The following is a 144,179-nucleotide window of genomic DNA, read 5'->3' as shown; positions in this document are numbered from 1 at the left end:
ACACCCACGTGAGTTGGGTGCGTGCTTGCGTTTCCCAGACGTGGAGGACGAATAGGGCAATCCACCAAGAAATGTTCGGTACTAGCGCAGTACAGACAAAGATTTTTTTTCCCTACGGCGAGTCCTCTCTTCCTGGGTCAGGCGAGACCGATCCACTTGCATAGCCTCCTCGGCGGGAGGCACAGGGGTAGATTGCAAAGGATACTGTGGGAGAGGTGCCCAGAGATCAAGGTCTTGGCAGAGCTCCTGGTGTCTCTCAGAAAAACGCATGTCAATGCGGGTGGCCAAATGGATAAGTTCTTGCAGGTTGGCAGGAATCTCTCGTGCGGCCAGCACATCCTTGATGTTACTGGATAGGCCTTTTTTAAAGGTCGCGCAGAGAGCCTCGTTATTCCAAGATAATTCGGAAGCGAGAGTACGAAATTGGATGGCGTACTCGCCTACTGAAGAATTACCCTGGACCAGGTTCAGCAGGGCAGTCTCGGCAGAAGAAGCTTGGGCTGGTTCCTCGAAGACACTACGGACTTCAGCGAAGACAAGGCCTTTCCAGAAAGAAGACTCACTACGAACGCCACCTTAGACCGTTCTGTGGGAAATTGGTCCGACAACATCTCCATATGTAGGGAACATTGAGACAGAAAGCCACGGCAGAGTCTAGAGTCCCCATCAAATTTGTCTGGCAGGGACAAGCGGAGGCTAGGAGCGGCCACTCGCTGCGGAGGAGGTGCAGGAGCTGGCGGAGGAGATGGCTGCTGCTGTAGCAGTGGCAGAAGTTGCTGTAACATGGCGGTCAACTGCGACAGCTGCTGTCCTTGTTGGGCAATTTGCTGCAATTGCTGAGCGACCACCGTGGATAGGTCGACGAGACTTGGCAGCGGCACCTCAGCGGGATCCATGGCCCGATCTACTGTCACGATTCGGCTAGCTGGATGTGGATCCTCTGTGTCAGCGAGGGATTGGCGTGGACCGTGTCGGTGGACCGGTTCTAAGATGCTACTGGTATTCACCAGAGCCCACCGCAAAGCGGGATGGTCTTGCTGCGGTGGTAGCAACCAGGTAGTATCCACCGGCAACGGCTCAACCTCGCTGACTGCTGAGAAGGCATGGGACAGAAGGTCTAGGCAGAGGCAAGGTCAGACGTAGTAGAAGGTCGGGGCAGGCGGCAAGATTCATAGTCAATGTGGATAGCAGAAGATCTGGAACACAGGCTTTGGACAACACTAAACGCTTTCACTGGCACAAGGCAACAAGATCCGGCAAAGAAGTGCAGGGGAAGTGAGGTAATATAGCCAGGGAGCAGGTGGAAGCTAATTAGGCTGATTGGGCCAGGCACCAATCATTGGTGCACTGGCCCTTTAAATCTCAGAGAGCTGGCACGCGCGCGCCCTAGAGAGCAGAGCCGCGCGCGCCAGTACATGACAGCCGGGGACCAGGACGGGTAAGTGACTTGGGATGCGATTCGCGAGCGGGCGCGTCCCGCTATGCGAATCGCATCCCCGCCGGCAATGTCAGTGCAGCGCTCCCAGTCAGCGGGTCTGACCGGGGCGCTGCAGAGAGAGAGACGCCGCGAGCGCTCCGGGGAGGAGCAGGGACCCGGAGCGCTCGGCGTAAGAACAGAAAATAAAAAAGAACGATAGTCCATAGACCAAACTGTACTGGCCCAGTACAGGAGGTGTTACGCCATGCTCCTGCTGTCAGGCAGCCTCCTTCAGTGTCCCCAAGGCCCCCTGCACTTGTTTCCCCGATGTAAATATGTTTTACCATGTAAAGTGTTATAAAATGTAATGTTGCTTTAGGAGTTATACCATGTGAAATGTCATGTGATTGTTACCCAGGTGGTAGCAGTGACCGGGTGATCCCAAGAGTGACCTATGGGCTCCCCCATATAAGTCCTGGGTGGAGCTAGCTTCTCTCTCTTCTGCTAAGCTGGGGTCCAGTGCAGTCGCCTAGTGTGTGTGTGTCCAGAGTGTTGGAGACCTCCAAGTCAAGTCCTGCAGCCACCATCATTTTAAGTAAGCTAAAGTCACAGCTTTATGAGTCAAGTCAAGTCAGTCCCTGTCATCTGTCAAGTCAGCAGGGTCTGCATACAGTTGTTCAGTCCTACTACAAGTCCCAGCAAGCCCTTAAGGTCTCTGCATCACTGGTCACCTCCTTGTGCCCTGGGTGAACTGTATAGACGTTACCAACTTTCTACCCTCAGTAAAGCTACCGTTGTCCGTAACTTGGCGTCAGAGTCTTTTTTGCCCCCGTGCCTAGGAGCAATGCTGCTGGATCCTCCCAGTTTGCCAGAAGTAAGTCAGAGGAGCAACATGGTGGAACAGGCAAGCACACGTGCAGAGAGCCCCAAGATGGTGCAGCAGCGCAAATGTTTCAGGAGCTGGCAGATCCTTTACAGCGCATCTCCCTAGGGGCCGAAGAGGCCTGCTACCAACTCCCGCTGCCCGAGGATGATGGAGACTGGCCACCAACCCGGCAGGAGGAGGGAACGCCGGCATCTTCTTTTGCATTATCGCCGGTGAGGCTGTCCCCTCACCACTGGACTTGGGCCAAAATTCACACAGAGGAGTCAGAAGTGAGTACGCCAGCTGGGGCCACATTCTCTACCCCTCCTTCTACCCCTAGCCCAGAGCAAACCCCCCAGGCCTTGAAGTCTGCTGTACGTCCACGGTCACCACCATTACTTTAGTGGTTGTTTGGCGATGAGGCGCAAGTTATCCAATATCTGCGACAGTATCTGCTACCCTTGCTGTCCCCTAGAGTCAAAGATATCTGTCCAGAAGAAGATAAATATTTGCCCGAAGTGCCTGTCATGTGAATGTGCCCAGGCCTACTCCTGTGGTCTAGGAGGTTTGGCCTAAGCAGCGGGCACCAACTGAAGTGCCCTGGCCTACTCCCGCAGAGGAGGTTGACCGACCCAACAGGCACCAACTGCTGTTCCCCCAGTGGCGCAAGCCGTTGCCATAGAAATTGTAGTCACCATCAGCCCCACCATTACAGAGTCCACATTATCCCGGGTGAACTGGAACACACGTGTGAGTCCATTAGAGGGGGCACAGTCCCGTGGACCCCGTTACATGTCCCAGCCTCAGAAGCAGTCTGACCAGGGAGGCTTGGAAGGCAAATTCCAGGGTTAAAGGAGTCTACCTGTGATAATTCTACTGTATATCACTAACTTTCCTTGTGAGGTACTTTTTTTCTCCACAGGTTATGCAACATTTATGAAAGAAGTTCCTGACGAATTTGTCAAGAAGTTTATTTGTAACCATTTGCGTAAATGTATGTGCCCGGCATTTAGCCATGATTCCTTACTAAGAACTCCCAAAGTGTACCAGGACTGTGGATCTGTACAATGAAAATATGTATATACCGTTAGAGTAACATATTTTTTCTCAGTACCTTTGCACAAGTGAATACTTATATTGGTGTACTACAATGGTTATGGTGTGCTGTAATAAAATGTGTATAATATGTTTTTACAGGGATGTCTAAGGGTATAGTGTCATTTATTAATGGCGATCTATATGGGAGGTATCCTGACCCAGTCGGGAGAAACGTAGTCACTACCTCACCACAATGACAAATTCCCACCAGGTACAAAGATTAACTCATATTGTAAAGTTATGTACCAAACATAGTCAGTTCACATATGGTAAAAGTAGTCCACACTTATGCAAATAGTTAAAATAGGACTGTAGCATTATTTGACGTCCCAGTACGCAAGTTCTAAATGTATACAGTTATGTGTCTCATGTTTTCTCTCCTGTCCAGGTGTACAGGATACTCTACTGGCCAGAGGGGTCACCTGATATCTAGATAATGCACGTAGAGCGACAGAATTGATAAATGTAAAGGTAGCACTGTTGTAGCACTGGGTAGATAACCTCTGGCAGCCCAATCCATGGATCTATGCATATTGATATGTATAGTGTTGTCTTGAGTGTCTTCAGAAAGCAGTTACAAAGTCAAATTAACCCCATATGTTTAAAGAGCATGCATGGACATTCACCATGGCGCATGGGCTCATCCTTATCTCGTTTCGTAATCCAGACCTGAGAAGGACATTGTGCATAAATGCCCCAGGAACTGTCACTAGGTCTCAGTGGCCACTTCAGTCCTCCGCTCTCCAGGACTGGGCATTAAGGATGACTTTAACCCCTTAAGGACATAGCGTTTGTCCATTTTTGCACTTTCTTTTTTTCCTCCTTACATTTAAAAATCATAACCCTTTCAATTTTCCATCTAAAAATCCATATGATGGCTTATTTTTTGCGCCACCAATTCTACTTTATAATGACATTGGTCATTTTATCAAAAAATCTATGGCGAAACGGAAAAAAAATCATTGTGCGACAAAATGGAAGAAAAAACGCATTTTGTAACTTTTTGGGGCTTCTGTTTCCACCTTATCTTTATTCTGTAGGTCCATACGATTAAAATGATACCCTACTTATATAGGTTTAATTTTGTATTACTTCTGAAAAAAATCATAACTACATGCAGGAAAATTTATACGTTTGAAATTGTCCTCTTCTGACCCCTATAACTTTTTTAATTTTCCACATACAGGGTGGTATGGGGGCTAATTTTTTGCGCCGTGATCTGTAGTTTTTATCGGTATTTTTTTTTTTTATCTGACTTTTTGAACACTTTTTATTCATTTTTTTATGGTATAAAAAGTGACCAAAAAGACGCTATTTGGGACTTAGGAATTATTTTGCGTGTACACCATTGACCGTGCAGTTTAACTAACAATATATTTTTATAGTTCGGACATTTACGCATGCGGCAATTCCAAATATGTTTATTTTTTTTTACACAGGTTTTTTTTATGGGAAAAGGGGGGGCGATCAAACTTTTATTTGGGAAGGTGTTAAATCATCTTTTTTCACATTTTTTTTGCAATATTATAGCCGCTATAGGGGACTATAACATGTAGTACATTGATTCAATACCCTAAACAATGCCTTTGCATTGCAATGCATTGATAAGTGTTATCGGCGGTTGATTACTCAAGCCTGGATTTCAGGCTTGGAGCAATCAATTGCGGATCAGACACGCAGGAGGAAGGTAAGGCACATCGCTGCGTCTAAAGAGTTAATGCTGGACATCTGCTGATAGCAGCCGGAACCGTGCAGGTATGATGCGAGCTCAGCTCCTGAGCTTGCTTCATAACCCTCCCATGCCGCAGCACCGTATAAACCCGGCATTTTGCGGCAAGGGGTTAATTAAGAGGGGAGTTTGCGGTGGCCCAGTACGGGAGGTGTTACCCTGTGCTCCTGCTGTCCTGTCAGGCAGCCTCCTTCAGTGTCCCTAAGGCCCCTGCACTTGTTTCCCCATTGAAAATTTGTTTTACCATGAGTTATACGATGTGATATGTCATGCAGAAGTTCCAATCAATGTGAACTCAGTGGGTGACGTCACTGGACTTTTTATCTGTATCCCTGACTGTGTCCTATTGGCAGGGGCGTAGCTTGAAACCACAGGTCCCCGGTGCAAAAAAAATTCCTGGAATACACTACCACACACTGTACCCTCTGGATATAATACTACCACACACTGTACCCTATTAATATAATACTGCCACACACTGTGCCCTCTGAATATAATACTACCACACACTGTACCCTCTGAATATAATACTGCCACACACTTTACCCTCTGAATATAATACTGCCACAAACTGTACCCTCTGAATATACTACCACACACTGTACCCTCTGAATATAATACTACCACACACTGTACCCTATGAATATAATACCACACACTGTACCCTCTGAATATAATACTGCCACACAATGTACCCTCTGAATATAATACTGCCACACACCGTACCTTCTGAACATAATACCACACACTGTACCCTCTAAATATAATACCACACAGTGTACCCTTTGAATATAATACTGCCACTACTCCATCCATCCACAAATCCATCAATCATTCATACACACACAACCATCATACATACACAAATCCATCATACATATACACATCCCACTACCACCCCATACACACATCCATCACACACATCCCGCTTTGATGAGCCCACCAAAACCCGCACCTCCATCCTCACTATATATGCCATGATCAGCATTAATCATGGCATCTATAGAGTAAATGGCGGACATCAGCATGATCGCTGATATCCGTCATCATGAGACGCCCTCCCTAGAATTAACTAGAGGCCTGGTCGCAATAGCAACTGTTGCAACCTCTATAGTTACTACTTCACTGGGCTTTATACTTGATGCATTATCACTTTATGACAGTGGTCTCCAAAATGTGATCCTCCAGCTGTTGCAAAACTACAACTCCCAGCATGCCCAGACAGGCTAGACAGCCAAAAGCTGTCTGGGCATGCTGATAGTTGTAGTTTTGCAATAGCTGGAGGGCCACAGTTTGGAGACCACTGCTTTATGGGAATAATACTTTAATCCATAAAATATGCTTTATCATAAATCTTTTAATTGTGAGTTTCCATAACTTTATTGTTTTTCTATAAATTAATTTGTGGTACATGTACAATATGGCAGTGTTTCCAAACCAGGGTGCCTCCAGCTGTTGCAAAACTACAACCCTCAGCATGCCCAGACCGAAAAAGGATGTCTGGCCATGCCTGGAGTTGTAGTTTTAGAACAGCTGGAGGAACCTTGGTTGGGAAACACTGCATGTCACTTTGCGGCAAGGACACCTTAGTGCCATACATTTAGAGTGCGCAGCGTCTAAGGCAGGGTCATACCGGACTCGGGCACCGCTAGCTGGTCAGAGAAGCGTTCACCTGGAGGAAGTGTAGGTGTGAGGTGAGACACATCGGCAGTATAGGACAGGCGAAGGGCCCCCCTGGCTAAGGGGCCTGGTCGCCATGGCGACTGTTGCGACCTCTATAGCTACGCCACTGCCTATTGGTCTTTGTGATTGATTGACACAGTAAGCAGCAAATCACATGAAAGACCTGGGTTATCATGTCATCTTACCTCTCTCTGCTTGACCACAAAGCCTGCTTTTTGTTTTTTTAGTGCTATTCACCAGTTCGGCCTGCGCGATCGAGTGTTCAGCAAGCCAGAAATATCCAAAATTTTGGGTCAAATCTGGGTTATCTGGATTTGGCTCGCTTATCTCTAATTCGGCTTGCTTATCTTGAATAACATGGAGTAACCCTTTGCCCACTTGCTGTGATGTACTGCAGTGATCTCCAAACTGTGGCCCTCCAGATGTTGTAATACTACAACTCTTAGCATTTCCAAACAGCCATGCAAACTTGTTATATAAAGGTCTAATTATCTTATCTATGTAAAATTCATTACATAATTATAGCATAAACTACATATGAGGTCTGCCATTTGATCAATTAATCTTGGCCATAGTTTGTACCTTGTACCAGCCTTGTACCTACAAATGATTACATTACCTTTGACAATTATTGAAAAGTAGCTAGAGTACCCGACATTGCTCAGTCTTCGAACTTAAGCCTTGTGGGAGAGGAAAAACAGCAATAAAGCTGTTGTCCTCATATCTTGACCTAAAATCCAAACCACATATTCCATCCTAATATCCCGATATCATATTCTGTTCTCATATCTCGAACCTAATATCCTGTACTCATATCTCAACCTCATAACCTGACCTCATACCCCATCCTTATATCCTGACCTTATGCAATCCTCATATCCTGACCTCAAGTCCTGTCCTCATACGCCATCCCCGACACAAACTATTCTCTCCAACTTCCTGCCAAACAGTTAAATCATACTTTACCATGAAGTTGGCACAGCAGCAGGATGCTTAATAGTCCTGGGAAATCCATGCAGCTAGAGAATAATGTAATCATGAGATGTACTTGTAGAGGCTTGATGGGAAAAAATCCACCCATTTCTCCAGCCATTTGGAAGTTATGCTGGAATATGCATACATACATCAAATATGTAGATATAGATATATATCTATATCTACTATATCTATATATATTTATATATATATATATATATATATATATATATATATATATATTTATATATATCGATCACATCACCCTAACATAACATTTTCCTCAGTTATTGGAAACAACCCAAGTAATTCACACATACAAACAAACAAAAATAAATAAATAAGATCAGACATTAAAGGGGTTCTCCAGGAAAAAACTTTTTTTTTTATATATCAACTGGCTCCAGAAAGTTAAACAGATTTGAAAACTAAATTCCTTACGGACTAAAAAAGGAGCGCTTAGATTTATTTAGCATGTAATAGACTCACACAGGGGAAGTCCAGAAACTCTAAGGTTCGCAGGCCTAGAAAAAGTCCTGGCCAGACCAGGGATTGCAGCCGACAAGAATCTCCTGAGAAGGGAAACACATTGGATCTTGTCGACTGATGCACAGGGGGTCTTGGGCCTTAATGATAAAGTTGATGTCTCCGTTTGCTTTTAGCTGAATAATGACAGGTCATCTAAGTGTTAATAATCATGTGTCAAAACTTCCCTCCCTTTGTTTGTGTCGTCATATGATGAAGGGAAGGTGATAGGTGAGCATGATTACTCACCTGTATATAAGGTGAGAGGTTCTGGTCCAGAGGTAGGCCAGTTGAAGCACTATGTAGTGCGAAACAGTGTTGTTGCCTCTCTGTGGTACCCCCCCTGTGTGTCCATCTCCGTCTTCTCCCTGGGCAACCTTGTTGTGAGTATGTGCAATAAAGAAGTTTGATGGATCTACTCCTCTGTTAGTCAGAGCACCACCAGCCTCTTGCTTAATCACCCGCTACAGAGCTATAGCAGTTCAGAGGATCAGAAGTAAGCTGTGCCGATTTCTCTCTCGTTTCTTTGAGATTTGTAAATGACTTTTATTAAAAAATCTTAATCCTTTCAGTATTTATGAGCTGATGAAGCTGAGCTGTTCTTTTCTGTCTAAGTGCTCTCTGATGACACGTGTCTTGGGAACCGCCCAGTTTAGAAGCAAATCACCATAGCAAACCTCTTCTGCTCTGTGCAGTTCCCGAGACAAGCAGTGATGTCAGTAGAGAGCACTGTTGCCAGACAGAAAACAACTCAACTTCAGCAGCTGATAATTATTGAAAGGATTAAGATTTTTTAATAGAAGAATTTACAAATCTGTGTAACTTTCTAAAGCCAGTTGAAAAAAAGTATTTTTTTTCCCCTGGAATACCCCTTTAAGTTATGTGTAATGATGTGAAATGACACAGGGAAAAAGTGTTAAACGCATAAAGAAAGGGAGGTGCAAAAAGACATGGAAAGCCAAAACACCAGCTAAAATCTATCAGTAATTAAGAAACTTTCCAGACCCCTGTCATTGCAAATTAATATCAGTTGGTTCTATCCCAACTGATGGCCTACAAAAAGGTCTCATTGCCAAGGTGTCACACAAGACACCATTTATGTTGAGTAAAAGTGAACAATTGTCTCAAGACCTGCGCAGCCTGATTGTTGCAAAACATAACAATGGTGCAAAATTTCTGAGGAGTGAGAAAAAGTGTTTGATTATTTCACTGCTGTACGTATAAATTGTCAACTTAACTTCACTCATAGGACTATGTAAAAGAGAAAAAGAAAACAATTCCAATTTTTACAATTTTTTCCAGCTTAGGGTGGGTTCACACTACGTTTTCTCCCATACGGGAGCGCATACGGCAGGGGGGGAGCTAAAACCTCGCGCTCCCGTATGTCACCGTATGCGCTCCCGTATGTCATTCATTTCAATGAGCCGGCCGGAGTGAAACGTTCGGTCCGGTCGGCTCATTTTTGCGCCGTATGCGCTTTTACAACCGGACCTAAAACCGTGGTTGACCGTTCTGCTTTTTCAATAACTTCAGATGGAGCCGGTAACAACAGGCACATAATGCCTCACTTAATGCCATAGACTGTTAAAGGGGTTATCCCCCATAAGGTGATATTATGATGTACCTTCCAGACAATAATGGACATGCTTAGGAAGGATATGTGCTTCTCTTGGATCTAAAGGGCTATGTTGTGAGAGTACCATAAGGCTGAGGCTATCTTTTTGTGAATTAGCTATTTCCTGTTGGAGTTTCCTTCTTCACGTATAAATACCATAGTTCATTGTTTGTAAGTGTGAGGTCACTTTTCTCCCTTACACAAATCAGCCACCCCACCCACTGAAACACAAATGAGCTGCATTCCATTCATAAGACCAATGTTTTCTAACCAGGATGCCTCCAGCTGTTGCAAAAATACAATTAGTTGCAGAATGATCTCTCTCCCACCCAGCAGGCACTCCACCCATTGAAGCAGGACAGGCTCCCTGTCATCACTTGACTAGTGATGTAATGCCACACAGCAACCTGGGAAAACCTGAGACAACAGATCTATGCTGTTAAAAAAAAAATATCAGTGAGAAAATCACTGAAAAATTGTCACACACAGGTACAGATACCATATTATGAACTACACTAACTTTACAGCAACTGAAGCATAGTCAAATGAAAAAAAAAAACAATTGGAATACTCCTTTAAGTATATGTATCAATGTTACTGTTCAGTCTAAATAAATGTTCACATTGACCATATGGCAGGGAATATTTACCATACTCTAGATGGTAGCTGTCATACCTCAACAAAGAATTGGTAAACCTGCAGTATGCCCTAGTCTGTGTACCCTATATGTTCAACATCCAGAAATGCTAGTTTTTGATGTCACGTTGACATATTCATTCCCAGATTATAAAAATTTTGTCTATATAGAGTAAATAAAAAAGCATGTGACTCAAAAACAGATTATAAGCTATAAATTATACTCTTCTCCAGTACCACTAAAAGCAGATGAGCAAACGTAGGTGTGACAAGCGTATCCATCACAGTACCGGCTGTCTGCTGCTGCCGCTGGAAGGACTGGAACGCCAAAACAATCAGCTGAGGCCCAACCACAGTCCCAGCACAAGAGGGAGTCATGAAAGAAAGGAGAAATTACATATTTATGGATCAGGGTATTGAGAATTATAATGAATGATGCAGTATTATAAAGGTTTGGGTCATAAAGGAATTATTTACCTACACCAAGAAGATGGTGAAGGAGAACTCAAGGACTTTCTATTTTACTTTTAGTCAGAGAAAAAGATATGTACAAAAACTCCAATTTCTTTACTCTGCAACTTTTCCATCAGTTGCATACAATAAGAATAAAACATAGTTTTTTTTTTTTTGTCTACATGTCCAATTGTTCCAGAATTGGAGATTTTATCTGTTATACAATTCTTTTTAAGTCTTTCAGTAGAAGAAATGTTGCAATCTTCATCACATTTACAGTTATTTTATTTTTTTTAAACCTTCTTTTGCTGAACACTGTAATTCTTTCTTTTGTGGTTATAGAACATAATCATACTGAAAGAGATTCATCACAATTAAGGTAGGGGTTAATGGAACACATTGACAATTTTCTTTTTGTATCTTAGACTTTTATTCTGCGGTAAAAAGACTGCAGGCATATGTTAAAAGGAAATGTTTATATTATCACATTCATTCATTTTAATTTCATTAAAGCTGAAATCATTATATCGTGAGTATAAGCAGTACAGGCATATCTGCCCATCTACTAGCCAGGCCACTCATCTCTAGCCTTCTGGTGGCCAGGCTCCTTATCTCTGGCCTTTTGGCAGCCGGGCTCCTTACCTCTGGTCTTATGGTAGCCTTAGCTCCTTACCTCTGGTCTTCTGGTGGGTGGTCAGACTACTTACCTCTGGTCTTCTGGTAGCCAAGCTCCTTAATTCTGGTCTTATGGTGGTCAGGCTCCTTACCTCTGGTCTTCTGGTGGCCAGGATCCTTACCTTTGGTCTTCTGGTGGCCAGGATCCTTACCTTTGGTCTTCTGGTGGCCAGGCTCCTCACCTCTGGTCTTCTGGTGGCAAGGATCCTCACCTCCGGTCTTCTGGTGGTCAAGCTTCTCTCCTTTTGCCTTCAAACATAAAAACTACCTCTGGTCTTCTGGGGAACAGGCCACTCATCAGATTTCAGGTGGCCAGGTTACTTATCTCCAGTCTTCCAGTGGCCAGACCACCAATCTCTGGTCTAATAGAGGCTGGATTACTCACTTCTGTACCAACACAATGTAAATCTTAACCTTTGTGCCCTATAATAAGTAATAAAAACTTTTTTGACCTTTGAAACCAATGGCCCAGCACAGATGGTGTGATGAGGTGACATGATTGCGCTCCATCATATAGGCTATGTTGTCTAAAGTGGCCTGTTGCAAACAGACTGCTTTCCTTCAGGTTTCAACTGTATCCACATCCTGAGGAAACTAATATAGTTAAAGGTGGCACTTCCCTGGTCGGCAGCCCTTGGCAGCTGTAGCTCTACACATTAGGGACCTCTGCAGTAGGAGGCATTTCAAATGGTCTGGTAACCAATGCTTTCAGCCACTTGAAATATTATTGATCAAGTAGTTTTCAGGTTCTAAAAAATTCAAAAAATTGGGGAAGAATTACATAAAATGGCATAAACATTACTCACTTTATATTACTCTGCCACACCAACACCAACACTTTGGTCCTTCCCAATGGCAACTCGCATTCAGGTGCTATTTTCTCTTGTAACTGCCCCAGCCAATCACTGGCCTTAACCATCTCTCACCACACACGCCAGAGGCCATTGATTGGCTGCAGCGGTCAGACAACGAATGCAAATGCTGTTTTGGCAACCCATATAGCTATGTTTCATTCAGCATTAACCCAGTCATTGTTGTGCTCCCCTGATGGTCATTTTCTATTGAAATAAATGGATAAACCAATATGTATACAGCAGATAGGTACATGTACACTTACTATAATCACTTGACATAAATCTGTTATTTCTTTAGCTTGTAAAAACTTGCAAGAAAGAGATACAGAATAATTAGTAGGGCATAAAAAGGACATGTTCCTCTACTGTAGTAATAATACCAAAACTCAAACAGAACAAGGAAGACATTGTATGACAAATACTACCAGCAGGATCATAATTATTTGAATAAATGAATAGAGAAATGAATGGATGATTGGAAAAAGACCCATGTTTAAACAGAGAACTACAAAGTGAATCACCGTGATCATTCATTATAAGAGATATAATTATCATTAGACCAGAACAGTTAAGATAAATGGTTGTCACAGGGATTGGATGGGAGATAAAGTAACACCTACTTTGCCAGTTGGAATTTTGTAGCTGGGTCTCAGAGCTATACAACCTCATTATTAATATCATCTGCATTGCACAATCAATTTTCTGCTTTAGTAAATCCTATTTTTTTGCTCTAAAAGGTGGAGACTTTCCTGTTCCTCCAAAGCTACCAACAAGTTAAAGTGTACCTGTCAATAAAGTTAAAACATTTTTTTTATAAATTGGTTAGGGACATCCTAGGGACATGTTCAGACCCTGACTGATCACGAGAAAGAGCAGGGAGTTCTTACATCATGAGTTCATATTGGGCATTTTAAAAACATACTTCTCTCTGACTCTCATGATCAGCTAGGCCTGAATGCTTAGACCCCAACCAATCAAAACTTTTCATGCGTCTCTATGACTTATCAAAAGTTTTGATTTAATTTCTGACCTTTTCAATTATGCTCATGGAATTATGACTTAGGTTATCAGCCAAACTAAAAGCATTTATCAGTAGATAGGATTTCATGATTTTGCAAAATTTTTTTATTGGTTGATCGCCATTTTAACACAACTGGGGGAGATTTACCAAAACCTGTCTATAGAAAAAATTGATGAGTTGCCCATAGCAACCAATCAGATCACTTCTTTCATTTTTAACAAGGCCTCTGCAAAATGAAAGAAGCGTTCTGATTGGTTGCTATGGGTAACTGGTCAACTTTTCCTCTGAACAGGTTTTGATAAATCTCCCCTATGTGTTTCTAGTTGGCTGTGGGAGATCCCACAGCCCCCATACAGTACTGTTGACAGATTGGTTTCTCCCAAAAAGGCAATATAACTGATTGGTGGGGAATTTACAGCTGAGACCCACATCTGTCTCGAGAATAAAGTGCCCTTATTTTAATAGAGAAGTGGCCAAGTGTTTGCACTTTCACTCGGTTCACACTTTATGTGACAACCAAAGTTAGTCAAGTGCTCTACAAGGCTATCTTCAGCTGTGCCATAGATTTTGCATAGATTGTGATAGGGATATTTGGGTCTACTATTCTCTTCATAGTTGAGAGTTGACCTCACTAATAAGACACTTATTGTCCCCTATAGATAGGTGGCATTTGGAAAAAGTTGACATTCCAGATCTCCCCCTTTAAGGAGTCTGACATAGGCTTTGCAGTGATGCCACCTACCGATGGCACCTAAGAAATCCTTTATTCCTTTTAAATGACTTTTATTTTACATACCTTTCTTGGGACTCACTGCTATCCATGGCCTGGCCTCTCAGTTAGGTAGTCACTGCTGCTCAAATCTCAAAGGGGAGGGCATCAGTTTTTACATCCCAATGAGAACAGTGGTGTCCACCTCCTCGACAGTTTACGAACATCATTGCTGTCTGTACACTGCCAATATGGTGAACCTGAATGCTGAGTGTCACATGGATCATGAAATGTGTCATCTTTTGTATTAAGTGAATATCAAACCCGCAGGCATCCACCCAGGGTAAAAACAAACTGTAAATAATATTCCCACCCCTAAAACTTGCAATTTTATTGTTTCATCATAAAATCTCAGTATATCACTTTATTAAAAGCTATAGCTTATGCTGGCTAGTGAATTGACTTGCTGGAAGGCACCAGTTAATATATTCCTATCACCAGAGCCTGCAGTGCTCTGTGACACATGCCAGCTTGTCAGCCAATCTTAAAATATCTATACACTCACCCCCTCTACATGTTTCGTTGCGAACCACAACGTCTTCAGGAGGGTAATGGGCAGCGACATGCGCGGCTGGTAGCACAATCTATTTATCATATCTCTCACCCTTACGTCAGTTCCATTACCAATCAAATCAACCACTATGCTATTAGCTTACATAATTTCTTAATTAGATGACCAATAGTGGGTAGTGAAACATCTTAACTCACCTATTACGTGAGTCTCAGAAGTCCTGACATCCAATGATATTCTGTGAGGCTATTTACATAATCGGCACTACATCTCACATCTTATTCTTGACAGTTCATGTTCATGCATGCCCAGTAGTTATCATTCGGGACTTAGTCCCTGAGCGCTTAGGATTTGTAAATTATTTCTATTAAAAAATCTTAATCCTTCCAGTACTTATTAGCTGCTGAAAACTACAGAGGAAATTATTTTCTTTTTGGAACACAGAGCTCTCTGCTGACATCACAACCACAATGCTCTCTACTGACATTTCTGTCCATTTTAAGAACTGTCCAGAGTAGGAGAAAATCCCCATTGCAAACATATGCCCGAAATTACTCTGTCAGAAACTTCGGGCAAGAAGGCTTCCTATCAGACAATAGTGGGGTACAACAACCCCAAATGAAAAGGAAATCTAAATTTAGTAGGAATAAACATCAAGGGAGTAAAAAACCTCTCCTTAATAATACTTCTCAGTGAAGATGTCAAGAACAATCTTTGGAACTTTCAGGAATGCGGGGTCCCCATATCCCACTACCATCCTCTATTTACTCCTCTGGACAATTGGGCACGGCTGGTCCCAGTATGTCTCAGATGATCTACAATCAGGCACCACCATTGATGTTTGGTGAAGTCAACATAGGAAGTGCCCTAAATGTGATAATTCCTATGAATATGCCACAGGTACGGCTCCCATGACAAAAATGACCTTGCCTTTTTTAGGGGGGGGGGGGGGGATGATGCCACAGAAGCCAGGGATAGAGCTATCACAGAAACAGTGATGCAAAATGATAATCAGACACTGCGGATTTACAATTGAGTATAGAAGAGTAATCTGTCCTAAGTAAGGGTCTCTCTTTTGCACCCACCCCTAAATTTGATAAATTCTTATTAATTAAAGAAATCAATCTTTTTGCGAGGATGGTGGCCCTACACAAGTGGCATAAACAACTGGATTGGGAGATTAGGGCACTATTACAGAGAGAGGAGAGAGTTAGACATGACCTGTATGAATTGATGTTGGAAAGTGAAGGACAGAATATATAATTTGAGGCGCCACTCACTAATCTCAACCAATGTCACAATTTACTCCACAGTTCTCAGTTACCTAATGTGGAGACATTTGTTGAACTAGTGACTCATGACATTGAGAGAATAAAAATCAAGAAACATACAGTCATGTCCAATCTAACTAAGGAGGAAAAGAGGGCCCTTACAAGTTTGAGTGAGGACAAAAATCTAATTATCCCTCGGATAAGGGCGGTAATGTTGTCTTGTTAGACAGGTCATCATATGTGAGTATGGTTATGGATAGGAATGAGCGTATCGAATCTGACAAATCCGAATTTGTTACGAAAAATTTCGTTCAGGAAAAATTTGATTTGCAACGAATGCAAATATCATCGCGATTCGATCGGGCAAATCACTTAATTAAACTCCATTTAGTGCGGTTCAGGCTCCAGGGGCCAGAAATCTAAAATGGCGGATCCACATGTGAGGAAATGGGGAAAGGAATCCTGGGAAGGTGGGAACAAGGGTAGGCGGGATGACCCTGAATCACATGCACGATGCAGCCTATCAGCAGCCAGTCACCCATGTGATGTTACAGCCCTATATAATCGTCAGCCATCTTGCGGCCACTCACATCAGCATTCTATTGCAGAGAGGGAAGGACGGAGAGCAGTGTGTGGCACAGAAAAGTTTTTTTACAGCAGTGATTCACCTCAAACCCAAATCCAGCCAAGAAGCAATGATGAGGAAGGGAGATAGATTGATAGAGAAAGTGCAATTGCGGGTGTATTATAGTAGCGATTTGCCTCAAGCCCAAATCCAGCCTAGAAGCACAGATAAGAAAGGGAGAGAGATTGAGAGAGAAAGAGCAATTGTGGGTGTATTACAGCAGTAATTCACCTCAAGCCCAAATCCAACCTTGAAGCACTGATAGGGAAGGGAGTGAGATTAAGAGAGAAAGTGCATTTTTGGTGTAGTACACAGCGATTGTGTGCTGCAGCACTGGTGTGTACAACAACTGAAAAGATAATAGTAGCCAGCTGGTTAGGGTGAGCAGAGCACTAAAAGCATATTGTCCTCTATTAAGTGTAACCTGTGTGCACATCTAAGTGGTGTACCATTTTGTTCCTGTTAAAGTCTCAAGGGCTTAGTTACTGTGAAAGGCCAGCAAAAAGTACACACCTGCTGGTGTTGTAGACAAATACTGTTTTAGGCGTACTGAATCGCATTGTACTCCCCTCATAAGTGCAAACCACATACTTAAATCTACGTGGTGTACCATTTGGTTCCAATTAAAGTCTTAAGGGCCTAATTACAGTGAAAGGCAATGCAAAAGTACACACCTGCTGGTGTTGTAGACAAATACTGTTTTAAGCATACTGGAACACATTGAACTCCCCTCATAAGTGCATACCAATACCACATACGTACATCAAAGTGGTGTACCATTTTGTTCCTGTTAAAGTCTCAAGGGCCTAGTTACTGTGAAAGGCCAGTCAAAAGTATATGTCACGATGCCGGCTGGCAGGTAGTGGATCCTCTGTGCCAGAGAGGGATTGGCGTGGACCGTGCTAGTGGATCGGTTCTAAGTCACTACTGGTTTTCACCAGAGCCCGCCGCAAAGCGGGATGGACTTGCTGCGGCGGTAGTGACCAGGTCGTATCCACTAGCAACGGCTCAACCTCTCTGACTGCTGAAGATAGGCGCGGTACAAGGGAGTAGACAGAAGCAAGGTCGGACGTAGCAGAAGGTCGGGGCAGGCAGCAAGGATCGTAGTCAGGGGCAACGGCAGGAGGTCTGGAACACAGGCTAGGAACACACAAGGAAACGCTTTCACTGGCACGATGGCAACAAGATCCGGCAAGGGAGTGCAGGGGAAGTGAGGTGATATAGGGAAGTGCACAGGTGAACACACTAATTGGAACCACTGCGCCAATCAGCGGCGCAGTGGCCCTTTAAATCGCAGAGACCCGGCGCGCGCGCGCCCTAGGGAGCGGGGCCGCGCGCGCCGGGACAGGACAGACGGAGAGCGAGTCAGGTACGGAAGCCGGGGTGCGCATCGCGAGCGGGCGCTACCCGCATCGCGAATCGCATCCCGGCTGGAAGCGTAATCGCAGCGCCCCGGGTCAGTGGATCTGACCGGAGCGCTGCAGTGGGGAGAGTGTAGCGAGCGCTCCGGGGAGGAGCGGGGACCCGGAGCGCTCGGCGTAACAGTACCCCCCCCCTTGGGTCTCCCCCTCTTCTTAGAGCCTGAGAACCTGAGGAGCAGACTTTTGTCTAGGATGTTGTCCTCAGGTTCCCAGGATCTCTCTTCTGGACCACAACCCTCCCAATCCACTAAAAAAAAGGTTTTCCCTCTGACCTTCTTAGATGCTAGAATCTCTTTGACAGAGAAGATGTCCGAGGAGCCGGAAACAGGAGTGGGAGGAACAGATTTGGGAGAGAAACGGTTGATGATGAGTGGTTTAAGAAGAGAAACGTGAAAGGCATTAGGAATACGAAGAGAAGGAGGAAGAAGAAGTTTGTAAGAGACAGGATTAATCTGACACAAAATTTTGAAAGGACCAAGATAGCGTGGTCCCAACTTGTAGCTAGGGACACGGAAGCGGACATATTTAGCGGAGAGCCATACTTTGTCTCCAGGGGAAAAAATGGGAGGAGCTCTTCTTTTCTTATCCGCGAACTTCTTCATGCGTGATGACGCCTGTAAGAGAGAATTTTGGGTCTCTCTCCATATGATGGAAAGGTCACGAGAAATTTCATCCACAGCGGGCAGACCAGAGGGCAAGGGGGTAGGGAGGGGGGGAAGAGGGTGACGGCCGTACACCACGAAAAATGGGGATTTGGAGGAAGATTCAGAGACTCGGAAGTTATACGAGAATTCGGCCCATGGAAGGAGATCTGCCCAGTCATCCTGGCGGGAGGAAACAAAATGTCGTAAATAATCACCCAAGACCTGGTTAATTCTTTCTACTTGTCCATTGGATTGGGGATGATATGCAGAAGAAAAATTTAATTTAATCTTGAGTTGTTTACAGAGAGCCCTCCAGAATTTAGACACGAATTGGACGCCTCTATCCGAGACTATCTGTGTGGGCAACCCGTGAAGACGAAAAATGTGTACAAAAAATTGTTTAGCCAAACGAGGCGCTGAAGGAAGACCAGGAAGAGGGATGAAATGTGCCATTTTGGAGAATCGATCAACGACCACCCAAATAACAGTGTTGCCACGGGAAGGGGGTAAATCAGTAATAAAATCCATACCAATCAGAGACCAAGGCTGTTCGGGGACAGGCAGGGGATGAAGAAAACCAGCGGGCTTCTGGCGAGGAGTCTTATCCCGGGCACAGACAGTGCAGGCTCGTACAAAGTCCACAACATCCGTCTCCAGAGTCGGCCACCAATAGAAGCGGGAGATGAGTTGCACAGATTTCTTGATGCCCACATGACCTGCGAGATGGGAGGAGTGACCCCATTTGAGGATTTCGAGGCGTTGGCGTGGAGAAACAAAGGTCTTTCCTGGAGGAGTTTGCCTGATGGAGGCTGGAGAAGTGGAAATCAGGCAGTCAGGAGGAATGATGTGTTGCGGAGAGAGTTCAACCTCCGAGGCATCCGAGGAACGAGAGAGAGCATCGGCCCTAATGTTCTTATCGGCAGGCCGAAAGTGAATTTCAAAATTAAATCGGGCAAAGAACAGAGACCACCGGGCCTGGCGAGGATTCAGCCGTTGGGCAGACTGGAGGTAGGAGAGGTTCTTGTGATCGGTGTAAATAATAACTGGAAATCTTGATCCCTCCAGCAGATGCCTCCTTCCTCAAGTGCTAATTTGATGGCTAGAAGCTCTCGATCCCCGATGGAGTAGTTCCTCTCCGCCGGAGAGAAGGTCCTAGAAAAAAAACCACAAGTGACAGCATGCCCGGAAGAATTTTTTTGTAGGAGAACAGCTCCAGCTCCCACTGAGGAGGCATCAACCTCCAATAGGAAGGGTTTGGAAGGGTCAGGTCTGGAGAGCACGGGAGCCGAAGAAAAGGCAGACTTGAGTCGTTTAAAGGCGTCTTCCGCTTGAGGAGGCCAAGACTTGGGATCGGCATTTTTTTTGGTTAAAGCCACGATAGGAGCCACAACGGTAGAAAAATGTGGAATAAATTGCCTGTAATAATTGGCGAACCCCAAAAAGCGTTGGATGGCACGGAGTCCGGAGGGGCGTGGCCAATCTAAGACGGCAGAGAGTTTGTCTGGATCCATTTGTAGTCCCTGGCCAGAGACCAAGTATCCTAGAAAAGGAAGAGATTGGCATTCAAACAGACATTTCTCAATTTTGGCATAGAGTTGATTGTCACGAAGTCTCTGAAGAACCATACGGACATGCTGGCGGTGTTCTTCTAGATTGGCAGAAAAAATTAGGATATCGTCCAGATATACAACAACACAGGAGTATAAAAGATCACGAAAAATTTCATTAACAAAGTCTTGGAAGACGGCAGGGGCGTTGCACAGGCCAAAGGGCATGACCAGATACTCAAAGTGTCCATCTCTGGTGTTAAATGCCGTTTTCCATTCATCCCCCTCTCTGATGCGGATGAGATTATAAGCACCTCTTAAGTCCAGTTTAGTAAAGATGTGGGCACCCTGGAGGCGATCAAAGAGTTCAGAGATGAGGGGTAGGGGGTAGCGGTTCTTAACCGTGATTTTATTAAGACCGCGGTAGTCAATGCAAGGACGTAGGGAGCCATCTTTTTTGGACACAAAGAAAAATCCGGCTCCGGCAGGAGAGGAGGATTTACGGATAAAGCCCTTTTTTAAATTTTCCTGGACGTATTCAGACATGGCAAGAGTCTCTGGGGCGGACAGAGGATAAATTCTGCCCTGGGGTGGAGTAGTGCCCGGGAGGAGGTCAATAGGACAATCATAAGGCCTGTGAGGAGGTAGAGTCTCAGCTTGTTTTTTGCAGAAAACATCCGCAAAGTCCATATAGGCCTTAGGGAGACCGGTTACTGGAGGAACCACAGAGTCACGGCAAGGGTTACTGGGAACCGGTTTTAGACAGTCCTTGGAACAAGAGGGCCCCCAACTCTTGATCTCCCCAGTGGACCAATCCAGGGTTGGGGAATGAAGTTGAAGCCAGGGAAGTCCAAGGAGAATTTCAGAAGTACAATTGGGGAGGACCAAAAGTTCAATCCTCTCGTGATGAGATCCGATACACATTAGAAGGGGCTCCGTGCGGAAACGTATGGTACAGTCCAATCTTTCATTGTTTACACAATTGATGTAAAGGGGTCTGGCGAGACTGGTCACTGGGATGTTGAACCTGTTGACGAGAGAGGCCAAAATAAAATTTCCTGCAGATCCAGAGTCCAAGAAGGCCAAAGTAGAGAAGGAGAAGGCAGAGGCAGACATCCGCACAGGCACAGTAAGACGTGGAGAAGCAGAGTAGACATCAAGGACTGTCTCACCTTTGTGCGGAGTCAGCGTACGTTTTTCCAGGCGGGGAGGACGGATAGGACAATCCCTCAGCAAGTGTTCGGTACTAGCACAGTACAGGCAGAGATTCTCCATGCGGCGTCGTATCCTCTCTTGAGGTGTCAGGCGAGACCGGTCGACCTGCATAGCCTCCACGGCGGAAGGCACAGGAACGGATTGCAGGGGACCAGAGGAGAGAGGAGCCGAGGAGAAGAAACGCCTCGTGCGAACAGAGTCCATATCTTGGCGGAGCTCCTGACGCCTTTCGGAAAAACGCATGTCAATGCGAGTGGCTAGGTGAATGAGTTCATGTAGATTAGCAGGGATTTCTCGTGCGGCCAGAACATCTTTAATGTTGCTGGATAGGCCTTTTTTAAAGGTCGCGCAGAGGGCCTCATTATTCCAGGATAATTCTGAAGCAAGAGTACGGAATTGTACGGCATACTCGCCAACGGAAGAATTACCCTGGACCAGGTTCAACAGGGCAGTCTCAGCAGAAGAGGCTCGGGCAGGTTCCTCAAAGACACTTCGGATTTCCGAGAAGAAGGAGTGTACAGAGGCAGTGACGGGGTCATTGCGGTCCCAGAGCGGTGTGGCCCAAGACAGGGCTTTTCCAGACAGAAGGCTGACTACGAAAGCCACCTTAGACCTTTCAGTGGGAAACTGGTCCGACATCATCTCCAGATGCAGGGAACATTGGGAAAGAAAGCCACGGCAAAACTTAGAGTCCCCATCAAATTTATCCGGCAAGGATAGGCGTAGACCAGGAGCGGCCACTCGCTGCGGAGGAGGTGCAGGAGCTGGCGGAGGAGATGACTGCTGAAGCTGTGGTAGTAACTGCTGTAGCATAACGGTCAGTTGAGACAGCTGTTGGCCTTGTTGCGCTATCTGTTGTGACTGCTGGGCGACCACCGTGGTGAGGTCAGCGACAACTGGCAGAGGAACTTCAGCGGGATCCATGGCCGGATCTACTGTCACGATGCCGGCTGGCAGGTAGTGGATCCTCTGTGCCAGAGAGGGATTGGCGTGGACCCTGCTAGTGGATCGGTTCTAAGTCACTACTGGTTTTCACCAGAGCCCGCCGCAAAGCGGGATGGACTTGCTGCGGCGGTAGTGACCAGGTCGTATCCACTAGCAACGGCTCAACCTCTCTGACTGCTGAAGATAGGCGCGGTACAAGGGAGTAGACAGAAGCAAGGTCGGACGTAGCAGAAGGTCGGGGCAGGCAGCAAGGATCGTAGTCAGGGGCAACGGCAGGAGGTCTGGAACACAGGATAGGAACACACAAGGAAACGCTTTCACTGGCACGATGGCAACAAGATCCGGCAAGGGAGTGCAGGGGAAGTGAGGTGATATAGGGAAGTGCACAGGTGAACACACTAATTGGAACCACTGCGCCAATCAGCGGCGCAGTGGCCCTTTAAATCGCAGAGACCCGGCGCGCGCGCGCCCTAGGGAGCGGGGCCGCGCGCGCCGGGACAGGACAGACGGAGAGCGAGTCAGGTACGGAAGCCGGGGTGCGCATCGCGAGCGGGCGCTACCCGCATCGCGAATCGCATCCCGGCTGGAAGCGTAATCGCAGTGCCCCGGGTCAGTGGATCTGACCGGAGCGCTGCAGTGGGGAGAGTGTAGCGAGCGCTCCGGGGAGGAGCGGGGACCCGGAGCGCTCGGCGTAACAGTATACACCTGCTGGTGTTGTAGACAAATACTGTTTTCAGTGTATTAAAGAGCATTGTACTCCCCTCATAAGTGCATCTAAGTGGTGTACCCTTTTGTTCCTGTTAAGGTTTTAAGGGCCAAGATACTGTGAAAGGCCATCCACAAGTACATACCTGCTGGTGTTGTAGACAAATACTGTTTTAATTGTACTTAAGCGCATTCTACTCCCCTCATAAGTGCATGGCAAATACGTACATCTAAGTGGTGTACCATTTTGTTCCTGTTAAAGTCTTAAGGGCCAAGATACTGTGAAAGGCCAGCCAAAAGTACACACCTGCTGTTGTTGTAGACAAATACTGTTTTAACCCCTTAAGGACCCAGCCAATTTTCACTGTAGGGCCCGGCCATTTTTTGAACATCTGACCACTTTCACTTTAAGCATTAATAGCTCTGGGATGCTTTTACCTTTCATTCTGATTCCAAGATAGTTTTTTCGTGACATATTCTACTTTATGTTAGCGGTAAAATGTTGTCGATACTTGCATCGTTTCTTGGTGACAAATTTCAAAATTTGATGAAAAAATTGAAAATTTTGCATTTTTTTTTACTTTGAAGCTCTCTGCTTATAAGGAAAATGAATATTCCAAATAAATTATATATTGATTCACATATACAACATGTCTACTTTATGATTGCATCATGAAGTTGACATGTTTTTACTTTTGGAAGACATCAGAGGGCTTCAAAGTATGGCAGCAATTTTCAAATTTTTCACAAAATTTTCTAAATCGAAATTTTTCAGGGACCAGTTCTGTTTTGAAGTGGATTTGAAGGGCCTTCTTATTAGAAATACCCCATAAATGACCCCATTATAAAAACTGCACCCCACAAAGTATTCAAAATGGCATTCAAAAGGTTTGTTAACCCTTTAGGTGTTTCACAGTAATAGCAGCAAATTGATTGAGAAAATTCAAAATCTTAATTTTTTACACTGGCATGTTCTTGTAGACCCAGTTTTTGAATTTTTACAAGGGGTAAAAGAAGAGAAATCTTCCTAAAATGTGTAACCCAATTTCTCTCGAGTAAGGAAATACCTCATATGTGTATGTCAAGTGTTCGGCGGGTTCACTAGAGGGCTCAGAAGGGAAGGAGCGACAGTGGGATTTTGGAGAGTGAGTTTTTCTGAAATTGTTTTTGTGGGGCATGTCGCATTTAGGAAGCCCCTATGGTGCCAGAACAGAAAAAAAAAACATGGCATACTATTTTGGAAACTACACCCCTCAAGGCACGTAACAAGAGGTCCAGTTAGCCTTAACACCCACAGGTGTTTCACAACTTTCTGTTAAAGTTGGATGTGTAAATTATAATTTTTTTTTTCCACTAAAATGCTAGTTTTCCCCCAAATTTAAAATTTTTACAAGGGATAATAGGACAAAATGCCCCACAAAATGTGTAACCCCATCTCTTATGAGTTTGGAAATACCCCATGTGTGGACGTCAAGTGCTCTGCTGGCGCACTACAATGCTCAGAAGAGAAGGAGTCACATTTGGCTTTTGAAAAGCGAATTTTGCTGAAATGGTTTTTGGAGGTCATGTCGCATTTAGGAAGCCCCTATGGTGCCAGGACAGCAAAAAAAAAAAAACACATGGCATATTATTTTGGAAACTACACCCCTCAAGGAACGCAACAAGGGGTACAGTGAGCCTTAACACCTCACAGGTGTTTGATGACTTTTTGTTAAAGTCGGATGTGTAAATGAAAAAAAAAATTTTTTCACTAAAATGCTGGTTTTAAGGGTAATAAGAGAAAATGACCTCCAAAATCTGTAACCCCATCTCTTCTGAGTATGGAAATACCCAATGTGTGGATGTCAAGTGCTCTGCTGGCGCACTACACTGCTCAGAAGAGGAGCGCCATTGAGCTTTTGGAGACAGAATTCATTTGGAATAGAAGTCGGGGGCCATGTGCGTTTACAAAGCCCCCCCGTGGTGCCAGAACAGTGGAACCCCCCACATATGACCCCATTTTGGAAACTACACCCCTCCCAGAATTTAATAAGGGGTGCAGTGAGTATTTACACCCCACTGGCGTTTGACAGAGCTTTGGAACAGTGGGCTGTGCAAATGAAAAATTTTATTTTTCCTTTTCACGGACCACTGTTCCAAAAATCTGTCAGACACCTGTGGGGCGTAAATGCTCACTGTACCCCTTATTACATTACATGAGGGGTGCAGTTTCCAAAATGGGGTCACATGTGGGGGGGGGGGTCCATTGTTCTGGCTCTATGGTGGCTTTGTAAAAACACGTGGCCTTCAATTCCGGACAAATTTTCTCTTCAAAATCCCAATGGAGCTCCTTCTCTTCTGAGCATTGTAGTGCGCTAGCAGAGCACTTTGCATCCACATATGGGGTTTTGCTCTTATTCAGAGGAAATCGGGTTACAAATTTTGGGGGGGCTTTTTTTCCTATTTTTCCTTATGAAAATGAAAAATTTTGGGTAACACCAGCATTTTAGTGAATTTTTATTTATTTATTTATTTTTCCATCCAACTTTGAAGAATTTTCATTAAACACCTGTGGGGTGTTAAGGCTCACTATACCTCTTGTTACGTTCCGTGAGGGATGTAGTTTCCAAAATGGGGTCACATGTGGGTATTTTTTTTTGCCTTTATGACAGAACCGCTGTAAAATCAGCCACCCCTGGGAAAATCACCAATTTAGGCTTCAAATGTACATAGTGCGCTCTCACTCCTGAGCCTTGTTGTGCGCCCGCAGAGCATTTTACGCCCACATATGGGGTATTTCCGTACTCAGGAGAAATTTTGTTACTAATTTTGGGGGTCTTTTTTTCCTTTTAACACTTGTGAAAATAAAAAGTATGGGGCAACACCAGCATGTTAGTGTAATTTTTTTTATTTTTTTACACTAACAGGCTGGTGTAGCCCCCAACTTTTCCTTTTCGTAAGGGGTAAAAGGAGAAAAAGCCCCCCAAAATTTGTAGTGCAATTTCTCCCAGGTATGGAAATACCCCATATGTGGCCCTAAACTGTTTCCTTGAAATACGAAAGGGTTCCGAAATGAGAGAGCTCCATGCGCATTTGAGGACTAAATTAGGGATTGCATAGGGGTGGACATAGGGGTATTCTACGCCAGTGATTCCCAAACAGGGTGCCTCCAGCTGTTGCTAAACTCCCAGCATGCCTGGACAGTCAGTGGCTGTGCGGAAATGCTGGGAGTTGTTGTTTTGCAACAGCTGGAGGCTTCGTTTTGGAAACACTGCCGTACAATACGTTTTTCATTTTTATTGGGGGGACAGTGTAAAAGGTGTATATGTAGTGTTTTACCCTTTATTATGTGTTAGTGTAGTGTAGTGTTTTTAGGGTACGTTCACACTGGCAGAGGTTTACAGTGAGCTTCCCGCTAGGAATTTGCGCTGCGGCGAAAAATTTGCCGCAGCTCATACTTGAAGCAGGAAACTTACTGTAGACCTGCCCATGTGAATGTACCCTGTACGTTCACATGTGGGGGGTAAACCTCCAGCTGTTTCAAAACTACAACTCCCAGCATGTACTGACAGATCGTGCATGCTGTGAGATGTCGTTTTGCAACAGCTGGAGGCACACTGGTTGGAAAACCTTCAGTTAGGTTCTGTTACCTAACTCAGTATTTTCCAACCAGTGTGCCTCCAGCTGTTGCAAAACTACAACTCCCAGCATGTACTGATCGCTGAAGTGCATGCTGGGAGATGTAGTTATGCAACAGCTGGAGCTATGCAACTACAACTCCCAGCATGCCAAGACAGCTGTTTGCTGTTTGGGCATGCTGAGATTTGCAGTTTTGCAACATCTGGAGTGCTACAGTTAGAGACCACTGCACTGTGATCTCCAAACTGTGGACCTCCAGATATTGCAAAACTACAAATCCCAGCTTGCACAGACAGCAAACTGCTATGTGGGCATGCTAGGAGTTGTAGTTTTGCAAGATCTAGAGGGCAGTTTAGAGATCACTGTGCAGTGGTCCCTAAACTGTAGACCTCCAGCTGTTGCAAAGCTGCAAATCCCAGCATGCCCAAACAGCTGTCTGGGCATGCTGGGAGTTGTAGTTTTGCAACATCTGGAGGGCTACAGTCTCAGACTGTAGCCCTCTAGATGTTGCTAGGCAACTTACCGGCTTCCATCGGATCCAGGGAGGCGACTCTTCTGCTACACGATATGCCGCCCGCGCCGATTATCGTCGCTGATCGCGTCCCGAAGCCTCCACCGACGGGTAAGTGGATCTTCGGCGCCCAGTCCCCTTCGGTTTCCCGTTCTGCCCCCCCTATTGGGAGTGGGCAGGACGGGGAAAACTAAAGTTAACTACGCCGCCCCTGATCTGCTATTGTTGGTCGCGTCTAGACCACCAATGGCAGGGATAGGAGGGGTGGCACCCCTGCCACCTCACTCCTATCCCTTCAGGGGGATCATGGGTGTCATGGACAACCGCAATCCCCCTTATATTCCGGGTCACCGGGTCACCATAGACCCGTAGGACCCAGAATCGGCCCAAATCGCAAGTGTGAATTCACTTGCGATTTGCGCCGATCGCTGACATGGGTGGGTCTGATGACCCCCCTGGGCATTTGCGCGGGGTGCCTGCTGATAGATATCAGCAGTCACCCTGGTCCGGTCCCCGCCCGGCGTGCAGCGGGGACAAAAATTCCCATGGGCGTAAAGGTACGCACTGGGTCCTTAAGACCTAGGTACACAAGGCGTATCAATACGCCCTGGGTCCTGTACGGGTTAAGCGTAGTGGAGCGCATTGTACACCTCTCATAAGTGCATACTACATACGTATATCTAAGTGGTGTACCATTTTGTTCCTGCTAAAGTATTAAGGCCCTAATTATTGTGAAAGGCAAGGCAAATGTACTCACCAGCTGATGGTGTAGACAAATACTGTTTTAAGCATATATGCACTCAGCATGTCAGGCAGAGAAGTGCCAGGATGTGCACAGTAGAGTGGCAGAGGCCTAAATTCATCAGGCAGAGGTCACAGCAGACTAGGGGCGAGCAGCAGCAGGAGTTGCAATGAGAGGCCTTAGCTCCTGGTAACAGCTAGCGGTAGTGTCTCGACCAGCAACCCATCTGCTGTCATCGATTGGTTAACACGGTCATCCACTAAATCATTGGTGGGTTTCTCAGACGAGTCCGCCCGCAGGAACTCCGGCTAGGACTGCACATATTTATAATTGTGGACCTGAGGAAGGCGCCAGCGAGCGCCGAAACGTGTTGTCCTGTTTTTACTGTCTTGACTTCTTTTTTCAATAAAAGTTAATCCTGCATAAGGGCTGGCTCATACCATTTCTTGACTCCAACCTTCGCCATCTGACAGCAGCCCTCTCAACATACCCCCCATTTTTACTCCTCCAACTTTGCGGGTTTCTCAGACACAACCCTCAGTTGGCATGGCCCGGGAGCAATCTCTATTCTCCCATTGCCTCTGTCCTATGCTGTTCCCTCCCCCACAGAAGTATCTTATGTTACGGGTTCACCTCCACTATTTAGTTAGGACGATCTAATAGAGGACAGTCATCAGTTACTGCCCAGCCAAGAAGTGGAGGAGACATCTGCCACTTCCTCCGCTTGGTGGGCAAGTAGTGATGAGGAGAGTGGTGTGGGAGGTGGTGTTGCGAGCATTCAGGCTCCTGAAGCAAAAACTATTGAGGGACCTGAGGAGGACATCAGTGATGTGCAGACACAACTCGATGATGATGAAGCCGATCACTAGAGATGAGCGAACTTTCCAAAAATTCGATTCGGCCGATTCGCCGAATTTTCCCGAAAAGTTTGTTTCGATCCGAATTTATTCGTGGCAAATCGATATTAAAAAAGGCTATTTCTAGCCTACATACAGCCTCTATAGGGGTATAGAACACTTTGCTGTGTCCTAAAAAGCATATGGAGTGTGCTGGGGTAGTGAAATAATACTGTTATTCAGAATAGCATGCAGATTACCGGCATCGCTCTTAGAATCACTGCCGCACAGCAGCACAATGACAGAGCCTGGTGGTGGCATCAGTGTCAGGAGACCATATAGTGACTGAATGACATAGCATGGACATGTTGGCAGCAAGAGGAGACCATTTAGTGGCTGAATGGCACAGCGTGGAGTTGGCTGATGCACTAGTACACTACACACCAGGGCTTCACAATCCCCCCCAAAAAAACAACACAATATATGAAATTTTTGACAAAGATTTCTCATGGGTAGCACCCGCTATCCAAAAATTTGAAATTAACAGACCCAGGCCCCCACCTCTGCTGCATCAGTAACCTATACATTGCCTGAAGGACACAGCCTGGGGTTGGCAGATGCACCAGTACACACCAGGGCTTCACAATCCCCCCTCCAAAATCAACACAATGAGAAATTTTTGTCAAAGATTTCTCATTGGTAGTACCCTCTATCCAAAAAAATTGAAATTTCCAGAACCAGGCCCCACCCCTGTGGCATCAGTAACCCATATATTGCCTGCATGACACAGCCTGGAGTTGGCTGATGCAAGAGTACACACCAGGGCTTCACAATCCCCCCCAAAAAAACAACACAATATATGAAATTTTTGACAAAGATTTCTCATAGGTAGCACCCGCTATCCAAAAATTAGAAATTTCCAGAACCTGGCCCCACCCCTGCGGCATCAGTAATCCATATATTGCCTGCATGACACAGCCTGGAGTTGGCTGATGCAAGAGTACACACCAGGGCTTCACAATCCCCCCCCAAAAAACAACACAATATATGACATTTTTGACAAAGATTTCTCATAGGTATCACACGCTATCCAAAAATTCGAAATTTCCAGAACCAGGCCCCACCCCTGCGGCATCAGTAACCCATATATTGCCTGCATGACACAGCCTGGAGTTGGCTGATGCAAGAGTACACGCCAGGGCTTCACAATCCCCCCAAAAAAACAACACAATATATGAAATGTTTGACAAAGATGTCTCATAGGTAGCACCCGCTATCCAAAAATTAGAAATTTCCAGACCCAGGCCCCACCTCTGTGGCATCAGGAACCCATATATTGCCTGAAGGACACAGCCTGGAGTTGGCTGATGCACCAGTAAACACCAGGGCTTCACAGTCCCCCCTCCAAAATCAACACAATGAGACATTTTTGTCAAAGATTTCTCATAGGTAGCACCGCTATCCAAAAATTCAAAATTTCCAGACCCAGGCCCCACCTCTGCGGCATCAGGTACCCATATATTGCCTGAAGGACACAGCCTGGAGTTGGCTGATGCACCAGTACACACTCGGGCTTCACAATCCCCTCCAAAAAACAACAACATTTTAGAAATTTTTTAAAGAAATACCTTTGTGTAAGAACAAGCGCATATCCAACAGTTCACAAGACTCTATAATGCAGGACAGTGGACCACCCAAAGACATTCTTCTCAAAAATAATAAACCACACAATGTTTGACATTTTTTTTGCAAAAATTAATTCAATATGTGTGTAAGCGCATCTGTCTCCAAAAGATCAGATCACCAAAGGACTTTTTTTCGCCCAAAATTATGAAGCAAAGTTAATCCCTGTCCATATTTTTATTATTTTTTTCATTAAAAAATCACACGCAACAAGCGTTCCGTTGTATAACGATTAGCATTCTGGAAAATTCAATTTTATTACTGATAAAATTATCAGTAAATAAAAAAAAAAACACTACCCAAGAGTGTTTAATTACCCCATTAATTGCACCAGGAGCAGTCAAGAGTAGGCCTCAGCAGTACCCAAGAGGCTTTAATAACCCCCTACCTTTGCACGATCAATTGCAAGATCGAGCAATACCAGGTGTGTTATGCCCTCTGATTTCCTGGGCCGCAGGCGCGCTCCACTGAACGGATTAGCGTGTCTCTATCTTTCATCGACCGGTGCTGGTAACCCGCTAACTCCCGGAAAGGTAAGCTGCCACAAAGCAGGTGGTCTCCCCCGGGCACGTTTGGCTCCAGAATTTCCACTACTGCCACACTACGCTGACTGCCAACCGTGCTACCGCCTTGCTGACTCAAGGGCAACCTGCAACTCTCTTCTCCCGATGATGATCTTCTCCTGAGATCGAGCAATAACAGGTATGTTATGCCCTCAGATGTCCGGGGCCGCAGGTGCGCTCCACTGAATGGATTATGGTGTGTCCATCTTTTTTATAGCACCCGCAATCCAAAAATTTTAAATTCCCAGACCCAGGCCCCACCTCTGCGGCATCAGGAACCCATTTATTGCCTGAAGGACACAGCCTGGAGTTGGCTGATGCACCAGTACACACAGGGCTTCACAATCAGCCCCAAAATCAACAAAATTGTATAATTTTTTTTTTAATGTACAACTTTGTGTAAGCACAAGCGCATATCCAACATTTCAGAAGACTCTATAAGGCAGGACGGTTGACCACTCAAAGACTTTCTTCTCAAAAATAATGAACCTCACAATTGTTGAATAAAAAAAAATATATTTAATTCCTAGACCCAGGCCCCACCTTAGCTGCATCAGTAACCCATAGATTGCCTGAAAGACACAGCCTGGAGTTGGCTTATGCACGAGTACACACCCGGGCTTCACAATCCACCCCAAAAAAATGCAAATTTTTTTTAAAATTGTCTAACAAAATACCTTTTTGTTAAAACAAGCGCATATACAGCAGTTCAGAAGACTCTATAATGCAGGACGGTGGACCACCCAAAGACATTCTTCTATAATATAATAAATCACACAATATGTTTTTTTTTTTTTTTTTTTATAATTGAAATTCCGCGACCAAGGCCCCACCTCTGCTGCATCAGTAACCCATATATTGCCTAACGGACACAGATTGGAGGTGACTGATGCACGAGTACACACTACACACCCATCACCCGGGCTTCCCAATCCACCCCAAAAAAACGCAACATTTTATCGAAATTGTCTGACAAAATACCTTTTTTTTTTTTAAAACAAGCGCATATACAGCAGTTCAGAAGACTCTATAATGCAGGACGGGGGACCACCCAAAGACATTCTTCTATAATATAATAAACCACACAATATGTTCAATTTTTTTAAATAATTGAAATTCCAAGGCCCCACCTCTGCTGCATCAGTAACCCATAAATTGCCTAACGGACACAGACTGGAGTTGACTGATGCACGAGTACACACTACACACCCGTCACCCGGGCTTCACAATCCACAACAAAAAAACGCAAATTTTTTCAAAATTGTCTGACAAAATAACTTTTTGTTAAAGCAAGCACATATACAGCAGTTCAGAAGACTCTATAATGCAGGACGGGGGACCACCCAAAGACGTTCTTCTATAATGTAATAAACCACACAATCTGTTCAATTTTTTAAATAATTGAAATTCCAAGACCAAGGCTCCACCTCTGCTGCATCAGTAACCTATATATTGCCTAACGGACACAAACTGGAGTTGACTGATGCACGAGTACACACTACACATCCATCACCAAGACTTCACAATCCACCCCAAAAATCCACAATATTTTATCGAAATTGTCTGACAAAATACCTATTTTTTTTAAAAACAAGCGCATATACAGCAGTTCAGAAGACTCTATAATGCAGGACGGTGGACTACCCAAAGACATTCTTCTATAATATAATAAACCACACAATATGTTAAATTTTGTTAAATAATTGAAATTCCAAGACCAAGGCCCCACCTCTGCTGCATCAGTAACCCATATATTGCCTAACGGACACAGACTGGAGTTGACTGATGCACAAGTACACACTACACACCCGCCACCCGGGCTAGCTGTGATAGCTGTCACGCCCCCTCCCGTAGGCTTGTGTTGAAGGTCGGAGTGTGACGTCACACGGGGGCGGAAGCGTGACGTCACACGCCGCCGGCCCGGTGGTCGCCTGTAATCAGTCCCGGAGCAAACACACTCCGGGGACTGATTACAAACAGGGTGCCGCGTGCATGATCCCAGGGGTCCCCAGCAGCGGGACTCCCGCGATCAGGCATCTTATTCCCTATCCTTTGGATAGGGGAAACGATGTGTAAGCACCGGAGAACCCCTTTAAGACCATTGGGGTAGAATGACCATGGTACCACACAAATACTTCAAAAATATGGATAGCGCTAAACATATTTAAGGCGCTGTTCCCCATTTACAGACATTCCTCTGCATCAGACCACAAGTAAGTACTGACGATATGCATTACGTAAAACATAACTTTTAATAATATTCTTAGGATAAAATGTGTACCCTATTTTTTTTTTTTTTAATCAAACAAAAGGAAAGGTGTGCAAAAAACACAATGTGCAACCTACACCACCAAGTATTGATGTGATGCAAAGACCTCCAAAAGGTGAAAGGGAACAACGTATTGTCCTTTGTAACTAGTGGGGTTAAAAACTTCCCCTGTAAGGCCCTACTCTCGCATTATTAATTCCCTTCTTGGCAAGTGTTACTTGCCCTAAAAAGGGCGGCCCCAACTGGGGAACCTCTCCCTATTTCCCCCTACAAACACTGCCATTTTCCAGGGTTTTTAGGTGGAACTAGAGAGTTTCCTGTATGGGACCACCCTTTTTAGGGTGAGGAACACTTGCCAAGAAGGGAATTAATAATGCGAGAGTAGGGCCTTACAGTGGAAGTTTTTACCCCCACTTACAACAATGGACAATACGTTGTTCCCTTCCATATTTTCAAGGAAAGTGTTACTCGCCCTAAAAAGGACAGCCCCCCCAATCCCTATTTCCACCTAAAAAGCCTGGTAAATGGCAGAGTTTTTAGGTGGAAATAGGGAGAGGTTCCTGTGTGGGGCCACCCTTTTTAGCGCAAGTAACACTTGCCAAGAAGGGAATTAATAATGCGAGAATAGGGCCTTACAGGGGAAGTTTTTACCCCCAAAAGTTACAACTATACATTGTTCCCTTCCAGATTTTAGAGGTCTTTGCATCACATCAATACTTGGTGTTGTAGGTGGCACATGGTGTTTTTTGCACACCTTTCCTTTTGTTTGATTCCCCCAAAAAATTTTTGGGTACAAATATTTTATCCTAAGCATATTATTAAAAGTTTTACATAATGTACGGTATCCATTTTAGGACAACGTCAGTCGTCAGACATAACTCCGTCCTCTGTCAGGTTAAAACGGTGTCCCGCCTCCTCCCTCGGACCAATCCCTGTCAGTCGTCAGCCACAAATCCGTCCTCCCTCAGGTGAAACAGCATCCCGGCTCCTCCCTCGGACCAATCGCCGTCAGCCGCTACTCGGTTCTTCGTTATGTGAAATAGCGTCCCGCCTCCTCCCTCACACCAATCGCTGTCCTCCTTCAGCCACAACTCCATCCTCCCTCATCCGAAACTCTGTCATCCAAAACGCCATCATGCCTCAGAAAATTCTCCCTCAAACGTAACTTCCTGCCGCATAGCAGAGCCGACGTTGCACGCATTGTATAGCAGAGTCGAAACTGTGAAACTTGCACGTGTATACTACAGACACTACATGTGCTACAGAGTCTGTATAGCAGAGCCGACATTGAATAGGGTGCACAGCAGAACCCGTATAGCAGAGAGCCGACACTGACTCCGCTCTGCTACACGGCAGGAAAGTTTTTCATCTGAGGGATGAAGGAGTTTCGGATGAGAGACTAGGATGACAAAGGAGGGAGGAGGGAGTTGCAGCTGACGCCTGACAGAGATTGGCCCAAGGGAGGAGGCAGGACGCCGTTTCACCTGACAACTCACAATGTCCTAAATTGGACAACGTAGTAATGCATATTCTCAATACTTTTACTTTTAACACTTTTACAAAAGAGACCGTTTTCTTCTGCCTACCTGCCTCAGCTACTATTGTGATCTTGCCACCCACCTGTTGCCACACATCTGATGCCAAGTTCTCCTTTTTTCCCCCACCTTCCTCACCGGGTACTGGTATTGCCACTCACCACACCTCTCTGTCGCCGGGTCACTTTCAGGACTCCTGATGCTGCTGCTGCCACCTCCAGGCTGTCTCATTCTGCCACCATATGTTCTCCTCGTGCTGATACCACCTCCAGGCTGTCTCATTCATTCCCCATATTTTCTTCTCATGCTGATGCCACATCCAGGCTTTCTCATTCTGCCACCATATGTTCTCCTGATGCAAGCTCCATGCTGTCTCATTCTACCACCATAAGTTATCATGCTGATGCCAACTCCATGCTGTGTCATTAAGCCACTATATGGTCTCCTCATGCTGCCGCCAACTCCAGACTGTGTCATTCAGCCACTATATGGTCTCCTCATGCTTCCGCCACCTCCAGGCTGTGTCATTCAGTCGCTATATGTTCCCCTTGTGCTGATGACACCTCCCGGCTGTCTCATTCTGCCAGCATATGTTCTCCTCGTGATGATGCCACCTCCAGGCTGTCTCATTTTTCCACCATATGTTCTCCTCGTGCTGATGCCACCTCCAGGCTGTGTCATTCAGCCACTATATAGTCTCCTCATGCTTCCGCCACCTCCAGGCTTTGTCAATAAGCCACGATATGGTCTCCTCATGCTGCCGCCAACTCCAGGCTGTGTCATTCAGCCGCTATATGTTCCCCTTGTGCTGATGACACCTCCCGGCTGTCTCATTCTCCCACCATATGTTTTCCTGATGCTGATGCCACCTCCACGCTGTGTCATTCAGACACTATATGGTCTCCTCATGCTGCCGCCAACTCCAGGCTGTGTCATTCAGCCACTATATGGTCTCCTCATGCTTCCGCCACCTCCAGGCTGTCTCATTTTTCCACCATATGTTCTCCTCGTGCTGATGCCACCTCCAGGCTGTGTCATTCAGCCACTATATGGTCTCCTCATGCTTCCGCCACCTCCAGGCTGTGTCATTCAGCCACTATATGTTCTCCTCATGCTGCCACCAATTCCAGGCTTTGTCAATAAGCCACGATATGGTCTCCTCATGCTGCCGCCAACTCCAGGCTGTGTCATTTAGCCATTATATGGTCTCCTTATGCTGTCGCCACCTCTACTCTGTGTCATTCAGGCACTATATTGTCTCCTCATGCTGCCGCCACCTCCATGATGTGTCATTTAGCCACTATATGGTCTCCTCATGCTGCCGCCAACTCCAGGCTGTGTCATTCAGCCACTATATGGTCTCCTCATGCTTCCGCCACCTCCAGGCTGTGTCATTCAGCCACTATATGTTCTCCTCATACTGCCGACAATACCAGGCTGTGTCATTAAGCCACTATATGGTCTCCTCATACTGTCGCCACCTCTACGCTGTGTAATTCAGGCACTATATTGCCTCCTCATGCTGCCGCCACCTTCATGCTGTGTCATTTAGCCACTCTATTGTCTCCTCATACTGATGCCACCTCCAGGCTCTGTCATTGTGCTGCTCCGGGACAGTGATTTTAATAGCAACCTCTCTGATATACATCTCTGATGTATAACAGTATTATTTCACTATCCCAGCACACACCCTATGTGTTTTACAGCAAGGCAAAGGTTTTTACACCCCTATTGAGGGTCTCTGTAGGCCAGAAATAGCCATTTTTAATAGCGATTCACCGCAAATAATTTTGTACCGAAAAAATTTTTTGGCAATATTCAGCAAATTGTCTGAATTGAATTTTTCAGAAATTCTCTCATCTCCAGTTATGGACCTACTGTTGGATGGTAATAAGTATGAGGTCTTACCATCCGACCCTACAGGAAGATACTTGAAGGAAATCAGGAAGCTGTTGACAGACGCCCAAGACAGGGGCCTAATATCAAATCAGGAGCACAAATTTATGTTTAATGCACACCCCACAATTTATTTCTACTTTTTATGTACTTCCAAAGACTCACAAATCAATGAACCTGATTAGAGACGGACTAATTGTATCGGGAAATGACTGCCTCACACTAGGTCTAGTCAATACTTGGACAATATTTTGGCACCATTTCTCAATGCTTTACTTTCACATATAAGGGACACTAAAGACACATTACTCAAGATCCAAAATATTACTGTCACTGAAGCAACTTTATTAGTTAGTCTTGATGTTGAAAGCTAATATAGCAACATCAGACATACTTTAGCTTCCAAGGGGGTGTACATTTCTTGAGCACTAGAAGTATAGCTTTGTATTGCAGCTTTTGGATTTTGTCTTAACCTCTTAAGGACTGAGTGTTTTTCAGTTTTTGCACTTCCGTTTTTTCCTCCTTACCTTTAAAAAATCATAATTCTTTCAATTTTGCGTCGAAAAATCCACATGATGGCTTATTTTTTTCCACCACCAATTCTACTTTGTAATGACATCAGTAATTTTACCCAAAAATCTACAGCGAAACGGAAAAAAAATCATTGTGCGACAAAATTGAAGAAAAAACACAATTTTGTAACTTCTGGGGGCTTTTGTTTCTACGCAGTACATTTTTCAGTAAAAATGACACCTTCTCTTTATTCTGTTGGAACATATGATTAAAATGATACCCTACTTATATGGGTTTGATTTTGTCGTACTCCTGGAAAAAATCATAACTACAAGCACAAAAATGTATACTTTTAAAATCATCATCTTCTGACCACTATTTCTTTTTTATTTTTCAGCATAAGGGGCGGTATGAGGGCTAATTTTTTGCACCATGATCTGAAGTTTTTAGCGGTACCATTATTGTATTGATCGGACTTTTTGATCACTTTTTATTTATTTATTTTTTCATTATATAATAAGTGACCAAAAATGTGCTATTTTGGACTTTGGAATTTTTTTGCGCATACGCTATTGACGGTGCAGTTTAATTAACAATATATTTTTATAATTAGGACATTTCGGCATGCGGAGCAGTTTACTTTCACTTTAGACGCAGCGATCAACTTTGAACGCTGCATCTAAAGGGTTACTAGCGCAGCACCGTGCTCAGTGCCACACGCTATTAACCACGGGTCCCAGCCATTGTTAGAGGCCTGGCCCGACCTGCTATGACACGGGGCCACGACGTGGCCCTGCGTTATAGAAAGGGAGTGGACTCAGGGCGTACAGGTGCGTCCTTAAGGGATTAAATTACTATTATTTTTTATTTAATGGCACCTTTTTATCACCAGAGACAAGGCACTGCTATGGGGGCTTTCTGTGCTCCTGATTATGCAAATTTGTTTTTGGAGACACATTTAGTTTTTTCACTGAACCCATTTTATTCTGAGGACATTATATTCATAACGTCCTTATTTTGTGGCATGGACAAGTGTCTTTGTTTACATAGTTTGTCAACAAATTAAATGATAATGACATAGGCATGGCTTTTTCATATGAATTGGCGGTCGTTTAATCAACTTCCTGGACCTCCACATCTACATTGACAATCATCAACAATTACAGACCAAAATATACAGGAAACCTACATCAGTCAACTCTTTCCTGCATTGGGAGAGCTGGCATCCAGGCTTGTTAAAGAATAATATCCCCATAGGACAATATTTGAGAGCTAGACGGAATTGCTCAGAGGAAGGCTCCTTCATCCAAGAAAGTGGGGAACTATAAAAATGCTTTAGGCAAAGGGGTTACCCAAAGAAATACCTTAAAACAGCTTTTCAGAGAGCCAAGGATAGTAACCGAGATGATATGCTCACACAGGATAGGAGAACACAGGATAGTGTTACAACACAACTATCACAACCCATACAATGTATAGGAACCTATGACGGGTACACTGATCAAATTATGAGCATTCTACGCCAATAGTGGCATGTCCTCTCCAGATATCCTGACTTGAAGGAGGCAGTAGGGAGCAGACCTCAGGTGACATTTTGTCAGGGGCCAAACTGAGAAATATACTGGTGCATAGCCATTTGACACAAGAATAGGGTCCTGAACCATGGCTAGGAAATCGAGTGATACGAAGCTGTAGCTATCGAAGCTGTTTGTTCTGTCAATACCAACCCAGGATCACGAGATTCACTAGTCCATATGGCAAGAGAATATATGAGATAAGACAGTTCCTTAACTGTCGAGCGCAAAATGTTATTTATGGAGCCTGTTGCAAATGTCCCAAAATATATGTTTGAAAAACAACCCAGGAATTGAGATGGTGCTTCTCCCAACATTTGAGCAACAGCAGGACACATGCTGATACCGCTATTGCGAGACATATACATGCAAGTCATCATGGGAGGATGCAAGACCTCAGGTTCTGGGGTTCTTGACATATGAGATTGGGCCCTAGGAAGGACAACATAGAGAAAATATCACTGATGGTGGATATACAGGCTTAATATGTTCATTCTAAACCATGCTCTTAGGCATACAAAGTGAGGTCAGAAACTAAGTCCCGATTATCAAATACTGGGCATGCGTTAACATTGAGGTTGCACATCCTAAGTGCTCAGAGACTAAGTCCCGAATGATAACTACTGGGCATGCGCGAACATTGCGGCTATCAAACATAGGCGCGGTGTGAGAATAAGACGTGAGACATAGCACTGATGATGTAAATAGCCTCACGGAATGTCATTGGATGCCAGGACTTCTGAGACTTACGTAATAGGTGAGTTTAGATGTTTCACTACCCACTAATGGTCATCTAATTAAGAAATGACGTAAGCTAACAGCATAGTGGTTGATTTGATTGGTAATGGAACTGACGTAAGGTTGAAATACATGATAAATAGATCGCGCTACATGCCGCACTTATCACTGTCCATTACCATGCTGAAGATGTTGTGGTTCGCAACGAAACATGTATAGGGGGCGAGTGTATAGATATTTTAAGATTGTCTGACAAGCTGGCATGTGTCACAGAGCACTGCAGGCTCTGGTGATAGGAATATATTAACTGGTGCCTTCCAGCAAGTCAATTCACTAGCCAGCATAAGCTATAGCTTTTTAATAAAGTGATATCCAGAGATTTTATAATGAAACAATAAAATTGCAAGTTTTAGGGGTGGGAATATTATTTAGTTTTTTTGTTTTTTTACCCCTGGCAGCTGCCCGCGGGTTTGGTATTCATTGTCTAAGGGCCTCTGACCTACCCCTGGGGTTCTTTTGGTAGTAACTTTTGAAGAGACCATAGACCGTTTGGAATATTTCAAAAAAATCTAATGCATTTCTGGTTGTTAATCTACTGATTTAGACCATCTAGTGCTGTATGACAAACCTATATATCTAATTGGTTATATGAAATTAATTTTAAAAACTAAACAACACCTTTAAAATAGACATTTAATTTTTTACCTCAATAAGTACTTTCCCGTGCAGTTAAAACTAGCTTTTTTCTAGCTCACAAAAAATTCCTGGCAAGAAAATATATTGACTTTATGACTACAAGGCAAATTACTCTTTGTGGAAATCTCCATGATGCATTTCAGACATTATAGAATTTTGTATTCAATTGATTTAAACAATGACTACAGAGCCGCTACGGTTCAGTGTTCGGCTGTCAGAATGGTATCATTATCTCTATGCTTTTTCAGCAGAGCTTTTCACATCATCCAGAACATATTGTTTTCCTGTCTCTCCAGAAGTGCTCTGAGCTTTTAGTGCTACCTTGGCTGTGTAGGTGAATGAATACTTAATTTGATCCTCCATAACAATTGCAAAGCTCAATGTTACTCCTATACTGTCATATCAACATTCTCACAGTATCCTACAAATAACTGCTTGTGTCCTCCAAAGAGGAGCGATGACTAATATTTATGCAATCCGGCTGCACAAGGTTCATCCATGGATTGTTATATCAAAGCATTTTCTTGAGGTATTTTTTTTAACATATATACCTCAAGCAATTGTTCTATTCTTTGCATTTTTTTCAAGCCTTGTCACTTTTGACAGGTAATTTTTAAAGTATTTTGATGTATCCGCTTTTAAAGAAAATTGAGTGTCCTCTGACAAAAAAAAATTGTAATTATTTTTTTTTTTTTTTTTACACATAAATATAACCTAATTCTGAAAGAGTTTTCCTAACTTAAAATATTGCCAGAGATGAACAGTACTTGCAGAGACTGGGTAAGTAACGTGAAAAGTTATATACTTTAGCTGTGCATTACTATGTAAATGAACAAGTGAACAATTAGGTCAGTAAACAGGAAAGTATTTTAAGTAATTATGAGTGTTCATTTTGGATACAAAAGTTACACACATTTTAGCATTTAAAATAGTTTTTGCCATTTTGTGCATTTACAAATTATTTAGTTTTAACCCCTTAACCTGTTAAGGACCAAAGGCGTACCTGTACGCCCTGAGTCTGCTCCCTTTCTATAATGCGGGGCCACGGCGCGGCCCCGCATTATAGCGGGTAGGGCCCGGCCTCTAACAATGGCCGGTACCTGTGGCTAATAGTGCGCGCCACTGATCGCGGTGCCGCGTGCTATTAACCCTTTAGACACGGTGTTCAAAGTTGATCGCCGCTTTTAAAGTGAAACTAAACAACCCCCAGTTAGCTCAGTGGGCTGTTCGGGACCGCTGCGGTGAAATCGCGGCATCCCGAACTGCTGTAGGACACGAGGAGGATCCCCTTAACTTCCTCCTGGTGTCCGATCACCGAATGACTGCTCAGTGAGATCCAGGCATGAGCACTCAAGCGGCAGAATCATCGATCAATGGTTTCCTATAAGATGTAAAGATCAGTTAGTGCAGTGTTATAGCCCCACTGTTAAAATAAAAACAGTGTAAATAAAAATAAACATAAGTGTTATTCCCGCATGTGGAAATGTCTGAATTATAAAAATATATTGTTAATTAAACTGCATGGTCAATGGCGTACGCGACAAAAAATTCCAAAGTCCAAAATAGTGTATTTTTGTAAATTTTTTTATATCATGAAAAAATTTATAAAGAGTGATTAAAAAGTCCGATCAATACAAAAATGATACCAAATCACGGTGCAAAAATTAGCCCTCATACCGCCCCATACGCGGAAAAATAAAAAAGGGGTCAGAAGATGACAATTTTAAACATAAATTTTCCTGCATGTAGTTAGGATTTTTTCCAGAAGTACGAAAAAATCTAACCTATATAAATAGGGTATCATTTTAATCACATGGACCTACAGAATAAAGATAAGGTGTCATTTTTACCCAAAAATGTACTTTGTAGAAACGGAAGCCCCCAAAAGTTATAAAAATTGTGTTTTTTTCTTCAATTTTGTCGCACAATGATTTTTTTTCCAATTGTTCGTAGATTTTTGGTGTCATTATGAAGTAGAATTGGTGACGCAAAAAATAAGCCATCATATGGATTTTTAGGGGCAACATTGAAAGAGTTATGATTTTTTAAAGGTAAGGAGGAAAAAATGAAAGTGGAAAAACCCCTGGTACTTAACCCCTTCCCGCTATAGGACGTATGCATACGTCCAATCATCTGACACGTTCGCGCAACTGGACGTTTGTATACATCCTAACAATCCCCGGCACTGCCGCGAGCAGCGCAGGAGATCGGCGACGGGACCCGACTGCTAATAACAGCCAGAGTCCCGCTGCAGCTGCCGGAGCCGTGATCACGCCAATCCCGTTAGCATTAACCCCCCTAGATGCCGTGATCAATCCTGAGCACGGCATCTATGGTGTTGACAGGGGGAGCGCTCTTCCCCTGTTCACTGACAGTGCCGCCGCGGGTCACCATTGGTTGCTATGGCAGCAGGAGGTCAGATCATGATCTGATGGTTTAATGGCGACATCCCTGGCTGCAGACCAGTGCTCGCAGTCATGATGTTGCGTAAATGTACATCATTGTGCGTTAAGTACCATGACGTACATTTACAATCATTGTTGTTAAGGGATTAAAGGGGTTGTCCTCACGAAAACTATTATTATATAAAAAAAAAGTGGCACAAATGCTTAAAAAAAGGCGGGGGGGGGGGGGCACTCACATCTCCAATACCTTTTCCAACGCGCTCTCTGAAACCCAACTGATCTCCACTGGTCCTGGTCCTGTCTCTGTACACAGGAAAGGCCTGTTCAACCAAATGCAGGACTTAGCAGTTGTTTTCTACAAATAGAAAATAGGTTTGAAGCCTAGCTCACTCGGCAATGAGGCTAACAACCCTTCTAAGCTAATGGTTGGTTGAGCAGGCATTTCCTGTAAGAGTATACAAGGAAATGGAGATCATGGAGACCTGATCAGTGTCTATATATATATATATATATATATATATATATATATATATGTATTTTATTTTTATTTTTTTATTAGACACCCCATGTGATTACAATAAATCATTTTTCAATTGTCTTTATTTTATGCATTTGTATCACATCTGGCTACTGGAAACAGTGCACACTAATGCTTACCCCAGCCTCTGTCCCTACCTACTTTGATGATCTGCCTTAAATGGAAACCGCCAAATGGGCAATGGTTCCTACAGTAGACTAGGTGCAGGGGGACAGGATAGTCAGACAGGCTAGGTCGGTGACAAACGAGCAGGCTAAGTAAAAAATTAACAGAAAAGGGGTAAAACTAAAATCAAGCCAGAAAGTCAAAACCTTGAGAGGAATGTAGTACAAAATCTGTCAGGACAAGCCAGGTCAAACCAATACCCATAATATGAGGTCAAAAACAGAAGACAAAAGCAAGGTCAAGGAACAGGCAAACAATGTTTAATATACAAATATACAAAAGGCTGGTGAAAGCTAATTAGACCAATAATGGGTATGGTTGCAGTGCACCTACTGGTTTGAACAGGGGCGGACACAGACAACAGAGGGCCCCTGTGCAAAGAATATGCCTGCCCCCCCCCCACCCCCACCCAGGTAATATGTTTACTAGGTAAGCAGGTAGTACGTTTGCAAGTAGTAAATTAGGTAAGTAGAACATTCTCTAAGTAGGTAGGCAAGTAGTAAGTTTGCAAGTTATTTAGGGAGGTAGTAAGTTCAGTTGGTAGGAAGGCAAGTAAAAGGTTTGCCGCTAGGTAGGTAGGTTACCGTATATACTCGAGTATAAGCCGACCCGAATATAAGTCGAGGCCCCTAATTTCACCCCAAAATCCCAGGAAAAGTTATTGACTCGAGTATAAGCCTAGGGTGGGAAATACATCATCCCCCCCTGTCATCATCCAGACCCCCGTCATTAACACCCTCATCATCATCACCCTGTCATCATCACCCTGTCATCATCCCCCCTTCATCATCCCCCCATCATCATCACCGCCTGTCATCATCCCCCCTTCATCATCCCACACTCCCCCTTCATCATCCCCTTGTCATCATCCCCTTGTCATCATCCCACACCCCCCCCTTCATCATCCCCTTGTCATCATCCCCACCCCCCTTCATCATCCCCTTGTCATCATCCCACACACCCCCTTCATCATCCCCTTGTCATCATCCCCTTGTCATCATCCCCACCCCCCTTCATCATCCCCTTGTCATCATCCTCTTGTCATCATCCTCTTGTCATCATCCCACACCCCCCCTTCATCATCCCCCTGTCATCATCCCACACCCCCCCCTTCATCATCCCCTTGTCATAACCCCCCCCTTCATCATCCCCTTGTCATCATCACCACATGTCATCATCATCACCGCTTGTCAATGTCTGATACAGTGGTCTTCAACCTGCGGACCTCCAGATGTTTCAAAACTACAACTCCCAGCAAGCCCGGGCAGCCATCGGCTGTCCGGGCTTGCTGGGAGTTGTAGTTTTGAAACCTCTGGAGGTCCGCAGGTTGAAGACCACTGAGGCCTTCGACATCATCCAGCCCCCTTTCACCCCCTTTAGTTCTGTACTCACCTCCGCTCGGCACTGGTCCGGTGCTGCAGGACTGTCCGGTGGGGAGGTCGTCCGGTGGGATAGTGGTTCCGGGCTGCCATCTTCACCGGGGGCCTCTTCTCCGCGCTTCGGGCCCGGAATAGAGGCGTTGCCTTGACGATAACGCAGAGGGACGTTGGTAATGAACGTACCTCTGCGTCGTCGTCAAGGTAACGTGACTCTTCCAGGCCCGAAGCGCGGAGAAGAGGCCCCCCCAGGCAGCCATCTTTTTATTCAAATTAGGACGAGTTGTATTGGACATTACTTTTGATTGTAGATTAACCAAATCTTTCATGATAAGGTCCTGGAACCAATCAAAAATTGCTGGTCTGGTCTGTATGGGGTAAAAATTTTGTTTTTTAGTGGAGAAGGTATGTGCAGTATTCACTTCATCACAAATTGATATCCCACTATTTTCAAGGAGACAGAGATCTCTAAAAGCAATTTGTTCTGCTAACGTATGCATTAGTGGTAAATCAGGGTTTATAGAAAGTTGAGGTGGGTCCGATGGTTCATCAGCATTTTCCACAAAAAAATGTTTCTTAACTGTTAAAGTTATCACAAATTTATTTATATCCAAAATTGTCCGATAAACATCAAAATGATGTGTACGAGAGAAATCCAGTCCTTTCCACAGGACCAAGGTTTCTTCATCTGTAATGATTTGTGCAGAAATGTTAATGACTTGAAAATCCTCTTTTATTATTTTTTCCGTTTGTCCTTGTTACGCTCCGAAGCTCTTCTTCCTATGTTTTCTGCCACCACGCCTTCCTCGTTTTTTGACTGTCTTCTCGCATTGCGATTCTTGTGAGTGTTCACATATTGCGGTTCTGAGTCCCCGCTAGTGTCCATGGTATCTGAACAATCTGAATTTTCAGTAAACTCCTGGTCAGAAGAACTAAATTCACATGGAGCAATTCTCTGTCGTGGCTTACTTGCGACATTGAATCGCTCTATTCCAATATTCCGCAAAACCTGGCATTATCAGCTATCTCGGATATACTGATGAGATTTTCTAAATATTCTGTGGATTTGAGACATTACATTATTGAGGTGGTAGATTTTGTGTTAAAACACAATTATTTTATGTTTGGTAACAATTTTTATTTGCAGCGCACGGGTGCTTCAATGGGAGCAAAGTCATCACCAGCTCGGGCTAAACTTTTGGTTTTTTGGTGGGTGGAGCAGTTTATTTTTTCTGACACCAATCCATTTTCCACATGCCTTGCATGGTATGGGAGGTATGTAGACGATGTGGTTATCATTTGGTCGTCCGACCATCTGACCATTGATGCATTCATGACATATATCAATAATAATCGGTTCAATCTTAAAGGGGTATTCCAGGCAAAAACTTTTTTATATATATCAACTGGCTCCAGAAAGTTAAACAGATTTGTAAATTACTTCTATTAAAAAATCTTAACCCTTTCAGTACTTATGAGCTTCTGAAGTTAAGGTTGCTATTTTCTGTCTAAGTGCTCTCTGATGACACCTGTCTCGGGAAACGCCCAGTTTAGAAGAGGTTTGCTATGGGAATTTGCTTCTAAACTGGGCGTTGCCCGAGACAGGTGTCATCAGAGAGGACTTAGACAGAAAAAAAACAACCTTAACTTCCGAAGGTCATAAGTACTGAAAGGATTAAGATTTTTTATTAGAAGTAATTTACAAATCTGTTTAACTTTCTGGAGCCAGTTGATATATAAAAAAAAGTTTTGGCCTGGAATACCCCTTTAAGTCCCAGGATGCCCTTGGTCCTAGTGGGGTTAAAAGGTCAAAAGATTAAAATATATAAACTAAGAAGACACTGTGAAGTACGGGGATATACTCGGCAGGCCTGGAGAAATATTTTTCTAAAAGATGTTTTTATGTACTTGATGTATTTCTAGGTGTATATTGTCACGATCCCGGCTGGTAGGAGGTGGATCCTCTGTGTCAGCGAGGGATTGGCGTGGACCGTGCTAGTGGACCGGTTCTAAGAGGCTACTGGTTTTCACCAGAGCCCGCCGCAAAGCGGGATGGTCTTGCTGCGGCAGTAGCAACCAAGTCGTATCCACTAGCAACGGCTCAACCTCACTGACTGCTGAGAAGGCGTGGGACAGAAGGACTAGGCGGAGGCAAGGTCAGACGTAGCAGAAGGTCGGGGGCAGGCGGCAAGGTTCGTAGTCAGAATGGATAGCAGAAGTTCAGGTACACAGGCTTTGGACACACTAAACGCTTTCACTGGCACAAGGCAACAAGATCCGGCAAGGGAGTGCATGGGAGGAGGTCAGATATAGCCAGGGAGCAGGTGGAAGCCAATTAAGCTAATTGGGCCAGGCACCAATCATTGGTGCACTGGCCCTTTAAGTCTCAGAGAGCTGGCGCGCGCGCGCCCTAGAGAGCGGAGCCGCGCGCGCCAGCACATGACAGCAGGGGACCGGGACGGGTAAGTGACCTGGGATGCGATTCGCGAGCGGGCGCGTCCCGCTGTGCGAATCGCATCCCCGACGGCCATGACAGTGCAGCGCTCCCGGTCAGCGGGACTGACCGGGGAGCTGCAGGGAGAAAGACGCCGTGAGCGCTCCGGGGAGGAGCGGGGACCCGGAGCGCTAGGCGTAACAGTACCCCCCCTTAGGTCTCCCCTTTTTTTTGTCCGGTGACTGCCTCCCCTGGGATGAGGACACCGGGAAAGAATGGATGGTTTCCTCAATGGCAGGCAGTACAGCAGGAGTAGGAATGGGGAGGGGGGGCAGAGGGTGAAGCTTGGCACGGGGCAGGGAGACACAAGGACGGGAGCCATGAGGAGGCACAGAGGCTTGCCAGACGGGACTGGGAGGGGGGGAGAGGCACTTCCTGTGGCAGGCAGAGTCCCAGTACTTGATCTCCCCGGTGGTCCAATCAAGGGTGGGCGAATGAAGCCGGAGCCATGGCAGACCGAGGAGGACCTCAGAGGTACAGCCGGGGAGAACGAATAGCTCAATCCTCTCGAGGTGGGGTCCAATAGACATGAGGAGGGGTTCTGTGCGGTAACGCACGGTGCAGTCCAATCTGGCTCCGTTGACCGCGGAAATGTAGAGCGGCTTGACGAGACGGGTCACCGGGATGCTGAATTTATTAACAAAGGACTCCAAAATAAAATTCCCGGAGGCACCAGAGTCCAAGCAGGCCACGGCTGAGAGGGAGGAGTTGGCTGTAGGAGAAATCCGCACGGGCACCGTGAGACGTGGAGAAGAAGACTTAGAACCAAGAGATGCCACACCCACGTGAGCTGGGTGCGTGCGTGCGTTTCCCAGGCGTGGAGGACGGATAGGGCAATCCACCAAGAAATGCTCAGTACTGGCACAGTACAGACAGAGATTTTCTTCTCTACAGCGATTCCTCTCTTCCTGGGTCAGGCGAGACCGATCCACTTGCATGGCCTCCTCGGCGGGAGGCCCAGGCGAAGACTGCAAAGGATGCTGTGGGAGAGGTGCCCAGAGATCTAAGTCTTTTTCCTGGCGGAGCTCTTGGTGTCGCTCAGAAAAACGCATGTCAATGCCGGTAGCCAAATGGATGAGTTCTTGGAGGTTGGCAGGAATCTCTCGTGCGGCCAGCACATCCTTGATGCGACTGGATAGGCCTTTTTTAAAGGTCGCGCAGAGAGCCTCATTATTCCAGGATAGTTCAGAAGCAAGAGTACGGAATTGTATGGCGTACTCGCCAACGGAAGAATTACCCTGGACCAGGTTCAGCAAGGCAGTCTCAGCAGAAGAGGCTCGGGCAGGTTCCTCAAAGACACTTCGGACTTCAGCGAAGAAGGACTGGACTGTGGCTGTGGCAGGATCATTGCGGTCCCAGAGCGGTGTGGCCCAAGACAAGGCCTTTCCTGAAAGAAGGCTTACTACGAACGCCACCTTAGACCGTTCTGTAGGAAACAAGTCCGACAACATCTCCATATGCAGGGAACACTGAGACAAAAATCCACGGCAGAGTTTAGAGTCCCCATCAAATTTGTCCGGCAGGGACAAGCGTAGGTTAGGAGCGGCCACTCGCTGCGGAGGAGGTGCAGGAGCTGGCGGAGGAGATGGTTGCTGCTGTAGCAGAGGCAGAAGTTGCTGTAACATGGCGGTCAACTGCGACAGCTGCTGTCCTTGTTGGGCAATCTGCTGCGATTGCTGAGCGACCACCGTGGGAAGATCAGCGAGACTTGGCAGCGGCACCTCAGCGGGATCCATGGCCGGATCTACTGTCACGATCCCGGCTGGTAGGAGGTGGATCCTCTGTGTCAGCGAGGGATTGGCGTGGACCGTGCTAGTGGACCGGTTCTAAGAGGCTACTGGTTTTCACCAGAGCCCGCCGCAAAGCGGGATGGTCTTGCTGCAGCAGTAGCAACCAGGTCGTATCCACTAGCAACGGCTCAACCTCACTGACTGCTGAGAAGGCGTGGGACAGAAGGACTAGGCGGAGGCAAGGTCAGACGTAGCAGAAGGTCGGGGGCAGGCGGCAAGGTTCGTAGTCAGAATGGATAGCAGAAGTTCAGGTACACAGGCTTTGGACACACTAAACGCTTTCACTGGCACAAGGCAACAAGATCCGGCAAGGGAGTGCATGGGAGGAGGTCAGATATAGCCAGGGAGCAGGTGGAAGCCAATTAAGCTAATTGGGCCAGGCACCAATCATTGGTGCACTGGCCCTTTAAGTCTCAGAGAGCTGGCGCGCGCGCGCCCTAGAGAGCGGAGCCGCGCGCGCCAGCACATGACAGCAGGGGACCGGGACGGGTAAGTGACCTGGGATGCGATTCGCGAGCGGGCGCGTCCCGCTGTGCGAATCGCATCCCCGACGGCCATGACAGTGCAGCGCTCCCGGTCAGCGGGACTGACCGGGGAGCTGCAGGGAGAAAGACGCCGTGAGCGCTCCGGGGAGGAGCGGGGACCCGGAGTGCTAGGCGTAACATATATTAATATATATATATATATATATATATATATATATGTATATATATATATATATATATGTCAACGAAGAAAGCAGCACTCCTAAAGCGTGAATAGGTGCCTCCAGCTAGGATCCGGGTCCAGGATCCTGCATACGTAGTTCCAAGGAAAATGCTGTGGCACTCAAGGTATGGTGAAAAAATGAAAACTATTTATTCATCCCAAATGTGCAAAGAGCAACATTTCAATGGTCTCACACCATCATTATCAAGTGGCTTGATAATGATGGTGTGAGACCATCGAAACGTCGCTCTTTGCACATTTGGGATGAATAAATAGTTTTCATTTTTTCACCATACCTTGAGTGCCACAGCATTTTCCTTGGAACTACGTATGCAGAATCCTGGACACGGACCCAAGCTGGAGGCACCTACTCACGCTTGGAACTATATATATATATATATATATATATATATATATATATATATATATATACACACACACAAATCAAAAAATATGTTGCAGTCTCTTGTAATACCTTTTTATTGGACTAACAGAATTTTGTAGAGACAAGCTTTCAGGATTCCTCCCTTTATCAAGTCCAATAGTCAAGGACTAATGATCAAAGGACTTTATAAATTATCAGGGAGGAATCCCAAAAGTTTGTCTCTACAAAATTCTGTTAGTCCAATAAAAAAGGTATTACAATCTGCATCACTGGACTAATACGGCTACTCACATTTACTATACAGATATACACATACCTGAAGATGGTTTAGAACCCTGTGATGTCACACATGCTTGTGATGATGTCACCGTAAGCTGTACAAGGAGGTACGAGCCGGCTGCATTCTCTTCAGTGTGTTTTGCATTCACAACCTGTGGTGCAAAGTGTTTGTTAGAGAGTTTCTATTTGCGATAGAGAATTCAAGATTTTGACCGTTCCTTGTCTGAAGAGAGAACCACAAGGTAAGTCTCAGCCTCTTCTATTCATACATACACAGGGCTTTTTGTTTGACAGTTTTTTTTATTGCTGTTGCTTTTTTTTTTAGAAAAAAAAAACAAGAAATTAATTTTCAAAAGAAATAACAAAAGTTATATTTCTCATAGCATTGTGACAATACTTGGCTTAGGCATTAAACATGATAAAACGCACAGATAGTATCATGACCAGAGCTTTTTCTTGCAAAACTGCTAAAATGCAATTATGCCCAAAAAAGCCCCCAAGAGTCCTAATTCATGAAGTTCTAAAAGATATAAGTCTATGAGAAAGATTTGGTGGTGTAGTAAAAGAATAACAGAAAGATTAGGGCAGAAATATAATAGTATATAATAGAATTCTGTGTGTACTAACAATAGAAATACTCCGGGTACTCCGAAAGGGAAAATTTTCAAATCAACTAGTGGCAGAAAGTCATATAGGGTACGGATAGATCCCAATGAGGTGGGGTAGGTTCATTATTAGTAAATGTATATAGCAGGATAGCCCAATTGTATCTACAGTATGAAGTTCACATGGCCCAGTGACCATACAGCCAAGCCCTTATAATCCACCATTACTGGGGCAGATTCAGGGTTATCAGATATTACTAGGCCCGGACAGGTTTAGGGTTATCAGATATTACTAGGACCGGACAGGTTCAGGGTTATCAGATATTACTAGGACCGGACAGGTTCAGGGTTATCAGATATTACTAGGACCGGACAGAATCAGGGTTGTCAGATATTACTAGGACCGGACAGGTTCAGGGTTATCAGATATTACTAGGACCGGACAGGTTCAGGGTTATCAGATATTACTAGGACCGGACAGGTTCAGGGTTATCAGATATTACTAGGAGCGGACAGGTTCAGGGTTATCAGATATTACTAGGACCACACAGGTTCATGGTTATCAGATATTACTAGGACCAAACAGGTTCAGGGTTATCAGATATTACTAGGACTGGACAGAATCAGGCTTGTCAGATATTACTAGGACCGGACAGGTTCAGGGTTATCAGATATTACTGGGACCGGACAGGTTCAGGGTTATCAGATATTACTAGGACCGGACAGGTTCAGGGTTATCAGATATTACTAGGACCGGACAGGTTCAGGGTTATCAGATATTACTAGGACTGGACAGGTTCAGGGTTATCAGATATTACTAGGACCGGACAGGTTTAGGGTTATCAGATATTACTAGGACCGGACAGGTTCAGGGTTATCAGATATTACTAGGACCGGACAGGTTTAGGGTTATCAGATATTACTAGGACCGGACAGGTTCAGGGTTATCAGATATTACTAGGACCGGACAGGTTCAGGGTTATCAGATATTACTAGGACCGGACGGGTTCAGGGTTATCAGATATTACTAGGACCGGACAGGCTCAGGGTTATCAGATATTACTAGGACCGGACAGGTTCAGGGTTATCAGATATTACTAGGACTGGACAGGTTCAGGGTTATCAGATATTACTAGGACCGGACAGGTTCAGGGTTATCAGATATTACTAGGACCGTACAGGTTTAGGGTTATCAGATATTACTAGGACCGGACAGGTTTAGGGTTATCAGATATTACTAGGACCGGACAGGTTCAGGGTTATCAGATATTACTAGGACCGGACAGGTTCAGGGTTATCAGATATTACTAGGACCGGACAGAATCAGGGTTGTCAGATATTACTAGGACCGGACAGGTTCAGGGTTATCAGATATTACTAGGACCGGACAGGTTCAGGGTTATCAGATATTACTAGGACCGGACAGAATCAGGGTTGTCAGATATTACTAGGACCGGACAGGTTCAGGGTTATCAGATATTACTAGGACCACACAGGTTCATGGTTATCAGATATTACTAGGACCAAACAGGTTCAGGGTTATCAGATATTACTAGGACTGGACAGAATCAGGGTTGTCAGATATTACTAGGACCGGACAGGTTCAGGGTTATCAGATATTACTAGGACCGGACAGGTTCAGGGTTATCAGATATTACTGGGACCGGACAGGTTCAGGGTTATCAGATATTACTAGGACCGGACAGGTTCAGGGTTATCAGATATTACTAGGACTGGACAGGTTCAGGGTTATCAGATATTACTAGGACCGGACAGGTTTAGGGTTATCAGATATTACTAGGACCGGACAGGTTCAGGGTTATCAGATATTACTAGGATCGGACAGGTTTAGGGTTATCAGATATTACTAGGACCGGACAGGTTCAGGGTTATCAGATATTACTAGGACCGGACAGGCTCAGGGTTATCAGATATTACTAGGACCGGACGGGTTCAGGGTTATCAGATATTACTAGGACCGGACAGGTTCAGGGTAATCAGATATTACTAGGACCGGACAGGTTCAGGGTTATCAGATAATACTAGGACCGGACAGGTTCAGGGTTATCAGATATTACTAGGACCGGACAGGTTCAGGGTTATCAGACATTGGTAACCTCAGGAAAGATGTCTCCATATAAAACACTTACAGAGAAGCGTCTTCTTCTGAGGCTGCGATGGTCTTAGTGTTATCTTGTGGTTCTGTGCTGGACATTTCTGCTCTGTATGAAGGATCTTTTGTATAATGACAGGAATGATGACATGTTGTCTAATGTGTTCACTTATCTCTCTCTCTCTCTAGTGTTTTCAGGCTCTGACCTGTGACCATGGCCTCTCCACAAGACCCATTGCTGAAGGAGGAGGAAGAAGCAATGGAGGACCATAGTGATATGGATGTAGAAAAGGGCGATATCCCTGAGAGGCAGAACCTGCCATCTCTAAGCGTGATGTCCACCGCACGTTCCATCATCACCGTAGTGATCCTCGCCTTTGTTAATTTGCTCATCTATGCAAATCGTTCCAGCGTGGCGGGGGTGCTGCCTTATATACAGAAAGCATATGACACCAATGCTAGTCTGTCCGGCTTATTGAATACATTGTTCATTGGAAGCTACGTGCTGGTTGCACCAATTGCCGGATATTTGGGCGACCACTGTAATAAGAAATATACTGTTTGCGCAGGAGTCATCGTTTGGCTGAGCATGACACTTACCCTGTCATTCATCCCTGACGGGTACTTCCTGCTCTTCCTGCTGACGAGTGGACTGGTTGGAGCCGGAGAGGCGATTTTCTGCACCATCGCCCCCTCCATCATTGCAGACCTTTTTACAAGTGACCAGCGGACCCGCATGCTGAACGTGTTTTACTCCGTCATACCTGTAGGCTGCGGACTAGGATACATCATCGGGCCCAAAGTGACTGATGCAGCAAGGGGCGATTGGCACTGGGCATTTCGGGTCACCCCTGGCCTGGGCCTCATAGCTGTGGCTTTGATGATTTTGGTCACAAAGGAGCTTCCAAGAACGACTACAAACGGGAAGAAGAACAACAAATCCCAGAAGTTTGCCAAATGGGCGACAGATCTGAAAAAACTATTTAAAAATCGAAGTTTCATGTTAACCACCATGGGATCGACGGCTGTATCCTTCATAGTGGGAGCCATAGGTGTATGAGGTCCGTCATACCTGACCCACGCACGAACACTCCTACAAGAGAAGGACCCTTGCCGTGCTGAACCGTGTGACTATCACGACATCCTAATATTTGGTGTGGTTACAGTCGTTTCCGGCATTATGGGAGTTGTAGCAGGGACGGAGATAAGTAAAAGATATCGCAAATCCAACCCACGGGCGGACCCGCTTGTGTGTGGATGCGCGATGATGCTCTCCGCCCCTTTTCTTCTGTTGGCATTGACTTTTGGCAACATCAGCCTCGTTGCCACCAACATCTTCATCTTCATCGGAGAGACGCTTCTGTCAGTAAATTTCACCCTCATATCTGACATTATACTAAAAGTAGTAACTCCGTGGAGGAGATCTTCAGCCCTGGCCGTGCAGATGACAATCTATCACCTCCTAGGTGACGCCGGCAGCCCGTACCTCATCGGCCTGATATCTGACACCTACGAACGAGGATATGCCAAATCCCCTCTTCTGAAATACCGCAGCCTGGAGTATGCCCTCATGACCTGCACCATAATGGCAGTCATCGGAGGGGCCTTCTTCATGGCCACGGCCCTATATATAGAGAGGGACGAAAAAGAAGCAGAGATGGAATCAGAACCTCCGTCATCCTCCTCCTCACTGCTTCCTGCCGATGAGGACCGCGCTTCAGACTGAGGAAAAGTCATTGCTTACCATTATCTCGTTTACTTCATTAAAAAAAATTAAGAAAAAAATAACTGCATTTGTTCTATGTTCCACTTTACCCCTTATTCTCTACCCAGGGGCGGACACAGACAGCAGAGGGCCCTTGTGCAAAGAATGTGCCTGTGCCCCCCCCCCCCAAAACATCAATTGTTCAGCACCCCCCCCCTCCATGTTTCACTTACTCAGGTGGACCCCCATATGTCACTTGCTGTATAAATTTCTAATTATTTATTAAGGCCTCCCATATGCCGCAGCTCATTCAAGCCCCCCACATTAGGTAGCATAGATTCCCAACATTAGGTAGCATAGATTCCCCACATTAGGTAGCATAGTTTCCTCACATTAGGTAGCATAGTTTCCCCACATTAGGTAGCATAGATTCCCTACATTAGGTAGCAGTTTCCCCACAATAGGTAACATAGTTTGCCCACATTAGGTAGCATAGTTTCCCCACATTAGGTAGCATAGTTTCCCCACAATAGGTAGCACAGATTCCCCACATTAGGTAACATAGTTTCCCCACATTAGGTAGCATAGTTTCCCCACATTAGGTAGCACAGATTCCCCACATTAGGTAACATAGTTTCCCCACATTAGGTAGCATAGTTTCCCCACATTAGGTAGCATAGTTTGCCCACATTAGGTAGCACATATTCCCCACATTAGGTAACATAGTTTCCCCACATTAGGTAGCATAGTTTCCCCACATTAGGTAGCACAGATTCCCCACAATAGGTAACATAGTTTCCCCACATTAGGTAGCATAGCTTCCCCACATTAGGTAGCATACTTTCCCCACATTAGGTAGCATAGTTTCCCCACATTAGGTAGCACATATTCCCCACATTAGGTAACATAGTTTCCCCACATTAGGTAGCATAGATTCCTCACATTAGGTAGCCATAGCCCCCCCCCAAACACACAGACACACACAGAGACACACTTACCTGCCCTGCACAGAGCTTCTCCTCTCCGGCAGCGGCCTGATGAGTGACGTCACTGACGTCCTCCTGAGCGGGTCTGCAGAAGTACGTCACTTGTGCGATGTCCCTCGTCAGACCCCGGTCGCCCGGAGGCAGACTCACTGTCTAAAGTGCCCGCTGCGCTATTATACCCCGCAGCTGCTTTAGAACAGTGAGCAGCGGCGGCGCCAACCCTACCATGAACCTACTAGGCACAAAAAAAAGGGGGCAGCAAAATGCCGCCCCTGAAAAGTGCCACCTGGGACTTATGGTCCCACCGGGTCCCGTGGTAGGGCCGACCAGAGGCGGCTCTAGACTTTGTGAGGCCTTAGGCGAAACTTGAACATGAGGCCCTGCTTTATTTTCTGCTGAAATTACATGGTGGTCCGGCTGTGAGATGGTTATACTGTGACATCACTGTGTATTATCCCTGTACTGTGACATCACTGTGTATTATCTCTGTACTGTGCCATCACTCTGTGTATTGTCCCTGTAATGTGACATCACTGTGTATTAACTCTGTACTGTGCCATCACTGTGTATTATCCCTGTACAGTGACATCACTGTGTATTATCCCTGCACTGTGACATCACTCTGTATATTATCCCTGTACTGTGACATCACTCTGTATATTATCCCTGTACTGTGACATCACTGTGTGTATTATCCCTGTACTGTGACATCACTGTGTATTATCCCTGTACTGTGACATCACTGTGTATTATCTGTGTACTGTGACATCACTGTGTATTATCCCTGTACTGTGACATCACTCTGTATATTATCCCTGTACTGTGACATCACTGTGCATTATTCCTGTACTGTGACATCACTGTGTGTATTATCTCTGTACTGTGACATCACTGTGTATTATCCCTGTACTGTGACGTCACTGTGTATTATCCCTGTACTATGGCATCACTGTGTATATTATCCCTCCCTGTACTGTGACATCACTGTGTGTATTATCTCTGTACTGTGACATCACTGTGTATTATCCCTGTACTGTGACATCGCTGTGTGTATTATTTCTGTACTGTGACATCACTGTGTATTATCCCTGTACTGTGACATCACTGTGTGTATTATCTCTGTACTGTGACATCACTGTGTGGATTATCTCTGTACTGTGACATTACTGTGTGTATTATCCCTGTACTGTGACATCACTGTGTATTATCCCTGTACTGTGACATCACTGTGTATTATCCCTGCACTGTGACATCACTGTGTATATTATCCCTGTACTGTGACATCACTGTGTATTATCCCTGTACTGTGACATCACTGTGTATTATGCCTATACTGTGACATCACTGTGTATTATCCCTGTACTGTGACATCACTGTGTATATTATCCCTGTACTGTGACATCACTGTGTATATTATCCCTGTACTGTGACATCACTGTGCATATTATCCCTGCACTGTAACATCACTGTGTGTATTATCCCTGTACTGTGACATCACTGTGTATATTATCCCTGTACAGTGACATCACTGTGCGTATTATCCCTGTACTGTGACCTCACTGTGTGTATTATCCCTGTACTGTGACATCACTGTGTGTATTATCTCTGTACTGTGACATCCCTGTGTGTATTACCCCTGTACTGTGACATCACTGTGTATTATCCCTGTACTGTGACATCACTCTGTATATTATCCCTGTACTGTGACATCACTCTGTATATTATCCCTGTACTGTGACATCACTGTGTATTATCCCTGTACTGTGACATCACTGTGTATTATTCCTGTACTGTGACATCACTGTGTATTATTCCTGTACTGTGACATCACTGTGTATTATTCCTGTACTGTGACATCACTGTGTGTATTATCTCTGTACTGTCACATCACTGAGTATTATCCCTGAACTGTGACATCACAGTGTATTATCCCTGTACTGTGACGTCACTGTGTATTATGCCTGTACTATGACATCACTGTGTATATTATCCCTCACTGTACTGTGACATCACTGTGTGTATTATTTCTGTACTGTGACATCACTGTGTATTATCCCTGAACTGTGACATCACTGTGTGTATTATTCCTGTACTGTGACATCACTGTGTGTATTATCCCTGTACTGTGACATCACTGTGTGTATTATCCCTGTACTGTGACATCACTGTGTATTATCCCTGTACTGTGACATCACTGTGTATTATCCCTGCACTGTGACATCACTGTGTATATTATCCCTGTACTGTGACATCACTGTGTATATTATCCCTGTACTGTGACATCACTGTGTGTATTATCCCTGTACTGTGACATCACTGTGTGTATTATCCCTGTACTGTGACATCACTGTGTATATTATCTCTGAACTATAACATCACTGTGTGTTATCTCTATACTGCAACATCACTGTTGATACTTACACTGCACTGTGACATCACTGTATATATTAAGCCTGTATACCCTAATGCCACTGTACATATTTACCTTGCACTGCGAGTGACAATACAGGGTAAATATGCACAGTGACATCACAGTTCAGAGTTAATATAAACAGTAATGTCTCTGTACAGGGACAATAAAGTTTTGCCACTACAGGGTTAATAAACGCAGTGTTGTCACAGTAGAGGGTAACTATACAGTGATGTCATTGTACCGGGAAAATATACACAGTGAAGTCAGCATTCAAGAATAATAAACTGTGATGTCACCACAGGGTTGTTATACACAGTGACATCAAATTACAGGATGAAGCACAGTGATGTCACAGTTTATTATGAAGCACAGTGATGTCACAGTTTATTATGAAGCACAGTGATGTCACAGTTTATTATGAAGCACAGTGATGTCACAGTTTATTATGAAGCACAGTGATGTCACAGTTTATTATGAAGCACAGTGATGTCACAGTTTATTATGAAGCACAGTGATGTCACAGTTTATTATGAAGCACAGTGATGTCACAGTTTATTATGAAGCACAGTGATGTCACAATTTATTATGAAGCACAGTGATGTCAGTTTATTATGAAGCACAGTAATGTCACAGTTTATTATGAAGCACAGTGATGTCACAGTTTATGATGAAGCACAGTGATGTCACAGTTTATTATGAAGCACAGTGATGTCAGTTTATTATGAATCACAGTAATGTCACAGTTTATTATGAAGCACAGTGATGTCAAAGTTTATGATGAAGCACAGTGATGTCACAGTTTATGATGAAGCACAGTGATGTCACAGTTTATTATGAAGCACAGTGATGTCAGTTTATTATGAAGCACAGTAATGTCACAGTTTACTATGAAGCACAGTGATGTCACAGTTTATGATGAAGCACAGTGATGTCACAGTTGATTATGAAGCACAGTGATGTCAGTTTATTATGAAGCACAGTAATGTCACAGTTTATTATGAAGCACAGTGATGTCACAGTTTATGATGAAGCACAGTGATGTCACAGTTTATTATGAAGCACAGTGATGTCAGTTTATTATGAAGCACAGTAATGTCACAGTTTATTATGAAGCACAGTGATGTCAAAGTTTATGATGAAGCACAGTGATGTCACAGTTTATGATGAAGCACAGTGATGTCACAGTTTATTATGAAGCACAGTGATGTCAGTTTATTATGAAGCACAGTAATGTCACAGTTTATTATGAAGCACAGTGATGTCACAGTTTATGATGAAGCACAGTGATGTCACAGTTTATGATGAAGCACAGTGATGTCACAGTTTATTATGAAGCACAGTGATGTCACAGTTTATTATGAAGCACAGTGATGTCACAGTTTATTTTGAAGCACAGTGATGTCACAGTTTATTATGAAGCACAGTGATGTCACAGTTTATTATGAAGCACAGTGATGTCACAGTTTATTATGAAGCACAGTGATGTCAGCTTATTATGAAGCACAGTGATGACACAGTTTATTATGAAGCACAGTGATGTCACAGTTTATTATGAAGCACAGTGATGTCACAGTTTATTATGAAGCACAGTGATGTCACAGTTTATTATGAAGCACAGTGATGTCACAATTTATTATGAAGCATCGTGATGTCAGTTTATTATGAAGCACAGTAATGTCACAGTTTATTATGAAGCACAGTGATGTCACAGTTTATGATGAAGCACAGTGATGTCACAGTTTATTATGAAGCACAGTGATGTCACAGTTTATTATGAAGCACAGTGATGTCAGTTTATTATGAAGCACAGTAATGTCACAGTTTATTATGAAGTACAGTGATGTCACAGTTTATGATGAAGCACAGTGATGTCACAGTTTATGATGAAGCACAGTGATGTCACAGTTTATTATGAAGCACAGTGATGTCACAGTTTATTATGAAGCACAGTGATGTCACAGTTTATTATGAAGCACAGTGATGTCAGTTTATTATGAAGCACAGTGATGTCACAGTTTATTATGAAGCACAGTGATGTCACAGTTTATTATGAAGCACAGTGATGTCACAGTGTTACGCCGAGCGCTCCGGGTCCCCGCTCCTCCCCGGAGCGCTCGCAACATCCTCGCTACTGCAGCGCCCCGGTCAGATCTACTGACCGGGTGCGCTGCGATACCGCCCCCAGCCGGGATGCGATTCGCGATGCGGGTGGCGCCCGCTCGCGATGCGCACCCCGGCTCCCGTACCTGACTCGCTCTCCGTCGGTCCTGTCCCGGCGCGCGCGGCCCCGCTCCCTAGGGCGCGCGCGCGCCGGATCTCTGCGATTTAAAGGGCCACTGCGCCACTGATTGGCGCAGTTGGTCTAATTAGTGTGTTCACCTGTGCACTCCCTATGTATACCTCACTTCCCCTGCACTCCCTCGCCGGATCTTGTTGCCATTGTGCCAGTGAAAGCGTTTCCTTGTGTGTTCCTAGCCTGTGTTCCAGACCTCCTGCCGTTGCCCCTGACTACGATCCTTGCTGCCTGCCCCGACCTTCTGCTACGTCCGACCTTGCTCTTGTCTACTCCCTTGTACCGCGCCTATCTTCAGCAGTCAGAGAGGTTGAGCCGTTGCTAGTGGATACGACCTGGTTACTACCGCCGCTGCAAGACCATCCCGCTTTGCGGCGGGCTCTGGTGAATACCAGTAGTAACTTAGAACCGGTCCACTAGCACGGTCCACGCCAATCCCTCTCTGGCACAGAGGATCCACCTCCTGCCAGCCGAAGCGTGACAGTAGATCCGGCCATGGATCCCGCTGAAGTTCCACTGCCAGTTGTCGCCGACCTCACCACGGTGGTCGCCCAGCAGTCGCAACAGATAGCGCAACAAGGCCACCAGCTGTCTCAACTGACCGTGATGCTACAGCAGCTACTACCACAGCTTCAGCAATCATCTCCTCCGCCAGCTCCTGCACCTCCTCCGCAGCGAGTGGCCGCTTCCGGCCTACGACTATCCTTGCCGGATAAATTTGATGGGGACTCTAAGTTTTGCCGTGGCTTTCTTTCGCAATGTTCCCTGCACTTGGAGATGATGTTGGACCAGTTTCCTACTGAAAGGTCTAAGGTGGCTTTCGTAGTCAGCCTTCTGTCTGGGAAAGCTCTGTCATGGGCCACACCGCTCTGGGACCGCAATGACCCCGTCACTGCCTCTGTACACTCCTTCTTCTCGGAAATTCGAAGTGTCTTTGAGGAACCTGCCCGAGCCTCTTCTGCTGAGACTGCCCTGCTGAACCTGGTCCAGGGTAATTCTTCCGTTGGCGAGTACGCCATCCAATTCCGTACTCTTGCTTCCGAATTATCCTGGAATAATGAGGCCCTCTGCGCGACCTTTAAAAATGGCCTATCCAGCAACATTAAAGATGTTCTGGCCGCATGAGAAATTCCTGCTAACCTGCATGAACTCATTCATCTAGCCACTCGCATTGACATGCATTTTTCCGAATGGCGTCAGGAGCTCCGCCAGGATATGGACTTTGTTCGCACGAGGCGTTTTTTCTCCCCGGCTCCTCTCTCCTCTGGTCCTCTGCAATCCGTTCCTGTGCCTCCCGCCGTGGAGGCTATGCAAGTTGACCGGTCTCGCTTAACACCTCAAGAGAGGACACGACGCCGCATGGAGAATCTTTGCCTGTACTGTGCCGGTACCGAACACTTCCTGAAGGATTGTCCTATCCGTCCTCCCCGCCTGGAAAGACGTACGCTGACTCCGAACAAAGGTGAGACAGTTCTTGATGTCAACTCTGCTTCTCCACGCCTTACTGTGCCTGTGCGGATATCTGCCTCTACCTTCTCTTTCTCTACTATGGCCTTCTTGGATTCCGGATCTGCAGGAAATTTTATTTTGGCCTCTCTCATCAACAGGTTCAACATCCCGGTGACCAGTCTCGCCAGACCCCTCTACATCAATTGTGTTAACAATGAAAGATTGGACTGTACCGTGCGTTACCGCACGGAGCCCCTCCTAATGTGCATCGGACCTCATCACGAAAAAATTGAGTTTTTGGTCCTCTCCAATTGCACTTCCGAAATTCTCCTTGGACTACCGTGGCTTCAACGCCATTCCCCAACCCTTGATTGGTCCACAGGAGAGATCAAGAGCTGGGGTACTTCTTGTTTCAAGGACTGTCTTAAACCGGTTCCCAGTAATCCCTGCCGTGACCCTGTGGGTCTCCCTGTAACCGGTCTCCCTAAGGCTTATATGGACTATGCTGACGTATTTTGCAAAAAACAAGCTGAGACTTTACCTCCTCACAGGCCTTATGACTGTCCTATTGATCTCCTCCCGGGCACTACTCCACCCCGGGGCAGAATTTATCCTCTGTCCGCCCCAGAGACTCTTGCTATGTCTGAATACATCCAGGAAAATTTAAAAAAGGGGTTTATCCGCAAATCCTCCTCTTCTGCCGGAGCTGGATTTTTCTTTGTGTCCAAAAAAGATGGCTCCCTACGTCCTTGCATTGATTACCGCGGACTTAATAAAATCACGGTAAAGAACCGCTACCCCCTACCTCTTATCTCAGAACTCTTTGATCGCCTTCAAGGTGCCCACATCTTTACCAAACTGGACTTAAGAGGTGCTTATAATCTCATCCGCATCAGGGAGGGGGACGAATGGAAAACTGCATTTAACACCAGAGATGGACACTTTGAGTATCTAGTCATGCCCTTTGGCCTGTGCAACGCCCCTGCCGTCTTCCAAGACTTTGTTAATGAAATTTTTCGTGATCTCTTATATTCCTGTGTTGTTGTGTATCTGGACGATATTCTGATTTTTTCTGCCAACTTAGAAGAACATCGCCAGCATGTCCGCATGGTTCTTCAGAGACTTCGAGACAATCAACTTTATGCCAAAATGGAGAAATGTCTGTTTGAATGTCAATCTCTTCCTTTCCTAGGATACTTGGTCTCTGGCCAGGGACTACAAATGGACCCAGATAAACTCTCTGCCGTCTTAGATTGGCCACGCCCCTCCGGACTCCGTGCTATCCAACGTTTTTTGGGGTTCGCCAATTATTACAGACAATTTATTCCACATTTTTCCACTATTGTGGCTCCTATCGTGGCTTTAACCAAGAAGAATGCCAATCCTAAGTCCTGGTCTCCTCAAGCGGAAGACGCATTTAAACGTCTCAAGTCTGCCTTTTCTTCTGCTCCCGTGCTCTCCAGACCTGACCCATCTAAACCCTTCCTATTGGAGGTTGATGCCTCCTCAGTGGGAGTTGGAGCAGTCCTTCTACAAAAAAATTCTTCCGGGCATGCTGTTACTTGTGGTTTTTTTTCTAGGACCTTCTCTCCGGCGGAGAGGAACTACTCCATCGGGGATCGAGAACTACTGGCCATTAAATTGGCACTTGAGGAATGGAGGCATCTGCTGGAGGGATCAAAATTTCCAGTTATCATTTACACCGATCACAAGAATCTCTCCTATCTCCAGTCTGCCCAACGGCTGAATCCTCGCCAGGCCAGGTGGTCGTTGTTCTTTGCCCGTTTTAACTTTGAAATTCATTTTCGCCCTGCCGACAAGAACATTAGGGCCGATGCTCTCTCTCGTTCCTCGGATGCCTCGGAAGTAGAGGTCTCTCCGCAACACATCATTCCTCCTGACTGTCTGATCTCCACTTCTCCAGTCTCCATCAGGCAAACTCCTCCAGGGAAGACCTTCGTTTCTCCAACGTCTCGGGATTCTCAAATGGGGTCACTCCTCCCACCTCGCAGGCCATGCGGGCATCAAAAAGTCCTTGCAACTCATCTCTCGTTTCTATTGGTGGCCGACTCTGGAGACGGATGTTGTTGATTTTGTGCGGGCCTGTACTGTCTGTGCCCGGGATAAGACTCCTCGCCAGAAGCCTGCTGGTCTTCTTCATCCTCTGCCTGTCCCCGAACAGCCTTGGTCTCTGATTGGTATGTACTTTATTACAGACTTACCCCCATCCCGTGGCAACACTGTTGTTTGGGTGGTCTTTGATCGATTTTCCAAGATGGCACATTTTATTCCTCTTCCTGGTCTTCCTTCAGCGCCTCAGTTGGCAAAACAATTTTTTGTACACATTTTTCGTCTTCACGGTTTGCCCACGCAGATCGTCTCGGATAGAGGCGTCCAATTCGTGTCAAAATTCTGGAGGGCTCTCTGTAAACAACTCAAGATTAAATTAAACTTCTCTTCTGCTTATCATCCTCAATCCAATGGGCAAGTAGAAAGGATTAACCAGGTCCTGGGTGACTATTTACGGCATTTTGTTTCCTCCCGCCAGGATGACTGGGCAGATCTTCTACCATGGGCCGAATTCTCGTACAACTTCAGAGTCTCTGAATCTTCTGCTAAATCCCCATTTTTCGTGGTGTACGGCCGTCACCCTCTTCCCCCCCTCCCTACTCCCTTGCCCTCTGGTTTGCCCGCTGTGGATGAAGTGACTCGTGATCTTTCCACCATATGGAAAGAGACCCAAAATTCTCTTTTACAGGCTTCATCTCGCATGAAAAAGTTTGCCGATAAGAAAAGAAGAGCTTCCCCCATTTTTGCTCCCGGAGACAAGGTATGGCTCTCCGCTAAATATGTCCGCTTCCGTGTCCCCAGTTACAAACTGGGACCACGCTATCTGGGTCCTTTCAAAATCTTGTGCCAAATTAATCCTGTCTCTTACAAACTTCTTCTTCCTCCTTCTCTTCGTATTCCCAATGCCTTTCATGTCTCTCTCCTTAAACCACTCATCATCAACCGTTTCTCTCCCAAACTTGTTTCTCCCACTCCTGTTTCCGGTTCTTCTGACATCTTCTCCGTGAAGGAGATACTGGCCTCCAAGACGGTCAGAGGGAAAAAAAATTTTTTTGTTGATTGGGAGGGCTGTGGTCCTGAAGAGAGATCCTGGGAACCTGAGGACAACATCCTAGACAAAAGTTTGGTCCTCAGGTTCTCAGGCTCCAAGAAGAGGGGGAGACCCAAGGGGGGGGGTACTGTTACGCCGAGCGCTCCGGGTCCCCGCTCCTCCCCGGAGCGCTCGCAACATCCTCGCTACTGCAGCGGCCCGGTCAGATCTACTGACCGGGTGCGCTTCGATACCGCCCCCAGCCGGGATGCGATTCGCGATGCGGGTGGCGCCCGCTCGCGATGCGCACCCCGGCTCCCGTACCTGACTCGCTCTCCGTCGGTCCTGTCCCGGCGCGCGCGGCCCCGCTCCCTAGGGCGCGCGCGCGCCGGGTCTCTGCGATTTAAAGGGCCACTGCGCCACTGATTGGCGCAGTTGGTCTAATTAGTGTGTTCACCTGTGCACTCCCTATGTATACCTCACTTCCCCTGCACTCCCTCGCCGGATCTTGTTGCCATTGTGCCAGTGAAAGCGTTTCCTTGTGTGTTCCTAGCCTGTGTTCCAGACCTCCTGCCGTTGCCCCTGACTACGATCCTTGCTGCCTGCCCCGACCTTCTGCTACGTCCGACCTTGCTCTTGTCTACTCCCTTGTACCGCGCCTATCTTCAGCAGTCAGAGAGGTTGAGCCGTTGCTAGTGGATAAGACCTGGTTACTACCACCGCTGCAAGACCATCCTGCTTTGCGGCGGGCTCTGGTGAATACCAGTAGTAACTTAGAACCGGTCCACTAGCACGGTCCACGCCAATCCCTCTCTGGCACAGAGGATCCACCTCCTGCCAGCCGAAGCGTGACACACAGTTTATTATGAAGCACAGTGATGTCACAGTTTATTATGAAGCACAGTTATGTCACAGTTTATGATGAAGCACAGTGATGTCACAGTTTATTATGAAGCACAGTGATGTCACAGTTTATGATGAAGCACAGTGATGTCACAGTTTATTATGAAGCACAGTGATGTCACAGTTTATTATGAAGCACAGTGATGTCACAGTTTATTATGAAGCACAGTGATGTCACAGTTTATTATGAAGCACAGTGATGTCAGTTTATTATGAAGCACAGTGATATCACAGTTTATGATGAAGCACAGTGATGTCACAGTTTATTATGAAGCACGGTGATGTCACAGTTTATTATGAAGCACGGTAATGTCACAGTTTATTATGAAGCACGGTGATGTCACAGTTTATTATGAAGCACAGTGATGTCACAGTTTATTATGAAGCACAGTGATGTCACAGTTTATGATGAAGCACAGTGATGTCACAGTTTATGATGAAGCACAGTGATATCACAGTTTATGATGAAGCACAGTGATGTCACAGTTTATTGTGAAGCTCAGTGATGTCACAGTTTATTATGAAGCACAGTGATGTCACAGTTTATTATGAAGCACAGTGATGTCACAGAGACTACAGAATGTACAACTGTACGTATGATAAAGATGGCGGGATGCTATCGAAACGTCAAACATACATGGGGGAATAAAACACTTTGTTTTTGCACCTTATCTGGGAGTGCCGCTGGATCTTTAGTTTTGTAGATAGATAGATAGATGATATATAGATAGATAGATAGATATGAGATAGATAAATAGATCAGTGTATCCCAACCAGGGGGCCTCTAGCTATTCCAAAACGACAACTCCCAGCATGTATTTGGCTTTATGAGCATACTGGGAGTTGTAGTTTTGCAACAGCTGGAGGCCCCCTGTTTGGGAAACACTGATCTATCTATCTATCAATCATCTATCTATCCATCTATCTCCTATCTATCTATCTATCTATATCATATCTATCTATATCATATCTATCATCTATTAATCTATCTTTCTATCTATCTCATATCTATCTATATGTCATCTATCTATCTCTCATATCTATCTATCTTTCATCTATCTCTCATCTATCTGAGATAGATATGAGATAGATAGATAAATAGAAAGATAGATAGATACATAAATAGATGGATATAGATAGATGGATAGATAGATATGATATAGATAGATATGATATAGATAGATAGATAGATATGAGATAAATAGATAGGAGATAGATGGATAGATAGATAATAAAAGAAAACTCCAGAAGAGCAGCACAACAAAATTAAGAAAACCAATGCAATGGTGCACGCTGGGTGTGGACCTTGGTGAGAGGTTCACTTGTACTAGAAAATAGCAAGAGACCAGCAGCACACAGAAAAATCAGTGCAAAAAAGGTGGAGATTTATTGCATTATTCCAGTGTACAAGCTCCTTGAGAACGGCGACGAGAGGTCACTGAAACGTCGCTTCTTTTGTACACTGGGATAATGCAATAAATTTCCACCTTTTTTGCACAAATTTTTCTGTGTGCTGCTGGTCTCTTGATTTTTTTTTTTTTTTTTTTGGATAGATAGATAGATAATAGATAGATGATTGATATAGATCAGTGTTTCCCAACTAGGGGGGCCTCCAGCTGTTGCAAAACTACAACTCCCAGTATGCTCATAAAGCCAAAGGAATGCTGGGAGTTGGGTAGTTTTGCAACAGCTGGAGGCCCCCTGGTTGGGAAACTGATCTATCTATCTATATCATATAAATGTATCTATATCATATCCATCTATCTCCTATCTATCTATCTATCTGTCTATATCATATCTATCTATCTATCATCTATCTATCTATATCATATCTATGTATCTATCATCTATCTATCGATCTGTCTACCATGTATCTATCCATCTATTTATGTATCTTTCTATATATCATCTCTCTATCTATATATCATCTATTTATCTATCTTTCTATCTATCTCATAGATACATAAATATATATATATATATATATATATATATTTATGTATCTATCTATCTATATATCATCCATCTACCTATCTATCTCTCATATCTATTTATCTATCTATCTCTCATCTATCTGAGATAGATAGATAGATAGATAGATAAAAAGAGAATATCCACAGCACACATCCAATGGGTGAAAAATCAAAGGTGGTTTATTCCATCAAACAGAGTGTCCAGAACAACGTTTCAACCAGCTCTCCTGGTCTTTTTCAAGCTTGAAAAAGACCAGGAGAGCTGGTTGAAACGTTGTTCTGGACACTCTGTTTGATGGAATAAACCACCTTTGATTTTTCACCCATTGGATGTGTGCTGTGGATATTCTCTTTTTATTTTAAATGGATCCCTGACCCGGGTCTGGACCTGCGAGCACCATAATACATTTAATATTTTTTGGGATGTGCTGTTTTCCTACAACTTCTATTAGATAGATAGATAGATATGAGATAGATAGATATGAGATAGATAGATAGATATGAGATAGATAGATAGATAGATAGATATGAGATAGATATGAGATAGATAGATAGATAGATAGATAGATAGATATGAGATTAGGGTTGCCACCCTGCCGGTATTTTACCGGCACAGCCGGTATTTTCATCTACATTCTGGGCTGTGCGGGTAAGTTTGGATGAAAAATTCCGGACATGCAATGGCCGGTATTTTTCATTCACTGACAGGGGCGGACTGAGCAGCATCCCCAGAAGAGCACTTCTTTCATGACCGGCAACTAAATTTTGCCTGTGACCTGCAGGCTGCCGTACTACAGTTTCAGCCCCCGACACAAAGCCCAATGACTGTCGGGCCGTACAATGCCCAGGTCTGACACCACCAGCCTGTGACAGGGAGAGCTCTGTGCGATGACAGGAAGAGATTGTACAGTGCTGGGGAGGGGGCGTGCACCTCCTGTCTCCTCTCTCCCCCTCCCCCTCCTTCTCTCTGCCGTGCAGTCTTACAACCTTCCATAGGCAGAGCAGGGAGGGGAGAGGAGGAGAGGCCGTGTATCCTGTCTCCCTCTGCAGCGCAGGGCGGGTGAGTGTCTGTGTGTGTATGTGTCTGTGTTTACATGTGTCTGTGCATGTGTCTCTGTGTGTCTGTGTATATGTGTGTCTGTGTATATATGTGTGTGTATATATAGGTGTGTGTGTGTATATATGTGTGTGTGTATATGTGTGTGTGTATATGTGTGTCTGTGTCTATATGTGTGTCTGTGTATATATGTGTCTGTGTATATATGTGTGTGTATATATATAGGTGTGTGTGTATGTATGTGTGTGTGTGTGGGGGGGGGGGGGCCTAATCTGGGGGACAACTATGCTCGTAATCTGGGGGACAACTATACTGATCTGGGGGACAACTATACTGATCTGGGGGACAACTATACTGATCTGGGGGACAACTATACTGATCTGGGGGGAAACTATGCTCCTAATCTGGGGGACAACTATACTGATCTGGGGGACAACTATACTGATCTGGGGAACAACTATACTGATCTGGGGGAAAACTATACTGATCTGGGGGCACAACTATGCTCCTAATCTGGGGGACAACTATACTGATCTGGGGGACAACTATACTGATATGGGGGACAACTATACTGATCTGGGGGACAACTATACTGATCTGGGGGGGAAACTATACTGATCTGGGGGAAAACTATGCTCCTAATCTGGGGGACAACTATGCTGATCTGGGGGACAACTATACTGATCTGGGGGAAAACTATGCTCCTAATCTGGGGGACAACTATGCTGATCTGGGGGACAACTATACTGATCTGGGGGACAACTATACTGATCTGGGGGACAACTATACTGATCTGGGGGACAACTATACTGATCTGGGGGACAACTATACTGATCTGGGGGACAACCATGCTGATCTGGGGGACAACTATGCTGATCTGGGGGACAACTATACTGATCTGGGGGACAACTATGCTCGTAATCTGGGGGACAACTATGCTGATCTGGGGGACAACTATGCTGATCTGGGGGACAACTATGCTGCCTAATCTGGGGGACAACTATGCTCCCTAATCTGGGGGACAACTATGCTGCCTAATCTGGGTTACATCTATGCTGCCTAATCTGGGGGACAACTATACTGATCTGGGGGACAACTATGCTGCCTAATCTGGGGGACATCTATGCTGCCTAATCTGGGGGACAACTATGCTGCCTAATCTGGGGGACAACTATGCTGCCTAATCTGGGGGACAACTATGCTGCCTAATCTGGGGGACAATTGTGCTCCTAATCTGGGGGACAACTAACCTGCCTGATCTGGGGGACAACTATGCTGCCTGATCTGGGGGACAACTATGCTGCCTAATCTGGGGACATCTATGCTGCCTAATCTGGGGGACAACTATGCTGCCTAATCTGGGGGACAATTGTGCTCCTAATCTGGGGGACAACTATGCTGCCTAATCTGGGGAAAAACTACCCGGCTCTCCACAATATTTTTAGTTTCTCATGTGGCCCCATGGGATAAATAATTGCCCACCCCATTCCTCCTCAACCCCGGACATTCCTTAACCTGGAGCCGCCCGGGGAAAGGAGAAAGTGAAGACAAGAGACTGGTGAGACCTCTCTGCAAAATTGTGTATTTAATGCAGTGTTTCCCAACCAGGGTGCCTCCAGCTGTTGCAAAACTATTGCTCCCAGCCTTTGGCTGTTCGGGCATGCTGGGAGTTGTAGTTTTGCAATAGCTGGATGCACCCTGGTTGGGAAACACTGATTTAATGTTTTAATGTGTTAAACTATCTGCTGCGCTCTGTATCTAATCCTGTCATGTGTGATACTGTCTGCTGAGCCTGTATATCCAAATCTGTCATGTGGGATATGAGCCTGTGTATCTAATCCTGTCATGTGCGATACTGCCTGATGAGCCTGTGTATCTAACCCTGTCATGTGCGATACTGTCTGCTGAGCCTGTGTATCCAAATCTGTCATGTGGGATACTATCTGCTGAGCCTGTATATCCAAATCTGTCATGTGGGATACTATCTGCTGAGCCTGTGCATCTAATTCTGTCATGTGTGATACTGTCTGATTAGCCTGTTTATCTGACGTTGCGCAGGGGGACGTCACTCGTCATCAGAGAGAGCCAGCGTTGCTGTCACGCACCACTACTACCGCCGCTGCTGGCATAAATAGGGTTTTGGTAGATATTCTCTAAATGTAAATTTTTTGTGCGATATAGGAAAATTCCCCCTGCATATATATCGTATCCCTCCAATCCCCTATGCCATTTCTTAAACCCCCCTCCCATCCCCCGTGCCATTTCTTAAACCCCTGATCCCTCAGCCCCTGTGCAATCTGGCCCCTCCCCTTTTGTAGCCCCCCCCACATAGCCACACCCATGACCGGTATTTTTCTGAGGGAAAAGGTGGCAACCCTATATGAGATAGATATGAGGATAGATAGATAGATATGAGAAAGATAGATAGATAGATGCATAAATAGATGGATATAGATAGATGGATGGATAGATATGAGATAGATAGATAGATAGATGCATAAATAGATGGATATAGATAGATGGATGGATGGATAGATATGAGATAGATAGATAGATAGATAGATAGATCAGTGTTTCCCAACCTGGGGGCCTCCAGCTGTTGCAAAACTACAACTCCCAGTATGCTCATAAAGCCAAAGGAATGCTGGGAGTTGTAGTTTTGCAACAGCTGGAGGCCCCCTGGTTGGGAAACACTGAACTACCTCCCACTGTCTCCTACAACTTTCCCCCTCTCCCCCAAGCAAGTTACTTACTTTAAAAGGGCAGCATGAGCAGTGGGCACTGGGCAGGTAAGTCTTCCATACTGGTGGTGTCCGGGCCTGTATACACACAGCGGGCCTGCTCCACAACGTCCAGCAGCAGCATACAGGGGAGTGAGAGAGGGGGACGAGCTTCCTGTCTGCTCTTCCCAGTCTGCATAGCGCGGCCCCTGCGTGGTGACAGGGCTGCAGGCTGAAGATTTATTTAAAAAAAGGATGCCGGAGTAGATGGCTCCGGGGGGCGGGGGGTGCAGCGGGGGCTCGGGCCCCTTACTGGTGGCCATGAGAGCTGCTAGTGACCTACTGCTGCTAGGGGGGGCACAAGGGGGGCAATCATGATGTAGGGGGGGCCGTGCCCCCCCTCCCCCCAGAGACGCCACTGGCTGCAGGGGTGGTTGAGCGCAGCGTCCATCTGGGTGCTGTCAAACTTGCTGTGGTCGGGGAGTATGCGGTGGTATGTGGCCTAATGCTCGCCTCTGGGGCCGGACCTGGAGAGGGCAGCGGGCCCCCTCTCACGCTGGGCCCCTGTGCAGCTGAACCGGCTGCACAGGCGATATGTCCGCCCCTGCGATGAATATTTCTTCCTCAGAAAGTGTGAATGCTGACGCAGAGCTGATTGATCCAATACCTCTACCTCCCAATTAAAAGGTTTGTCAGTAATATGATACGCAGCTCTGCACAAAGCACAACTGGTCATCATAGACACCCCAGGATGATCCCGGCAGTGCTTTGCAGGAGAGATGACAGGTACGTTTATGACAATTTGCTTTAACTTTTTATACTTGGGGTTTGGTGTTACATGGGGCAATATGGCATCTGCACAAAAATGTAATAGAGCATATTTATTAATACAGTCTAATTAGACTAGACAGTCTGAAAATGCACCAGATTTATCACGGGGGTTTAAGCTGTTTGATAAATATAGTGCATCTTTAGACTGTCTAGACCACCTTTGTTGGCTTACTTAAAAATGTTATGTCACAAGACACAAAGTCAACAACTATCAACGCCCCATTTCTGCTAAGCCATTATTCATTGTTGAGCAAGAAATAAAAGCATCTTAAAAAAGAGTTTGCCCAAATATGTAAAAGGTTCCTGCACCACTTTATTGTACAGAACACATGTTGGTAGAATAGAGGGGTTCTTAGAATAGCACTAATTTATGAACATTTTCTTTTAGATACTTCTTCTACAGGCATTCATTCTATGGCACGTTTCATGGGAGAAAGTTACCGGCACACCTACTGTATTGCCCAGGTTGCCAGCACTGATAAATCTTGCTCAGTATTCTGAGTTTAACTTCAGAGGTTCTTCACATCTTCTGGCTGTTGTTGCTATTAAGTGGTAATGTAAAAAAGTGACACTCCCAGTCTTTCCATACGACTTTAAAATTATGGTGTCAGTGAAATACTGACGAGTTTTTAGATGGTCCTAATAACATCTCTAATCGTGAAAAAATTGATAAAATCTGTATAAAGTGGTACAAAGTCAAGAAAATACAACTTTAAGTGCATTCCCTCACTTTAATGCCGTATGGTTTTGAAGTCCAAAAATCTGTATTAGTTAAAATCTTAATATATCTTTATAGCAGTTAAATTACTCTCCTGATGAAGGACAAGGGAGAAGGCGGAATCATCCATATGAGGTTTATCCCTGTTTTTCTTCTTTGTGCAGATTTCTTGGCCGGTCTCTTCTTCAATGTAGACGTCTCCTGATTTGTTTCTCATAGGGATCAGGGGGACAGATTTGACATCCTTGGTCCCACTTTTCAGCTTACACTTCTTACTGTTTGATATCCATCCCAGGTCGCTGGTGCTCATGTATATGGAGTAGTGATTGATTATTCTTCTTCTCTTCTTTTTCCCTTTATCTTTGATATGACTCTGGCTGGAGGTTTCCAGGTTGGGGGCTAATTCTGGTCTTTTGGCCAGGGATTATGGAGATTGTATAATGTTCAGATCCTCATTCTTCCAACCGAGCACAAGTGTTTATATGTGAAGTCACCCAGCTTACAGTATAGTTGTTTTCTGCAAAATGAAGACAGGGTTTGAAGTATAGGTCACTTGGCAATGAGGCTAACAACTGAGTTTACTGAAAAGGCCACAAGTCAAAAGGCATAGTATAATAAAATCTAAATTCAATAAAATTGTGCTAGGGGCTGACCGCTGAGCTTGATGAATGCATAATTCTGCTGCTTTGCTCAACCTTAGCTCATTCATGCTCTTTTCAGCATCTCCTTCGCTGTCTGATGGGAGGAACAGCTAAAGTTTACCCAAAGGAGACCCCAGGCACCGCAAGAACCCGAATAAGCCATGCTGACATGGATCAATACCTCCATAAGAAGCTTGGAGCCTAGTGCGGCCTGCCTAGATGGCCTTGGCTGCTGTTAGCTACAAAGACCAAGAGGTGGAGTTGGAGCTAGAAACACCACAAAACAATAAAACTCAGCTAAACATGGCATTCCTCATGCTGGATGACCATGAGAACTGTAACCAAAGGCATAAATACGTATTAAGGGCCTATCTAAGATGTATGCTACCGAAGGTTTAAGCTCTGTGGCTATGCAGTTATTTACCTCAGAGCTCTTCAGACCAAACTGGATCCTCAAGAACCGTCACGTGATATTATTTGTGGCTTCTTGAATTTTGTAAATACAGCCACCATATTGAAAGCTAACAGAGAGTGCAAAGCTTTATTATTTGAAGGGAACCTTGTACAGCTCTACCAAGAAAGCTCCTTCTACCCTGAGTAAGCAACGGGTGTGAAACCCTTTACTTAAGAATCTGCAGAAGTTACACCTACCATATTACTGACTATAGCTGCCTGATGTCCACTGGCTTTTGTAACTAACATAAGTCCACTACTGACTGCTATCCGCTGGCTACTGAAACTACCATGAGTCCACCATTGCCTGCTTCCCACTGGATACTAAAACTACAACTAGTCCGCTACTGCCTGCTGTTCACTGGCTACTACAACTACCACCAGTCCACCTCTGTCTGCTGTCCACTATTTACTGCAACTACCACCAGTCCACTACTGCTTGCTGTCCACTGGCTACAGCTACCAAAAGTCCACCACCCCTGTTGTCCGCTGGCTACTACAAATACCATCAATCCACCACTTCATGCTGTCCACTGGCTTTGACACCTTCCATTAGTCCACCACTGCCTGCTGTCTGCTGGATACAGCTATCAATAATTCACCACTGCCTGCTGTCGATTGCCTTCTAAAACTAGTAGTAGGCAGTGGACAGTAATACAATGAACCGTGGGGGGGGGGGAGTATGAAAGCTGCAACATACAGTGAATGGGGGGGAGGTGATGGCTGCGGCCATACATTGAACCGTGGGGGTATGATAGTAATGATCATACAGTAAAAGGGGGTGAATGATAACGATGGCCATGAAGTGAACTGGGGCAGAGGGGAGATGGAGGTGCTGCTGCCACCCTCTGATGTACTGCCACCCTAGGCTTGGGCCTTGTCACCCTAGTGGAAGATACACCACTGCTTGTAATATTAACGTGGTAAAAGTTTGAGTAAAAAAGTTAGGAATTTCTATTGAGGCTTTGGACTTTGTTAATGGATCTATCTAATGTTTGGGATATTGTCTCTCCAAAAATTCTAAATAAATTCTTGGGCTTATGTTTCAAATTGGGAGTCTAGAATACAATTCCTCTTCAAACAGCAGTTCTGATACATTGTGTAGTCATCTAGGAAGATGGCAGTTTAAAAAAAGAATAAAGCTGTTTTAACTATGAGATATGATATGTGCTACAAATGAGTTTGGGAGGGAGCAATGTTACGTTATGCGCTCCGGCCGCACACGCTGGCTGTGAGCGCATGGTCCCGTTACCTGCTGCTGGCGGTGGGGCTGGGATTCACATCATGGGACACGCCCGCATGCGGATCCCAGTCCGTCACTCACCAGGTGCTTCTCCTTCCACCGCCTCAGCCTCTTTGCTCCGGCGCGTGTGTCCCCGTCCCCGCCAGAGCGGGGCCACCGCTCCCATTAGTGTAGTACACCTGTGGCTCATTGATAAATTCCTCCTCCTCGCACACTTCCCTGCCGGATCTTTGTTGCCTTGTGCCTGAGAGAAGGCATACCTGAGATTTGCCTTGTCGTGTATCTGATCCTTTGCTCTGTGACCTGACCTTGCTCCTCTGCAGCCTGCCTACTGACCTCCTGCTACGTCCTGACTACGCTACTGTTCTGCCTGCCCTGACCTTCTGCTATCTTGACTATGAGCTGCCTTATCCCTCCTGTGCCTCGCATCTCCTCAGCTGCCTGTGTGGCCGAGCCGTGCCAGGAGTAGCGACCTGGGTGCCGCCTGCCGCAGCAAGTCCATTCCGCTTTGTGGCAGGCTCTGGTGAAAACCAGCTGCACCTTAAACTCCGCTCCCTGGTACGGTCCGAGTCATCTGACACACAGGTCCAGCGGATCCACATCCATCGGTGTTCATGTCTTCGGAAACAAATGGATCCCACTGAGGTACCCCTGCCTGAAGTTGCGGATCTTCCCTCCGTTGTGGTACGTCAGTCTCAGCTGTTGGCATGACAGGCGCAGCAACTTACCAAACTGTCGGCTATGATACAAGAGCTTTTGGCCGTGCAACAGCAGCAGCACTTGCAACCAAAAAATTAGCCCTCATATCGCCCCATACGCAGAAAAATAAAAAAGTTATAGGGGTCAGAAGATGACAATTTTAAACGTATAAATTTTCCTGCAAGTAGTTATGATTTTTTTCCAGAAGTAAGACAAAATCAAACCCACATAAGTAGGGTATCATATTAATCGTATGGACCTACAGAAAAAAGAGAAGGTGTCATTTTTACTGAAAAATGTACTGTGTAGAAACGGAAGCCCACAAAATTTACAAAATGGTGTTTTTTTTTTCAATTTTGTCTCACAAGGATATTTTTTCCATTTCGTCGTAGATTTATGGGTAAAATGACTGATGTCATTACAAAGTAGAATTGATGGCGCAAAGAATAAGCCATCATATGGATTTTTAGGTGCAAAATTTAAAGAGTTATTATTTTTTTTAAAGGTTAGGAGGAAAAAACGAAAATGCAAAAACGGAAAAGCCTCGGGTCCTTAAGGGGTTAAAATTAAGCTCAAAATTAATGTGTAAAAATCCATTCAGAACAAGGAATTGGACTGTATTTAGAGTTGTTAATTTCTTATAACATAATGACAATGTAGAAATCTGGCCAGGGAAAAATCTGCATAGCGTTTCTATGATTGAGAAAAAGGGAAATTAGATTGTACACTTTATTGACCCAGGGATATTAGTAAAAGAAGAGGTTCAAACACTAAAAATAAATTAAAAGAAAAAAATAACTGAAAAGCTGAACCGCCCAATATCTAATGTTCTGTTTGTATATGGTATGGTAATACATAGGCATGCTTTAAAAAATGGATGGTGGTATATACCATAGTGTACTGTCAGCTGGTCCATTGAGTTTACTGGAGCAAATTTAGTCAATGAGTGGTCTACTGTGCTTTTGAGCAAATGGATCAAAGTTGTAGGGAGATAGTTTCTTTTAGCAATTTCTAGATACTTTGGCTTTGGGGAATGTTGCTGTTGTCAAAAGCTCTCACTAAGTCTTCCTACCTCAATTGACCAATGCGGATTATATTTACCAGATCTCCATGCACCATTCCCCCAGGTCCAGCAAGCCCAAAAAACTGCCCTGTAATGACCGACAGGGGTGGACAAGGAGAGTGAGCCCTAAGCTGTTTACACTCTACCTGCCTACTTGCCCATCCACCCTAAATGGTGGATCGACAACTTGGAGTCGGTCCCTCCCTGAACTAAAGTGCACTGGGCGTAAAAACAAATAATATACATAGTCGGTCAGAGGCCAGAAACAGAAACGGAATAACTACCAAAAACCAAACTTAATATTATTATACAAACAGGGCAGAATATAGTGTACTAATAAACAGTTCATAAACCAGAATCCAGATAAACGACAGACATGATAAAATGAGCAAGACTAGGTGTAGAAAAGGTATAGAGCAGAATCCAGGAGATGCAGGGGATGGACGAAAGAACTAAATTAAAAAACTAAACTAACACGAAACACAGGACTAGAACCGGATGAGTCTGAATAGACTCCAAGATACAAAACAGGAATTATAACATACAGAGCACAGGTAACAAGCAAGACTAAGACAGTGAACACAGACTAAGCAGAATGGACATACATAGTCCTAAAAACAGACAGATGTCCAATAAAACTAAGCAGACTAAAAACTATATCAAACAGGCATAGCCATGGTTAAAACTCAGATAAATACTTGATAGACAAAAGCAAGGTGTATCATAAAACAGACATCATAGGAGCATATTGCACAAATAAACTGCTCAGAAAGCAGGAGATCTCTGGTTTAAGTAACCCCACCCGAGTTCTCATAGGTTCTGAGCATTAACTATTCCCTTACCAGGGAGAATAGTAGTTTGCTCAGAACATTGTAGTGTGTGAATACACACCTAAACAGAAAAATACATGAACAAATAAATAGACATTACATGCCCACTAGTTTTCACGTTATGATTATACGTTTTCGTCTTGTCAAAATAGAATATTTTCTACAGGCACTTAATAAATACATCAAAAAGAAATGTTTCCCGTTTTCAGCCATGCAGCAACATTTATGTTGAGTCTTATCTCCTATAGATATAAATTTCATGCATTTTTAATACGGAAGAACAGATTGTGATTTGATTAAACCATGGCACGCATTTTATATATGCACATGTATATCAAAAGGGAGAATTACCCTTGAAAAAAAATGAATTACCCTAAAATATGTGTAGAACTTCCTGTCACCGTTCTTTTTGATGTTCACACTTGTAGGTTGTTAATATTTATTAACAAAATTATAGAGCTGGCAGCAATGAGAAGGTATCGGGTTTGACTGTGGGATTGTCACAGTAATTTGTAGAATGTTTATTCAGTAGAATGGTTGATAGATTTTGTGTTCCTGTTTATAAAACATTTGGCAAATTAGATAAACTTCATATAATGTAATATGTATATCAAATGTTGATGTATTTACGTATGCAATACTTTATTGGTAGAAACATCCATTAGGAGACGTCTGTCAGAAAACTGCTGCTCCTTGTTAATTATTATAGAAAATTCCACTGTGCTCATCATAAACTCCTTGGTGACCAGGGAAGATAAAAATTATCTGCCTTGGCAACTTAGCTAAGGGGGTTGTTTTATAAAGACTTCAATTGGCTGATCTTCAGAGTGCCACTAGGGTTGGGGTAGTGGTTTAGGTAACACAGTTGCAACACAGTTATGATGGTTTAGGTTATCGCAACACTGTATCCTCCAAAACTGTATCCTCCAACACTGAATCCTCCAACACTCCAACACTGTATCCTCCAACACTTTAACACTGTATCCTTCAACACTCCAAAGCTGCATCCTCCAACACTCCAACATTGTATCCTCCAACACTACAACACTGTATCCTTTAACACTACAACGCTGTATTCTCCAACACTATAACGCTGTATCCTCAAACACTACAACACTGTTTCCTTCAACACTACAATGAAGTATCCTACAAAACTACAACACTATATCCTCCAACACTACAACATTGTATCATTTAACACTACAATGATGTATCCTTAAACAATACAATGATATATCCTTCAACACTACAATGATGTATTCTTCAACACTACAATGCTGTATCCTCTAACACTACAACACTGTATCTTCCAACACTTCAATGCTGTGTCCTCCAACACTACAATGCTATATTCTCCAACACTACAACATTGTATCCTCCAACACTACAACACTGTATCCTTCAACAGTACAATGCTGTATCCTCTAACACTACAACACTGTATCTTCCAACACTTCAATGCTGTGTCCTCCAACACTACAATGCTATATTCTCCAACACTCCAACATTGTATCCTCCAACACTACAACATTGCATTCTCCAACACTACAACGCTGTATCCTTCAACACTACAATGATGTAACCTCCAACACTATAACACTGTATCCTCCAACATCAACACAAGACTACGACTCTGGGAATGACTTAAACTGTTTTTTTTTTTTTTATAAACAGGATAGGATAGATCTCATTGTTGGGTGATAAATATGATATTATTGTAGCTCATAAATTCATCAGTTCCCATGTACAGTATATGTCAGCTTTACTAACATATTTCCTACAAGCAACCCTCTATATCCAAATTAGAAAAGGAAACATTGACAGTGACATACACCCCTTCATTGCGGGGGTCCGATGAGCTAAGTTAACAAGGAGGGTACCCTTACCAGCCTCCTGCCGCTGGATTGATGTTCCAATGATACAAAACATATCTGTTATCACTGAATGTGAAATAGTTTGTAGCATTAATGACCCCACATGGTGAATGTAACCATTAAAATGTGAATAATCACAATAGAAGAAAGGGAGACTGCACTCACCATCCAGTATAACGTCTTTTCTGTGTTCAGTTAGGCATAAAAACAATGTGCAGGACAGGCATAAGAGGATAAGAGGCAGAGGTGATGACGGGACAGTACTGCTTCACACGCTTAGTGTGCGTCCACAAGCCGACACCTGGCGTCTCACTTTGCGCAAGCACATTTTATGTGAGAAACACTAGAACAAATAAGAAACAGAAAAGGTCATGTGATCGCAACAGGTGTATACAAAATACTGTGTACATTGTACAAAACATTAAATCCATATCAAAATATACATGATATAGATAAATCGAGGGCAAGTACGAGATAGTGGAACACAGGTTATTTCTGTGTTACAAAAAGGGTCTAAATTCGTAGCGGTCATTGAACCCTAGGGGTCCCGTGGCATCCAATTTAATGATCCAATGTGCCTCCTTTTGCTACAATATTGTGTGTCTGTCACTGCTGTCAGATAGCAGGGGGGGCAGGCACAATCCTATGCACAATCCTATGAACAATACGTGTTCCAAACCTGCAAACTTAAGTAAGGTGGTATCGCTCCCATGGACTTCGCGCATGTGGGTTATAAGACGTGTTGCTCAGGGGCGGACAAACCATATGTGCAGCAGGTTCAACTGCACAAGGGCCCAGCAAGTAAGGGGGCCCACTGCCAGTGGCATAGCATAGAGGTATCTGTACGCTGGGCCCGGGCCTTGAGAGGGAGGCCCCCCGTTAGTGTGACTGTCGCATTAAGAGCAGAGGGGCTGGTGGGAGTAGACGTGCCCCGCACAGGCAGTAAGTCAGCTCCAAGCCCTCTGACCTGTCCCTGCATCAGGCCGTGCTTCATCCCCCGATAACTCCATGAGGAACAACTGCCTCAGCTCCTCTTCATCCCAGGCATCATGTGGCCCCTGTCTCGGATTACACTGCATCCCCGGTGAGTTGAGGGCCGTGGGCTGTGTGAACAGTAGGTAACTTTATAAAGATGAGTGGGTTAGGGCTTTGCAAGTTTGCAGTGTTTATCAACAAAAGTGCCTACATGTTGCACGACTACAACTCCCAGCATGCCAGGACAGCCTTTGGCTGTCCAGGCATGCTGGGAGTTGTAGTTTTGCAACAGCTGGAGACACCCTGGTTGGAAAACACTGATCTATGTCCTATCTATCTCATATCTATCTATTTATCTATCCCATATCTATCTAAATTATAGGAGCAGGGGGTTAATGGAAGCAGGGGGGGGGTTGTAATGAAAGTAGGGGGGGGGGGGGTTAATGGAAATGGGGGGGTTGTAATTAAAGCGCAGGGGGAGAGAATGGAAAGAGGGGCAGGATGGGGTGAATGGAATGAGCGGGGGGGGGGGGGTTAATGGAAGAAGGGGGTTAAGGGAAGTGGGGGTGTATGTGTAATGGAAGCATGGGGAGGGGGGTTAATGGAAGCAGGGGGGGTTAATGGAAGCAGGGAGGGTAATGGAATGAGAGGCAGGATGGGGTGAATGAAAGAAGCAGTGGGGGAATGGAAGCGCGGGGGGGGGGAAGGAACGAGGGGCAGGATGGGGTGAATAGAAGGAGCAGGAGGGGTCAATAGGTGCAGGGGGTAGTGGAAGTGGGGGGTGAATGGAAGCAGGGGCAGGAGGGGTGAATGGAAGGAGCAGGAGGGGTTAATAGGTGCAGGGGGTAGTGGAAGCATGGGGGTGAATGGAAGGAGCAGGGGGTAATGGAAGTGGGGGGGGGTGAATGGAAGCAGAGGCAGGAGGGGTGAATGGAAGAAAGAGCAGGGGGGGAATGGAAGCATGAGGGGGGGGGTAATAGAAGTGGAGGGTGAATGGAAGGAGGGGCAGGATGAGGTGAATGCAAGGAGCAGGGGGTTAATGGAAGCAGGGGGGGCAGGCACAATCCTATGCACAATCCTATGAAAAATAGACATATGGGGGGGGGCAGGCACATTCCTTGCACAGGGGCCCTCTGCTGTCTGTGTCCGCCCCTGGTGTTGCTCCAATGTTGGTTCTAATAGACCTAAGATGTTCACGAATACGGACATGGAGCTGGCGAATGGTCTTGCCTATGTAATAAAACTCACATGGGCATATTATTAAAAACATAGGTGGTACATGTTATGAGTTGATTTACAATGTGTGTGAAATTGCCCAATTTTAGCTGTCTGCTAGCACAGTTTTGTGAACAAAACAAGCAGCTCTTGTATGGAAAATTTCCTTTCAGGGAATATCCAGTTAACCAAGAGGAAGGGGCAAATTTTTGTTTCTTAGCTGCCAAACTTTTGAGGCGGTCGCCTACAGTAAAAAATTTTCTTAAGGTAATCAAAGGTTTTTTAATTATTACATGTTTAAGATCAGTATTGGTACTGAGCATATACCAATGACGATGTATAGCTCTAATTACTACTTGATTTAGGATGGAGTTGCTAAGGGAGAATACAAATCATTTTTTCTTTTTCATTATTTCTGGATCTTTTCTTTCGTGCCTGTAGATCTGTTCTGTTCAGTTTTCTAGCTCTATATAGAGCGGAATCAATTACTGAAAGTGGGTAATCCCTGGCCAAGGGTCTATTTTTAAGTTATTTAGCTTGATTTTCAAAGATCTGAGTATCATTATTAATGCGTCTTAACCCCTTAATGACAAAACCCATTTTCACCTTAAGGACCAGGCCAATTTTATTTTTGCGTTTTCGTTTTTTCCTCCTCGCCTTCTAAAATCCATAACTCTTTTACATTTCCATCTAAAGACACATATAAGGGCTTATTTTTTGCGTGACCAATTGTACTTTGTAATGAAACCTCTCATTTTACCATAAAATGTACAGCGAAACCCCCCCCAAAAAAATTTTTAGGGAGGAGATTTAAATGAAAACAAAAATTTTGCACATTTTGGAGGGTTTTGTTTTCACACTATACACTTTACGGTAAAAATGACATGTGTTCTTTATTCTGTGGGTCAATACGATTAAAATGATATCCATGGCTGATTTTTGTACAAAATCAGTAATCTAAAATCGCCCTATTTTAACCACCTATAACTTTTTCATTTTTCTGCATATAGGGCGGTATGAGGGCTCATTTTTTTGCGCCGTCATCTGTACTTTTTTTTAGATACCACATTTGCATATATAAAACTTTTAGGTCATTTTTTATTAATTTTGTTTATATAAAATGTGACAAAAAAGCAGCATTTTTGGACTTTTTTACATTTTTTACGTTTACGCCATTCACCATACAGGATCATTAACATTATATTTTGATAGTTCGGACATTTATGCACGCGGCAATACCAAATATGTTTTTTTTTTTTTTTTAATTACTCTTTTTGGGGATAAAATGGGAAAAACTGTCAATTTTCATTTTTATTGGGGGAGGAGATTTTTCACTTTTCTTTTACTTTTTATTTTGAAATTTTTCTACTTTTTTTTACACTTTTTATGTTCCCATATCTATAGCAATCCTTTGATTTCTAATACTGTGCAGTGTTATGCATAGGATACAGCACTGTTCAGTATTATCTATGATCTTCTGCTCTGGTCAGCTCGATCGCAGACCAGGGCAGAAGACCCCGGGAGACGGCTGGAGGGGACCAGGTGAGGGGACCTCCGGCTGTCATACTTGATGATCGGATCCCCGTGGCAGCGCTGCGCGCGATCCGATCATCCAATCAAAGTGCCGCAATGCCACAGATGCCGTGATCTGTATTGATCACGGCATCGGAGGTGTTAATGGCGGACATCCGCGCGATCAGCCTTGGAACGCTAGCAGCCGAAACCTGACGTGTCTGACGCGAGCACCCTTCCGATGCTTGCGGTTATACACAGGGCGTAAATGTACGTCCTGGTGTGGGAAGTCCTGCCAAATCAGGATGTACATTTATGTCCGTGGTTGTTAAGGGTTTAAGTGCAAAAATTGTGAATATGGAATGCCTCATTTTTTTTTTCAAATCAAGGAATGCCTCATTTTGTGTGTGGCTGATGGGAGCTCTTATAATGGAATTATTTGCGATGGGTTTTCGGTACCCCATTGTCACCAGTGTATCATTAATGACCTCCAGTTTTACATCTAGAAATTTGAGCTCTGCTCCGCCAAACACAGATGTAAACAGCATGTTCTCTTTATTGATTGTGCTTAAATATGAAACTGATTTATAAAACTCAGTTTCAGGGCCATCCCAGACGACCAAAATGTCATCAACAAAATGCAGGAAGAGTGTTATGTACTTGGTGTAGGGGGTTAAGGTTAGAGAAAATATAGCAGCATTCAAAAATGGCAATTAAAAGATTGGCATAGGTACAGGAGACTGGCGTGCCCATCACAGTGCCGGTCTCCTATCTATACCAATCCTCTCCCTCTTTGAATTTGTTATGTGAAAGTACAAAAGGAGGGCATCACATACAAATGATATAAATGCCTCAGTTTTATCAGTTTCCCTTAGAAACTCACAGATGGCCTGTACACCCACATCCCAAGGGATGCGGGTGTACAGGCTCTCAATATCTATGGAGGCTAATCTATAACTAGTATGCCATTTGAAGCCTTCAAGATGTGTTAGAAGATCCCCAGTATCTTTGAGGCATGTTGATTTATGTTTTAGCAGGGGTTTGAGTAGCTATTCAATAAATTGTGATAGGTACTCAGTCGCAGAGCCAATCCCTGCAATGATAGGTCGTCCAGGGGATTGGCTCTGCAACTTGTGGACCTTAGGTAAGAAGTACCATCTTGCAGGTCTGGGAGAGTTTGGAAATAATTTTTCTGCGGTTTTTGAAGAAATTATGCCTTGTTCAAACTGACGTCTGAGGAATGATCATAACTGATTTAATGTTTTTTGAGTGGGATCTGGGGGAGGCATGAATATGTAGTGTTGTCTCTCAGCAGGCGCTTAGATTCAGAGGTGTAGTAATCGGTGGACATAACCACAGTACTCCCACCTTTATCTGCCCGTGAAACTTTCAAATCTGGTTTGCTTGCGAGCCACTTTAATGCACGTACTTCTCCAATAGATAGGTTACTAGTAGCATTTGGACACACCAGCGCCTTTACATCCCTTCGAACGGGAGCAATACCACCTTAAGTTTGCAGGTTTGGAATGTGTATATCCACTATCGGACAACAGTGACAGACACACAATATTGTTGCAAAAGGAGGCACGTCGGATCATTAAATTGGATGCCACGGGACCCCTAGGGTTCAATGACTGCTATGAAGGTAGCCCCTTTTTGTAACATTGAAATAACCTGTGTTCCACTATCTTGCACTTGCCCTTGATTTATCTATATCATGTATATATTGATATGGTTTTATTGTTTTGTACTTTGAACACAGTATTTTGTATACACCTGTTGCGATCACATGACCTTTTCTGTTTCTTACCTATTCCAGTGTTTCTCACATAAAATGCGCTTGCACATATTGAGACGCCAGGTGTCGGTTTGTGGAAGCACGTTAAACAGTACTGTCCCGTCATCACCTCTGCCTCTTATCCTCTGATGCCTGTCCTGCACATTGTTTTTTTGTTTTTATGGTAAAACGAGTGATGTCATTACAATATATAATTAGTCACACAAAAAACAAGTCCTCATATGGGTCTGTACAGTTATGACTATTAGATAGTGTTGAGCAGCATAGGTCATATTCGAATTCGCGAATATATGGACGAATATTCGTCATATATTCGCGAATATTCGCATATTCGTAATATTCTAAAATTATTTTCGCATATGTGAAAAATTCGCGTATGCGAAAATTGACATATGCGAAAATTGACATCTGCGAAAATTGACATCTGCGAAAATTAGCATATACATTAATTAACATAAGCGAAAATTCGCATATGCGAAAATTAGCATATGCAAATTTTCGCATATACGAAAATTCGCACACCGGTCTCACACAGTAGTATTAGAGCCTTCTTTACACCACACAAGCTGGAAGCAGAAAGGGATGATCACTGTGATGTGTACTGTGAAAAAAAAAAAAATAAAGTAAAAAAAAAATTTAAAAAATTTTAAAAAAACGAATATTCGTAATTACTATCTAAATTATAGGAGCAGGGGGTTAATGGAAGCAGGGGGGGGGTTGTAATGAAAGTAGGGGGGGGGGGGTTAATGGAAATGGGGGGGTTGTAATTAAAGCGCAGGGGGAGAGAATGGAAAGAGGGGCAGGATGGGGTGAATGGAATGAGCGGGGGGGGGGGGGTTAATGGAAGAAGGGGGTTAAGGGAAGTGGGGGTGTATGTGTAATGGAAGCATGGGGAGGGGGGTTAATGGAAGCAGGGGGGGTTAATGGAAGCAGGGAGGGTAATGGAATGAGAGGCAGGATGGGGTGAATGAAAGAAGCAGTGGGGGAATGGAAGCGCGGGGGGGGGGAAGGAACGAGGGGCAGGATGGGGTGAATAGAAGGAGCAGGAGGGGTCAATAGGTGCAGGGGGTAGTGGAAGTGGGGGGTGAATGGAAGCAGGGGCAGGAGGGGTGAATGGAAGGAGCAGGAGGGGTTAATAGGTGCAGGGGGTAGTGGAAGCATGGGGGTGAATGGAAGGAGCAGGGGGTAATGGAAGTGGGGGGGGGTGAATGGAAGCAGAGGCAGGAGGGGTGAATGGAAGAAAGAGCAGGGGGGGAATGGAAGCATGAGGGGGGGGGTAATAGAAGTGGAGGGTGAATGGAAGGAGGGGCAGGATGAGGTGAATGCAAGGAGCAGGGGGTTAATGGAAGCAGGGGGGGCAGGCACAATCCTATGCACAATCCTATGAAAAATAGACATATGGGGGGGGGCAGGCACATTCCTTGCACAGGGGCCCTCTGCTGTCTGTGTCCGCCCCTGGTGTTGCTCCAATGTTGGTTCTAATAGACCTAAGATGTTCACGAATACGGACATGGAGCTGGCGAATGGTCTTGCCTATGTAATAAAACTCACATGGGCATATTATTAAAAACATAGGTGGTACATGTTATGAGTTGATTTACAATGTGTGTGAAATTGCCCAATTTTAGCTGTCTGCTAGCACAGTTTTGTGAACAAAACAAGCAGCTCTTGTATGGAAAATTTCCTTTCAGGGAATATCCAGTTAACCAAGAGGAAGGGGCAAATTTTTGTTTCTTAGCTGCCAAACTTTTGAGGCGGTCGCCTACAGTAAAAAATTTTCTTAAGGTAATCAAAGGTTTTTTAATTATTACATGTTTAAGATCAGTATTGGTACTGAGCATATACCAATGACGATGTATAGCTCTAATTACTACTTGATTTAGGATGGAGTTGCTAAGGGAGAATACAAATCATTTTTTCTTTTTCATTATTTCTGGATCTTTTCTTTCGTGCCTGTAGATCTGTTCTGTTCAGTTTTCTAGCTCTATATAGAGCGGAATCAATTACTGAAAGTGGGTAATCCCTGGCCAAGGGTCTATTTTTAAGTTATTTAGCTTGATTTTCAAAGATCTGAGTATCATTATTAATGCGTCTTAACCCCTTAATGACAAAACCCATTTTCACCTTAAGGACCAGGCCAATTTTATTTTTGCGTTTTCGTTTTTTCCTCCTCGCCTTCTAAAATCCATAACTCTTTTACATTTCCATCTAAAGACACATATAAGGGCTTATTTTTTGCGTGACCAATTGTACTTTGTAATGAAACCTCTCATTTTACCATAAAATGTACAGCGAAACCCCCCCCAAAAAAATTTTTAGGGAGGAGATTTAAATGAAAACAAAAATTTTGCACATTTTGGAGGGTTTTGTTTTCACACTATACACTTTACGGTAAAAATGACATGTGTTCTTTATTCTGTGGGTCAATACGATTAAAATGATATCCATGGCTGATTTTTGTACAAAATCAGTAATCTAAAATCGCCCTATTTTAACCACCTATAACTTTTTCATTTTTCTGCATATAGGGCGGTATGAGGGCTCATTTTTTTGCGCCGTCATCTGTACTTTTTTTTAGATACCACATTTGCATATATAAAACTTTTAGGTCATTTTTTATTAATTTTGTTTATATAAAATGTGACAAAAAAGCAGCATTTTTGGACTTTTTTACATTTTTTACGTTTACGCCATTCACCATACAGGATCATTAACATTATATTTTGATAGTTCGGACATTTATGCACGCGGCAATACCAAATATGTTTTTTTTTTTTTTTTAATTACTCTTTTTGGGGATAAAATGGGAAAAACTGTCAATTTTCATTTTTATTGGGGGAGGAGATTTTTCACTTTTCTTTTACTTTTTATTTTGAAATTTTTCTACTTTTTTTTACACTTTTTATGTTCCCATATCTATAGCAATCCTTTGATTTCTAATACTGTGCAGTGTTATGCATAGGATACAGCACTGTTCAGTATTATCTATGATCTTCTGCTCTGGTCAGCTCGATCGCAGACCAGGGCAGAAGACCCCGGGAGACGGCTGGAGGGGACCAGGTGAGGGGACCTCCGGCTGTCATACTTGATGATCGGATCCCCGTGGCAGCGCTGCGCGCGATCCGATCATCCAATCAAAGTGCCGCAATGCCACAGATGCCGTGATCTGTATTGATCACGGCATCGGAGGTGTTAATGGCGGACATCCGCGCGATCAGCCTTGGAACGCTAGCAGCCGAAACCTGACGTGTCTGACGCGAGCACCCTTCCGATGCTTGCGGTTATACACAGGGCGTAAATGTACGTCCTGGTGTGGGAAGTCCTGCCAAATCAGGATGTACATTTATGTCCGTGGTTGTTAAGGGTTTAAGTGCAAAAATTGTGAATATGGAATGCCTCATTTTTTTTTTCAAATCAAGGAATGCCTCATTTTGTGTGTGGCTGATGGGAGCTCTTATAATGGAATTATTTGCGATGGGTTTTCGGTACCCCATTGTCACCAGTGTATCATTAATGACCTCCAGTTTTACATCTAGAAATTTGAGCTCTGCTCCGCCAAACACAGATGTAAACAGCATGTTCTCTTTATTGATTGTGCTTAAATATGAAACTGATTTATAAAACTCAGTTTCAGGGCCATCCCAGACGACCAAAATGTCATCAACAAAATGCAGGAAGAGTGTTATGTACTTGGTGTAGGGGGTTAAGGTTAGAGAAAATATAGCAGCATTCAAAAATGGCAATTAAAAGATTGGCATAGGTACAGGAGACTGGCGTGCCCATCACAGTGCCGGTCTCCTATCTATACCAATCCTCTCCCTCTTTGAATTTGTTATGTGAAAGTACAAAAGGAGGGCATCACATACAAATGATATAAATGCCTCAGTTTTATCAGTTTCCCTTAGAAACTCACAGATGGCCTGTACACCCACATCCCAAGGGATGCGGGTGTACAGGCTCTCAATATCTATGGAGGCTAATCTATAACTAGTATGCCATTTGAAGCCTTCAAGATGTGTTAGAAGATCCCCAGTATCTTTGAGGCATGTTGATTTATGTTTTAGCAGGGGTTTGAGTAGCTATTCAATAAATTGTGATAGGTACTCAGTCGCAGAGCCAATCCCTGCAATGATAGGTCGTCCAGGGGATTGGCTCTGCAACTTGTGGACCTTAGGTAAGAAGTACCATCTTGCAGGTCTGGGAGAGTTTGGAAATAATTTTTCTGCGGTTTTTGAAGAAATTATGCCTTGTTCAAACTGACGTCTGAGGAATGATCATAACTGATTTAATGTTTTTTGAGTGGGATCTGGGGGAGGCATGAATATGTAGTGTTGTCTCTCAGCAGGCGCTTAGATTCAGAGGTGTAGTAATCGGTGGACATAACCACAGTACTCCCACCTTTATCTGCCCGTGAAACTTTCAAATCTGGTTTGCTTGCGAGCCACTTTAATGCACGTACTTCTCCAATAGATAGGTTACTAGTAGCATTTGGACACACCAGCGCCTTTACATCCCTTCGAACGGGAGCAATACCACCTTAAGTTTGCAGGTTTGGAATGTGTATATCCACTATCGGACAACAGTGACAGACACACAATATTGTTGCAAAAGGAGGCACGTCGGATCATTAAATTGGATGCCACGGGACCCCTAGGGTTCAATGACTGCTATGAAGGTAGCCCCTTTTTGTAACATTGAAATAACCTGTGTTCCACTATCTTGCACTTGCCCTTGATTTATCTATATCATGTATATATTGATATGGTTTTATTGTTTTGTACTTTGAACACAGTATTTTGTATACACCTGTTGCGATCACATGACCTTTTCTGTTTCTTACCTATTCCAGTGTTTCTCACATAAAATGCGCTTGCACATATTGAGACGCCAGGTGTCGGTTTGTGGAAGCACGTTAAACAGTACTGTCCCGTCATCACCTCTGCCTCTTATCCTCTGATGCCTGTCCTGCACATTGTTTTTTTGTTTTTATGGTAAAACGAGTGATGTCATTACAATATATAATTAGTCACACAAAAAACAAGTCCTCATATGGGTCTGTACAGTTATGACTATTAGATAGTGTTGAGCAGCATAGGTCATATTCGAATTCGCGAATATATGGACGAATATTCGTCATATATTCGCGAATATTCGCATATTCGTAATATTCTAAAATTATTTTCGCATATGTGAAAAATTCGCGTATGCGAAAATTGACATATGCGAAAATTGACATCTGCGAAAATTGACATCTGCGAAAATTAGCATATACATTAATTAACATAAGCGAAAATTCGCATATGCGAAAATTAGCATATGCAAATTTTCGCATATACGAAAATTCGCACACCGGTCTCACACAGTAGTATTAGAGCCTTCTTTACACCACACAAGCTGGAAGCAGAAAGGGATGATCACTGTGATGTGTACTGTGAAAAAAAAAAAAATAAAGTAAAAAAAAAATTTAAAAAATTTTAAAAAAACGAATATTCGTAATTACGAATATATAGTGCTATATTCGCGAATATTCGCGAATTCACAAATATGCGATATACGCAAATAAAATTTGCATTGCGAATATTCGCAAGCAACACTACTATTAGAGTTATGGCTATTAGAATGCGAGGAGGAGAAAGAGAAAATGCAAAAATGAAAACGAGCTATGTCCTCAAGGCCAGCGTGGGTTGTGTCCTTACGTTGGTGTGGGGGGAGGTGGTTTAGACAAAAGGACCGTTCCCACTCCTATCATGCAATCAATGTAATGTAAGTTACATTTGGCATATTTTATACACAATGGCCCTCATTTACTAACATGATTCCGACTCTTTTTGTCGGGTTTTGGCCTAAATTCTGTCGCATGGAACGTGCAACAGAATGTGCAACAAAAGAAACCCGACAGAATCTGAATCACTCAGAGTAAAAAAAAATAAAAATACAAAATGGGCGTTGTTTTTGGGAAAAGGGGCGTGGAACATACATTTCAGCCAAAATCACTCATATTTTACTAAAACCACTTGGAAATTCATGTGAATTATCTGGGAAGAAAACCCCACACTTTAACCCCTTCATGACCCAGCCCATTTTCACCTTCAGGACCTGGGCATTTTTTGAAAATCTGACCACTGTCACTTTAAGCATTAATAACTCTGGAATGCTTTTAGTTATCATTCTGATTCCGAGATAGTTTTTTCGTGACATATTGTACTTTATGTTATTGGTTAAATTTCACTAATATTTGCATCCTTTCTTGGTAAAAAATCTAAAAATGTCATGAAAGGAAAAATGGATATTCCAAATAAATTACATATTGATTCACATATACAATATGTCTACTTTATGTTTGCACCAAAAAATTGACAAGTTTTTACTTTTGGAAGACACCAGAGGGCTTCAAAGTTCCGCAGCAATTTTCCAATTTTTCTCAAGATTTTCAAAATCGTAATTTTTCAGGGCCCAGTTCAGGTTGGAAGTGGATTTTAAGGGTCTTCATATTAGAAATACCCCATAAATGACCCCATTATAAAAACTGCACCCCCCAAAGTATTCAAAATGACATTCAGTAAGTGTTTTAACCCTTTAGGTGTTTCACACCAGCAGCAAAGTGAAGGAGAAAATTCAAAATCTTCATTTTTTACACTCGCATGTTTTTGTAGACCCAATTTTTGAATTTTTACAAAGGGTAAAAGGAGAGAAATCACCCTAAAATTTGTAACCCAATTTCTCTCAAGTAAGGAAATACCTCATATGTGTATGTCAAGTGTTCGGCGGGCGCAGTAGAGGGCTCAGAAGGGAAGGAGCGACAATGGGATTTTGGAGAGTGAGTTTTTCTGAAAGGGTTTTTGGGGGGCATGTCCCATTTAGGAAGCCCCTATGGTGCCAGAACAGTGGACCCCCCCACATTTGACCCCATTTTGGAAACTACACCCCTCATGGAATTTAATAAGGGGTGCAGTGAGCATTTACACCCCACTGGCGTTTGACAGATATTTGAAACAGTGGACTGTGCAAATGAAAAATTGTATTTTTCATTTTCACAGACCACTGTTCCAAAAATCTGTCATACGCCAGTGGGGTGTAAATTCTCACTGTACCCCTTATTACATTCCGTGAGGGGTGTAGTTTCCAAAATGGGGTCACATATGGATATTTATTGTTTTGCGTTTGTCAGAACTGCTGTAATAATCAGCCACTCCTGTGCAAATCACCTCAAATGTACATGGCGCACTCTCCCTTCTGGGCCTTGTTGTGCGCCCCCAGAGGACTTTGCGCCCACATATGGGGTATCTCCGTACTCGGGAGAAATTGCATTACAAATTTTGAGGGTCTTTTTTCCCTTTTACCTCTTGTGAAAATGAAAAGTGTAGGGCAACACCAGCATGTCAGTGTAAAAAATTTATTTTTTTACACTAACATGCTGGTGTAGACCCCAACTTCACCTTTTCATAAGGGGTTAAAGAAGAAAAAGCCCCCCAAAATTTGTAAGGCAATTTCTCCCGAGTACGGCGATACCCCATATGTGTCCCAAAACTGTTGCCCTGAAATACGACAGGGCTCCAAAGTGAGAGAGCGCCATGCGCATTTGAGGCCTAAATTAGGGATTTGCATAGGGGTGGACATAGGGGTATTCTATGCCAATGATTCCCAAACAGGGTGCCTCCAGCTGTTGCAAAACTCCCAGCATGCCTGGACAGTCAATGGCTGTCCGGCAATACTGGAAGTTGTTATTTTGCAACAGCTGGAGGCTCCGTTTTGGAAACCGTAGCGTACCAGACGGTTTTCATTTTTTTTGGGGAGGGGGGCTGTGTAGGGGTATGTGTATATGTAGTGTTTTTTACTTTTTATTTTAGGTTAGTGTTAGTGTAGTGTAGTGTTTTTAGGGTACAGTCACATGGGCAGAGGTTCACAGGAAGTTTGCCGCTGGAAGTTTGAGCTGCAGCGCAAAATTTGCGCCATCTCAAACTTGCAGCACTCACTGTAAACCTCTGCCCATGTGAGTGTACCCTGTACATTCACATTGGGGGGAGGGGGCAAACATCCAGCTGTTGCAAACTCCGAGCATGCCCTTTGGCTGTCCGTGCATGCTGGGAGTTGTAGTTTTGCAACAGCTGGAGGCACACTGGTTTGGAAACACTAAGTTAAGTAATAAACTTTCAAGTGTTTTGCAACTAAACTTAGTGTTTCCAAACCAGAGTGCCTCCAGCTGTTGCAAAACTACAACTCCCAGCATGCATGGTCTGTCAGTGCATGCTGGGAGTTATAGTTTTGCAACAATTGCAACAGCTGGAGGCACTGAGGTAGGAAACGGACAATGTTTCCAAACTAGTGTGCCTCCAGTTGTGGCAAAACTACAATTCCCAGCATGCCCAGACTGTCCAGGCATACTGGAAGTTGTAGTTCGGCAATATCTGAAGGATCAGATGTTGCCGAACTACAACTTCCAGCATGCTTGGGCAGTCTGGGCATGCTGAGATTTGTAGTTTAGCAACATCTGGAAGAGCACAGATTGGAGACCATTATACAGTGGTCTCCAAACTGTGGACGTCCAGATGTTGCAAAACTACAACTCCCAGCATGCCCAGAAAGCCAAAGGCTGTCTGGGCATGCTGGGAGTTGCAGTTTTGAAACTCCCAGAGGCAGCAGTGAGATCGCTTTACGGCGATCTCACTGCTGCCAATGAAGATGCCGCCCTGCTGCCGGAAACTCACCACCGGGACGCAGCGCCGCCGGGACCGCCTGGAGGACGTTGCTTGCGCCGGCACCGCTCGGGACCCCGCATGGCCTGGTAAGTGACGCTGGGGGACGGGTCAGGGACACTTAGCAGAGTGGTGTGTGTCCCGATCCCCGTGATCGGGACTCACACACCGCGCTGCTAAGTATTTTCATAGCGAAACGCTGCTATCAGCTAGTCAGATTAGCCACCATCTTTCCGGTCACTGCGGGATGCCGCGAGTAGCGGCAAAAATGTTCATGACGTACCTGTATGTCATGGGTCGAGAACACCTTGCCACCCATGACGTACAGATATGTCATAGGTCGGGAAGGGGTTAAAGGATGTATAAAGTTTCAGAAAGCGGAGTAAATTCTCTGTCTGTTCTGCTCCTTTGCCTGCCTTGTCTTTATCAAGCAATTCTTACTTGTAATTTTTAAATTTTTTTGCACAATTACATTTTAAAGCAAAGTTTTAGCTTTATTAACACATATTTTATGTCTTTTCAATACTTTTTTCCCCCTATTGTTTCAGTAAGGATGGTGATTCCAAAAAAAGAAAAAAAAAGAATATATATATATATATATATATATATATATATATATATATTTTTTTTTTTTTTTTTTTCTTTTATATATATTATGTGTCTCCCTCCTTTCTCAGGTCCAATTTACAGTGTGTGGATACAGTACTTTATATGTGCATATTTCCATGAATACATTAACCCATTAAACATTTTAAGTTTGCCGGGTCTGAATACCATTGGAGGCTGAGTATGACGTCAGCCTCCAGGGTCTATTGGTGGTGTATAGGAATGAATGAGCTAGATCTATAACATTGTGATTGATTTTTGTGCCCATTGTGGTCTATGCAGCAAACAGGGTAGAAAGCTAAACAGCAGGATCCTGGTAGTAATGTGGATGGGAGACCCTGGTGTGGGGCAGTGGGGTAACAATGAACTTGGGGGCCCCCCTGCAAGATTTTTTGAGGAGGCCCCTAAGCTCCTCCCCCACAAGGTATGCCACGCCCACACCAATATACCCCACCCATCACAAATTACTCCGCCCATACTGATATGTACTGCCATAGGCATTTTCTATGGACTTATGAAGAGCATCTGTAGGTAATTCTTACATTTGTTTTTGCCCCCGAGCAGCAGCAAAGCGGCACACAATTCTCGGTAAGGAGCCCAGGAGCGGCAGCGCAGTGCAGCGCCAGCGGCACACACAGGCTCCCCGGTCCCCCACCTCCATCCCACACACACTCAGGATCAGTACAGGATCAGTAATGTAATGTATGTACACAGTGACCTCACCAGCAGAATAGTGAGTACAGCTCTGGAGTATAATACAGGATATAACTCAGGATCAGTACAGGATAAGTAATGTAATGTATGTACACAGTGACCTCACCAGCAGAATAGTGAGTACAGCTCTGGACTTTAATACAGGATATAACTCAGGATCGGTACAGGATAAGTAATGTAATGTATGTACACAGTGACCTCACCAGCAGAATAGTGAGTACAGCTCTGGACTATAATACAGGATATAACTCAGGATCAGTACAGGATAAGTAATGTATGTACACAGTGACACCACCAGCAGAATAGTGAGTACAGTTCTGGACTATAATGCAGGATATAACTCAGGATCAGTACAGGATAAGTAATGTAATGTATATACACAGTGATCTCACCAGCAGAATAGTGAGTACAGCTCTGGAGTATAATACAGGATATAATTCAGGATCAGTACAGGATAAATAATGTAATGTATGTACACAGTGATCTCACCAGCAGAATAGTGAGTACAGCTCTGGAGTATAATACAGGATATAACTCAGGATCAGTATAGGATAAGTAATGTAATGTATGTACACAGTGATCTCACCAGCAGAATAGTGAGTACAGCTCTGGACTATAATACAGGATATAACTCAGGATCAGTACAGGATACGTACGGGGGGAGGGGATTATCAGATTATACATGCGAGGGGAGGATAATAATGATTATTATAATCCTCCCCTCACATATATGTAACATCTCTCCCTCACATGTATAATCTGATAATCCCCTCCTCACATTGATAATCCCCTCACATATAATCTGAGTATGATATTATATATGTGAAGGGATTATCAATGTGAGGAGGGGGTTATCAGATTATACATGTGAGGGGAGATGTTACATATATGTGAGGGGATGATTATAATAATCATTATTATTCTCCCCTCACATGTATAATTTCCTCCCTTCTTGCATTATATAATAACCCCCCCATATTATATAATAAATCCCCCCCACCCCCACACTATATAATAAATACCCCCCACCGCCCCACCCCACACACACTATATAATAAATCCCCCCAACACACACACGCACACTATATAATAACCCCCCCAACACACACACTATATAATAAATACCCCCAACACCCACACACTATATAATAAATACCCCTAACACACACACACACATACACACACACACTATATAATAAACCCCCCCCAACACACACACGCACACTATATAATAAATACCCACAACACACGCACACTACATAATAAATACCCCCAACACACACACACACACTATATAATAAATACCCCCAACACACACACACACACTATATAATAAATACCCCCAACACACACACACACACACACACACACACTATATAATAAATACCCCCAACACACACACGCACACTATATAATAAATACCCCCAACACACACACTACATAATAAATACCCCCAACACACACACACACACTATATAATAAATACCCCCAACACACACACACACACTATATAATAAATACCCCCAACACACACACACACACACACACACACTATATAATAAATACCCCCAACACACACACGCACACTATATAATAAATACCCCCAACACACACACTATATAATAAATACCCCCAACACACACACACACACACACACACTATATAATAAATACCCCCAACACACACACTATATAATAAATACCCCCAACACACACACACACACACTATATAATAAATACCCCCAACACACACACGCACACTATATAATAAATACCCCCAACACACACACACACACTATATAATAAATCCCCCCCAACACACACACTATATAATAAATACCCCCAACACACACACACTATATAATAAATACCCCCAACACACACACACTATATAATAAATACCCCCAACACACACACACACACACACACACTATATAATAAATCCCCCCCAACACACACAAGCACACTATATAATAAATCCCCCCCCAACACACACACGCACACTATATAATAAATCCCCCCCACCACACACACGCACACTATATAATAAATCCCCCCCACCACACACACACACACACTATATAATAAATCCCCCCCACGACACACACACACACACTATATAATAAATCCCCCCCACGACACACAAATCAAAGCATGCCCGGACAGCCAAAGTGTTTGCTAACCAGGGCGCCTCCAGCTGTTGCAAAACTACAACTTCCAGCATGCCCAGACAGCCAAAGGCTCTCCGGGCATGCTGGCAGTTGTAGTTTTGGAACAGCTGGAGGCACCACGGTTGGGAAACACTGGGTTAGGCCCTAAGGCAGTTTTTGCCAACCCGGGTGCCTCCAGCTGTTGCAAAACTACAACTCACAGCATGCCCGGACAGCTAAAGGCTCTCCAGGCATGCTGGTAGTTGTAGTGGGAGGGAGGCCATTGGGGGGGGGGGGGTACCTGTACGGCCGCAGTAGGCCTGGCGCTGGAAAACTGCCGGTGGGCGCTCATCTCCCGCGCTCTCCTCTCAGCCGGCACCACGTCACGTGTTCACTGACGTGATGACGCAGCCGCACGGGCCGCACGCCGAAGGCTGGGAGGTGCCTGCGGGGGGGGATTTGCGGTATGTCTTAGTGGAGTGGCAATGGGGGGCCATGGGCGGCGGGCCCAATCCTGTGGCGGCCGGGTCGGGGGCCCCCTTCTTCACTGGGCGCGCGGGGGCCTGGAGCAGGTGCTCCAAAGTGCCAGTGATAATCCGGGGCCCCAGCCTAGACGGGGCCCCCCGCACCGCGGGGGCTGCAGGGCCCCGCTACGCCACTGGTGTGTGTTCACTTCCTGGGTTGAGGTACAGTGTTGGGATTATACATTAAAGGGGTACTTCTGTGGAAAGCTTTTTTTTTTTTTTTTTAAATCAACTGGTGCCAGAAATTTAAACAGATTTGTAAATAACTTCTATTAAAAAATCTTAATCCTTCCAATACATTTTATGGGCTGTATACTACAGAGGTAATGCTTTTCTTTTTGGATTTCTCTGATGTCACAACCACAGTGCTCTCTGCTGACCTCTGCTGTCCATTTTAGGAACTGTTCAGGGCAAGATTTGTTTGCTATGGGGATTTTCTACAGCTCTGGACAGTTGCAAAAATGGACAGCAGAGGTCAGCAGAGAGCACTATGGTCGTGACATCAGAGAAAATCCAAAAAGAAAAGCATTTCTTCTGTATAATATAGCCCCTAAAAAGTACTGGAAGGATTAAGATTTTTTAATAGAAGTAATTTACAAATCTGTTTATAAAAAAAAAGTTTTCCACTGGAGTACTCCTTTAACCCCTTAAAGGGGTACTCCGCCCCTGGCATCTTATCCCCTATCCAAAGGATAGGGGTAAGATGTTAGAGACCGCGGTCCCGCTGCTGGGGACCCCGGGGATCGCCACTGCGGCACCCAGCTATCGTTACTGCACAGAGCGAGTTCGCTCTGTGCGTAATGACGGGCGATACAGGGGCCGGAGCAGCGTGACGTCATGGCTCCGCCCCTCATGACATCAGGGCCCGTCCCCTTAATGCAAGTCTATGGCAGGGGGCGTGGCGACCACCACGCCCCCTCCCATAGATTTGTATCGATGGGGGCGGGCCGTGATGTCACGAGGGGTGGAGCCGTGATGTAACGATGCTCCGGCCCCTGTATTGCCCGTCATTACGTGCAGAGCGATCTCGCTCTGTGCAGTAATGATAGCGTGGTGCTGCAGCAGCGATCCCCGGGGTCCCCAGCAGCGGGTGATTCCAAATAAATTATATATTGATTCACATATACAATATGTCTACTTTATATTTGCATCATAAAGTGTACATGTTTTTATTTTTGGAAGACATCAGAGGGCTTCTAAGTTCAGCAGCAATTTTTCAATTTTTCAAAAAATTTTCAAAATCTGAATTTTTCAGGGACCAGTTCAGTTTTGAAGAGGATTTGAGGGGTTTTCATGTTAGAAATACCCTATAAATGACCCCATTATAAAAACTGCACCCCCAAAAGTATTCAAAATGACATTCAGAATATGTGTTAACCCTTTAGGTGTTTCATAGGAATAGCAGCAAAATGAAGGAGAAAATTCAAAATCTTTATTTTTTACACTCTCGTGTTCTTGTAGACCCAGTTTTAAAAATTTTAAAAGGGGTAAAAGGAGAAAAAGCACCCCCCCCCCATATTTGTAACCCGATTTCTCTTGAGTAAGGAAATACCTTATTGGTGGATGTCAAGTGTTCTGTGGGTGCACTACAAGGCTCAGAAGGGAAGGAGTGACAATGGGATTTTGGAGAGTAAGTTTTTCTGAAATGGTATTTGGGGAGCATGTCACATTTAGGAAGCCCTTATGGTGCCAGAATAGCAAAAAAAGAAAAAAGAAAACAACATGGCAAACTATTTTGGAAACTACACCCCTCAAGGAATGTAGCAAGGGGTACAGTGAGCCTTAACACCCACAAATGTGTAACCCCATTTCTTCTGAGTATGGAAATACCCCATATGTGGATGTAAAGTGCTCTGCGGGCAAACTACAATACTCAGAAGAGAAGGAGCACCATTGAGCATTTGGTTTGAGAATTTGGTTGGAATAGAAGTTGGGGGCCATGTGCGTTTCCAAAGCCCCCCATGGTGCCAGAACAGTGGACCCCCCCCCCACATTCCATTTTGGAATCTACACCCCTTACAGAATGTAATACATTTACACCCCACTGGCGTTTGGCAGATCTTTGGAACAGTGGGCTGTGCAAATGAAAAATTAAATTTTTCATTTTCATGGAAAATCTGTTCCAAAAATCTGTCAGGCACCTGTGGGGTGTAAATGCTCACTGTACCCCTAATCACATTGCATGAGGGGTGTAGTTTCCAAAATGGGGTCACATGTGGGGGGGGGGGGTCCACTGTTCTGGCACTATGGGGGCTTTGTAAACACACATGGCCTTCAATTTTGGACACATTTTCTCTCCAAAATCTCAATGGTGCTCTTTCTCTTCTGAGCATTGTAGTGCGCCAGCAGAGCAATTTACATCCACATATGGGGTATGTTCTACTCAGAAGAAATGGGGATACAAATTTTGGGGGCTTTTTTTTCCTATTCTCCCTTGTCAAAATGAAAAATTTAGGGTAACCAGCATTTTTTGGGGAATTTTTATTTTTTTTTCATTTTCACATCCAACTTTAACACAAATGTGTCAAACACCTGTGGGGTGTTAAGGCTTACTATACCCCTTGTTACATTCCGTGAGGGGTGTAGTTTCCAAAATGTGGTCCCCCAAATTTTGGGGGTCTTTTTTTTCTTTTTACCGCTTGTGAAAATTAAAAGTATAGGGCAACACCAGCATGTTATTGTAAAAATATTTTTTTTTTTACACTAACATGCTGGTGTAGATACCAACTTTATCTTTTCATAAGGAGTAAAAGGAGAAAATGCCCCCCAAAATTTGTAACGCAATTTCTCCCGAGATACCCCATATGTGGCCCTAAACTGTTTCCTTGAAAAACGACAGGGCTCCAAAATGAGAGAGCGCCATGCGCATTTGAGGCCTAAATTGGGTATTTGAATCACAAAAATACCCCACGGCAGTATTTCCCAAACAGGGTGTCTCCAGCTGTTGCAAAACTCCCAGCATGCCTGGACAGTCAGTGGCTATCCTGCAATACTGGGAGTTGTTGTTTTTCAACAGCTGGAGGCTCTGTTTTTGGAAACAGTGCCGTACAAAACCTTTTATTTTATTTTTTATTGGGGGGGGGGGGGGACTGTGTAGGGGTATGTGTGTATGTAGTGTTTTACTTTTTATTTTGTGTAGGGCAATTGACAGTTGAAGGGCATTCTGAGAGTTGTAGTTTTGCAACAGCTGGAGGCACACTGCTACAACTCCCAGCATGTCCTTTGGTAGACTGTGCATGCTGGGAGTTGTAGTTATGCAACAGCTGAATCCACACTTTTTCATAGAAAAAAATGTGCCTCCAGCTGTTGCATAACTACAACCACATGCATGTACAGACTACCAAAGGGCATGCTGGGAGTTGTAGTTGGAACGCCAGCTGTTGCAAAACTACAACTCCCAGCATTTCCTTTGGCTTTGAGTAGGAGGTGAACAGGCCTCACCTCCTGTTGTATCCTGCCGCCGGAACTGATCCTGCTGCTCTTGTCACCGCCACCGATCCTAAGGGGACCCCCTGCTGGACCAGGGCAAGGTAGGAGACCCCCACCGGTGCCCATCTCCGCCCCGATCACCACCCAGCAGGTCCATGATTGGTCGGTCATTCCGTGCCACCTCACTCCTGCTGGGTAAGGGTGAATGGGGCTGTCTCGGACAGCCCCATTCACGCTTTTTTTCTGGGTCACCGGGTAACCAGAAACCTGATTGACCCAGAATAGTGGCAAATTGCCGGTCTGAATTGACCAGCGATTTGCCGCAATCGCCGACATGGGGGGGTCTCAGGACCCCCCTGGTCCATGTGCCGGGATGGCTGCTGAAAGATATCAGCAGTCATCCCGTTCCGATCACCGCATCCGGAGATGCGGTGATCCAGGAAAGATGGGCCGTAAATGTATGGCACTGTGCGCTAAGTACTTCTTAACAGTGCCGTACATTTACGGTGCTCGTCCTTAAGGGGTAAAATTAGGATAGACATATATGGGTCAATTGATAGTTAAGAAAGTGTTTGAATCTTGGGAACTGGGTCAATTGGATACCATAAATGGGCAACTAGGTTAATTGAAACAGGAGGTAATGCGTGGTAACAAATTGACCTAATTCCCACAGTTCAAAAAATCACGTCTATCCTAATTAAAGTATAATCCCAACACTGTATATCAAGCCGGGAATTGAGCCTACACAAGGGTCTTCCATCCACATTACTACCAGGACCCTGCTGTTTAGCTTTCTACCCTGTGCTCTGCAAGATCGCCATAGACCAACATGGGCCCATTGATTTCAATGGGCAAAAAATCCCAATGTAATAGATCTAGCCCATTTATTCCTATACACCACTAATACACCCTTAAGGCTGACGTCATACTCAGCCTCCAATGGCATTCAGACCCGGCAAACTTCAAATGTTTAATGGGTTAATGTATTCAAGGAAATATGTATATATAAAGTTCTGTATCCAAAGACTGTAACTCGGACCTGAGCCCCTCAGAAACGCTTAGTCCTGCCATGTATTGCCACTTTTTATGATTTTCAATAAAAAGCAATTACAAATCTATACCCGACTCCTGTGTCACCACGCCGGTGTAGGGCTCCAGTGCCAAAGTTGGATATTCACTGGAAGGTCAAGGAAAACCCTGCTGGGATTCCCACCTCCCACATCTGTACTTATGTAGAAGAAACCCTGCGACAGAAAGAAAACTGCCTGCGACAGAATTTACAGTGCGACAGAAAACCCTGCGACAGAAATTACCGTGTGACAGAACCATGCCACAGAAATTTTCCCTGTGACTAAAATATTGTGAAAGTGCGACAGATTAGTAAATACCAAGTGAAAAAAAGGTTGAAAACACAAAAAAGAAACACAATCCGACACTCCAATCTAAGTAAATGAGGGCCAATGTGTGTGCATTTGCAGTCATTAAATAGTTTGACGTAATGTATTTTTTTGTCTGATGTAACTTATAGCTCACACATCCTATCATAGTTACATAGTTTATAATGTTGAAAAATATTGCATCAGAATAAGAGGACATTCTGTCTCTATAAATTTTATATCCATAACCTGTAATGTTCTCAGTCTCCAGAAAAACATTGTATCTGTGGATTTATGTGCCTAAAGTTACTTATATTGATTGCCAAATTAATGGTGGGAGGAGTGAGCCCATTATCAGGAGGACCAAGATGGTGACAGTGGCCTCACTGACCTGAGCCCTCAAGAATTTCCCATCGTTCCTATCCTATTGATTGTTCTCCTGCCTCCTACTCACACTTGTCCAGGTGTGAAGAAATTTAGCCGCCAGGGGGTGTACGACCGGCATGCATCGCGGGGCATTCCAGATTGGTGATGGAATGCAGCAAATTTGAGTTAGAGGCATTGGAGGAGTGGTTGGCTGTGACACCCTGATACTGGGCTAACGAGATCGCAGACACAAGTGACAAATTGTTAGTCGCCATGTCGACCTGGTGCCAGGCATTTGCATTAAAAGTGCAGTTTGCACAAAGATGCCCTCTAATGTGAACACATTCTTAAAAACATGGACTCCAACAAACCATTCTCTTTTCCTCTGGACCAGGAAGCTCCTGCAATTGTCAGAGTTCAATAACCTATCTCCTCCAAAGCTTATGGGGAATCCAACTTGCTCCTGACTTTCTCCCTTAAAGTCCATTAAGCTCTTAGCCTATTTCAGTACTTCAGTAAGTACTATGGAACCAGCACTAAAGTCAGAGATCGATGCAACTGTCATACTTGAAGTACATTAGTAAGTTCTATTAATTTCCATTATATTTCCACATCCAAATAACTTTTTATGTCCTCGGGCACCCCATTTAACTCCAAAAATTTCTCAGTTTCTCTTTGTTATCTCTACGTTCACTGTATAAAGTGAGCAGCATTAAAAATCTTAATATAGCATTATTCAAAGTACATCAATCACAGTATGTCTACATTACACAATGTACATTTCCTTGTATAATAATGACAGAAAAAAGTACAATTTATCTAATCACTTTGACAGCAAAGAAGAAGCTTCAATGAATTTAGCATTTAAAGTGTAATTCCCCTTCAAAAACAATTCCCTGTTTCAATCTACAGCATACCTGTCATGAATTAAAAAAAACTTTTTATATGTTGAAGAGACATTGCAAAAATTTTTGTTGGTTGGAGTCAGAGTATTCAGATCATGAGAACAAGCAGGGAGAAGTGTACACTCTGGGCTCTGTGCCATAGGCTTCCATGTAATGATAATAAAAGTCCATGTGGCTGTCCAGGTCTCAGGAACAGATCAGATGCAAATAAATAAAAAACTGATTTTTCTGCAGCGCTGGACCAAGAGGAATTAAAAGAGACCAAGCTCTTAGAAATATAATCGGTTAGCGTTTATTGGAAGCACATCTACGCCTTTCTGGCCCAGAGTGGGCCCTTCATCAGGACAGGTTGCTAATCGCATTAGCAACCTGTCCTGATGAAGGACCCACTCTGGGCCATAAATGGGAGGGAGTCCAAAGGGAGTCCAGGGGGTTTGCGCCCCAAAAGATAAATATCAGGAGAGTAAGGTAATTGTGTCTCTAATATCGAGGAGACAAGATCCATGACTCCAGTCCAAAAAGTGTATACCAGTGGACAAGACCACCAATTGTGAAGCATGGACAGGACATGCTTCAGGACATCCCCTAAAACAGAAAGGAGACACCTCCAGGTACATAGCATGTAGGCGGGCTGGGACACAATATGTCCTATGTAATATCTTCAGGGAAGTTTCGGCTAGTGAAACATGCCAACTTCCTTTACTGAGTTGAGAACAACAATCATGCCACTCAGAGAGAGACATAGACACCTGGAGGTCCTTCTCCAATTGGGACATAAATTTAAATTAAGTATCATGAGGAGGACGATTAAGCATAGAATAAACCAGAGACAGTGCCCCAGGCCTTGCAGGGGTGTAGATAGCCATTGCTTAAAGATGTGAGGGAGTAATCAAAGAGGAGGTATGGGAAACAGAGGACAGAAAAGAAAAGACTTGTGTAAGCCTGAAGGTTTCCGAGGAGGTGGGTCGAAATCTAGACAGAAACAAGTCTTTGCCAATAAGCTTCCTTCCCCCCAGGGACTGATTTATATGGGTAAGTTTATTTGTAAACCACCAACTAAAAGTCGATGGACATACTGTAGTCCAGGTAGAAAAGAAGGGCTATGGAAAAGAGGCATAGCAGGGGAGAGAGGAGACTGAAGAGAGCTTTCGAAAAGGACAGAGCGCTAAAGTAGTAAAAAATAATGAGAGAGCAAAGCAGGAGGAGGGATGAAAGAGCAGACTGGGCTGGAGGACCACATAAGGGAACATAGAGTATACGGGGATAGGAGATCATTTTCAAGAGTAAGCCACCGAGGACCAGATGAACCCACATTACATACCAGAAGTTGAGCTATACGTGCCGCCCTATAAAACATCATGATATTGGAGACAGATAGACCTCCAACACTTTTATGATGGTACAAAATAGATCGTGGAATTCTGGGATGGAGGCCCCACCATACAAATCTAAAAAGTTCAGCCTGGAGTGCCCCAAGATCAGCCAAGCAAATTGGAATGGGAAGAGTCCAAAAAAAGTAAAGCAATCAGGGTAGGATCACCATCTTGACTGAGTGAGATGACCCAGCCAAGAGATGTGGGGTAGATTTCACCTATCCAGATCTTCACGAATAGATTTAAAGAGAGGGGGATAGTTCAGTTTATAGAGAGGCAAGTTGCTTAGGGAGTGAAACACCTAAGTAGGGAAGATAAGAGGTAGAAGGGTGAAGGGCAAAGTTAAGATGGATAAAATTCTGTACTGGGAGGGGGGGGGGGGGGGGGGTATTGCAAAATAGTATCTCTGATTTGCTCCTGTAAACCACCAGGCCTGAGGCAATGGGAAAACCGTCCAAGACAGAAAAAAGATTGTGCAGGGATATAAAAGGTTTAGTGAGGGTGAGTAGCAAATCATCCACAAATATATTTACTTTATAGACCGAACCGGCTATAGAGACCGCTGATATGTTCGAATTGCTACGAAGGATACCCCCCAGGGGCTCCATAGCCAAAACAAATAGAGCTGGAGAGAGAGGACACCCCTGGCGAGTACCTTGTTCAATAACAATAGGAACAGGGGAGGGAGATGGGAGTTTTAGGTAGGCTTGGGGTAAAGAGAGTGGAAAACCACCATTAATGGGCCTGAAAAGCCCATGGCCCGTAGGACTCCAAAAAGATAGGGCCAATAGACAGTGTCAAACGCCTTTTCAATATCAAGACCCAATAAGGTCAGGGGGTGGAAGTAGTGGAAGCCCAGTGAACCACATTCAACACTTTACAAATGTTATCAGGGGCCTGTTGACCCAGGATAAACCCCACTTGAACGTTGTGGATTAAATCTGGGAGAAGCTGATTAAGTCTATGGACTAGAATAAAGGTAAAAATTTTCGTGTCAAGGTTAAAACCTTTATTAGGTTTGGGGATGACCACTATGGAGGCTGTAAGAAATTCCGGGGGCATAGGGGAACCAGACATTTGTTTATTGCAAAAAGAGGCAATATGGGGAGGAAAATGGGACTACATTTTTTGTAATAGAGGACGTAATAGAGGCCGTCTCGGCCCGGAGCCCTACCAAGTTTCAAATCGGAGATAGACTGATTGACTTCCTCAATCAATACAGTAAGATTTAGAGAACCTCTAGCAGAGGGAGAAAGAGAAGGTAGAGAGGTGGAAGCAAGAAAAGCATCAATAATGGCAACAGAAGGAAGGGAGGAGAATTCTTTATATAGGGAGGAAGACCTCCTAAATGCGTGAAGGATTGGAAGTGGGTACTCCAGGCTTCACTTGAAAAGTATGTGTCAGGGTCCGGAGTGGTATGCAGGGATGACACAGGTAGTGGATCCTCTATGTCAGTGAGGTGATGGCGTGGGCCGTACCAGGGGAACGGAATCTAAGGGGTTACTGGTTTTCACCAGAGCCCGCCGCAAGGCGGGATGGACTTGCTGCGGCAGGTAACCCCCAGGTCGTTCCACCCAATAGCGACTCAACCTCACTGACTGCTGAGTCAGGCGCGGTACACAAGGACTAGGCAAAAGGCAAGGTCAGACGTACCAGAAGGTCAGGGCAGGCGGCAACAGTTCGTAGTCAATGGCAATGGCAAGGGTCTGGATGCACAGGCAATGGACACACGGGAACGCTTTCACTGGCACAAGGCAACAAGATCCGGCAAGGACAGGAAGGGGAAGTGGGTTTTTATAATGTGGGAAGTGATTGGAGGACCACCAATAGTGTCTGGCAATCAACTGTATAGATTTTTTTATTCCAGCGTGACCAGCCAGAAGGGAGGAATGACCCCATTTGAGGATCCGGAGGCAAAGTCATGGAGGAACATGAGTTTTTCCTGGAGGAATAGGCACCAGAGAAGCAGGAGCAGAAGAGATCAGACACTCAGGAGGGATGATGTGCTGAGGAAGGGTCTCGGCTTCTGAGGCATCGGTGGTACGTGATAGAGCATCAGTCCTGACATTCTTGTCTGCGGGACGAAAATGGATTTGAAAATTAAAACGGGCAAAAAACAACGACCATCTAGCCTGGCGAGGATTTAACCGCTGGGCGGATTGAAGATAAGACACATTTTTGTGATCTGTATAGATGGTGATGGGATGAAGGGATCCTTCCAGAAGATGTCTCCACTCCTCAAGTGCCAACTTAATAGCCAATAGTTCACGGTCTCCTATGGAATAGTTTTTTTCAGGAGGAGAAAAGGTTTTGGAGAAAAATCTGCAAGTGATATTTTTTCCCTTAGCGGAGAGAACAGCTCCGTCTCCAACTGATGAGGCGTCAACCTCGAGGAAGAAAGGCTTCAGAGCATCTGGTCTGGACAAGACTGGAGCAGAGGAGAAGGCGGCTTTGAGATGGTTAAAGGCTTCCTCCGCCTGTGGCGGCCAGGATTTCGGATTAGCATTTTTCTTAGTCAGTGGTATGATAGGAGCAACGATGGTGGAGAAGTGGGGAATAAATTGACGAAAATAAATTGCAAATCCGAGAAATCTTTGAATAGCTTGTAGGCCAGTGGGACGAGGCCAATCTACTACCGCAGATAGCTTATCAGGGTCCATTCGGAGACCTTGACCAGACACAATGTATCCCAGGAAGGGAAGACTGCTGCGTTCAAATAAACATTTCTTAATTTTGGTGTAAAGATGATTTTGGCGTAGGCACTGAAGCACTTGACGGACATGAAGGCGATGTTCCTCTAGGTTGGAGGAAAAAATTAGGATGTCATCAAGATAGACTACCACACAGGAATACAGCATGTCCCGAAAAATCTCATTAACAACATCCTGAAAGACTGCTGGGGCGTTGCAAAGTCCAAAGGGCATGACAAGGTATTCAAAGTGACCATCTCTAGTATTGAAGGTGGTTTTCCATTCATCACCTGCTCGAATACGGATGAGGTTATATGCGCCCCTTAGATCAAGTTTGTTGAAAATCTTAGCTCCACGCAGTCGGTTAAAGATGAGATGAGAGGCAGAGGATAGTGATATTTTACTGTAATTTTATTAAGACCGCGGTAGTCAATACAGGAGCGTAGAGATCCATCTTTTTTGGCAACGAAGAAAAATCTAGCTCCGGCTGGGGAAGATTTCCAGATAAAACCTCTTTTGAGGTTTTCCTGAATGTACTCTGTCATGGCTTGTGTTTCCGGGGCAGAAAGTGGGTAAATCCTACCACGGGGCGGTGTGGTACCAGGGAGCAAGTCGATAGGGCAGTCATCGGGTCTATGAGGAGGCAAGACCTCTGCTTGCTTTTTACAAAAGACGTCAGGATAGTCCTGATAGGCCTTAGGAAGACCTGGCAATGGAGTAGCCATGGAGACTTGGCAGGAAGGAACTGGGTGGAGACATCGCTTGTGGCAAGAAGATCCCCAACTCTTAATGTCCCCGGTGGCCCAGTCGAGGCTAGGCGAGTGACGTTGGAGCCAGGGCAAGCCCAGAAGAATTTCTGAAGTACAGTTGGGCAGCACAAAAAATTCAATATGTTCAGGATGGTGAACTCAAACATTCATGCGCAGCGGTTGAGTGCGGTAACACACGGTGCAGACCAGCCTCTCTCCATTGACGAATGAAATGAAGAGAGGTTTGAAAAGACGGGTAACTGGAATATTGAATCTGTTGATTAGGAAGGCTTCAATGAAACTTCCTGCTGAACCAGAGTCCAAGAAGGCCACGGCGGAAAAGGAAGTATTAGTATTAGCGGGTATGGCAATCCGCACAGGTATAGTTAGTCGTGGAGAGGAAGAATTCACACCTATCAACGCCTCTCCTACGTTAACTAGGTGTGAGTGTTTCCCTGACGTGGAGGATGAATAGGACAGTCCTTTAGGAAATGTTCGGTACTAGCACAGTACAGGTACAGGTTTTCGTTCCTACGGCGAGTACTCTCTTGTTGGGTCAGGTGAGACCGATCCACTTGCATAGCCTCCATGTGCGGAAGGCACAGGAACAGATTGCAAAGGACGCTGGAACAGAGGTGCCAGGGGAGGAAACCGCCTGGTGCGAACAAGATCCTTTTCCTGACGAAGCTCCTGGCGTCTTTCAGTGAAACGCATGTCGATGCTGGTGGCCAAATGGATGAGTTCAGACAGGGTAGCAGGAATTTCTCGTGCGGCCAGAACATCTTTGATGTGACTGGATAAGCCTTTCTTGAAGGTCGCGCAGAGGGCCTCATTATTCCAGGATAGCTCAGAGGCAAGGGTGCGGAACTGAATGGCGTATTCGCCCACTGAAGAACTCCCTTGGACAAGATTCAATAGGGCTGTCTCGGCTGGCTCCTCAAAGACACTGCGTACTTCTGAGAAGAAGGACTGGATAGTAGCAGTGGCAGGATTGTTGCGGTCCCAAAGCGGTGTGGCCCAGGACAAGGCCTTTCCAGACAGCAGGCTGACCACGAACGCCACCTTAGACCATTCTGTAGGAAATTGGTCTGACATCATCTCCAGGTGTAGGGAACACTGGGACAGGAACCCATGGCACAGTTTAGAGTCCCCATCAAACTTGTCAGGTAGGAACAGGCAGAGTCTGGGAGCGGCCACTCTGCAGAGGTGATGCAGGAGCTGGCGGAGGAGATGGTTGCTGCTGTTGAGGCAGAAGCTGTTGTAGCATAGCAGTCAACTGAGTCAGCTGATGTCCTTGTAGCGCGATCTGCTGAGATTGCTGGGCGACAACGGAGGTTAGGTCAGCGACACTGGACAGCGGGACCTCAGCGGGATTCATGGCCAGATCTACTGTCAGGGTCCGGAGTGGTATGCAGGGATGACACAGGTAGTGGATCCTCTATGTCAGTGAGGTGATGGCGTGGGCCGTACCAGGGGAACGGAATCTAAGGGGTTACTGGTTTTCACTAGAGCCCGCCGCAAGGCGGAGTGGACTTGCTGCGGCAGGTAACCCCCAGGTCGTTCCACCCAATAGCAACTCAACCTCACTAACTGCTGAGTCAGGTGCGGTACACAAGGACTAGGCAAAAGGCAAGGTCAGACATACCAGAAGGTCAGGGCAGGAGGCAACGGTTCGTAGTAAAGGGCAACGGCAAGGGTCTGGATACACAGGCAATGGACACACGGGAACGCTTTCACTGGCACAAGGCAACAAGATCCGGCAAGGACAGGAAGGGGAAGTGGGTTTTTATAATGTGGGAAGTGATTGGTACTGATTGGGCCAGGCACCAATTAATGGTGCACTGGCCCTTTAAATTTCAGAAAGCCGGCGGGCACGCGCCCTAGAGAGCGGGGCCGCGCGCCGGGACAGGACAGCAGGAGGACGGGGCAGGTGAGAAGATTGGGATGCGACCCGCGGGCGGGGGCGCGTCCCGCTACGCGGATTGCATCCCCGCCAGTGATAACAGAGCAGCGCTCCCGGTCAGCGGGTCTGACCGGGGCACTGCACGCTGAAGAACGCCGCGAGCGCTCCGGGGAGGAGCAGGGACCCGGAGCGCTCGGCATAACAGTATGAACTCTGTTGAGACATTGTTGTTGGCACAACACAGAGGCTAGCAATCGATCAGACTTATTAGCCCATTTATAATATGTAGCCTGTGTCCAACGCAATGCTTTTTCAGTGCGATAAGTGAGGACCGCATCTAGTTGAAGCCTAGTGGTTTTGGTGGCCTACAACCTAATTAACCTAGCTAGTTTATGTTTTAGAGTAGATTGGGTTCTAGTTCTTTCCCTTTTTAATCCAGAAGCAAGGGCAATAAACTTGCCTAAAAAAATGCCTTATGAGCCATCTAGATCCAGCCAATATCAGAGGGGGAGACATAGTTAGCAGAAAAGTAGGAAGAAAGAGCCTCCTCAATTGCGGACATGTGGGCGAGAGAGAAGAGACTCGTTGAGTCTCCAAGAATATGGGGTACAACACTTAATACCAAATTTAAAATGAGCAAAAACAATATCGTGGTCTGACCACGCACATGTATTATGTCTAGCGTACAACAAATGTGCGAGAGAGGGGGCAAACGTAAGGATCCAATCGATCCTTGTGTATAATGCCTGGGCAGGAGATAAATACATATACACCCATTGAGCCAAATTGTGCTCCCTCCATGAGTCTGCCAAATCATGAGTGGCAAAAGTGGCCAAAAATAAGTCTCTGCTGCTCACCAGTACGGCAAAACGCCCTGGTATGGGACCTATCTAGCACTCCTTTAATCAACATGTTAAAGTGGCCACACCAGATGAGGTGGTCGTAGGATATATTCTGTAGTTTGGAAGCAATGGCTATAAAAAAAAATCCAGTAGGTTATCATCGGGTGCATAAGAATTAATGATACACAGTCGAGACTCCTGATAGAGACCCTCAAGGATCAAGTATCTACCCTCAGGAGTGTGAAGGCTAACCAAAGTAAATGAGAAAGAATTATGCAACAGAACAACCACACCTCTAGATTTGGTAGTAAAGGCCATATAAAATTGAGAATAATTGGAATGGATATGTTTTGGAAAGGAAGTAGTAGTGAAGTGCGATTGTTGCATACAAAGTATATCAGGGTTATGCTTAAAATGGTCTAACATAGCCTTTTTGCACTTAACATGAGAATTAAGCCCACGGACATTATCGAACATCACACAACACATAGGGAAAGAATGGAAAGAAGCTGAGATAAGCAAAGAAAGACCAAATGTGAAGAGAAACTAGAAGAGGCAAAATATGGGAGGGGAGGGGAGGAAAGATCACAGGAAGGGAAAATAGTTACAAGGAGCGGGAACAAGGGGAAAAAACGAGTAACAGAAACAACTGAAATAAGAAGCAAACAACAAGGAAAAGGTATGGAGAGAGCCAGAGAGAGGAAGACGGGGGGACCTCAAAAGGCTCGTAGTCCCCCATGACCACCAACACCTCCAAGAGTAGGGCAACATGGTAATCCACTTCTGGGGGAGCCCTCTAACTAAGTGAAACAATACTACTGAATGATGGCAGCACAATCCTAGATAGAAAATAAAAGGGGGAGAGCAGCTCTACTTAGGGGATATAAACAATCAATAAAACGAGCGCCCATAAAGGACACTAAAAATCTCAATATATTGTCCTGTGTTAACCGTGGCATCTTGAGTCCGTTCCCTGCCAGCAGAAGCGCTCTACACAATTTCCCATTTTTATCTATCCATTCTTGGATCATCATAAGCTTTGGTTTCTTGGCGGAGGATCTCCATGGCTTTCTGTTGATTGCGAGCAGTGAAGAGAGTGAATCTAAGCTGGAACTGCAAGCTGAAGGGAAATCCCAATCGATAGTTCACCTGTACTTTCTGCAGAGCCAAAATGATAGGGTGCATATGTCTTCTCCTTTCCAAAGTGGAGGGGGCTAGGTCGGCATATATATGAACTGAAGAAGGGAGACCTGGCAAGGGATCAACATTCCTGGCTGCTTGTAGAATGTGATTGCGTACTTTGGGGTAATGCAATCGAAGAACAGCATCACAAGGAGTGTCAGGTTTTTTTGGGCAGGCTAGAGCCCGGTGAATGCGATCCGTCTGGTGTCCGTCTGAGGTAAGAGGGCCTTCAACAAACTGGTAACCACCGATGAGAGGTTGATGTGAAATTCAGGCAGGTCGCAAATTCGGATATTGGCCCTGCGAGACCTATTCTCTAGGTCTTCAATCTTAAATTCCAGCATATCCAGGTGGTCGGCATGATCTGCACTGAGCATGATTAAGCATTCAGAGTCCAGCGCCTCAACTAGATTATCGGTTTTTTACTCCAGGTCCGCCATTCGTTGTCCCAGGTCTACAATCTGTTTAGTAAAATCCTCAACCGCCTTCACCAGCTCAGTTTTAAACATACCTTGGATTGTGCAAAAGAGGTCGGCAGGTGTGTTCGGGTCTCCTGGCACCAGGACATGTGGAGGAGAGTCAGCAATACTCTCTTCTTCAAGCAGCTCCGGGCTCGGAGCACTCCCTGGAGCTGGCACCATTTTGGAATTCGGGCCCATTCTAAAGATCTCAGGAATAGTCTGAGACATCGATCTCTGAGAAGGTCCAACTCGGGTCTGCTCCTGGTTAGCCATGAGGGCGAACTTTATGAGTAGTTTCACAGCTGTGGAGATGATAAATCGGCACTTAGAATGCTAAAGTCCCGCAGGTGGCATGGAGCTCACAGGGGATGCGTCCTCTCTAGTAAGCCACGCACATGTGTGCCCTCTTGAGCCTTTTAGTTCTTGTATCTTTCCTACGGAACCTTATTTAACCATTCAAGTTTTATCCCCCCTCCCCACTTTCCTATCTTTATACAGATTAGTCTTTCCTGAAAAGGTTTCATTTGAGACCTTGCACCATTTTAGCCTCCTGTCTTTTGACCTCTTTTACTTTATCAATCTCTTTTGTAGAGGAGGTCTCCAGGATTGACCCTGGGTAACAGTATGTAATCTAGATCTGTCCCTTGAACTCTAACCTATCACTAGACAAATACACCTTACTGTCCCTGCAATAACCCTATTGAAAGCCTCTACTAAATGTGCCTAGCAAAGACCACCAGATAGTTCTAGGGCTTAGAGAAACTAAACTGACCAAAACCTGGAACACTGCAACTTGTAACTAGTCAAAGTGACCAAAACTGCAACAACATCCAAATACAAAAACTAGGATTAGAGCTTGTTCACACACTGCCAGCATGCTCAGGAGCTCCATTGGTATGTCAGAAGGACAAGAGTTTAGCAGAGAAAAATGTTTTCCTTTTTTTCCTCTGCTCAACTCCTGTTAAATACCGGACACCCGAAGGACCCCATTCAAGTCCTCTAGAGGTCCCCATACCATCCAGAACATGGTCCTGTCCGGCTGCAGCATCATTACTGTCCCAGTTGAAACATGGACTGAGACAAAATCCAGGAACTAAGGGCAGGACTAGAGCTCCTCTGTGCTCACTCTTCTGAGAAGGGGGTTAGAGAGCAGCCTGCAGTGACTGAATGAAGAGACAGCACAACATACTCAGGGAGGAAGTGAATCCATATAGAGTGAGGGTAGGCTCAGTGCTTACCTCAGCCATGCCTTTTCCCAAGCAGCGGATGTTGGAATGAGTGGGCAGCAGGACAGAGGGAGTTGTGAGCCAACAACAGATGCCCGGCACATAAAAACACATTTAATCCATCTGCATAACCTAATAGGTAACATAAGCATTAGTTTTTCTGTGATACAAAGGGAATGCTTTAATTATAATCACTTGGGAAAAAAAAAACTGCCCGCGTCATGCAATGCACCACAAATTCTATGATTCTCCGTCAGCACAAGGGGAGGGGGGCAGACCTTCAGCTTCCCCTATGATTTTAAAGGAAAATTTAGAGCTGAACTATGCAGAAAAAAATGGCATGTCACTCAGTTTGAGTTCACTCTTTGAAGTCAATGGGAGAAGAGGATTTTAAAGTGACACTGAGTGGGTTTTTGAAGTGAAAACCTCAACTTTACATTGTCACCTATTTCTTCTGCTAGAAAATTTTAAAGGCTTGTGAAGGATTAGCAAAATATGCCACTCTTGTCCATTGTACTGTGACTCAACAACATTCACTAGAATGAGATAAAGGCGTTATACCTTGTTATAGCCCATGGGCAAAATTGGCATGGTTTTTAAGAGTCAATATAAAGACTGTTGCTAATTAATGCATTAGTCCACCACAAAACATCCCGTTGTTTAAACTGTTTTTTCCAGTATAATCAAATTGTCCAGGATTACAAAAACTGATTTTTAGTTTTCCAGACAAAGCAACACACATGTCCTTCAGCTTTGTCCAGTATTGCATCTCATTCCCATTCACAGAAATTAGGATAGGCTCAAATATGAAGAGCTCTACTTTCATTTTCCCTCTCTCTGCACAGTACTTCTTGCTAAAACTCTACTCATCATCACTTCCAATCCATTTTGCTTTCCTCAGCCCTACAGTGCCCCTTGTGTCTATATTCTTGATCTGGTACAGTTGGCATGTACGTTGCCTCGTACAAATTTATTTCCAGGATAATAAAATGAAAAGGCACAACCAAAATTTACCTGTAAAATATGGATGTCTAAATATCTAATGATTATATGTGTTTAATGGGTCAGAGAGCCTGGTTCAAAGAATAATTGTTAAAAATGTGTTTGTATAGCCCACTGCTAACAAATGCCATATTCCACCTATTCTGACCCCTGTCATTTGATAAGGGGATAAGATGTCTAGGGGAGTACCCCTTTAATATCGAGAAATAATGTGAGTATCTAGTCCATGAAGGCATTGTTCAAATTCCTGGGCCTAGATGAATGGGTAAGGAAGGGCTGGCAAGCTGGAAGCTTCTCAGCCCCTCCTATTCCTTCAACCTGTTCAGCCCAGTGGCTGACCTAGAGGGCTAATCTGATGGCAGAAGATATAAAAGTAATAGCCTAGCTGGAGTGCACTTGCATGGGGGATAAGATCAAATTTAAATGCCAGGTGCCATTTTTCTGCCAAAGCCCCCCTGGGATATATAGTAATTCAATGCTTTACAAGTAAGGTTTCTATAATTTTTGTCCTTTTTATTTTCGTGACTGTGTTGTGAATTTAGTTAGTAAAATATGTGTTTATACAGTGACTATTTTTTCGTTCATACTAATTCAATGCTTTTGTCTGGTAAAACAAACCAGGGAACTAGGTTATAGTTTTGAGTTTCTGTAAATGTCTGGTTAGACTATAGATTTGGGTCATTTTTTTTTTCTTGTTTTTTTTTAAGATACGGGGGATAGTGGATTACTACTATTTTTAGTACATCCAAATTGGATTGGTGGCGTCCTGTCTGCCGAAGTGACGGGTGGTGGCAGAGACAATAATTTGTAAAGGAATGGGTAGTGTAAGCTAGATTTTGTTTATGATTATTTCCTGTGTACTGTAGAAAAATAGTGAATTTTAAATCCTTATGCCACCCCAAACTACGTTACAAGCATGTTTATCTGAAGGGAGTTTGTGACAGCCCTCCAAAGGCTTACAACACCATTCATTTCCATGGTCTGTGTACCATAGCAAATAGGGATGCGAATCAAATCGGATGAATCCGAATTTGTTACGAATTTCAGAAAAAAATTAAATTTGCAACAAATGCGAATATCGCCGCGATTCGATCAAGCGAATTGTTTCATTAAACTCAATTTAGTGCGGTCCAGGCTCCAGAGCATCTAAAATGGTGGATCCACATGTGAGGACATGGGGCAAGTAATCCTCGGAAGGCAGGAACAAGGGTAAGCAGGATGACCTGAATCACATGTAGCATGCAGCCTATCAGCAGCCAGCCACCCCTGTGTTGTCACAGCCCTATATAATCGGCAGCCATCTTGTAGCCAGTCACTTCAGCCTTTTATTGCAGAGAGATAGAGAGGGACGGACAGTGCTGTATGTTGCACAGAAAAGCATTTTTCCAGCAGCGATTCACCTCCCAATCACATGAGCGTTCTGTTGCACAGAGAGAGGGAAAGAGAGCAGTGTGTGTTGCACAGAAAAGCATTTTTCAGCAGCAATTCACCTCCCAGTCACTACAGCTTTCTATTACAGAGAGGGACAGAGAGCAGTGTGTTGCACAGGGAGTTGCACAGAACAACAGCGATTCACCTCAAGCCCAAATCCAGCCTAGAAGCACTGATAGGGAAGGGAGTGAGATTGAGAGAGAAAGTGCAATTGTAGGTTTAGTACACAGCGACTATGTGCTGCAGCACGGGTGTGTACTGCTGGTATTGTACACAAATACTTTTTTAATCATACTGGAGCGCATTGTCCTCCCCTCAAAAGTGCATACCACATACGTTCATCTAAGTGGTGTACTATTTTGTTCCTGTTAAAGTCTTAAGGGCCTAGATACTGTAAAAGGCCACCCAAAAGTAGACACCGGCTGGTGTTGTACACAAATACTGTTTTAAGCGTAGTGGAGCGTACTGTACTCCCCTCATATACGCACTAAGTATGTCAGGCAGAGAAGTGCCAGGACGTGCACAGAGTTATGGCAGAGGCCTAAATTCATCAGGCAGCAGACTAGGGGCGAGTGGCAGCAGGAGTCGCAGCAAGAGGCCTGATCCTCCAGAATCAGCTAGCAGTCGTGTCTAGACCAGCAACCCATCTGCCGTCATGGATTGGTTAACACTGCCATCCACTTCATCACAAGTGACATCTGAAACTTCCAGTTAACAGTCAGTGGGTTCCTCATACACAACCCTCAGTTGGCATGGCCCGGGAGCAGTCCCTCCCATTGCCTCTGTCCTATGCTGTTCCCTCCCCAATACTTCTGTTGGGAAGGGAACAGCATAGGACAGAGGCAATGGGAGGACAGGGACTGCTGTGGGTTCAGCTCCACTATTTAGTGAGCACGATCTAGAGGACAGTCAGCAGCTACTGCCCATCCAAGTGGAGTGGAAGTGGAGAAGACATCCATCGCTTCCTCTGCTAGGCGGGCAAATAGTGATGAGGAGAGTGGCGTGGAAGGTGGTGTTGCGAGCATTCAGGCTCCTGAAGCAGACACTGTTGAGGAACCTGAGGAGGAAATCAGTGACATGCAGACACAACTTGATAGTGATTAAACTGATTGCACTTGGGAGCCGGGTGCAGAAGGGGCTTCATCATCATGAGGAGAAGAGGGTTGCAGGTTGCCCGTGAGGCAGCAGTGTAGCCAGCAAGGTGGTAGCTTGGTTGGCAGTCAGCATGGTGGCAGAAGTGAAAAGTCTAGTGCCAAACGTGCATGGGGAAGACCACCTGCTTTGCAGCAGCCTACCTTCTCGGGAGGTATTGAAACAGGGCCTCCTGGAGTCAGCGGCAGTAGCAGTCAATCAGTGCAGACTGTTGGTGGGAAAATCAGCTACTCGATGGTGTGGCAGTTTTTCATCAAGCATCTGGAGGAGGTGAACATGGCCACATGCAATATATGTCGTCAGAAGGTGAAGCATGGGCAAGGTCCCGAAGTTGGCACCATGGCCCTGCATCAACATATGCAGCATCACCATAAGGCGGCCTGGGAGAACCATGGCTCTGATGTGGTGGTCCAGCCTGCTGCATCACCCAGTGGCCGCTCCCTGTTTCATCCAGCCAAGGCTCAACCACCTTGGCTGGCTGAAACAGGGAGCGGCCACTGTGTGTCATACCTATCTTCTGTCGCTCCAGAGCTGGGAGCTGTGTGTCATACCTATCTTTTGTTGCTCCAGATGCTCCTGATCCTCCTACTTTGAGTCAGTCATTCTGCCAGCAATCCATCTGTGAAGCCATGTCAAAGAGATAACGGCGCAGAAGCTGAATGTGCTCCTGTCCAAGTTGCTGGCGCTGCTGTCCCTCCCTTTTCAAGTGGTGGACTCTGCATCTTTCAAAAAAACTGATGGCTTGTGCCGAGCCAAGGTGGAGAGTCCCAAGCCGTCATTTCATTGCGAAGAAGGCAGTACCAGCCCTGCACTATTTTGTTGAACAAAAGGTGGACCAGTCTTGAGCCTGTCGATGTGTACCAAAGTGCACGGCAGCGCCGACGTGTGGAGCTGTAACTATGGTGAGAGAAAATACATGTCCTTTACGGCCCACTGTGTGAATGTGGTTCCTGCACAGCCAAAACAGCAACTTGGACTAGTCCCGCCACTTCTGCCTCCACGCTCTCAGGCCGTTGGTCCTGTGACAGTGTGCGACTCCACCTCCACATCCTCCACCATATCCTCAGCCTCCACTGTACAGACAAGTCTCAGTGCCCCTCCAGCATACCATGTGTGCAGGTCACGGCGGTATCACACTGTTCTTCACATGGTTTGCCTTGGCGTACGGAGTCACACAGGGGAGGAACTGAAAAAAGCAATTCATGAAGAAATTGAATCATGGCTTACTCCACGAAAACTGGAAATGGGAACCATGGTGACCGACAACGGGAAGCACATCTTGTCTGTGCTGCGACAAGGAAGCCTGAGACATGTTCCCTGCATGGCACACGTGTTCAATCTGGTTGTCAATCGGTTCCTGAAGTGTTCCCCCATCTGCAAGACATCCTAACAATGGGAAGGAAACTTTGCATGCACTTCAGCCACTCGTACACCACAAAGCACACCCTCCTTGAGCTCCAGAACAGCATCCCCCAGTATAGTCTGATTTGCAACATTTCCACATGTTAGAATTCCACCCTCCCCATATAAGTGCATACCACATACCTACATCTAAGTGGTGTACTATTTTGTACCTGTTAATCTGTCAAGGGCCTACATACTGTGAAAGGACAGCCAAATGTAATCACTGGCTGGTGTTTTACTCCAATACGTTTTTTTAAGCGTACTGTAGCACATTTTTCTGCCCTGTTTGTTCCACCACAAATGGTCTGCTGGTTATACTAATCTGTAAACGGTATAATACATACCTAGCAGTCCATTCCATATAGTCTGTGAAAGACTGCAATTTTGTGTTTAGTACACAGCAACTGTGTGCTGCAGAGCTGTTGTGTACAGCTGGTGTTGTGCAAAAATATGTTTTTTTAGCGTTCTGTAGCGCATTTTTCTGGCCTCATGAATGCATACCACATACCTACATCTAAGCAGTGTACTATTTTGTACCTGTTAATCTGTCAAAGGCCTACATACTGTGAAAGTCCAGGCAAAAGTTCTCACCGCCTAATGTTTTTACTCAGATACTTTTTTTAAGTGGACTTTAGAGCATTTTTCTGCCCTCATAAGTGCATACCATATATGTACATTTAAGTAGTGTATTATTTTGTACCTGTTAATCTGTCAAGGGCCTAGATACTGTGAAAGTCCAGGCAAAAGTTCTCACTGGCTGGTGTTTTTACTCAAATACTTTTTTAAGTGTATGGTAGAGCATTTGTTTGCCCTCATAAATGCATACCACACACGTACATCTAAGTAGTGTACTATTTTGTACATGTTAATCTGTAGAGGGACTAGATACTGTGAAAGGACAGCCTGTCGGTGTGTACCAAAGTGCATGGCAGCGCCAAAGTCTGGATCTGTAACTATGGTCAGGGACAATGCATGTCCTTTATGGCTCACTGGGTGAGTGTGGTTCCTGCACAGCCACAACACCAACTTGCACAGGTCACACCACTTCCTCCTCCGTGCTCTCAGGCCGAGTCACTGTGTGACTAAGACTCCTCATCCTCCACCGTGTCCTCAGCCTCCACTGCCCAGACAAGTCTTTAGCATACCATATGTGCAGGGCACGGCGGTGTCACGCGTTTCTTCACATGGTTTGCCTTGGCGAACGGAGTCACACAGGGGAGGAACTGCTAAAAGAAATCGTAAAGAAATCGGAGCATGGCTTACTCAATGAAAAGTGGAAATGGGAACCATGGTGACTGACAACGGGAAGAACGTCTTGCATGCGCTGCGATTGGAAAGGCTAAGCCATGTGCCCTGCATGGCACACGTGTTCAATCCTGAAGTGCTCTCCCCATTTGCAAGACATCCAATCAATGGGAAGGAAACTTTGCATGCACTTCAGCCACTCGTACACCGCAAAGCACACCCTCCTTGAGCTGCAGCGTCAGAACGGTATCTCCCAACATAGTCTGATTTGTAACATTGCCACACATTGGAATTCTGCCCTCCATATGTTGGACCAACTGTACAAACAGAGAAAAGCCATCACCGATTTCTTGATGATCCAGGCGGATAGGGGGACTCCCCTGTTTAACTTCAATGTGAACCAGTGGCCGCTTATACGTGACACCTGCCGTGTGCTCAGGCCCTTTGAGGAAGCCACGTTATTAGTAAGTCGCCAGGATTACCGGATGAACGACATCATTCCACTGCTTCAGTTCTTACAACATGTGTTGGAAATGATGGCTGGTCAGGGCACTGAAGACGTGGCGCTTACATCTCATGGCCACATGAGCCCTTTGGGGGCTGAACAGGAGGAGGAGAGGGTGGGGCACAGTGGAGCACAGTTTAGGTTTTGCCAAATGTTTTTCTAGTAATCTGACAGGAGAGGAGGAGCAGGAGCAGTCAGAGGAGCTAAAGGGTTATGAGGAAGGGGAGACAGAGGACCCAGACAGACAGTGGCATTATGAGGTGGAGAAGGAGGCAGGGAGTCCCTCCGAGTCACTTGCACAAATGGCACGATGCATGCTCACGTGCTTGCGTAGTGACAGCCGAATTGTCACCATTCGGCAGCGGGAGGACTTCTGGATTTCCACTTTATTGGATCCTCGCTACCGCCACAAAAGAGGGGCCGTTTTTTACACCCACTGATAGGGAGGACAAAGTGACCTACTACAGAGGCATCCTATGTATTCAGTTGGCCGATGCCTATAGGCGCCATCGTCCATCCTCTCGCAGGTCTGAATCGGGAACCCCCTGTGCTCACCTTCCACTGTTATGACTGCTGGGTAGGGGTGGGGTGGGGTGGCAGGAGCAGTACCAGCTCCATCAGCAGCAGCCTAAGTCTACAGTCGCTGATGAGTAGCTTTCTTCACCCGCATAGTGAAGCAACTCATCAGCAGCAGGTAGACGTGGAGCAGGACCTGAACCAGAAGGTGGTGGCATACCTTGAAATGACCATACCAACACACCTGGACTTCTGGGCAGCCAAACTTGATTTGTGGCCGCAACATGCAGTATTTTCCCTGGAAAAGCTGTCCTGCCCGGCCAGTAGTGTGCCATCAGAGCGGGTGTTTGGTGCGGTGGGGGCCATAGTTAACCCAAGGAGAACTTGTCTGTCCACGAAAATTTGGAGAGACTGACCTTTGTGAAGATGAATCAGGCATGGATCAGCCAGGATTTCCACCTACCAATGCCTGATGCATCAGAGTAGATTGACCATGGTGCCACACAAACACTTCATAAATATTGATAGTGCAAAACATATTTAAGGTGCTGCGCCCCAGTTACAGACATTCCTCCGCATCAGACCACAAGTAAGTATTGAGGATATGCATTATGTAAAACTTAACTTTTAATAATATGCTTAAGATAAAATATATGGACCCCAACATTTTTTCTAAATGAAACAAAAGGAAAGGTGTGCAAAAAAACACCATGTGCCACCTACACCACCAAGTATTGATGCGATGCAAAGACCTCTAAAAGATGTAAGGGAACAACGTATGGTCCATTGTAACCGATGAGGTTAAAAACTTTCCCTGTAAGGCCCTACTCTCGCATTATTAATTCCCTTCCTGGCAAGTGTTACTCGGCCTAAAAAGGTCGGCCCCACACAGGAACATCTCCCTTTTTACCCCTACAAACACTGCCATTTCCCTGGGTTTTTAGGCAGAAATAGATAGTTTTCTGTCTGGGGACGCCCTTTTTAGGGTAACAATTCCCAAGAAGGGAATTAATAGGGCGAGAGTAGGGCCTTACAGGGGAAGTTTTTACCCCCACCTGCTAAAATGGAAAATATGTTGTCCCCTTCCACCTTTTCGAGGAAAGTGTTACTCGTCTTAAAAAGTGCAGCCCCTCACAGGAACCAATCCCTATTTCCACCTAAAAACCCTGAGAAATGGCAATGTTTTGAGGTGGAAATAGGGAGTGGTTTCTGTGTGGCGCCACCCTTTTTAGGGTGAGTAACACTTTCCAAGAAGGGAATTAATAATGTGAGAGTAGGGCCTTACAGGGGAAGTTTTTACCCCCACTGGTTACACTGGACCTTACGTTGTTCCCTTCCACCGTTTAGAGCTCTTTGTATCACATCAATACTTGGTGGTGTAGGTGACACATGGTGTTTTTTTGGCACTCCTTTCTTTTGGTTTGATTTAAAAAAAAATTGGGGTCCATATATTTTATCCTAAGCATATTATTAAAAGTTAAGTTTTAGGTAACGCATATCTTCAATACTTACTTGTGCACACTAACATTTTTACAAAAGAGAATGTTTTCTTCTACCTACCTGCCTCAGCTACAATTCTGATCCTGCCACCCACCTGATGCCACACATCTGATGCCAAGTTCTCCTTTTTTCATCCACCTTCATCACCAGGTACTGGTATTGCCACCCACCGCACTACTACTGATGCTGCTGCCACCTCCAGGCTGTCTCATTTTGCCCTCATATGTTCTCCTCATGCTGATGCCAGCTCCAGGCTGACTCATTCTGCCACCATATGTTCTCCTCATGCTGATGCCAGCTCCAAGCTGTCTCATACTGCCACATGTTCTCCTCATACTGCCGTCACCTCCAGGCTGTGTCATTCAGCCACTATATGGTCTCCTCATGCTGCCGCCAACTCCAGGCTGTGTCATTGAGCCACTATATGGTCTCCTTATGCTTCCGCCAACTCCACGCTGTGTCATTCAGCCACTATATTGTCTCCTCATGCTGTCGCCAGCTCCGTGCTGTGTCATTCAGCCTCTATATGGTCTCCTCATGCTGCTGCCACCTCCACACTGTGTCATTCAGCCACTATATGATTTCCTCATGCTGCCGCCAACTCCAGGCTGTGTCATTCGGCCACTATATGGTCTCTTCATGCTTCTGCCACCTCCAGGCTCTGTCATTTAGCCCCTATATGGTCTCCTCATGCTGCCGCCACCTCCACGCTGTGTCATTCAGCCACTATATGGTCTCCTCATGCTTCCACCACCTCCAAGTTGAGTCATTCAGCTACTAAGTGTTGTTGTCATGCTGCCGCCGACTCCAGGCTGTGTCATTAAGCCACTATATGGTCTCCTCATGCTGCCACCAACTCCATGCTGTGTTATTCAGCCACTACATTGTCTCCTCATGCTACTGCCACCTCCACACTGTGTCATTCAGCCACTATATGATTTCCTCATGCTGCCGCCAACTCCACGCTGGGTCATTCAGCCACTATATGGTCTCTTCATGCTTCCACCACCTCCATGCTGTGTTATTCAGCCACTAAATGTATTCGTCATGCTACCGCCAACTCCAGGCTGAGTCATTCAGCTACTAAGTGTTGTTGTCATGCTGCCGCCGACTCCAGGCTGTGTCATTAAGCCACTATATGGTCTCCTCATGCTGCCACCAACTCCATGCTGTGTTATTCAGCCACTACATTGTCTCCTCATGCTACTGCCACCTCCACACTGTGTCATTAAGCCACTATATGGTCTCCTCATGCTGCCGCCAACTCCAGGCTGTGTCATTGTGCCGCTCTGTGACAGTGATTCTAATAGCGATGCCTCTGATCTGCATGCCATACTGAATAACAGTATTATTTCACTAACCCAGCACACACCCTATACGTGTTACAGCAAGGCAAAGTGTTCTACACCCCTATTGAGGCTCTCTGTAGGCCAGAAATAGCCATTTTTAATAGAGATTTGGCGCAAATAAATTAGTACCGAAACACATTTTTGGGGAAAATTCTGCGAATCAGCCGAATCAAATTTTTCAAACATTTGCTCATCTCTAATAGCCAACCCTCATTCACATTACTGGAGATGACCTTTGAAACAATACCATACATGTCCCATGGACAACAGTGGTGCTGTTCAATGGTGACTAACTGTAATGTCATATGCAACCAATGGAAAAGGGTGGCACTGTCCTTAGATTTAAAAAAAAAGAAAAGATAAATAAGAGACCAGTTTTTTTCAGTCCTTCACAACCCTTTAATTATACCAATCCATCACTTTGCTTTTTTTTTTTCTTTTCATTTTTTGCAAGCTCTACAATACATCTGTAAACATCTCTCTTCAATCTCAATAATGTGCTGAGTCCAGATTTTCTTAATCAAACCTAATTTTTCCCAGCTGGGCAATTCATTATCATTGTAATGATAAAAGTGCACACCAGAGGTGTAATGCTACATACATTGAGACAGATTACGTTAATTACACCTGCCCTTAGTCAGGACTCTTCACACTAATAATCCAACCAGATTTTATTATTTCTAAAATGCAAGGTCATTCCTACCAGTGATGCTGAAGTGGTGTTTTTATTGTTTATTGCGATTGGTTTGTAATATGCGCATGAAAATCATCAATGTTCCTTTCAAAGGAAACAAGATATCAATGAAGAATGAACACCATATTGGTACAAGGCTGTGGCTTAGATAAATTGATAAGAGAGAAAGAGAGTGAGGGAAAATGATAGATATGTTGATACGTAGATGATTCCATTTGGTATCCATTATCCTGCTCCAGAATACAGAAGCTGGACTTCTGCTGATAGACAGTTCCAGGTTGCTTCCCAAAAATATTGCTAGTGCAGGTAGACATGAGGTAGACATCAGTGCCAGGCACCAAAAGGTCAGGCAAGGCAAGTTGGTATCCAGGTATGAGTTGTGAGCAGGTCATGGCAGGTGACACAGGTTTGTGTTAAGCAATCCAAGTTGGGCACATGAGAGTAGGTTTAATAAACAGGGGTCAGGCAAGAGTGAAGTCAGGCACAGGTCATACACATCCGGAATACAGCACACCATTACTATGGCCACTAGAGAACCACAATATTGCTCAGGCATAGGAAAATTGGCAAAGCAGACTTAAACAGTGTTTAGCAGAGATAGGTGGCAACAGAATAGGAGTGTGTGCATTGGTCATTAAAGTAGTAACAAAAGCATGAGCACCCTATAGGCTATATCAGGCATAGCAGCAGGCACAACAGTGGTAGAAACAGCACGGCAGCAGCCAGGGAAAGTACAGGGAGTACAGACTAGGGGCTGGAATGTGTGAGTGCCTGGAGTGACAGTACGTTGGCAGATGCAAACCACCACTATATATGTAGACAGACAGTCTATCATAGTATCATCCCGAACAGCATTACAACATAAGGTACCATCTCTGTGTAAGGACTATGCATAATAATTCTATTCTAAAGTTGGAGGCAGATAACTTAGAATCCATAAATCAGGAACATCGACATTAGGAATACCAACAACACAGATACCGGACAAGGACAGCCAAACGTTTAAATCTGTCTCTCTCTCCCCCCCCCCCCCTCTCTCTCTCTCTTTCTCTCTCTCTCTTTCTCTCTCTCTCTTTCTCTCTCTCTCTCTCTCTCTCTCATCTATTCCATACCAATCTGTCTGCTCATCTATGCACAAGGTTCACTTCAGGGTCCAGTCAATTTGTATTTCAATATAAATTTCTATTACAGAAAGTATTCTCCTGGATGTATCTCTCTAGCCCCACAGGGCAATGTGCCCTCCCAGCCCCCTCAGAATGGCAGTGTCAGTCATTGCACACATCCGATGCAGTCGTTTCTTGGCCTCCTACGATTGCTGACACGGGGAAATTTGCTTCCGTTCGGGTTCTTTGTAGCTCTAGCGGAGCTGTCTAAATTCCCTTTGTTCTACAGAATAATAATCAGCTTCTTCATTCTGACATGAATATTAAAGGGAACATTTTGTATAGCTTTTCATCCTGGTTTTTAGCCGAGTGGCACAGCTGTGTAAAGTCATGCCATTAACCCGTGCCTCCCCACTGAAAAACAGAGCGTACCAGATATGGAAGGAAAACACTATTGACAGCGTTTATTTCACCAGTTAATTCCCTTCATCCCTCATTACAGAATGGTGGGGATAGCAGAGTCCACAGTCAATGACCCCATCAGTGGCAATAATGGTCCCGATATTCTATAGACATTTAGATAAATGGAGAGTACAGAGTTGAATCTCCTGAAAGCTCACATGTATTTCTTTATTTACTGCAGTCAGAATAGAGTACTGTATACATATAGGTGCACAACAGACTTCTATGGATATAATATTAAAGGCATTGTCTAGTTCAGAAAAAAAGATTTTCACATAGCTTATTAGGAAATTATGCATTAATAGAGAAGGCTCTTCTTTTCAGGATCTTACTGGTTACAAAGAGAAATTTACAGCAAATATTCTGGATGAAGATGAATCTCACAGAGCTGGGTAGACACCTACCATACAGAAAGTGCCCCAAAATACTAAAACTATGCATAGTAGATATTCCTTAGAATATACTCAAAAATATCCTTAAACACCAATGTTTGCATATAATCTAAACAATACTCAGAGAACAAGAAGAGAAAAGGGGGTGCCACAATGCATGAAATGCCCACAACAAGGTGCAACAAGGAAGCTTGAACAAGATATCACACAATGTACATGCAGTGCTAATGAAATATTACCCCCCTCCCCCCCACAGTTCCTGTTGATAAACCTCATCTAAGTCCCAATGTCTTCTGTTTTGGCACTGCAGTGAAGTTAAGCACTTTATGGCTGGCTCTCCCCACAAATAACAGCCGATCACTAGGGGTTCTAATGGGGAAAGCCTGTGAACTACTTATTTTTAATAAATCTTTTACCAGATACGGATTGTCCCGAGCAGACAACTCCTTTAACAATTGGTCCAACTTGTTGCTGACTCCTTGATACACTGTAAAGATACCTGCACAGAGGAAACTCATCCACCCTTGTACATGTTGGTTGGCCATTTGTGTATGCAGCATGAAATGCTGGATTTTCCACCATGGTGGTGCCTATTTTTTGGGTATTAGAAGTTCAGCCCACAGGAATCACATAATCCCCAAGTTTGCTTCATTTAAAAAAAAGTTAGACTTCCCCTTAAATAGACCACATGTTGAACAAAGTGCTCAGTTTTGCTCCTAAACTGCATCAGAGAACAATAAAATTGACAATAAATTGAAATACATATATAAATTGAAAAAAAAAAAAAAAAAAAAAAAATATATATATATATATATATATATATATATATATATATATATACTATATGTATCATACTACTTTGTTTTGCATGCAATAACATTTTTTCTACATACTACCTTTTATCAAGTCCGGATATTATGGGGCACGAGATAAAAGGAACCAGAGTCCTGAGGAGGTAGACCATCATGCTAGAGTAGGGAGATAGGCCAAGCAATGCTCCCTGGGATTAAAATGTGCAAAGTAGCTGTCCTCTAGATGAAAGAGATGGCTCATTTGTTGCACCTATTGTAGGTCCCTGTAAGTCAATGCTCAACTCTTTAAAGAGCCTTCATACATGGTTTTAGATTAAAAGCTAAACTAGAACCGTTTTAAAAGTAGAAGTACAATTCCGAATCAGACAGGACGCCCACCTTATGTGATAGATAGATCATCGTCATCATTGGCATCTTTATCAAGGTTGTACGCCCACAACTAGTTTGAAGCAGTTAAGCAGTTTTGCATGGGCCTCTGACCACAGGCGTGAAATGGAATGATTGAGAAGGCTTTACCTGCAAATCTAAAGTGAGGAATAAACACAAGGTTTGTAATGGAAGTAAAGAAAAAGCAAAAACCTTCCATGAAAAAGTATTAAATCAATTTGCCAGATTCAAGATCTGCAACGAATCAGAGTAAATTGCATTTTTGTTATAATCTTTAGAAATCTGCTCAGATATACAGCCCTTTACATAGGAAATATTCTATTTCACATGATATTGTTAAAATCCGATACCATAAGCCACTTTGTAGCTTACACAAAGGATGAGTGGGATCATGATAGCATCGTATCCATATACCACAAGGTGCAACCCCATACTAATGACTTTATATTACAAACGTCTTTATCCATAATATAAAGGGAATATTCCTTTTAAAGGCTGATTCTCTGATGGTGAGTTCCCGTCCTTAATACAGTATTACCATGGAAACAGAAATTCTTATAGCAGCTGCAAGGAAAAAGTCTCGAACCTGTACTATTTGTAAAAATATACCTCCTTACTCATGTGCACAGTGTGAGCTCTGTGTATGCTTGCACTTCGCCTCCTCCACTTCACATAGACTTTTGTTTTAGGGGAGGAAAGTAAGGTACTGGAAGCGGAAGCCGTACAAAGACTCATTGCCTTGTCACTTGCAGCCTGGTGACATCATTTTTTTCCACTTCTCTGAGAACACTATAGCGAAAAAAAGGAGAGGAGAAAAAAAAAGTGAAGAGAAAGATATATAGATGCAGCACACATGAAAAGAGGAAACAGAAGGGACTGCAAGGCAAGCATAGTTAAGCAACATATGTCTCATTGCAAATAAAGTAAATCAATATATGAATGCTAAAGCTATTGCTGTCGGATCCCATAGCATTGCATTACTATGTATCATGGGCATATTATTGGACCATTATTATAAGACCACATAGATCATTTAGCCATATTCTCATGACAGAATTTCAGAGCAGAAATTCTATCGAAGCAGAGTCACTTGCTATTTGCGAAATGGCAGCCCGTGTTTTCCTGGCGGACATTCCGTAAATATTCTGTTGTGTGAACATAGCCTTATAATGAAATTTTAGAGATAACTATACTTTTTAATGTGAATTCCCATCTGTAATGATGAAGATGCTGTTGATATTGATATGATGAAAAGGCCAAACAGTGGCAACTATAGGAATAATATATAGCTGAGGGGGTACGTGATATACCATGGTCAAAACTGGTGGAGGCACTGATCATTTCTACAAATTAAAGGACTATTCCAGGAATTTTTTTATTTGACTATGCTACAGGGGCTGTAAAGTTAGTGTAGTTTATAATATAGTGTCTGTACCTGTGTGTGACAGTGGTCTTGCAATTCATATGTGATTTTTGCCCTAATATAAATTTTTGATAGCAGGATTTCCCAGGTTGCAATGCAGCTAAGACATCATTCTGCAACAAATTGTATTTTTGCAACAGCTAGAGGCACCCTGGTTAGAAAACACTGGTCTTTTGAATGGAACGGAGCTCATTTGTGTTTCAATGAGTGGCTGATGCGTGGGAGAGAGGAAAGTTACCTCTAACTTACAAACAAGGAACTATGGAATTTAAAAAAAAAAATGAACAGGAAATATCCAGTGCACAAAAAGGCAGGCACAGCATTATGGTATTCTGACAACATTTAGCACCAAGACAAGCTCAGATTCTTCCTAAGGATGTCCATTACTGTTTGGCAGGTACATACAAATTATCATTGTATGGGTAATCACTTTATAGTGGATAACCCCTTTAATAATTAGCAGTTGTACACATGCTCAGTCATGGACAAGTGTACACCACCACTGTACAAGCTCTAGTAAAATGAATAATACTGTCAAGTAGTAACAATTTAGTGGTCATAGATCAAGTTCACTCTGCAAAATATTCTACAATTCGGCACTGATGAGCCAGAATATATAACTTTAAATATCGTCAGTCTGCTCTTTCTGGATGTGCTATTTTTTTGTAAATACTTGACGTCTCACAAAATGTCGATTCTGGAACATATTTCAAGACCTTTACATTGGGTCATTCCTTTTTTATTCCTCCTGGAAATGTATAAAACCATCAACAACTGGGTGTAACCATTCCCTTATGAAATAACTTTTTATTTATTGCTGACAGTGTCAGATTTTGTAGGGATGCATCCTACTGACACGGGGAATAGTAATATTTGGTTGTGAACTAAGCCCGGATGATATGGAGCTACTGACCAATGGAATGACAGCTGAAGTCCACCACATTGTATACTTCTGTGTACCCCAGCTATAGCTACATTCTTACTATCAGTTCCCTGTGCAAAATGAAAACATGGAAAACAAAACTCCATGAAGGCCATGTCTTATCCATATATTTTGTGGAGAAATAACAGAAGAATGTAAAAACAGAGGGCTCTGAGTAAAGAATCTCCAAAATTATAATTGTATGGGTTACTCAAGGATTTAGCATAACAGACAGGTCAGGAGAGCTGTCAGCTCTGCCATATGTGCAGTGACTCAGCGGAGACGTCTGATTTTTTTCTAATAGCTTTTTCATGATTTTCTGACTGCTCTAACTTTTATATTTTCTGTATATGGAGCAGTGCCATGAGTCATTTTTGTCCAGATTTGTGTTTTTATTAGTAACATTTTGCGGTAGATGGTCCTTTTTTTATTTCATGTTTTGGGGGATGTGGTGTGACCAAAAAACAGAGGCACTGACCCTTAGTATTTTTTCCATTACAATGTTCACCTAGTGAGATAAATAATATTATATTTTAATAGGTCACACATTTCTGCATGTGGTGATACTATGTTTTATTTTTGTATGTATATTTCATTCCAAATCTGTAAAAAGTCGAGTGATAATTGTTATGAGTGTAAAGATTCCCCCAATCTCCTGAACGGAACCCTGTCTCTCTGAGAGGAGCATGTGTTGCAGATGACATGTGCACTATTCATTTCTAGAGGAGCGCCGGAGATGTCCAAGTGCAGCATTCAGTTCTCTTTGGCACTCCCATAAAGAATGGAACATGTGCCAGGTTACCATTCATGGGAGAGCACAAGGAGTCCCAGTGTTCAGGTCCCCCGTGATCAGATACATATTCCCTATCATGGGATAAGTTGTCTTCAGGGGCAAACCAACCGGTTGGTCCGTTTGGACATGGTCCAAGGGCCCGGCTGGGTAAAGGACCTGCCACTGCTACTGAGGATCTAAGACACTTGTCCCAGATTTCAAGGCAGACAGCGCTGCTTTCTGCTGTATGCGCGGCTCACGTACATACAGCAGAAAGCCTCCTCTATGTGTGAGCCGCATCTGCTGCCTATACCTAATGTGGGGGAACTCTGCTGCCTATACCTAATGTAGGGGAACTCTGCTGCCTATACCTAATGTTGGGGGAACTCTGCTGCCTATTCCTAATGTGGGGGGAACTCTGCGACCTATACCTAATATGGGGGGAACTCTGCTGCCTATACCTAATGTAAGGGGGAACTTCTGACTATATCTAATGTGGGGGAACTTCTGACTATAGCTAATGTGGGGGAACTTCTGCTGCCTTCTGAATGTGGGGGGGGGGGACTTCTGCTACCTAGCTAATGTGGGGGACTATCTACTATATTTTTGCCTAAATAATAGGGGAACAAACTACCAAACTTATAGGGGGGTTACCAGCAAGGGGGAATGACTACCTACCTGGGGGACATGAACTACCTGGGGGAATGATCTATTAGGGGCCACTACCTCCTAGGGATGCTACCTATCTGGTGGCATTACCTACCTGTAACTTCTGTAAGCAACACCTTATTTTCTTTCCACTAACACAAAATACTCTGATAGTGTCCCTCCCGAGACTAGACTCTGGGGATTTACCAACAAGGGGGAATGATTACCTACCTGGGGGACATTAATTACCTGGGGGCATGACCTACCAGGGGCCACTACTTCCTAGGGACACTACCTACATGGGGGCATTACCCACCTGTAACTTTTATAAGCAACACCTTATTTTCTTTCCACTAACACAAAATACTCTTAAAATGTCCCTCCCGAGACTAGACTCTGGATCCATCACTGGGTGGAGAGGGATGCTGGCTATCTACTTGACTAACTACCTGGCTACTTAACTTCATACCTGGCTGCCTAACTACCTACATATCTTGCTATCTACCTACATACCTGGCTACCTAACTATGCACATATCTGGCCTTCATACATGGCTGCCTAACTATCTAGCTACCCACCTATCTACATGTCTGGCTACCTACCTACTTAGCTAGTCACCTACCTACATATCTGGCTTTGTGATCTACCTACCTAGTTACCTACCTACTTGCCCATTTACTGTGCAGGACACCAAAGACATTATTACAGTTTGTGGGCCTATAGATGGGAAGATTATGTAGAGGAGGGGAGGGCACTGAAAAAAGGCAGAGTCTAACATGTTTGTCCTGCAGATGTTAAGAGACATAGCAGTCTGATCCAGACGGAGAAGAAATAGAAAGAGGACACCGACGATCAGAAAATATGTAATTGTGAGTCCCTAAATGTAACTGTAATCACTTATATGGTATACAGATCCTGTGTACAGCTAATATCTACCGCCATGGGGTCCTGTATATAATCACTTATATGGTATACAGATCTATGTACAGCTGGTATCTACCTCTATATGGGCACTGTATATAATCACTTATATGGTATGCAGATCCTGGTTTGTGTATAGTGATTTTATTCAGTACAGTATGGTGGTATTTTCCAGTTATTGTGTGGTGGTATATATTTCATTCTTGTATACAGCTATTATTGTTACTGGTGCTGTTGGTCATGAAAAATTATTTTACCTACCTTAACCCCTTAAGGACACATGACGTTCTCATACGTCTCCATTTCCGAGTCCTTAAGGACACATGACGTATGAGAACGTCATGTGTTTTACCGGCCCCCCGCAACCATCTGGAGCGGAGCCGGTCCCCGATGCCTGCTGAAATCGTTCAGCAGGCATCGGGGCATATCGCCCAGGGGGGTCATTATGACCCCCCATGTCGGCGATGGCCGCAGATCGCTGGACAATTCAGTCCAGCGATCTGCGGCGGATTCCGGGTCAATCGGGTCTCCAGTGACCCGGTGACCCGGAATTATTGGCTGATCGGGGCCGTCAGAGACGGCCCCGAACAGCCAGAGGCAGCAGGGGTGAGGTGGCACTGGTGCCACCTCACGATCGCCCTGATTCGTCGGCCGGATTACCGGCCGACCAATCAGGGCGCCTGCTGCGGGTGTCACTCCCGCAACCCGCTCCGCCCCTCTTCCGGAGGACGTGAGCGGGTGCGGGACGTGCACCCCGGGTGCTGGGGACCCCGATCCCCGGCGCCCCTGTTGGGATCGGGGCCCCAGGAGAAGCGGCGACGGCGGAGACGACGAGGGACTGACCTGTGCGGCGAGGATCGCTGGAGGTGAGTGACAGCCTCCTGCTGTTGCTTAGCAACAGCTCCCAGCATGCAAAAAGGGCATGCTGGGAGCTGTAGTTATGCAACAGCAGGAGGCAGACCACCACAACTCCCAGCATGCCCTTATGGGCATGCTGGGACTTGTAGTTTTGCAACAGCTGGAGGCACATTCTTTCTATGGAAAAGTGCACCTTCAGCTGTTGTGTAACTACAACTCCCAGCTTGCACAATCAGCTAAAGTGCATGCTGGGAGTTGTAGTGGTGCATCTGGTGGTTGCATAACTACAACTCCCAGCATGCCCGTTGGCTGTCGGTGACTGCTGAGAGTTGTAGTTTTGCAACAGCTGAAGGCACACTGAGTTAAGTAGCAAACCAGTGTGTCTCCAGCTGTTGCATAACTACAATCCCCAGCATCCCCAGCCAAAGTAGTATGCCTCCAGCTGTTGCATAACTACAACACCCAGCATGCCCTTCCGCTGTCCGTACATGCTGGGGGTTGTAGCTTTTGCAACAGCTGGAGGCACACTGGTTGCAAAACACTGAGTTTGTTACCAAACTCGGTGTTTCACAACCTGTGTGTCTCCAGCTGTTGCAAAACTACAACTCCCAGCATCCACTGATAGACCGTACATGCTGGGAGTTGTAGTTTTGCAACAGCTGGATGTCCCCCCCCCCCCAATGTGAACGTACAGGGTACACTCACATGGGCGGAGGATTACAGTAAGTATCCGGCTGCAAGTTTGAGGTGCGGCAAAATTTCTGCAGCAGTTCAAACTGCCAGCGAGAAACGACTGTGAACCCCCCGCCCGTGCGACTGTACCCTAAAAACACTACACTACACTAACACAAAATAAAATAAAAAGTAAAAAACACTACATATACACATACCCCTACACAGCCCCCCTCCCCAATAAAAATGAAAAATGTCTGGTACGCCACTGTTTCCAAAATGGAGCCTCCAGCGGTTGCAAAACTACAACTCCCAGCATGCACTGATAGACCGTACATGCTGGGAGTTGTAGTTTTGCAACAGCTGGATGCTCCCCCCCCCAATGTGAACGTACAGGGTACACTCACATGGGCGGAGGATTAAAGTACGTATCCGGCTGCAAGTTTGAGCTGCGTCAAATTTTCTGCCGTAGCTCAAACTGCCAGCGAGAAACTACTGTGAACCCCCCGCCCGTGCGACTGTACCCTAAAAACACTACACTACACTAACACAAAATAAAATAAAAAGTAAAAAACACTACATATACACATACCCCTACACAGCCCCCCTCCCCAATAAAAATGAAAAACGTCTGGTACGCCACTGTTTCCAAAACGGAGCCTCCAGCTGTTGCAAAACAACTACTCCCAGTATTGCCAGATAGCCACTGACTGTCCAGGCATGCTGGGAGTTTTACAACAGCTGGAGGCACCCTGTTTGGGAATCACTTGCGTAGAATACCCCTATGTCCACCCCTATGCAATCCCTAATTTAGGCCTCAAATGCGTATGGCGCTCTCACTTTGGAGCGCTGTCGTATTTCAAGGCAACAGTTTAGGGCCACATATGGGGTATCGCCGTACTCGGGAGAAATTGGGCTTCAAATTTTGGGGGGTATTTTCTGCTATTACCCTTTTAAAAAATGTAAAATTTTTGGGAAAACAAGCATTTTAGGTAAAAAAAATATATATTTTTTTACATATGCAAAAGTCGTGAAACACCTGTAGGGTATTAAGGTTCAAATTACCCCTTGTTACGTTCCCCGAGGGGTCTAGTTTCCAAAATGGTATGCCATGTGTTTTTTTTTTGCTGTCCTGGCACCATAGGGGCTTCCTAAATGCGGCATGCCCCCAGAGCAAAATTCGCTTTCAAAAAGCCAAATGTGACTCCTTCTCTTCTGAGACCTGTAGTGCGCCAGCAGAGCACTTTTCACACCCATATGGGGTGTTTTCTGAATCGGGAGAAATTGGGCTTCAAATTTTGGGGGGTATTTTCTGCTATTACCCTTTTTAAAATTGTAAAAATTTTGGGAAGCCAAGCATTTTAGGTAAAAAATATATATATTTTTTTACATATGCAAAAGTCGTGAAACACCTGTAGGGTATTAAGGTTCACATTACCCCTTGTTACGTTCCCCGAGGGGTCTAGTTTCCAAAATGGTATGCCATGTGGGCTTTTTTTGCTGTCCTGGCACCATGGGGGCTTCCTAAATGCGGCATGCCCCCAGAGCAAAATTTGCTTTCAAAAAGCCAAATGTTACTCCTTCTCTTCTGAGACCTGTAGTGCGCCAGCAGATCACTTTTCACCCCCATATGGGGTGTTTTCTGAATCGGGAGAAATTGGGCTTCAAATTTTGGGGGGTATTTTCCGCTATTACCCTTTTTAAAAATGTAAACATTTTGGGAAAACAAGTATTTTAGGTAAAAAAAAATTATTTTTTCTTACATATGCAAAAGTCGCGAAACACCTGTAGGGCATTAAGGTTCACGTTACCCCTTGTTACGTTCCCCGAGGGGTCTAGTTTCCAAAATGGTATGCCATGTGGTTTTTTTTTGCTGTTCTGGCACCATAGGGGCTTCCTAAATGCGGCATGCCCCCAGAGCAAAATTTGCTTTCAAAAAGCCAAATGTGACTCCTTCTCTTCTGAGACCTGTAGTGCACCAGCAGAGCACTTTTCACCCCCATGCGAGGTGTTTTCTGTATCGGGAGAAATTGGGCTTCAAATTTTGGGGGGTATTTTCTGCTATTACCCTTTTTAAAAATGTAAAATTTTTGGGAAACCAAGCATTTTAGGTAAAAAAAATATATATTTTTTTTACATATGCAAAAGTCGTGAATCACCTGTAGGATATTAAGGTTCACTTTACCCCTTGTTACGTTCCCTGAGGGGTCTAGTTTCCAAAATGGTATGCCATGTGTTTTTTTTTTGCTGTCCTGGCACCATAGGGGCTTCCTAAATGCGGCATGCCCCCCAAAAACCATTTGTCGCTCCTTCCCTTCTGAGCCCTCTACTGCGCCCGCTGAACAAATAACATAGACATATGAGGTATGTGCTTACTCGAGAGAAATTGGGTTTCAAATACAAGTAAAAATTTTCTCCTTTTTACCCCTTACAAAAATTCAAAAATTGGGTCTACAAGAACATGCGAGTGTAAAAAATGAAGATTTTGAATTTTCTCCTTCACTTTGCTGCTATTCCTGTGAAACACCTAAAGGGTTAATACACTTACTGAATGTTTTATTGAATACTTTAGGGGGTGTAGTTTTTATAATGGGGTCTTTTATGGGGTATTTCTAATATGAAGACCCTTCAAATCCACTTCAAAACTGAACTGGTCCCTGAAAAATAGTGAGTTTAAAAATTTTGTGAAAAATTTCAAAATTGCTACTGAACTTTGAAGCCCTCTGGTGTCTTCCAAAAGTAAAAACTCATAAATTTTATGATGCAAACATAAAGTAGACATATTGTATATGTGAACCCAAAAAAAATATATTTTGAATATCCATTTTCCTTACAAGCAGAGAGCTTCAAAGTTAGAAAAATGCAAAATTTTCATTTTTTTCATCAAATTTTGGGATTTTTCACCAAGAAAGTTACCATAAAATTTTACCACTAAGTTAAAGTAGAATATGTCACGAAAAAACAATCTCGGAATCAGAATGATAACTAAAAGCATTCCAGAGTTATTAATGTTTAAAGTGACAGTGGTCAGAATTGCAAAAAACGCTCCGGTCCTTAAGGTATAAAATGGCCTGGTCCTTAAGGGGTTAAAGTGTTCCTCCCCAGAATGGAAAGAAAACATTTTGCTCACCTGATTATGTCCCACACATCAATCTCCTCTTGACCGCCTTTTTCTTCCTCCACAGTGCAGGCGCCGATAATCTGCGCCTGAACTGCGCAGGGGGGGGGAGGACATGTCTCTTCTCTGTGTAGGATGCAGATGCAGCTCACACATAGATGAGGCTTACTGCTGTATGTGCGTGAGCAGCACATACAGCAGAAAGCAGCGCTGTCTGCCTAGGAATCTGGGTTGAGTGTCCTGGATCCTCAGTAGCAGCGACATCGGTGGCTGGCCCAGTGGCCCTTAATCCGCCCCTGTGTACTGCATAACCTACTTGCTTCTGTGCTTTTGTTGATCATACAGTAAGCATCAAAGTATAGTGCTTCACTGCATATTATAGTTTCTGTCGGCACCATGAAATGATGTACTGAGAAGGAGGTATATACTGTATGCCTTCTGCTCAGTGAGTACTCACTGAAACTGGCGCTGAGCATTTGGCCCAGTGAGAATAAGAAGTTAAGTGGCATCGCTATGCATCGACACTTACCTTCTTGTAAGAACAGTAAGCATAGCACATCTCTGCTGAATGTAGAGGATTCCCTGTTTCACTATATAATTTCTGTGGTGCCCTTTCTTAAATGACCTGAAACTATACACTGAGCAGAAGGAATACATGGATTAATGTAAGGAGTTGATGCATTGCTTACAGTAAGAACACTAAGAAGCAATGCAGGACAGAAGTCCTTGCCCCTCTGCTTGTGGGGGAGTATAAAAACACTTACTCACTTCCTTCTCCTGTCTTTTGCATGGCCCAGATCTGGGTTTTCTCTGCAGAGCTCCAGTGAAAACTAAAATTCCAATCTAATTCTGGTCATAGACGGAAGTGGGAGAGTATGACAGCACTTAGGGGTTGAGTAGCCTAGCATACAGTGCATGCCTGGGTATGCCTGGTCTTTCAGCAAGTAAAGGAGTCCTTGCTCCTGTATAAGATTTACCGAAAGAGAATCACAAAAGAATTAATATATATATACTTTTTGTAAAATTCGGTGTGCTCTTCACTTTATATAACTGTACTGAGACCCATTTTATTTAATATCTTTATTAGTGATATTGCAGAAGGTCTTGATGGTAAGGTATTGGTCTTTTTGCTGATGACACAAAGAATTGGAAAAGCGTTGATGTTTCTGGAGGGATACCCCAAATGGAAAAAAATGTGGGTACACTAGAGAAATGATCAGAACGCAACTAAACTTTTATATGGATAAGTTCAAGATAATGTACCTGGGATGTAAAAACTATGTGATAGAGTCCTAACTTCAGTGTCTGAGGAAAGGGATTTAAGGGTCATTATCTCAGAAGACTTAACGGTAGGAAGACAATGTCATAGAGCAGCGGGAAATACTAGCAGAATGCTTGGATGTATAGGGAGAGGTATTAGCAATAGAAAGTGGAAAGTGCTCATGCTGCTGTACAAAACACTGGTGAGACTTCACTTGGAGTATTGTGCGCAATACTGGAGACCGTTTCTCCAGAAGAATATAAATACTCTAGAGAGAGTTCAGGGAAGAGCTACTAAACTAGTACATGGATTGCAGGATAAAACTTACCAGGAAAGGTTAAATGACCTTAACATGGATAGCTTGGAAGAAAGAAGAGACAGAGGGGATATGATAGAAACTTTTAAATATATAAAGAAAATCTACACAGTAAAGGAGGAGAGCATATTTAAAAGAAGAAATATCACCACAAGAGGACATAGATTTATATTAAAGGGGCAAAGGTTTAAAAGTAATATGAGGAAGAATTACTTTACTGAGAGAGTGGTGGATGCATGGAATAGCCTTCCTGCAGAAGTGGTCGCTGCAAATACAGCGAAGGAGTTTAAGCATGCATGGGATAAGCATAAGGCTATCCTTCATATAAGATAGGGACAAGGACTATTCCTAGTATTCATATTTATTCGAGAAAACCAAATGGGCGAAATGGTTCTTATCTGCCGACACATTCTATGTTTCTATAATGTTTCCTATTTGATCCATTGACATGACAACATAGAACATATACTTGGGTTATCAGAGATATAACCTACAGACAGTGGTTTCGATAATAGAAGCTGAACTATTGTCCTGAGCTATATAATGACACCAAAATACCAATGGCCATAGCTTTCTACTGAGTTCAAAGAGAGTGATTTTATAGGATCAAGCTGTCAGATATATCGCCCATTTCTGCAAATCCACATCTCAAATCTGGGGAAGCGGTTTTAGCTTTCTGAACATCTCATGTGACCCAAAGGCAACAAGCAACACTATATGTATATGTGAGCGATTGTAATAATATTGAGTTCAATGGTCTCGTCAAGTTAAAGGGGTACTGCAGTGGAAAACAGATGTTTTCAAATCAACTGATGCCAGAAAGTTAAACAGATTTGTAATGTACTTCAATTTAAAAATCGAAATCCTTCCAGACACAGACAAAGGTGTCAGCAGAGAGCACTGTGGTGAGACTGTAAAGAACTATACAACTCCCTCTGTAGTATATAGCACTTGATAAGTACTAGAAGGATTAAGATTTGTAAATAGAAGTAATTTACAAAACTGTTTAACTTTCTAGCACCAGTTGGTTTGAAAACATTTGTTTTCCACCAGAGTGCCGCTTTAACAAAGTTGATAACAAAATCTTTGACAATCAGCTGTGATCTTTGGTGGAACTTGCAGTTGCCCTGCAGCACCTCCAGAAGTGAAATGAAGTATTACAAAATTCTGATTTATTTAAATGTGTTGTCCAAGTAACACATTGACATGCTGCCTTCTCCAGAAGGAGATAAGCTATTTTTAGCCATTCTCCATTCAGGCTTTAGGATGAGGGTCCTAAACCCCCTCCTATTAGAGCATATTAAAAAAAAAATTGAAGCCTGACAACCCCTTTCATTATATTACATCAGGGACATGAATATTACATCAGGGACATGAATAAAATACAACAATCTAAAGAAATAATAGCACTATTCAATATATAATCATCTCCCATATGTAGTCAATAATCACATTACAACAATATTTATTTATAGTATATGCTGCACCACCATTATTGGATACAGGAATGATCAGCATTGAGTAGTGTTTAATCCTATTAACTTTACAGTCATTGAATATGCAAGGGTCAATTCAATATCCTTTTTGCTCCCAGCAGTGAAAGGGTTTAAGGAATCTGAGTGGGTTAGCTGTCAACCTGACTCGCTCGGGAGAAAATTACAGCAATTTTCTGCAACAAAGCAACTGTGCTCTGTACCTAAGTCCTGCGCTGGGCTAATCTTTTATGTTCGCAGATCACAGAGAAACATTGTGCCAAAGGTGTCTGTCGTTCCTTTCTCTCACGTATTTTGGAGATCAAAATGAATTGGTTGCTTTAGATTCAAAATGTCTTAAGGTTTGCAGAGAAAAAAAACAACAAAGCGGTACGCTAAAAATGCATGCAGTCTATAATTACACAAATACCTTGACATTTTTTATGACTTTCACAACGTCACCTAATGGGCTACGTAAAATCATGTAGAAGAAGAGAACTTTTTCTAAAGTTTTCTTGTCTACTTTATTGAGAATTGTATACCCCATAGTCAGGTAAATCCAGCTGCTGACTGTGCAGTCTGCATTATTACAGGCTCTAAAAAGCCCCATTGCATACTTAATGCAGTTATCATAAACCAAAAACACACATACCATAGTACCACAGAAAATTTTTTAGTCACTTTAGGGTCCAGCTTAGGTTATTGTTTACTGAAAATCTGGCACAGTTTAAGCCACATCCCCTTTCTCGAGGTAAAGCCACTTTGCCCGCTTTTTCAACCAATCAGGCGCTGTGCAAAAGAAAAAAAAAGTCCATTTTGAATATTCCCCTTTGAATTTTGAAATGGGGCTGCCCAGATCCCACAGCCAATTGTATCATTTTTGTGCTGCTAGAACTCCATAGATCAGTTGGTGTTTAATTTCCATACAGTGCCCCCTCAGGAGAAATTAAGTATTACAATGAGCCCATTTAAATAAATGGCATCTTTTGGTAATACTTAGACAAACTAGGTCCTTTGGTGAAAAATATTCTCTTTATGTCTTCTCATTTGTAGAAATGTATTTCAAATTGTAAGCACATAATTTATTATAAGGCCTGCATTGACCTGAGATTTGTGTTGAAGTCCTTGGTAGCATGTAAAAAGTAGGTTTTTCTAAACATAAAATGCTACATAAAAATGAATGTGTGAGTGACATCAGATGTTAGTCTGTATGCTTTCAAAAAAAAAATTCTATGAAGAAATATTAAATGGTAGTGAGGGGTAAATGGGGTTGTCTTCTACTTGACCCACTGTAAGGTTTTTGGGACCCATCAACATATCAAAATATGGGTCTACTGCATACACTTTCAGGCAGAGGAAGAGAGAGGTGGTGTCTGGTAACTATAAAAGAAAGTATACTAAGTGATTGTCTGAGCTAGTGATTGTGTTTCTGTATACAAGAGTGTGAAGTATACAAGTAAGTATAAGTATAAAAGTGAGAGGGTCTTAAAATTAAGGGACTTTAAATTCAGGGAGTTTAATTGAAATATTTGATTGTTTTTTTTACTGTAAATGTTTGCAATCCCCAGATCTAGTATGGTCTCCATGTTGGAAAAGGCAGTCCAGTGTGCATCTTGCACAATGTATGCAATCCTTGAACAGCAGTTTGAGGGTGCATATTGTTGTGCGAGATGTGTGCAAGTTGTTCATTTGGAAGCCCAGATCCTGGATCTAGAGGAGCAACTGGCAACACTGAGACAGACAACTTGGAGAGGAGTCTCCTGCTCACTGAGCACATACTCCCTGGGGTAGAGGTGGGGGAGGATAGCTGGGTAACAGTTAGAAAACGGGGTAGAGGGAAAAGTGTCAGGGAGGCTAGTTCGGATCTGGCACAACCCAACAACTTTGCCCGGTTTGCAGATGAGGGGGATGCCATTTCAGACAAAGCAGTACTGCAGCAGGACTCAGCTGTGCTTGGGGAGAAGATGGCTAGAAAGGTGGAGTGTTTAAACTAGGGACTGGGGGGGGAGGGAACCTACAACCTAGAGGGGGAAGATAGTGTAGATAGAGAGGGGGGACTTATTAATGTACCTGGGGGTGGAGCGTAGGAAGGGGTTAGAATAGTTAATAGGGATAGGCTTCATAAGAAGAACAAACATACACCTTTGAATTGCACACCTTTTAATTGACATAGAGAGACTTGGAATCTGTAGAAATAGTAAAAAAATAGTAAAAGAAATAGTAAAAAAAAACAGCTCACCCCTCTTTAGTGGATCAATTACTTCGGCAGCAGCAGCATATGGCTCACCTGGAGTCGGGTTTCCAGGTGTGGCAACTACAAGGAAAAGCGGATATCCGGCTCCCAGTAGGATGAAGAAAATCCAAACTTTAATGAAAAATGCTTAAAAACATACAGGTGGAAAAAATAATGAAAAACCAACAAAAGTTAACCCCTTAAGGACGCAGGACATAAATGTACGTCCTGGTGCGGTGGTACTTAACGCACCAGGACGTACATTTACGTCCTAAGCATAACCGCGGGCAGCGGAGCGATGCCCGTGTCATGCGCGGCTGATCCTGGCTGCTGATCGCAGCCAGGGACCCGCCGGCAATGGCCGACGCCTGCAATCTCGCGTGCGTCCGCCATTAACCCCTCAGGTGCCGGGATCAATACAGATCCCGGCATCTGCGGCAGTGCACAATTTAAATGAACGATCGGATCGCCCGCAGCGCTGCTGCGGGGATCTGATTATTCAAAACGCCGCACGGAGGTCCCCTCACCTTCCTCCGTCCGGCTCCCGGCGTCTCCTGCTCTGGTCTGAGATCGAGCAGACCAGAGCAGAAGATCGCCGATAACACTGATCTGTTCTATGTCCTATACATAGAACAGATCAGTATTAGCAATCTTGATATTGCTATGAATAGTCCCCTATGGGGACTATTCAAGTGTAAAAAAAAATGTAAAAAAATGTAAAAGTAAAAAAAAGTGAAAA

General features: G+C 44.4%; 1 protein-coding gene and 1 long non-coding RNA gene across 2 annotated transcripts; one reads left to right on the top strand and one right to left on the bottom strand.

Annotated features, from left to right (window-relative positions):
• The first annotated feature begins 50,651 nt into the window (after nucleotides 1–50,651).
• LOC130367087 (protein spinster homolog 1-like) lies at nucleotides 50,652–54,974 on the top strand. The gene is made up of 2 exons (XM_056569473.1): nucleotides 50,652–50,755; nucleotides 53,421–54,974. The coding sequence occupies exon 2, from the start codon at nucleotides 53,446–53,448 to the stop codon at nucleotides 54,289–54,291; it is 846 nt and encodes a 281-aa protein (XP_056425448.1). The 5' UTR covers nucleotides 50,652–50,755; nucleotides 53,421–53,445; the 3' UTR covers nucleotides 54,292–54,974.
• A 17,979-nt stretch (nucleotides 54,975–72,953) lies between these two features.
• LOC130367086 (uncharacterized) lies at nucleotides 72,954–141,945 on the bottom strand. Its single transcript, XR_008892071.1, has 4 exons — nucleotides 141,860–141,945; nucleotides 129,442–129,613; nucleotides 128,816–128,961; nucleotides 72,954–73,896 (listed from the first exon to the last, which is right to left on the bottom strand). It is a non-coding gene; the product is annotated as an uncharacterized LOC130367086 (long non-coding RNA).
• Between the last annotated feature and the right edge of the window lie 2,234 nt (nucleotides 141,946–144,179).

The sequence above is a fragment of the Hyla sarda genome, chromosome 4 (assembly GCF_029499605.1).
Source record: "Hyla sarda isolate aHylSar1 chromosome 4, aHylSar1.hap1, whole genome shotgun sequence".
Lineage (NCBI taxonomy): Eukaryota > Metazoa > Chordata > Amphibia > Anura > Hylidae > Hyla > Hyla sarda.
This window is presented reverse-complemented; position numbering and strand designations above follow the sequence as displayed.

What these genes read in the sequence shown, in the direction of transcription:
- LOC130367087 (XM_056569473.1), top strand. Translation starts at nt 53,446, where the DNA reads ATGGCCTCTCCACAAGACCCATTGCTGAAGGAGGAGGAAGAAGCAATG.